Source organism: Nelumbo lutea, chromosome 4 (genome assembly GCF_056320005.1).
Source record: "Nelumbo lutea isolate HS-2025 chromosome 4, American lotus-T2T, whole genome shotgun sequence".
NCBI lineage: Eukaryota > Viridiplantae > Streptophyta > Magnoliopsida > Proteales > Nelumbonaceae > Nelumbo > Nelumbo lutea.
In genome coordinates, this window is record NC_142687.1 from 50,457,314 (window position 1) to 50,584,967 (window position 127,654).

Sequence of the window (127,654 nt, forward strand, 5' to 3'; positions counted from 1 at the left end):
TGCATGGCCATGGCATGCCTGCTCGTCTCCCATACTTCATACGATAACAATCAGCCGAGGCCAACGCCTGACCTATGCACAGACTCATTAGCACATGGTGAAGCACACTACTGGGGGCACATGCATCTCATCCTGTATGAAGCACGGTACCCCTTGTAAGCTATATTGGCATTTATTGCTCTAAGCTCTCTTAAGCTCTATAGTGACCTCGTCTGAGCCACTTTACTCAAGCCTCATCCAACCCCTTACTACGCCCTTCTAACTTGACTGTCAGAATCTTCGCCCTTGGGATAACACTCGGGGCCAATGACGTCTTCCTTTGCTTACAAGTCGGACCTTGAAGCCCTCGGACTCAGCCAACCCTCGCCTCAAAAGTGAAATTACATTGTTGCCCTCGGCCCATCATTGGCGGAAACAGAGATGGAGGTCACTAGTATGTTTTCTAGTGCTTCAAATATCTGTGAAAACTAAAGCTATATGAAGGATGATTGGAAACTAAGAAGACAATCGGGATCTCCCTGTTCTCTTCTCTTGTTCTTCTTTTCCTATCTCTTTGTTTTCTTTTTTTCTTTTATTTGATTTAATATTGTTTGGAGTTATTATGGGTTTTGCTTATGTGTACACTTCGGTTAATGGGTGCGAGTTTTTAGTGTGTCCCACTTGCAAACGTTCTAGGTTGACTCGGCAAGCCATGTCATTTAAAACGGTTATTTCAATAGATATCTAACAGATGCATTGACGGCATCTCTAATGTCGTCCATTTTGGCCTTGCAGTGGATTTTTTTTCAATAGTTTAAGGTCGAAAATGGTCCTTTTCAAAAAAAATCCATTAATATAAATATATTTAAGAAATACAAAAAACATGAGAGCATGATGGGTAGGGAAAGACAGAGAGGGTCATATCTATACTTCTGTCTAGCTAGTTACTCTTATGGTGACAGGAGGGGGTCAAAGCCCCGAAAATATCCCACCCCAACGTGGCAACCGAAAAGTTTATTTTGTCCAAAATGAGAAAATAAGGTTGCTTATTCCACTCTCCACCACAACGTGTCTAGATTTTTGTGTCCAGCCTTATTTTCTTCCTGGAAGTTCTCTCCTTCCTACATTCTTTTTCCTCTATCAAACAAAATACCCAGCCTTCATATATCCAAAATTAAAGATCTCTCATCTCTTCGGTCTCACATTTCTCTTCCCTTTCATTGTTCCTCCTCTTTCTCATTTTACAGGGATCTCTTGTCAGCATGGTATGCATCTCTCTCTCTCTCTTTGCATGGATAAATTGATCATTTTGTTTTGAAATATGACATGATTAGTGCGCCTAGAGATAAAAATATTATAATGATGAAGGGAAAGAAAGCAAATTAGTTCAAAAGAATGGTTACTACCAATTTCCCCTGTAAAAAAATTAATGTGAACAACGTACTATTTCATATCAGGCGCCTTGAATTGTTGTCAACAAACCCAAATGAGAATGAAAGGAAAAACCTTGAAGAATCATTGCATTAGAATTTTCACTACTTAAAATTGCTGTTCTTCAATCTTGAAGGTCCTCCATGGGTGTCTATTGAACTTCACTGCATCAGAATCAAGACTCTGGAGTCATAAATTCCCAGTTAGGATAAGATATTTTAAGTAATAAGAGGTTCCATTAGGACCGAATCACCCAATTGCATTTGAAATCAGTATCGTATTTATCATCATGATCTGTCCATGTCAAACAGTTATTAATATCCTCTGCATTTTCACATTTAAGTGAATGGTTTAGTGTTCATTATGTCTTTGTAAAGGCATGTTTTGATTCTAGATATCACTTGCAAGGTGTCAAATGCTCGCTGGTTGTAGCGAAGACTTGGATCGAATCCTGCCTTCACCATGGTCTACCCCCATAGAACTGAAAAGTTGTTTGAAAGAAAGAAAAAAACGAGATTCTAGATATGAAATTGGAGTGGGGTCTCTCATGTGGGATCAGATTAGTAGGCACAACATAAATAAGCATGTTAATAAGTATTTTGACGGTTAAAAGGGGGTTTTAATCTTTTTGATGGGTGGGGTGAGGGTATTTTAAGAGAAAGGTGTCAAAAAAATTTTCAAGTGTTCAATGAATGTGCTTACAATATTGTGTCTATCTGGTCTGAACTGCTCTCATGGGCTCGGATGTAGTAAGCACGTTAGGTAAATACAATGAGTGGGCAAGTAATAACTATGTGACATATGTCCCAGTTAATGCACCTTTCTTTCAAACATTTTTGTTCAGAGTTGGGATTCATTTACATTTTCTTTTTTCATTGTTTTATGAAAGATGCATTAATTGGGATATGTGTCACATAGCTATTACGTACTCACTCATTGTACTTACCTAACGTGCCTACCACATTTGGACCCGCTCTCATGTGGGATCATGCTTGTCCTCTTCTAACTTTGTTCCTTTTTTTTTCTCTCTTTTGGATGAAGGCGAATTCGGCATCTGGAATGGCTGTGAACGATGAATGTAAGCTGAAGTTTTTGGAACTAAAAGCGAAGAGAAACTACCGTTTTATTGTGTTTAAGATTGAGGAAAGGATTCAGCAGGTGATGGTGGACAGGCTTGGGAAACCTGATGAGAGTTATGAAGATTTCACTGCTTGCTTGCCAGCCAATGAGTGTCGCTATGCTGTCTTTGATTTTGATTTCACAACTGATGAGAACTGCAAGAAGAGCAAAATTTTCTTCATTGCATGGTAACGGTTCTCTTGAAGCCACACACAAATATCAAGAATTGTTGAGTATTATTTCTCTAATTGGGTATAGAATTGAACAGTTTTGCATGCACCCATACATATATATCCACACGCACCCCACAACACATCCCACCTGTGTATTGGGAACATCTCCCCAATGACAAGTACAGAAGGAATATGCTCCCAATGCACAGTGAGATATGGATTAATTTTAGATGTGTTAATAAATTAGTGGTGGCAGGGAATGCGTGCAGCATTCACTACCTGATGAAGAGCTTTCCTTTTGGCAGGTTGAATTGCTCTTCTTAAAAGGGAGGGATGCTGAGTGACCAACTCAACTGATAGGTCATGAATCTTCAGGCTTAGTTTGGTAAAAGTTAATACAAAAATGTATACTGCAAATACATACAAAATATAAGGTTTTGCACTCTATATATTTGTATTTGTACTCTTACCAAACTGAGCCTCAACAATTTTGAAGAGTGATGGGTGATTGATTGGGATAATGCATATTAAAGATATTTTTCAATGTTAACTATTGTTGTCATGAGTTCCAAATCAAATCCAAACCATTAGTTTGAATTCTTAAAAAACACGCACACAAAACATGTTCTTAATGGGTTATGTATTTTTCTTTTCAAAACAGAAACAGAAAAATGTGTTCTTTAATTTTGCATTAAAGAATATGTTTTCAATTATCATGTTCCATAAATCATATAATATTCCTACCACAAAGTTGCTTTTATGGAAAATCCAACGTCTTGATGGGTCAAAAGGATAAATTGTTTTCTTTTAAACAAAACCAACTTGTTTCTATTCTTTAAAAACAAAAACACAGTTCAAGAACATAGTTTTATTTTCTTCTGCTGATGTAGCAATTTCAAAGGCAAATGGAAACAAAAAGCATTCATCTCGTACCCCCCAAGCGATTGTCTAATCGGCATGGTCCATTATAAAAAAAGATGATAAAAATTGAAATTTATATTGTATATCATGAATATGATTTGAGGATAAAGATTTAAACCCACCACTCACAAATCTATGATGTGGGAAAGACATGGCATCGAAAGAGTTTTGACCAATCAAAATCTATCCATGAATTTTAATAAATAACATCTGATTGGCTACCACTTTATGATACCAGTTGATTGGTCAAAAAATTTTTAGATATCATATCTTTCTAATATCATAGTCTGAACCCTAAATTCAATAGTTTAAATATAACTGGATCTGATTGATTGTATTGTATCATACTAGATTATTTGGGGTAGATTCATAGTTGATCAAATTATAAATGGATCTGATTTGAATTCGAATTTAGACATATAATAGACGCATCTATAGCCCCAGTAGTCAGTCTCTCATTCTCAGCCCATCATACCAAATAGATGGATTTCATCAGATATTATAGTATTTTCTTCCCTGTAGGTCACCTGATACCTCAAAGGTGAGGAGTAAGATGCTATATGCTAGCTCCAAGGATAGATTCAAGAGAGAACTTGATGGCATTCAAGTGGAATTGCAGGCAACAGATCCAAGCGAGATAAGCATGGACATCATAAAAGGACGAGCCCTCTGAATCCTAACAACTTCTTCAGCTTTAAGTATAGCTGTTGTTTGATGTTGTGCGGGAGCATTTCTTATTCTGGGCTTAAGAGTCTAAACCATTGATGGAATTTCATACTATGTGTTTCCTTTTTTTTTGTCATATTCTTGATTCTCGAGTCATGTATTGAAAATAGGTTTGGCCTTGTACGATAGAGATGATAATACGAGACCTTCATTTCAATTCATTTATTTGTTTGTTATTTTCTTTTTCTCTTTGAAGATAGCATGTATATCTTCTTAACAAAAGGACAAGGTGGTGACTGTTGTATTCCTTTTTTAACTATTATCTTAGTAAATTACCACGAGATTATGTATTGAATTGCTACAGTGTATAAGAAATGTTCAAAATATGTTATGAGGTAGGATTAGTGCGTCTTTTGTATAATAATAATAATAATAATAATAATAATAATAATAATAATAATAATAATAATAATAATAATAATAATAATGATAATAACTTGAATTTATTTGCTTGTGATATAATCGATATCAATTTATTTTGTTTGTCAATTGTTAATAAAAAATTTGGAGAATTAATGAAAATAAATTGCAACAAATGAGAACAATTTAAATGGAAAAAAAAAAGAGAAAATGGAGAAAAAAAGCAAACGGAAAAGATAAAAAACAATTAACTCTTGAAATCTCTTGGGAAAATAAATGTAGTTGGAGAGAGATTATTGATTCCTACCTGGTCCTAGGAATTGTGTCTGATCAAATATTTTCTTAGTTATTAAAATTTAGAGTTTTTGAGGTTAGGGTTTACATATTTAGGGGTTTAGGATTTAAGATTTAGGGTTTAGGGTTTAAGGTTTAAGATTAGGGCTTATAAGTTTAGGGTTCAGGGTTTAAGAATTAGGGTTTAGGGTTTAAGTGGGTGTTTGGTATCGTGGTCAGACCACAATATATTGCATTTTGAAATGCACCACGATCTCTGAAGGTGTTTGGCTGGTCTGTAGTGAGCACCGATCCACACTATCTCGTGGATCAGTCCACATCAGAAGACAATTTCTCATCCACAGGTTTTTATTGTGGATTGATCCACGCTACTGTGGAATTTTTTACTAAGAATTATCCCATGCTTTGCACAGAATGTTTTACCCAATCTCATCCTACATTTTTTATTATGTATATTATTAGGAAATAAAATATTACATCTTTCTTGTTATATAATATATAATGTTATGTACATTTTTTAATTCAATATGTGTATATTTTATTAATTATTATTTTTATATAAAATTAGTACTCTTGGCAACCTAATGATTTTTTAATATAAAATTGAAGATATGCCAAATTTTATATGCATACATGCAAGATGCAATTTTATATAACTTTTTCATTATGCCCGCTTTTCAAAATGTTGGTGGCTCTAGCTTCTTATTTTTGCACCAAAGCTAGACCTTTCATGATTGTTTCCCAAATCTCATAGTCTAGAGATATAAGGTAGATCCTCATTCTTACCTTTTAGTAAAATTAATCAAAACCATCAAAGATAAGAAGCAAGTAGATTGAGTATCCCTCAATAATGACAACACTTCCATGGGTGGCCATTCTATTTACCTAGTTGTTAAGCTAGTTCAAACTAAACCTACCCATACCACTTGTTGTCCTGGTTAGCCAAACCAAGAGGGGGTGAGTTGAGTGCTTAAAAACTTTTCCTTCTTTGTGACCTACAGCCTTCTACAAGATTAGTGCAACGAAAATAAGTGTTAAGGATATGTATGCTAATGAATGTAGTGCAATGAAATGCAATCAGATAAACAATGACTAACAAGAAAATAAAGATTTCAACAAAAGTAAAGCATATAAAGAATTTTATAGAGGTTCGACCAACCCAGGTCCACGTCCTTTACTCAGGCCCCTCTTGTGATTTCCACTAAACAAGTCGACTAGAACTTCTAGGGTGCTAGTCAAACCTTTAAAAACCAACAACTCTTCTATGTGCTTGTTATACTTGGATAGACTTTCTTGGTGCTATCTCTACCAACACTAGTATTCACTTCTTAGAACATCTCAGATAAAACTGATAAAAGCAATTTAAGCACAAATACAAACTCAATATGCCTCTTAGTAGGCAAATAAAAAGTTGATACAAAGAAAGCTAATATCACAATAAAGTGGATGAAACAATAATAAGCTCACCACATGAAGAGATTCTCAAATCTCTGTAAGAAACATATAAGCCATAATGGCTACTTTGTTTTTCTCAAACAAATTGGTTAGGCTTAGAGAACTCTTTTTTTCTCAAATTTCTTACTCAACGAAATGCTCTCAATATAGTTGACATATTACAAATCTAGTTCGTGTTCATTTTTAGTCCCCAAACATTATTTTATAGATGTTGAGACCTTATGATTGTTGAAGAGCCATTAAGATGGCCTCAATCCATTCTTGGCAATGTTCTCACCTTAATCCCAATGAATAGAAGGCTTACAAAAGAAGAGCTAGTCGTGCCTGCAAACAGTTAATTTTTATTACAAGTAGTCGATTGATAGACCATTGATCGACTATCGCTCACAAGTGGGGAGTCTATTTTCTCTGGTAGTCGACCGACACAACAAATTTGTTAACTAACAACTTAGGCCAACTCTCGACTATTAAAGATAGTTGACTCATCAAGAACTTGTAGTCAACTATAGAACAATAACAAATGTTTCATGTCTTGCCTGTCAAAAATAGTCAACTCATGAGAATTCAATTGTCAACTCATAAATAGTATTCTCACAAAGCATGCCTTAGCTATCAAGGGTAGTTGACTCATCATTTTGAGTAATCAATTCTTCAATGCTCCAAACCTTAGAACCTTGTGTTGTTTCATTCCAAAGTAGGTCTAACATTTTTTTAAGAACTAGACCTAGTCTAACATTAGTCTTTAGGGTTTAGGTTAACCAAGTTTGATCTTAACTAATAGTATGCATCCCAAGCTTATGATTTACATAAAGTTCAAGTCCTAAACATGATATGACATGACACATTATAGACTTCTTGGACTTTAAACTTCTTTTTTCAACTCATGGTGGCCAGTTCCATTTTTGAACAGATTCATCATGACTTACAAGTACCCAATACTTACATTCATTTTTTACTACATCTTAGCATTTACTAATCATTTTTAGCCCAATGAAAATAGTTGCACACTTAGTACAAGCCATTATTATTCTCAATGATTTTGTTATCATTAAAACACATAGTACCAATATATCTTTCTTCAATGCCAACTCTATGATCAGACCAATGAACCAAATATTCTAAATATGGAAAGGTTCAGATCGATACTTAGGGGTTCTTTGCTTAAGGATGGCAAATGGCACTTTGAGAGGATAGTCAAAACTTACAAAGGAAGGGGGACTCAGATCTCAAATCTAAGACCGGAGGGAGATTGAAGCATGAAGAGTCTCTAAGAGCGGGAACAATTGTTCCAAATCTCTTTTAGAGGTCTCCTATTTATAGCTTTCCTAGAGATTGTTTACTTCCAAAATGTTCCTGTATGGATTTGCTTCTACAAATTTGTCCTAATCAATGTCATCTGCACCAGTTGAGGTCTTACTACATGTCCTTACCAGAGCCAAAATACTTGCCCAAGTATCCTAACCCAAGAGGGGTAAATTGGGTTCTACAAGGTTTTCCACCCCAACTAAGAACTTTCCAAACTTAAGTACTATACAAAAGATGGTGGACAACAATGATAAGAAGTGTAATATGATAACGATAATAATATATAGAATGAGTATTAATCAATAAGTGTACAAAACAAATAAAAAGAAACCAAAAGCATACATAGATTTATAGAGGTTTGGCCAAATTAGGACTACATCCTTTCCTTAAACACACTACTTGAGAATTCCATTAAACCAGTTGGGCTTTCCAAGTGCTAGAAAAACCTTTACAACAATTGGACTTTTCAAGTGCCAACAAGACCTCTACAATAGTTAGACTTTCAGGTGCCAACAAAACCTTTCACCAAATAGATTTACAAGTGCTAATCCAACCTTTCAGTGTTTAATCACAGAACACTCAATAACTATTAGCTAAAAACCACTAAGTGATTAATTACTACAAGTATGATGAAAAGATAAACAAATAAAGCTCAAAATAATGCCTCTAGTAGGCACAAATATCAGTACAAAATAAACTATTTAGATGCAGGAGTAAGAACAACAAATATAGGCAATAACACTTAAAAAGATTGATGATTCTTAGAACAAATATGGGCAATAATACTTAAAGAGAATGATGATTCTTGGAGAGAACCAATGAAGAACAAATAGCTTTTTCAAGCCTTTCTCCCATGGATAAACTCTTTTATATTAGAATCTCTTCACTCTATTTTGCTCTCTTGTTGTTTCTCTCTTTTTCACTTAAGTGTCTTTAGTTCAATATACTTCCTTGAATTTTTCATGTCAAACACATGCATATATAGCATGAATCAACCTTATAGAGCTTGTGAGTATTATAGAACCATTAGAAAGAGATTAAATCACTCTACGAAATGTTTAGAACATATTCCCAACAATATTAAAGGCTTACGAAAAGACGAAAAAGTCGTTAAGCCTTCAAATGATCAAAAGTTTTCTTTTTCTTTGTGGTGTGGTCAACTATCATCACTAAGTAGTCGAGTGCTTCAATCTTATCTAAAATAGGTAGTTAACTATCATGTTCAAGTAGTCAACTACTATTCGTAGGAGAATTTTTTTTTTCTCTCTAGTGGTTGACTACTATTCGCAGAAGAAAATCTTTTCTCTCTAGTGGTCGACTACTACCTATTAGTAGTCAGGAACTTCATGCAAATTATTCTTAGTTGATAAACATAGTCAAATATCCTCATTTCATTAGTTGACTACTAACCATAGAAAGTGTGACATCAAGCTTAGCTGTCACAAGTGTTCAATCGACTATTGCCTTATGGGCAACCAACTACTAACTGTGTTCAGCATTGAAAAACTCAAGTAGGTGACTCCTAGAGTTTACGAGTCAATTCCTAAAGCTTCCAAACTTAGAACCTTTCTATTTTAACCATTGGTCTCTAAGGTTTTGATAAAACTGAGGTAAGCCTGTATTAAACACATAGTAGTACATCTTGCAACTTATTACACCAAGTCCTCTAAAAATAAGAAAAATTGGAAACTCTAGAGCTTGATATATTCTTCTTCTTGTCCATGGAAGCACATTTCCTTGCTTGGAAAGAGTTTGGTCCATCATTTGATACAACTACTTCTTCATGTCTTAAATCATCATTGTTTCTATTAAATCTTTCAAGTTCAATTAAGAAATCATTTGATACAACTATAAACTTGTCTTTACAGAACTTTAGTACTTTAAATGAGTCTATTCTCATAAAACACAAAGGATCAATAGGGATCTCACCCCTTTCCTAATGAACGCATGTGAAAGAATGAACCATAACGACAGTTCCTAGTCTTCTGTTATTGGATGATGTGGAATCTAGCTGAACACCAATCTAAAAGTTTGTGGTTTATATATCTAAAGTGTTAATATCATGATGCGATTCGTATTGCCTCCATCGCATACTTACACATCCTTTAAATTAACATTTCCTAGTGGAGTTCATTTTATTGTGACAGAGATACCATTAATTCAAGCATGAGTTTTGTGGAGTTATCTATATTTCTAAACTCTAATGATACATCATTTCTTGGTACTACAGGCGGTCGTTTAACTCATTAGGTTTGATGAAGGAAGCTGAATTAGATTTGCAAATAGGCTCAAGATCTTGGCAACTCACCTGCTGATTCATTCGGACTCGCAAATTGTGACACAAGCCTGGCAATGTTCATCTATTCTTCCTTCGCAATGTTTTCTTTTGCAACAAGTTAGGACATTAGGCCATCTTATGTTCAACTCTAATTCTTACCCATTCTTTCCAAAAATAAAATTCTATAATGGACAATGAGAAAATGTTGCTACGAACGAAATGCTTTTCGAAAGAAAATGAATTCATTTCATGGAAGGAATGAGAAAAATTTTGTACCTATTTGGGTCCAAATTTCAATCTATTATTTTGTTCAACTGAAATAATAAAACAAGTATGTACGATGCTCATTAGTAGATAGATAGAGGAAACACACGGTACCCTGACCAACAAAACACAAATCAGCCATGTGGGCCCGACATTAATAACACAAAATATGAAAAATAAAAAATAGGCTAAGAAAATCTTATGCATTAGGTTGCTTAGATTATCACCTATTTAAAACTAATTTCTTAATTGAGTAGCCAATTGTATAAATTAAGAAAAGTGATTGAACTTCTAAATACAAATAAAATTTAAAAAAATTGTAAAATTAAAAATAAAATAATAACATGAATTTCACAATTTCACCAAATTGGTGTATTCAATACAGATAAGATGATAAGCTAAGAAATTCATAAAATATAATAAAACACCATATAAAAATTGTAGCTCATTTTCATTTCAAAAAAAAAAAAAAAGAAAAAACAATGCCAATTGCTGACAAATATGTTTACTGGCATATGGCTGACAGCCAATTTCCAAGCAAGTTTCCATAACAGTCTGCCAGTCAACATCTATAGCAACAGTTTTATAGACCTAGGCCGATAGATTGACCACCATCATAATATAAACACTATGCTACAGGTTACTTCAAGGCCTATGATAAGAATTTCGTAACCAAACACTAATGCTATTCATTCTTGCTCAGAATGAGCATGAATTAAAAGAACGAAGCCTGGAGCAACATGTTTACTGGCATATGGCTGACAGCCAATTTCCAAGCAGGATTCCATAACAGTCTGCCATCCAACATCTATAGCAACAGTTTTATAGACCTAGGCCGATAGATTGACCACCATCATAATATAAACACTATGCTACAGGTTACTTCAAGGCCTATGACAAGAATTTTGTAACCAAACACTAATGCTATTCATTCTTGCTCAGAATGAGCATGAATTAAAAGAACGAAGCCTGGAGCAACAAACCAAATATAGCCTTAGTTTATGAATATGGGCACATTCAGATTTCTTTCGTTAGTAGATCTTTTAACAATTCTGATCATGGTTTTCAAAACCGGACCGGATGAGACAGTCAGACCGAAAAAACCGGTAACCAGTCAGCCCCCGGGTCCGGTTATACTATAAACCGGAAATTCCTTAAAAATGTAGAAAAAGTCAAAAAACCATTGACCCAGGCGGTCAAACCACTACACCGTTCGACCTAGGCGACGGTTCGTGGGTTATATTTTTTATTTTTGCTGATTTAAATAAAATAGAAAAAACAAAAAATAAAATGAGTTTCATATCCCCGCCCCAAATCTTACTAATAGTTAGGGTTAGAACGACCCCCATTTTTGTTCTAACCCTTCCCTCCTCTCAGCCTTCACACCCAACCAACCACCTGCGGCGACCATGATCTACGGCATCCGACGGTGACACATAGCAACCGACAGCAATTTACAGCAACCAGCGACGGCGGTGAAATTCATCTACAATGGCCAGCATTGATTTTGCAGCAGGTCCAGCCATCCAACAGTAATAGTTGCGGTAGTAATTGGTCCAACGATCGACTTGTAGTGGCGGCCGGCGATTTTGCAGCGACGGGTGATTTTGCAATGACGGCCGGGGGTTTCTAGCGGCAATAACAGTTGCAGGCTTGCAGCAGCACTTGCAGCGAGAATCACCTGTGACCAAGCCCGAGCCCACCGTCACACCACCATTACCGGCGAGTCCACCGTCACACCATCGTTGGACCAGTCCACCGGCGGCCATTCGACCCGAACAGTTCGTTCAAATGCTGGGACAGGCGAGGCGGTCTCGGGGCTCTCCCGAGACTTTAGCTCAGCCGCATCCTTCCTTCTTTTGAACCGACACCATGCTGCTTTAATGAAGCATGCAGCCCATGTGCGCCATTGGTGCGAATAGAACCAAAACTTGTGTCTAAGTTGCTTGATATGAAGCCTATGGAATTGCGACACCACAAACTTCAAGTCATCGGCAATGAGTGCGAACGCCTCGACTTCAGAAATGGCCTTGACGATGTGTATGGACGACGGAAGGATGACACTTGGGCGTGGATCAAGCGCCCATTTCAGCAGTTCCTCGCCACAGAAGTCACTGGGGCCAATGCGACATGAATTGAAGAATCCCGTACGACCACCATCGGTAGTATTAGACTCCGGGGAGCCTCGAATTATAGCCTCTCACATATCGCATCTAGCATCCGCTCGTCCATCTGGTCAAACAGTGGCACCTGGTTTTTTATCTAGTCAGACAGATTAAAATTCCATAACATAAAAGATAAAACCATATATAAGACATACAATTGATACTGACTCGTCGAACAAGGTCCAAGCAAAGGTGGCGCTTGATGTCTCTGCGGAGATCCATGGGTAGGCCTTTGAGAAGAGCTTCTTCATCAACTCCCCGGTTCGTTCAAAAATACAAAACAGATTTTTGTATTTAGATAATTATATTCTGCATTTTTTCTTATTTTAGTTAATTTTACGCTATTTTTTTTTATTTATAAATATTTTTTTATTTTTTATTTATTTATGACATCACAGGTCAAACTGTTCGACCCAGGCGGTTGAACCACTTAACCAGAAACCGGTCCCTGACCGGTTCTGTTTCCGGTTCGTTTTTAAAAACCTTGATTCTCATCACTCTATGACCCGATTTGCTAAATGGTTGGTTTTAGAAATTTGGATCGACCAGCCTCCGATCTAAGTTACATGATGTAACAGGAACTATTGTCTTTAATGGCGTTTAATATAGTTCCATTGTTTCGCAAAAAAAAAACATCTGATTTTTATGATTTTCAAATATCTCAAAGAAAATTCCCCCAAATATCCTGATCAGCCATGATAAATTGTCAGACAAAATAAAAATTGTAAACCATGCATTAAACCTCGGTATTATACTATTATTATTGACGAATGTAGAATTTGAGTTTACATATATTCTAATCATTCAGCATATTTGTGATTATGCATTTAAAAATGCCTTCCTGATATTCATACATCCACCATGAGGGGCAAATAAAAGCGAATTGTAGTACGATCTGCTCCACCTAAAGAGGCTGCAACTAGCAAGGTCAGCTTCAACTAACAAATTATTTAAGTTGACCAAACTCAGTAGACAAACTTCAACCAGCGAATAAATCATAACATATACCAGTTTTACAGAAGGGAAGGTCAACTCTAACAGGTAGATCAAGGAATCAAACTGTTACCTGCAAGCAGCAATTCTATGAAGCTCTACTTCTGAGTGTGGCACGTGAATACTTCAGAATAAAGCAGTAGGATATACTCAAATATGATTGCCTGCCCTTGAAATAAATATCTTTATATTGTATTAACAGTATAATTACAGAAGAACGATTTTTACGCAAATGAATAAAAAACATGGACTTACTCAACAATAGTCTGCGGGATGCAATTGTCAGGAAAAAATTACAATATACACAGTCCTGCCAAGGATCTCCGCCAGATCTCAACAATCTTATAGCAGTTGGCTGTTGGAAAATAGTCCAGAAACTCTGCCTTCTAACGCAGTAGAGGATGTGAATTTTTAACTTACATAATATTATTGTCCAAACCTCCGCCTCACTGAATAGGAGATAATGGCAATCATTAGAACAAACTAATCCAATACGTCAAAGATAAGAAAGCGAGATCATTAATCCATGAAAATCGTGCCTAGCATGCAATTATGCCCCATGGGTCCGTAACATACAGAAATTTACACAGCTCCTTCTACGACACAGGCTATAACATGGACAGCGAACCAAACTACTAATGCACTGTGAAGAGAGGGTTTGGTGAATAAAAACCATAGTAGACAGGACCCCAAGTTTAGTCAATCTTTATCCACTTCCTAACAATATCAGTTTATACCCCAAAATTAATGATGCTAGATATGTTCTTTTATTTTCTTTTAATTCTCTCCCTAAGGATGGTTAACACATGCAACCCTTCTAGATAATATTGTAGCTCTGAAGTGCTCACAAGCCCATACAGGGAACTGATTTACAGAAAGATTCTGGATTAGCTATACATGGATGGCTGTGCTAGGGGCTATGTAACCAATAATAAACCCTACGTCATCTATAAAGTGTATATGTCCCCACAGCCCAATCCATTGCATCTTCACTTGGTTTTGAAACAGTGATTTTTCCATTTCAGAACCCAGACTGATTTTTTTTCGAAAACTGTAAAGCTGCTGGATCATGGTCCAAAGGATCCAACCAATGCAATCTGGGTCTAACAACATTACTTCTAGAAACAACTCCTAAGCAGGCTAAGCTGACAGTGGAGGTTCCCCAGTTATTTAAGATTATTTTAAGCAACTTGCTCAGGTAAATTGTGATAACAGATGGCCAATCCTATGAGTGCAATTTTTAGGCCAAATCCCATAACAGAAGTTTATACCAATTTTAATGTCTTTTGGATGCTATGTTAACCATGTGCTAAAGTGAATACACGAGAACTAGAATGATCAGGTGATAAATCTTCCACAAAAAAAAAAGGTAACAGATTTCTAACCAGGTGATAAAACTCACCAAAAAATTAAAATAATGATGCCCCAATATCATAATTAAGCTGGTCTCCAAGTAATGGCAGACACATCTGGTCTGCATGGAAGCATCTGGCCAACACCATGACCTGAAGCTGAAGGAACTAGAAACACCAAAATGTTCATGGCTTGAAAAAGTGGACAAGTGCCATAACCAATTTTTTCAACACAGCCAAGCAGCTCATTTACAAGCAAATATCACCTGGAACTGAAGCTCCAGATGCTAGAGGATTGTGCACAGGATGTTGAAAACCCATATTATTTGTTGAGGGCCTCTCAACAGGTGGCTGAAAGTAGCCTGCCACCAGCAAAATCTATTACAAGTATTTAAACTAGACTTTAGTGGTTGAATTACCAAAAGCAACGGGTATGTACAAAATCAATGTCATAAGGTTCCATAAACAATGACATGGAAACAGATATGAGATCAGACAATATTCAAAAACACATACATGCAAGCATGCAGCCACCATTGTACTCATCCTAAAGAAATTTGTTCTAAAATGCAATGTGCCATCTTGTAAACTAGAACACATTTACCTATACATAACAACTACAATGGATTTTAGCAAAAATTCAGGTCCACAAACTAGAATTCCTTCCCCAGTAATATATAGGGAACTTGTCAGCAACATAATTGGAAATGAACTTTGAAATAATTTTTTTTTTTTGAAAGAATTTTCATTCAGTATAATCAGATGCATAGATCAATTATAAAATTTTAGCCATCATTATGTTGTTTATATCCATTGATCAATATTTATTAAATAGTGATTAATTTCCTCTAACAAATTTGATTTCTAGGCGCCCTTGTTTCTCCACATAGGTGACCATTATATCCATTAATCTAAAACAGGTAAATCTCACCAAATTCTTTTATTTCAGAAAAACTAATTATGTTTTAACATATAAAGGAAAAATCTATGACACCAGAAAGACATGATACCAGAAAGGCTTTGGCCACTCAAAACCCCCATGAATTTTGATGAAACCCACCTGATTGGTTACCACTTTTACAATGCCGGTTGATTGGTTGTAAGTTTTTCCAGTATCATGTCTTTCCAGTATCACAGACACCCTATAAAGTAAGCAAACTTTAGGTCTGTAACAAAAAGTGTCTTAAAAGAAAAAGAAGCATATACAAGATGCATACAAAGGCAAAGAAGCATATACAAGATGTATACAAAGATGTGTATTAAAGCAAGATGACAGAATCCAATGCTTCCTGAACGCCTAAACTACCTTTTAAAATATACGATAACCAAAAGAAGAGATGCAAATATATGAAATGACAACATTATTGATTTGCAGTAAGGAATTAGTATGTTATATACACAATTCTTAAAACTTTAATTTTTTTACAAAGATGTATTGGATTTTGAATCTGTATGGTATTTGAATGAAGTTTAGAAGAAAACTATCTACAGAAACAGCATCTAACAAATACATAATCTAAATATGTTCCATAAAAATTGACCAAAAAAACTAAGTTACTTTAATTGCTATAAACAAAAGAATATACAAGGAGTTCAAGGCCAGGGTTCTTTTATGTGGGTGGTTTTCCCGGTTACTGCACCTTGCTTGTTTTTGTATTTATGTTCCATCTGTTGAGAAAATTAAGGATAAAGTCGTTTAAACAATGATACTACAATGAAACAGGTAAAGCTTAAATTTTTCAACACCACCAATCATGTGCTATGCATCCATCATCCCTACTCTAGATGATATAGAGGGTAACGGTTTTAAAGTCTCTGATTAAAGAACTGATTTTGTTGTTACTAATAAAAAGTACATAAAGGGGAACAAATAAAAAGTATACAAGGACAAAATGGAAATTTGATGGCTCGGCCATCACCCAATGTTGGTCCCAGAAATCTGGGGTCCTGAGAAAGGTAGTCTGGGTATGGTGCTAACCTTTCGCATTTTGGTTCTTTACGAAAAACCCAAATTTCTCAATTGAAATAACAGTTAAATTACTGGTAAGTTAGAATTATCTCAAAAGTCACATCACCTAGGTATCGTAATGGACTAATGGTACACTGCAATTATATATATATATGAGTTTCTGGGTTTAGTCACAGAACCATGTACAAGTGTGTATCACAAAAACAGGTCACAGTGATGTAGGACCAGTTCAATTTTTTTGAAGAGTACAAATAAAAATCCATTGATAGAAGTAAAAAACTTATTACAACCAAACATGGGTGCTCACAGATAACACCCAATCCAACTACAGGACAGCCAAGATACAGACGAACAAGCTCTTGATCTCCATTTTATCCCTGTCCTCCTTCCCAACTAGTTGAGATAAAGCACAACTCTCAGCAACCCGACCTCCCTCCACCTTATTTCCTGGCCCTGTCCTAACCTTGCTGCAGCTTGAAACTCTACCCTCTTTTCACCACCCTTCTTGGAATCTATATCTTTTAATCTCTTCCTCTTGTAGACTCTCTTATATTTATTGGAACAACCCGCCCCAATCAACCTGTCTTTTAGTCTTGAGAAAGCCTTTGATACGTGGACAAAATGAAACTTGTTTGTCTCTCTGGCTTTTTACACCCCTTCTAGAGGTTCAACATCTCCTTCCTTGTTCACGCTTCTTCTCCGACCTAGATCGACTCCAATCCTACCAACTGAAACTTCAAGCTTTCGGAAATTCTCGCACTCTACTGACAAACCAGTTTCCCAGTCCTTGTCCAAAATCTTTTCCCGAGTCCTCAACACAACAGAAAACTTTTGAATTCTTGTCACCACCCCCTTCACAGCCTCCCTTCCCAGCATTCCTTACTTGCCCTCTCCTCACCTTACTGACCCCTTCACGACTTCCCCAAGCCCATCTCCCACCTCCCTTCCCTCCTGATCTTCTGAATAAACAGCTTCTTGATCCTCTACATTCACACTCCATGGCTGAGACGAATTAGGAAGGTAATAAAAAGTCTATGATTGTTGATGACTGCAGCAGGTTCTTGAAGGAATAAAAAAGAAAATAGAGAGAAAAAAAAGAGAGAGAATAACCAGAACCAATCAAGAGGTACCTAGAATCACTCTAGGGTATGGGAACCATTCACCATAATTGGCATAAGCTCAAGAAAACTCAATAAACTTCATTGATCTTTGTGAAAAACGTCCATACATATTTATAGACTCTAGACTTGATAATCCTAGGACACAAATGGTTAGACTCATAAGAATCCTAGGACTCGATGGGATACTCTGTTGAAAGCAATTTGGATTTGGGAGAATTACAGTGGGATAGAGTGCCAGAAACCGAAGCTGCCCTCTTAGAAAGAGCCTTCAGTGTAGAGGAGGTCCATGAAGCAATTTTGTCGATGGATAGATCAAAAGCCCTGGGGCCGAATGGTTTTTCAATGGCTTTCTATCAAGATTGTTGAATCTCATGCAAAGGATTTCTTCCCGGCTAAAAGAGGACTGAGATAGGGTGATCCCTTATCCCCATTTTTATTTACCATTGTGGCTGAGGTTCTGAGTAGACAAATCATCAAGGCTGACCAAGAAAATCAGTTTAAAGGCTGGAGGATTGGTAGTTCAGAAATGGTGGTGTCTCACTTGCAATTTGCAGAAGATACAGTCGTTTTCTGTGAGAGTTGTGATGAATCCAGTTTGAGGAATCTGAAAATTTTGGTGGACAAGTTTCAATAGGCCTCCAAACTAAAAGTAAATTGGGGAAAAAGCTGTGTAGCTGGAATAAACATAGGGGAGGGGGACATCCAAGCCATGGAAAATTTGCTAGGTTGTGAAGTGAAAAGGTGGCCTTTAGAATACCTAGGTATGCCCTTGGGGGGAAACCCGAAAACTGAAAGCTTTTGGAAGCCAATTTTAGAGAGATTCACAAAGAAGTTGGCAATGTGGAAGAGAAATTATACTTCTTTGGGGGGAAGAGTCACCTTGATAAAATCCACCCTAGCAAACCTGCCCACCTATTTCCTCTCCACCTTTAAGATCCCTATGAAAATAGCAAGGAAGTTGGAGAAGATAATAAGAGATTTCTTGTGGGAACCTGGTGATTAAAAGAGGAATCATTTAGTGAAGTGGGAGCAAGTCTGTAAACCTAAGGAGCAAGGTGGCCTAGGTATTGGGAACATTTTACAGAAAAATAAGGCCCTCCTAGGGAAATGGTTGTGGAGCAGGATCATTAAGAGCACTCATGGTGAAGCAGAAAACGGCTGGGATGCAAAACTAGCTTCCAATGCAGCTCCAAACTCCCCCTGGAAGGCAATCTTTGAGGTACTACCAACCTTTCTTCAATTTATCTGTTTCGATGTTGGGTGTGGCAATAAAGTTTTATTCTGGGAAGACCTTTGGGTTGGGGATTTGCCTTTTAAGGATAAATTTCCAGACCTCTACTCTTTATCAAACCTTAAAAACAAACATGTTGCTAGGGTTGGCATACTTTCAGACTTGGGTATCTCTTGGGACTTTGGCTTTAGAAGGGGGCTAAGGGAAAATGAATGTGAGTCCCTATTGCTTTTGCTATCGACCCTTGAGAAGGTCAATTTAGATCAAACTACAGCTGATAGTAGAGTATGGTCCCCAACTCCTGATGATTTATTTTCTTGTGCCTCTTTCTTCGGTTTGCTCACTCATTCTGATCCTTTGGGGGTGAACTTTCTAGTGAGAGAAATCTGGTGTAAACCGATCCTCCTAAAGTGCAAAGCCTTCTGTTGGTAAGTGCTCCTAGGGAAGGTTAACACTTGTGATGTGCTACAGAAAAGAAGGCCAAATAACTGCCTCTCTCCTCATGTGTGTGCCCTTTGTAAGGATTGTGGTGAAACCCTACCCCACTTACTCTTATCCTACTCTTTTGTTTCTTGGGAAATTGTTTGTTCTCTCTTTGGATGCAGATGGGCTCCCCCACAGGATGTGGTAAGTCTATTCAGCCCCTCCTTCCTAAGGCAACAGAAGAAAAGAGGAAAGTGCTTAGGGAAGGCAGCAAGAGCTTCTGTGGTTTGGACTATATGGGAAGAAAGAAACCAAAGACTCTTCTCTGAAAAAAGTAAATCAAAGGAGGAAGTCATTGAAACCATAAAAATCAGAACTGCACATTGGGTGATGACCATGAAACTATTCAAAAACTTCTCCACGAATGAGATTCTAAGAAGCTAGACTGAAGTAGCACAGACAGATGTAGCCAAAGAAGTTGTGAGAGCGGAGTGGAAGCCACTTGCACTGAACAAACTAAAACTAAACTTTGATGGGAATTCCTTTGGCAACCTGGGAAGGGCAGGACTCAAATAGGTATTGGTGACTCAATACAGGCTGAATCTTTAGCTCTACGTCAAGGTTTAAAGATGGCTGAGCAGATTGGTACAACAGATTTAGAAATAGGAGACTCAATGCTGGTCATTTCTTGCGCTAAAAACATTACATCTGCACCTTGGAAGCTCAAATTTATATACAGAAATTGACATAATTGCAAGGAGGTTCAACACTCAGTTTGGTTGGGTCAAAAGGACTGCAAATGGGTTGGCAGACACCCTAGCAAAACAGGGGGCAAATAGATCTACCTTGTACTGGGCAGAACTGTAAATGCTTTGTAGTGTTTGCAGATTGGGTTAATGCTTTCTGCAACCTATAACTATTGTATTTCAATATTTCTCTGTTATTAATAAAATCTTTTTGCTGATAAAAAAAAAAAGAATCCTAGGACTCCAACTGAATTGGCATTATCCTGTTTCATCCAAAGAAGACTCAATAATTCTAATCCTACTTATTCAATGACTTTGAAACTTTAAACATAAACAAACTATAAGTAGGCAAATCAGACTTTTTCATTGGACCCCACAGAAAATTATAAAATGACAAACATATCCCTGCTGTCCAAAAAATACAGAAATACATAAATTTTAGAAGTCTATAAAGGAAAATTTCGTGCATTCTGCAGGTGTGCTGGACTAAATATATAAAGATGGAGTGATAGAGAGAGACAGAGAGACGGAGATGCCTTCTGAAGGTAACAAAAGAAAGAGAACAAATGTTGGAAAAAGGAAGAATAAATATAAATTGCATACCTTCCTGGGTAAAAGGTGGTCCCGAACATGGAGGCCTCCCTCCATTCACCCACATACAATGCTGATTATCTGGATTAAAATCACTTGAGGGCATCCTCCACTTTTCATCAGTAACATATTGCCTCTGACCATTGGAAAGAGATGGCAGAGAGTAGGGACGGTGAAACAGTTGCTGCATGTGCTGCTGAACTGTTGGTTTTGTGTATAAATGGCCTGGTGGGGTTTGTGCTGGGGGGCCAAGAGGATATGGTCTCTGAGCATAAGATGCATTAATTGGTTGGAACTGCTGCTTGGGCTGAGCTTGAGGATTTAAATACATGTCATTATGTCCATATTCAAATGGCCTTGAAGAATTAAAGCCAGAAGGATCACATGTATTGCCATCTCCTGCTGCCACAAAGCAAGGAGATTGTTGTGGAAGCATCTCGCTTTTCATAGCAGTATTAACATGTCCTGGATGAGTACTTCCAGAAATTTGGAGGGAGTCACTACAATACTCTGGAGGTACAGATTGCCGATATGTCAATGGTGGTGAAGAAGATGGTATTGATAGTTGCATAGACAGTGATGACTGAGGTGGCAATGATTGAGGCAATGAAGGTTGAGGTAGCAATGATGGTGGACGTAGTAATGATGGTGGGCCTGTAGGTGGAACTGCTTGTGTAGGTGGTTGTGATAGCAACAGCGATGGTAGTGGTAGTGGTGGTGGTGGTGGTGGTGGTGGAGGTGGTGATGGAGATGAAGGTGGTGGTGGTGGTGGTGAAGGAGGCAAGGGGGGTGGTAGAGGTGGAGATTCTAAACGCAATGGTGGAGAGCAAGGTGGTAAAGGCGGAACCTCAGAAAGATTATCTGAACATGATTTCAAAATTCCATCTTTAGTTTGTCGTTGTAAATTCAGTTCAAAAGAATTGTTTCCACCCCTGGTCCTGCCATCCTTTGGGGATCCAGAAACATCTTCCATTTCAAGCTCACCATCCACATCCTCCAAAATGCAGTGGCATCTGTCACTTGGAGTAACTGCACATGTTTCTGGCTCTTCTAAAGCATTGGATGGTTCCACTAGTGATTCAATACCAGTTTCTTTGCATAAACTGCTGGAAAGATCTTCTTCATCTTCAAATACATTAGTGGATAAAAGGCCAGGCAACTGGAAAGTTGCATTGCTGAAAGCATCACAAACTACATATATCAAACCCTATGTTACATGAAGCAAGTAGCAAAAGCATGTAAAAATTGAAAAACATAAATGTACTGAAATACTTGTCATTAAATGTGTAAATAGGATTGCATACTAGCTTAGATGAAATACTTAAGCACATACAAATTTGTTAAGAGCAAATTGTTGTTTGAATATAGCACCCTTCTGTAGAAAGTTCATGCATAGAAAACTGATCAAATAAAAGTTCATAGAAAGGAAAAAGAAGAGAATCCCAACAATAAAAAAACAAGTGAATCCCAAATTAAGCTAACCAGCAAAAACCTTAAGATTATATGAACAAGTGTTTCAAAAGCACAAGGCACAAGGGCTTGTTTAAGAAGTAATCTTTAACTAATAATTACAAATTACTATAATGCTCGTGAAGTATGTGACCCATATCAAAAGGTAGAAAATCAACATATTTATGAGAAGAAAGATAAGAGAGGGAAAAAAAAACATACAAAAAATAAGGGCTGTGCCCTTGTTTTGGTCCTAGGAAGAAGTTGTATTGATTGTTCTTGTGTGTCAATTCGATAAAATCTTCATGTTACTTCTTACTTATTAATTCAGATTTTAAAGTCTTAAAGGGTTCAAGACTGTCACTGACTTGTGTGTCGATCGAACCTAAACAAATAAGAAAATAATTAAAAGAAACTAGTATAAGAATAATATATCTATTGCACTACAATTAATAACATAAAATAGAAATATAAAAATGTTGTGTGGTGTCATACATGTAAGCGTTTGGGCAAGGCACCTTCCAAGAGTGCTTTATCACCTAGGGATCTCCTTGACGACATTTTTACGGCATGTTACATCAAAATTTCAACTAATCACGTTAAAGACATGACATGGTCTACTTACTTTTCATTGGTTTACATTTCACAAGGTGTATTTATCACTAAGGACTTTAACAACATTAAAGATGCCACAATGGCATGTTGGCTTATCACTAGCTGATTCACATTTCTAAACACCATTATTCAATACCCAGTTGTAGACCGCCTATCATCAATACAAACTGCCCAGTCCGCACCTACATAGACCTCAAGTTCTATGTGACCATGCCCTACAAAACAGATATCTTTTTTCTAGTGTACCCTTCAACTAGCACAAGATTCTCTGTCATAGCCATATGACATGTCAGGGCGAGTCATACATAGGTACCCCAAGTTTTGAAACAATCCCCTATCCTCAAGCAACTCTCCATTAGAAGCTGAGAGATTATGATTCAAATCAATAGGTGTGGCAGCTGGTTTTACCCCAAGTTTACTTGTCTCAGTGAGCATGCTAAGTACATACTTTGGTACATGAAGATATCATCTTTAGACTAGCAACTTCAATCCCCAAGGAGTAGTTTGAAGAAGGGAAAAAAAGGTATATGTTGGGAAAGAGAAGACTAAAGAGAGACTTAAAACCAAAGATTCTCGATGGCATACAATAAAGAAGATAAATTGCTATGAAAACAGCATCTCCACAAAATTTCACAAGAACATGCAAGGCAAAGAGGATATTTCTGGTTACTTGAACAATAAGACAGTTTTTCCATTTAGCAACTCTATTTTGTTCTGGAATGCACACGCAAGAGCTTTGGTGAATAACCCCAAACTCATCAAGGTAAGAAGCAAGATTTTTTTCAAGATATTCCTTAGAATTATTTGACAGAAATATTTTAATACAAGTGTCAATTTGGTTAAGAACAAATTCATGAAATTGCTTCACAATCTTTCGCACTTCATCATGTAAGGGCATCGGATATATCCTAGTATTGCAGGAAAAATCATCAATGAATAAAATAAGTATCAATAGCCACCCATTATGGATGGTAAATGGTAAGGCCCCATACATTAAAGTGCACACTATGGAAAGGAAAAGTAAATCTTGTATTACTCACAGGATAAATCATTTTACAATGCTTTGAAAACACACATAACTCACAAGGTAAACTTGATAGACCAACTCCTTTAAACAACTCAAGAAATAGATCATTCAAAGACAAAATAGACAAATGGCTCTAAAGAGGTAGAACTAAAAGCAACTTTTAGGGGCTATCCTTGGATTTGCTCAGGAACATCCAACAAGTATATTCCGTTTGCCTCATGGCCACTTGCAACCACCTTTCGAGATTGCAGGTCTTGAAAAAAGCAATAAGGGAAAATGTTATATAGAAATTTAAGGATTTAGTCAGGCTACTTGCAAACAAAAGGTTAGTGTGGAATTTAGGGATATGAAGAACGGAGGTGAAGGTGAGGCAACATATGGTCTTCTTGTCTCCTATAACGAAAAATAGGGGCAAGAGAGCCATCACCTAAGGGCTATTTTCTAATAGCCAAAAAGCAAACTTTAATTATTAAACAAGGTAGATACACTAGTCATGTGATCAGAAGCTCCTGAATCTATAATCCAAGGGATTCTACAATTACCTATGAATGTTGCATGGTTGGCAGTAGCACGAATACCTAAATGTCCAAAAATGAGTGGACAAAATCAAATTGCCAGAAATATTAGAAGTTGCTGCAACTATGCTCTCAAGATGATTGATTCACCTCCCTTCTCAAATTTGACCTTAACTGCTTCCAACTACTATGGTAGTCTTCTCATCATTAGGACCCTTCTCACTATCAGGATCCATGGCTGCATTTGCATTTCAAATCTCCCCATTTCCATCTTTCTTACTATTATTAGAATTCCTAAAATGGGCTGGCAAGAGAAGTGGGTGTGGTCCATTGGGACTTTCCCCTAAACCTAAACATGCCTTCTGCTTGCCAAAGAGATTTCAACATCTTTTATACTCTCCTCTTGTCGTAAATTACTCACATCATTGTTCAACGTATATGCCCTAGCCACATTCAATTTTCGAGATGTCTCTACAACAGTATCTTAAATCTCCTCTGCAAAGTTCATCAATAAGTAATGTTGGTGATGTGGGGATGCATTGAGTTCACCAGCCAACAAATGATAGAATAGTTTTCTAGCACCCACTTCTCATGGGAAAGATCATCCTCCTCTCCTTACTATCAGAGATACAACTCCACTTCCCCCTACTGCAATGGTCCCATCATGTTTCATTGTGGTCACAAGCAATAGAGAATTTGCAGGTGTTGCCAGAACTAGTTCAAGCTCTGAGCTATGCTTAATCTATACTTCAGAGTTCTCCATTACACCAAAACTTCAAGAACTAGTTTTCAGATAGCAAACAATAATGACTGGAAGAGAGAAGAAAAACAACCTTTTGAGAAGAAAGGATTGTTTAGAAAGATGCAAAAAATCAAAAGAAAGTAGAAAAAATAAGAGTTCAAGAAAGTAGCATAATCTCTTCTCTTACACCCTTAATTCTATTTTATTAAGTTAAACTTTGGTAATTTACTGAGAAAACCTTAGTTAGGCAGAAAATTAAAAAGACATAACATAAGAAAGAATAGGCCCAGACTAAGGCCCATTACAGAAAAGAACATCCGGCCCATCTTCTCTACACTCCCCCTCAAGCTGAGCATAGATGTAAATCATGCCAAACTTACCAGTATCATGCTGAAGTTTAGACTTGGAAATTACCTTGGTGAGGAAATCTGCTAACTGTCCTTCAGAAGTGATGAAAGGTAGACACACTTCACCAGAAGCCACTCTTTCTCGAATGAAGTGTCTGTCAACTTCAATATGCTTAGTTCTGTCATGTTGCACTGGGTTGTGAGCAATGTTGATGGTGGCCTGATTATCACAGTATAACATCATTGGCTTATCATGCTCAATACCCAGTTCCTCCATCAATGATTTAAGCCACAATAGTTCAGAAACTCCATGTGCCATGGCTCTGTATTCTGCTTCGGCTAAAGATCGAGCAACAACTGATTGTTTCTTGCTTCCCCAAGAGACAATGTTACCTGCCACCAAGCTACAGTACCCAGAGGTAGATCTTCTGCCATCACTGCTTCCAACCCAGTCAGCATCTGTGTAGGTTTCAAGTTTCATATGGCCATGCTTGGAAAATAGAATTCCCTTTCCAGGGGAGCCCTTCAAATAACACAGAATCCGCTCTGCTGTTGCCATATGAGTATCCCTGGGAGCATGCATGAACTGACTGATGCAGCTGACAGCGTATGCAATGCCTGGCCGAGTCATGCATAGAAAAAGAAGTTTTCCATGTAGTCTCTGGAAGACTCCCTTGTCTTCTAACAATATTCCATCTGAAGCAGAGAGTTTATGGCTCATATCAATAGGAGTAGCAACTGGTCTAGCACCCATCTTCCCTGTTTCAGAGAGCAAATCAAGAACATACTTCTTCTGAGAGATAAGAATCACATCCTTGGATCTAGCAACTTCTATGCCAGGAAAGTATCTCAATTCCCTTAGATCTTTGATCTCAAACTCTATATGAAGGAAAGATTTGAGATCATTAATTCCCGAGACATCATTACCAGTCAGATCAGACTTGGTAAGGCAATTTCATCAGATGGTGCTAACACAGTTTGGAACACGAATAAAGGTGTTCAGATCAGACAATGCCAGAGAATATTTTGAAAAACACCTTGCTTCATATCTGTTAGAATATGGTGTTGTCCATCAGAGCAGTTGTTCCTATAGTCCACAGCAGAATGGTGTTGCAGAAAGGAAGAACAGACACATTGTTGAGATTGCAAAGAAGCATGATAATCACATCTACAGTTCCAATTTGGTTTTGGGGTGATGCAGTTCTCACATCAATATATTTGATTAGCAAGGTGCCCTCTCGCATACTTGGATTCAGCACCCCATTCAGTCTTCTTTTTCCTGAGGGGGAATTGTTTCATATTCCTCTCAGGGTGTTTAGGTGTGTCTGCTTTGCACATATCCTTGGTCTTCACCACTCGAAGCTTGACCCAAAGGTAAAGAAGTGTGTCTTCCTTAGATATGCAGAAAATCAGAAAGGGTACTGCTGCTATGATCCAGTCTCTGTGAGTCGGTATGTTACTATGGATGTCACTTTTTTTGAGTCCACATACTTCTTCTCGAAGAATTCCTCTCAGGGGGAGTGTTTTGGGGAAGTGAGTAAACAGTCTATCCCTTTCCCAGTTCCAGTCCATGTGTCCACTCCTGCGCCTGATCAACCTAGGTCACCTACCTTACCACCTCCCTTGCGTCTTGCTTCTCAGCATTACTCACAACAGACACTTCACAGGGAGGTTGATTCCACTGCAACAGAACTCACATCACTTCTTGTCGGTTCCTTGGAGACTTCAAATTCAGCTGACACGGATTCAAGTATTCCTCCTAATCCCTCTACTGTTTCAGTTCCCATTGATTCTACTAATCCCGTTACAGATAACCTGGACCTTCCTATTGCCCTCAGAAAAGGAAAGAGAAAGTGTACTGCTCATTGTATTTCACAGTACTTATCCTACAGTGGACTTTCTCCTTCCTATCGTGTTTTTCTTTCCTCTCTTGACTCAGTGTCTATACCCAAGGGTGTCGGTGAGGCTCTCTCCAAACCTGAGCGAAAGACAGCTATGCAACAAGAGATGAAAGCTTTAATTAAGAATCAGACATGGGAGATTGTGGACCTACCAGAGGGCAAGGTGACTGTTGGATGCAGATGGGTTTACACAGTAAAATATAAGGCAAATGGAAGTATAGAAAGGTACAAGGCTAGACTTGTTGCAAAAGGGTACACACACACCTATGGAAATGATTACTTAGAGACCTTTGCACCAATTGCAAAGATGACCTCTATTCGGATACTTCTTTCTCTTGCTGCCACATACTCTTAGCCCCTATTTGAACTTGATGTGAAGAATGCTTTCCTAAATGGGGATCTACAAGAGGAAAGGTATATGGATCTTCCTATTGGCTTCTACAATGATGCTGAAAAGGGAAAGGTATGCAGGCTTAAGAAGTCACTTTATGGCTTGAAACAATCTCCCAGAGCATGGTTTGACAGGTTCAGGAAGGCCTTGGTTGCTTTTGGCTACACTCAGACTCAATCCAATCCTACCTTGTTTGTGAAGCGAAGGGGATCCTTGGTGTCAGTCCTAATTGTTTATGTGGATGATATTGTTGTCACAAGGAATGACCTAAGTGAGATTGATTGTTTGAAAAAGAATCTACACAGAATTTGAAATTAAGGATCTTGGAGAACTTAGATACTTCTTAGGCATTGAAGTTGCAAGATCAAAACATGGAATTTTTATCTCTCAAAGGAAGTATGTCTTGGATCTTCTTCAAGAAACTGGGAAGCTTGGAACAAAGGCAATCAGTACTCCTATTGATCAGAATCAAAGAATTAATGCATCAGAAGGTGAGTCAGTAAAGGACATTGGGAGATATCAGAGACTTGTGGGCGGCTGCTATACTTGTGTATGACAAGACCAGACATTTCCTATGCAACAAGTGTGGTAAGTCAATACATGCATGCTCCACGTGTCCAGTATTGGGAGGCTATTGACAGGATTCTTGCTTATCTGAAGAGACACCCGGGCAGAGGCATATTGTTTGTTGATCATGGACAGTTGAAACTAGAGGCTTATACAGATGCAGATTGGGCAGGATGCCTTGATGACATGAGATCTACTTCAGGAGTATGCACCCTTGTTGGGGGTAACCTTGTTTTGTGAAAGAGTAAGAAACAGACAGTCGTGGCAAGATCAAGTGTTGAAGCTGAATACAGGGCCATGGCACATGGAGTTTCAGAACTTCTCTGGATCCGTTCCCTATTGGGAGAGATTGGTGTATAGGCAGAAGAACCCGTGATGTTGTACTATGATAATCAGGCAGCAATTAACATTGCCCATAACCCAGTTTAGCATGACCGGACTAAGCGCATTGAAGTGGAAAGACATTTCATCAGAGAAAGGGCGACTTCTGGGGAAGTTTGTCTCCCATACATTGCTTCCGATCTGCAGCTTGCTGATGTTCTCACAAAAGGTACTACAAGGAACAAGCTGGAGCATGATCTACGCAAGTTGGGAATGTGTGGCATTTACTCCCAACTTGAGGGGGAGTGTTGAGTTGGGCCAATTTCTAGTTATTGGGCCCAGTTGTTTTGTTCTTATTTTAAGTTGTTAAGTTAGGAAGTTGTTGGGCTTTAGGCCCATTAGCTTATGTTTTTTAAGTTGTGACTGTTCAACTACTTTAGTAGCCGCCCTACTAAGGGCATTCTTGTAATCTATCATTCTTTTAAGTTAAGTATAAAATATAATGAGGGGTTGGTAGCCAAAACTAATTCAATTCTGGTTAACATCCCACTCTTTCTTTCCTCTCTTTTCTTCTCTACTGCTGAAACTCTTCATCTTCTTCTTCTTTCTCTTCACAAAGAATTTATCCTAATTTACAAACAGTGATAACTACTTTCCTGTTGAAAAGAAAAGGGTAAGTTGCTAAACCCTCCCCTGAAGTTTTTGGTTGTTGCTGAAACCTCCCCTGTACTTTCTTAAAAGAGACATGAAAATGTCCAAAATACCCATGCAGTTACTTTTGATCAAAATGTTTATTTTCCAAATTTTCTCCTCATATGAATCGCTAGCCTTTACCCTTCCAATCTCTTTTCTGAAATTGATTTATTTTCCAAATCTGCCCTTCATATTAATCATTCAAAGGAAAAACTGCAATTTCTGGAGGTGGGGGCAGAGTTTAATGCTATGTGGATGCGAGCCCAAAGTAATGATGAAGCGAGAGAAAATTCTCTATATTATTTGAGTAGAACATTAGTGGGAGCAGAGTTTAATTACTTCCCAATCAAAAAGGTGTGCCTAGCTCTAATATTTTTTGTTCAAAAAATACAGCATTATTTGCTTCGTATCTAATTACTTTTGTTTCAAGAGATTGTCCCTTTAGATATTTGCTTTCCCAACTAGTTTTAACAGGAAGCCAAGACCTTAATTCTTTCAAAGTTTGAAATAAAAGATATGCCTTTAAAGGCAGTTAAAGGTCAAGCAATAGCTAACTTTTGGCAGCTCAGCCTGTGCCCGATACTATGGAATTATCAAAAGATCTCCCAGACAAGAGCCTTATACATAGAGACTACAAAACCATGGCAACTCTATTTTGATGGAGCCTCTACAAAACCAGGTGCAGGCACAACCATCATATTTATCACACCATCAGGGGAATTGATTCCCTATTCCTTCTCGCTTACATCATTATGTTCAAATAACACTATTGAATATGAAGCAATTATAATTGGCAAGGAAATGGAACGAGAAATTAATCTCAAACACTTACAAGTGTTTGTAGATTCTCAATTGGTTATTAGCCAATTAAGGTAATATAAGGAGTTAAAAATTTGAATCTAATCCCTTATTATAATAAAGCCAACAATTTATGTCTCACTTCACCAACATTTCCACAAACCATGTGCCAAGGTTAGAAAATGATAAAGCAGATGCTTTAGCCTAAATGGTTGCATCTCTAACTCTATCAAAGCAAAGAGAATTGCAAATTACCATTAGTCAAAGGCACACCCTTCCTCTTGTAAGTGAAAAAGAGCAAGAGGTAGAATTTGTGAATTTTGTCACGATTCAACAAGAAGAAACTTCAGATAGGAAAGTGTCTATAATTAATTATTTACAATATGGGCTTATTGTAATAGATCCAAGAAGTGCAAGTACACAACGTCAAGCTTTGCACTTTAGATATATAAATGGTACATTGTAGGATCCATCAATGGAATTTTGCTGAAGTGCTTATCCAAAGATGAAGCTCTTCGTTTTGGGCCTGTTTGTAAGCTTTTGGTTTTCTTTTTCCATCATTTTTGTAGGTGGTAAGCCTGTAATCTTATTAATTATCTAATGAAAGTTACCGTTTCCTATCAAACAAAAAAAGATGAAGCTCTTCGTACCTTGCAAGAGGTACATGCAGAAGAATGTAATGTGCATAAGGATGTCCTAGAATTGGTAGGTGTTTAGAAGAATTGGGTAATTATTGGCCCACAATTATATTAGATGCAAGAAGTCACAACTGTGAACATGGTCACAATCAAATGCAAGGTGGTTAGGCCTGATTGGTCCCCATCCACATGTGGCTTCATTATGCTCAACTTTGATGGTAGTGATGAAGGCAATCCAGGTCCATATGGCATAGGAGTCTTCAGGAATGAAGAGGGAAATATCATTGCACTCTACTCAGGTCCAATTGGAGTTGGGGACACATTAAGATCTGAAATTATGGTGATTATGGAAGGAATTCAAAAGGTTAAAGAGCTTAATATCAGAAGTTGTTAATTGAAGGTGATTTGAAGCTTGTAATTAGCTAGCTCCAAAAGAGGAAGATGGATGGTGGTGCTACACTTATGAGAAGAGGAAAGTTGTTAAGTTGTTACAAGGGGTAGAGGTGACTTGTAATTGGGCCAAAAGACATGCAAAATGACTTTGTTGTTTTCTTCCAACAACATAGGAGTCTCTGTGTTTTCTCTTCTTCGTCCCTTCTGCTCCTCTTCTCTTTTCTTTAATTTTTCTTTGTTGATTTCTTCCAAAACCTAGGTTGTGGTCCATAGGAGATAGGCTCAAAAAAAAAAAAAAGAAAAATGCGCAAATATCAAGAAGGCACATCCCTGGGCTGAAGTGCAAGGCATATTAGGCCCATGCTTTTTGAAAAAGCTACACTGAGGCCTAGGCAAGCCACAGACCTTAAAATGTGCCTCGGTAGTGCACCTTTTAAATCAAACCCACCTCTCAATCATAATTACTTCCTCCACCATATTCACTATTTGAAGATTAATATGTTTCTCTCCAACATCCATTATGGCTATGTTTCAATGGAAGGGCATAAGTATTGTCGTGGCCTTAATGTCAATTTCCTCTCAAATTGTCTAGAGAATAGGTTTTCGAGCTTTGACTTCGTTTTTTGGCTGAATATTCAATACCCTCGATTCCTTCATTCCTTGGTAAAAACCTCTGGAACATCTCCAACATGGCCTTCCATCCACTTTCATTTTTTCCTTCTGGCATGCAAATCATCTGTTTACCACCTTTACCAAACCACTCCATTAAAAACGAGAAACCATCCTTTGTGATTCCTTCTCATCTTGGTTACATATACACTTTCACTTCTATTCTCAATTATTTCTCCAATCCAACCTGTTGACCATTAAACTTACCACATCCATAAATTGTTTTCTTATCTTCCCTTACCTTCAACGTTACCATACCTATGTGTCTGGTCTCTTTGGACAATAGCTTCTTTAACTCAATCTCAATCCCCACCTTCCACTTTCCTACTTCCTCAAATTCTCTCCAATTTCCTCCCCTCTTAGAAGCAACTAGGAGGTGAAGAGTTTGCTGATACACAAATAAGTGTTTAAGACACATTAAAACCAAAATATTCAGGATCTCAAATTGGGAACTGGAATTAGCTCAGGAAGAAGGATAGATGAATCATAGAGGTGATTTCTTGTTGAGAAAGATTTTTTTTTTGGCAACTGAATTCAGGCACCTTGATTTATTTGTTTTGTATTGCTGGGTCCAGGTGTCGGTATTTTCTGTATTTTCCTAGTTAGATCACTATTCACTTAAAAGAATGATCTTTTTTTACCTTGTAGGTAACTAGTTATACCTTACCACTAAGTTTTGTAATTTTCACATTTCTTGTTGAGAAAGATTTTTTGTTCTTTGGCAGCTGAATTCAGGCACCTTGTTTTATTTGTTTTGTATTGCTGGGTCCAGGTGTAAGCAGTTTTTGTATTTTCCTACTTAGATCACTCTTCACTTAACAGTAATCTTTTTCCCTTGTAAGAAGTTATACCTTATCACTAACTTTTGTAATTTTCACTATTTTTTCTTTTCTTTAATGAAAATTTTTATTACCAAAAAAATCCAAGGTTGTGACAGGAAGGATGTAGAACAATAGAAGGTTCCCATAGCCAGTGCATATCTCAGCACCAGATTAGGGAGGCTAGCGTCTTGTTCAGATAAATCCCTAGGCATTAAGGCTGTTTTTGGTACCATTGCCACTTCTACTTGCAACGTTTTAGGTTGGTCAATACAAATTTTATGAGAATATTTTTTTTCTACCACAAATGCTTTGGTGTTTCTACTATAAATGCCAACACCTAATCCTATGACTATATTTTTTTAGTGGAAGTGGTTATCTGGTGTGATGTGACAAGACATTTTCTCAAAAATTGAAGTTGACCAACCTTAAACATTGCAAGAAGAAGTGGCAATGGTACCAAACACAACCTAAAACCCTATAGCTAATGATTTAGAAAAGGGATGTTCAGTGTTTTAAAAGCACAAGGCGCAAAAAAGGTGCAAGGGCCATTTTGCGCCTGAGGCAAAAGGCGCAAGGCGAGCCACGTGCCTTTTTGAGGCAAGGTGCATAATTTAAAAAAAAAAGCTAAAAATTCAAAAAAAAATCAAAAAATGCAAAAAATTCAAAAAAAAATCAAAAAATTATAAAACATAATATTAATAAAAATAAAAATAAAATATGTAAAGCATATTCAAATGAGAATTTAAAAATGAAATCAAACATATAAAACATTTTCAAGGAAATAAAACCCACAATCTCTTTTTTTCTCAATTACATTACTTCAAGTAGCTAATGTGACATATTACATACATAATTCTACGAACCGCCTTTGTGCATGCTTGGGCTAAGGCACAAGGCTCACCTGGCGCATGCCTAGGCGCACCAGGTGTGCACCTTTTGAATGGGCTGCACCTAGGACCTGGGCGAGGCGCCTACCCTAAAATGCTCCTCGCCTGTGCGCCTAGGCGCGCCTTTTAAATCACTGGGGAGGTTGGACTACTAATTTCCCAGGGATCGTTATTATTGATGGGGAACTTCTATTTTTATCTTTATTTTTTTGCGTGTTTTGGGATTTGGTCTTGCTCTCTGTTATGTCTCTTCTTGATCCTTTCTGATCACTTTTTCAAGCTTCTTATTGCTCATATAAAGCAGTAAAAAAGAAAGATCAAAGGTACACAACTTGATTTGTCAAGCAGAATAAATGTCAAAGGCATCCTTAACTCCAATAATGAAATATCTGCAAACTCCTTTGCTTTCTTCCTATCTCTATATGTAAGTTTTGTTCAATTATTTTAAAAGAAAAAAAAATAACAGGTTCAAACTATTTCATCTTTTATACCTGCTGCCAGTTATCATTGGAGGATAGAGAACCATGTTTTTTTAAACAAGCAATGGAAAAAGATTACACACCTCCCATACTCATCAACAAGAATCCCTTCCATTTCTCTAATTGGATCATCTACAGCACGCTCAGCACGAGATGGACGTCTAAGAAAATATCCAGCAGCTATATCATCATTTGAGCCACCAATATCATTCATGAAATGCTGAAGAAGTGATTCAGGAAGAATTTTCCGCTCAATCCATAGTCGCAGAACCTGACACAAGAGATCATTAATTACAAACTTCCAAATAAGGACATTCTTCTGTGTTATGACCCAAAAATACCTTAAGACATTGACGACGGTTTTCACGAGCAGCAGCACCAGGTGGAGCAGCAGCACCCAATAAACGTGGCAGTGCAGCTTGTACCGTGGGAATGTACGAGGCTCCCACAATTCCTGGGGAAGATTAAAAAGATAAGAAACCACAAAAAACAGTTGATGCTTAATAGATCATTTATTGAATGGATACTGCTTTCTGTAAGTATAATGCAAACCCCAGGGAAAGACATATATGAAAGTCGAACTTATGCTTGAAAGGTTGGAACGGTTGAAAATGCATAAAGATACCAGAGCGTAAAGGAGGCTTTATAAAAGAAACTTATCCAAGTTCACAAATGAACCAGGGAAGCTGACAATATTCCAAAATTCGCTGAGGAGCCATTTGATAACAGCTTAAGCAACTGGACCAAATGAATTATTGCTTTGTCAGTTTGGAAGGAGTACAAATACAAATATGTAGAGTGCAAAACCTTGTATTATGTATTATTTTGTATGTATATGCACTGTACATGTGTATTTATACTCTTTCCAAACTGAGCATTAATGAATAAACTTCTAAGGAGGTTGAGAGCTCCTTAATAGCAGAAACTTAAGTACAATTGATTACTACACCTTTCATTTGTTTAGAAAGTACACCCTTGAATATTTTATTCCTTAATTATTTTATCCACTAAAAGAAAAATATATATATATAATAGTTGAAAATACACCCTATGTTGTATGGAGCACAGTGTTGGGCAGCTAAGAAACAGCACGCCAAAAATGACTGGCCGAAATGCATATGTTTAGAAGGATGTGGTAAAAGTAGAAAGGAAAGGATTAGAAATGGAGTCATCCGAAGGAAACTAGGAGTAGCTCCAAAGGTGATAAAATGAGAGAAAGTAGATTGAGATAGTTTAGTCATGTGCATAGAAGACCAACTATAGCACCTCTTAGAAAAAGTGATCTGTTACAAGTTGAAGGACCTAGAAGAGCTAGGTACAGTCTGAAAGAATCGTGGGTGGAAAAAATAAGAAATGATTAAAGTGCCTATAATTTAATGATGATGATGGGTTATTTTATCCACTAAAAGACAAAGCAATAAATTATTAAGTCCATACTTCATTGATGTCAGCCGTTATCAAAAGGCCCCTACATAACATCTGAGGAGTATGCTCATGGATATCAAAAGGCAGATATGGGTTCAGACCAAAGACCAATAAGTCTGGATTCTAGAAGGGCAAATCCAAGCACATCCAACCTAAGAAGCTAACTTCTCAACCCAAGCACAGCTGCAAAGGTCAGATGGACTGAGATTCAAACAGTCTAGACCAGGTTTGACTTGCCATACAACATTTTGAGTTTAAAACAATACTTAGATTATGACTGGCACAACATGAACCGTGAACCTTCTAAAAACAACTCCACACACTAACCCACAAAACTAAACAATGAATTTTGTTAGTATATTTACACAGAAATATAAGCCAGCCAAAGCTTCAAACTGAGCTCAATACAAGCTCTGATCAGGTTGTGATCTCCTAGGCTCAAGCCTAATTCAAGATAACACCTGTCCAATCCATCCAAAATTTTGCTTGGGTAAGAGCACATTTAAGACATAAAGAGCTTCTTCACACTTGCAAATGCATCTACCTTTATGACTGTGTGAGTATTGTGTAATAGAATCAACAAGAAAGAACAGGTCCACTCTACGATGAAAACTAGGCTCATTCTCCAACTTTTGGATGAGAAGTTCCACAACCTGCAGGGAATAAAAGATTTAAAAAAATTAAATTCCATCAAAAGCAAGTGCACTCATCCTAATTTAGAATGTAAGGATACTGATTACAACATCTAATAAAAGTTGTTGATTTCTTTTCGCATCTAGCAGGTTTCTTTTACAAATGCCCAAAAGGATGAGTTCCTTCCCCAAGAGTAACTAACATACAACAGAAGGATGTAACTATGTGAATTTGTGCATCCAGATACGCTTAAAAAATGGTAATAAAAGTAAACACGAACCAACAATGATATAAACTAAATGGACCAAGAAGTGACCAGGACAAATTGAGCCAATAAGGACAGGGAATAACACGAAAATGGTTCTATCTTTTTGTCAATTCTTAAACTATTTCTCAACTAGATGGGACCACCTATATTGATATAGGGCAAAGGAAGCCATTGCAAGTGCATTTGGTAGACATGAGAAAAAATATAAACACATTTTTGAAATCATTGATAAGAGGTGGGAGTGTCAACTCCACCAACCATTGCACACAGCAAGCTTTTATTTAAATCTAAAGTTTTACTATGATGATGCTGAAAGGATTGATTGAGATGAAGAAATCATCACTGGGCTTTATAAAGTAATTGAATTGTTTGAAAAGGACAGAAACAAGATCAATGGAATCACTGATGAGATAAACAAATATAAAAATGCAGAGGGTGTTTTTGGTCTTGATATGGCTATTTGGCAGAGAAAGGTGAAAGCACCGGGTAAGTAACATTGACTTAATAGTTTGTTTATTTAATTATTTAGTATTTTTTATGTATTTAAATAAAATTTTAATTAATATTTTGTTATTATTTAATTTTTTACAGCTGATTGGTGGGTTTCATATGGTGTTTCGGCTCCAAAATTACAAAAGATTGCAATTAAAGTTCTTAGTTTAGCATGCAGTGCATCTGGATGTGAGAGAAATTGGAGTGTATTTGAGCATGTAATTAAAACTTCACTTAAGATTTTAACATTATATTTTTATATTTTATAATCCATTATATGTTGATACTTTTAGTTTTTAAACTTATTTTTATTAATCAATCTTATGTTTTATGAATTTATGCAGATCCATACCAAAAAAAGGAATCGGTTGGATCAAAAGCACTTGAGTGACTTAGTCTTCATTAAGTTCAACCAATTGCTTAAAGATAACTTTGATTCAAGTAGTGTCACTGACCCTGTACATTTGAAAGATATAGATGAAAGTAACAAATGGTTATTAGGGGAGATGGCACGTGAAGATGGTGGAGCTGAAAATGATTTGGCATTTGACGATGATTCTTTAACATGGGAAGATGTGGCTCTTGCTTCGGGAGTCGAAGAGCCATTAGGACCACAAGAATTAGAGGTCCAGGTGTAGCTTCAACCTCTCATTCAAGAGCAACAACATCAGCCAATGCAAGAAGGTCTAGAGGGGGTTCAAGTTCCCAACTTCGTTTGGAAGTTGAAGAATTTGAGGAAGAAGAATCGAAAGAGGAGTTGAGAGACTATAATTCTAATGAAGAGGATGATGAAGTTGAACTTCCAAATGAAGAAGATTATGGAAATGAAGAGTGAATGGGTGACTTGTGTTTTTTTTAAAGGCTTGAAGAATGAAGATCTACTCTTTTTTTGTTTGTTTTGTTTAAGACTGACTTGTGTTTTTTTTTATCAATACTTGTTTTTTGTTAATATTGACTATTGAATCTTGATCAACCATCAAGTGATGTGAATGTGAATTTGTGTCATGTGTGAATTTACTGATTTTACTTACTAGATATTAGATTAGATGTAGTGATTTCAGATTTAGTGATTGTGATAAGTAGCTAAGTCATAAGTGGTATTGAATATTGAGATGTGAGGCTTAAACATGGAGAGTGGAGACTTGGACTTGGAGACTTGGACTTGTAAGTGTCTTTTTAACTTCTTTTATATTTGTATTTTTGTATCTTATCTTATTCATGAATATGATATTTAAATTCTTTGTATTATAAAAGCACATTGGTGACAATGACATTGCTTTAACATCTTTTTATATTTGAATAATATGATTATTTTTATTTCATTATTTGAATCATTGATAGTTTGAATTTGATAATTGATACTATGTTAGACACTTAGACTAACTATTAGTAACTAACTTAGTATGTTATTTTAATTATTTAATTGTTTAGAACTTTATAGTTTATACTTTAGAGTTTAGAGTTTAGACTTTAGACTTTAGAATAGAAATTAGAACTTTAGATTGCATTGTCATACTCATATCTTAACTCTCAACTCATGGAAATTTAGATTGTATTGCTTTTGTATTTTTTCTGATTTGTTTTTAATTTTTATGTATTGTTTCTTTTTTTTTTACATTTCCTGAAAACTCTGTGGCGCGCGTGCGTGCCTCGCCTTGCGCCTTGGGCGCAAATTGGCCCCTGCGCCTTGCGCTTTTAAAACACTGAGTGAAAGACACCTATAGGCCTTCTTTTTAATAAACGCTCTCAAGTGTTGATCTTCATAGGGAAAGAACTAAGATTAAAGGGTTGAGAAACCAAGAAAGTTGTAAAACACCTTCCAAATTCTAGAATCAAACTTTCAATGGTCCAAATTCTAGAATCACACTTTCAAGGGCATGAAAAACACACTCCGAAGAATGCAAAAGACCATCAATTTGATTGAATGCAATGTCCCTCAAACTTCTTCTCAGACACTTTAGTTCATTTCTGGTTTATTTACTAATAATATGTGATATTGTGATCAATTTTAGTTTAATTTATTATTGGTTTTCAATATCCAATTACAATCCAAGTTTAAATGGAATCCAATTGCCGGCCCCATGTAAGATTCCATTGTAATTCATCCCCATTGGCTCCTCTTGCGAAGGAGCCAACCATGGAGTTTGTTGACCTGGCATCCATCTAAGTGAATGTATAGCCTCTTAGTGCATGTATAGAGCCTAGCTAGCATCTATTAGGTATCCTCCCATCCATCCAATGACAAGCTGCAAATCTCCTTCTATAATTAAGCTTCCACAAAATCTCAGTACACTTCACAATATAAATTGAAAAGCACAGTAAATGACATAAATGGGCTGAATAATTCAAGTTAATCACAATATATTAAAAAAAGCTTCAAGTTGGTTCTAACAAGAGAACTAGATCATTATTTGGCACTTTAATTGCAAAGAGTTGCATGAGCAATAAAGGGAAATGATTAATTCTGTTATTTAGGTACCTAGATTAGCAAATTCTTCAGTTGATTCATTTTTAAAACAAGGCGTAAATGGGAAAAAACTGTTTTGGGGGTAGCCAATGAAAGCAGTATGTAAAAGTAATGGGTAGGGTTAGGTATTAAAGGCTAGCCCAACAAAGGGGCCAATTTCATTATACCCAATGTTTTAAAAGGCACACCTGAGGCGCACCTAGGTACACAGGCAAGGCGCATTTTAGGGTATGCGCCTTGCCCAGGTCCTAGGTGCATGCCTAGCACACGCACCTCGCCCAAGTCCTAGGCACATCCCTTCCAAAAGGTGCACACCTAGTGTGCCTGATGCGCCTTGTGCCTTTTCAAAATTTTGTTAACGTTGTTCATTCATTCATCCTATTTGTTAATGTTGTTCATTCATGCATCCTAATAAAATATCTTCTTAAAAGGCAAATAAAATTATAAAATCATTATTTTTTGTGAGAATTAAGAATTCAAGACACTAACATAGACTTGTTCGGGCTTGCCGCAAGGGGCGTGGTACAAAGGCGACTCATAGAATCAAGAATGCAATATGTTTTACATCGCATTAGCTACTTGAAGTAATGCAATTGAGGAGAAAAAGAGATTATGGGTTTTACATGCTTGAAAATGCTTTATATGTTTGATTTTATATTTAAATTTTCATTTGAATATGCTTTACATGTTATGTTTATGTATTTTAATTTTAGATATTAGGTTTTTAAAACATTTATTTTAAAATCTAAGTTTATATTTTTTTATTAATATTATGTTCAATATTTCTTTATTTTTTGCATTTTTTTGAATTTTCTGATGTTTTTTTGTATTTTTGCACCTTGCTTCAAAAAGGCGCATGCCTCGCCTTGTGCTTCAGACGCAAATTGGCCCTTGCGCTTATTTTGTGCCTTGTGCTTTTAAAACGCTGATTGTACCTAACATTCTTTTATCATAAGCAAAAAAGTTCAACATTAAGAATCAAAAAATAATAAAACAAAAAAGCAGTAGAAACCTTAAATCTATTTGATGTTTTTGGATCCAATGACTTCCAAAAAAAAATAAATATATCCATTTCAGCCCAAGTTGCTACCCAATATATGATATCATATGTTGTTAAAATTAGCTAAAAGAACAAAAAAATAGTATTAGTAGTAGCAGCAGTAGCACAATATAAAATAAAAATGTATGAAGATATACTTTTCACCAACCTCACTGGCAATGCCATACTTGGCGCAGTCAATGGCAAGACGGGTCACTCGTCCAATACTTTCTTTTGTCCTTGATAATGTCTCTATCATTCCTTCAAAAGCATCACGTGCAACAGCTGCCTCAGTACCACCAGTCAATGACCCCCCAGAGGCCCAATGTCCAGAACTAACTCTTCTCTCTTCGTGGTCTTCAGAATCAAAGTGATGTTGTGATGCAAATTGATGAGCATGAGAAGGAGGAGAACGTAAGGATGTGTGAGAATGTAATCCCTTTGCATCCTTTTGCGTAACATTGCTAGTGACGGACATAAAGGGATGAACTAAAGGAGGGCTGGGACTCCTACTCCGATCTATAGAAGCAGATGAAATAAATGGAGGGATGAGACTTTCATGAGAGACGGACTGCGATTGAGCTTGTCTTCTTTTTGCCTGAGCAGCTGCAATAAGATGCTTCATAGATGTAACAGAGTCCGCAAACTTGGAATCTACCACTGAACCAACAGACTTATCACTGGAAACTTCCACTCTGCAGCCAAGAAAGCAATGATGCAACACATACATGTGAGAATATAAGAATATGCAAAAAAAATATGAGAAAAGATATACCGCATGAGAGGCATAAAAGGCCGTGCATACCGCTCAGGAAGCAGAGAATTATTCTCCAAATATTGGTCAGCTGAAACGGCAAATGTGGTCACATGTAAATTAGTTTTAGAAGTAACTTTTGATTTCTCTGCTGTAACTGCAACTGTTGGCATGTTCTTTTCACCTTTGGTTTGTTTAGAAAGATGATTTAAAGCATCAGAAACTGGAATAGAGGCTTTAGAAGACCCAGCATGAGCCTTTCTCAATGTAGGAGTACTAGATGCTTTACTCTGGGGCTTGATGGCTTTATATTCATCTTGCTTGATTGCAGTAGCCAAACCATGGGAGTCTTTAGGTGAAGCCAAGAAAGGCTTACCACCCTTCATGGACAATTTATGGCATTCTAGTTTCTGGGGACTACAATATACATGAGCTGTCATCGACCTTTTTGCCCCCTTCTCTTCATTTTTCTTCATGTGGGGTGACAAAGCTTCATTTAGAACTTCGTTAGATGATTCTCCAACCTTGGAAGGGTTATCCTCAAGTCGAGTCGAATCAAAATCATCTTCTTCAGCATTTCTGATATTTAGATGATCATAACTGGAACTTTCAAGATGTGTTTCAGTGTCATCAACAGAATCTAACACAAACAAAGGCCCATTCAAATTACTGGAAACCTCTCCATCAACCAAATCTCTTAGTTTTTCATCCTCATCATCAAATCGACAAACCGATTTCCATTTTGAGTGAACCTGCATGACAGGAGAGCTATCATTATCAGAACCAGACACATCATTCTTAAGGGAATTAGGTTGTTTATTCATTATGCCTCTGACAGTTTGAGTTGTACAATCAGACATTGCCTCCAATGCCCGACGACGGCGCTTCACTAGGGGTAGAACAGCTTCATCACCAGGTAAATTCATCCCATTACTAAATGTTTCACCATTCAGTCCCAGATGATCTTCTGCCTTCATAAATGATGTTGATGTTTTGCTCTCCCCATGTTTATCTTCTGCATCATCAATGACAGCAGGACATGGAGATTCACTCCTGCTTTTCGAAGGTAATTTCTGGATTCTTCCATCAGCCACATCGACATGCTTTGATCTCTTGGCAGGACGTGAATCTTCAGTAGGAGCCAACTTATGCTTTCCATGTTCAAATTGACTCCTCTTTTTCCTGTGATCTCCCAACAGAAAAAGTTCATCCTTGCCTTGCACCTCAGATCTGTCTAAAGTACCTTTGCTAATTTCATGAAGTTCAAGTGAGTTATCAACTCCCATGAAATGTTTCTTAACTTTTGGCAATGCTTTGATCTTCTTTTTATTGCTGACATCTGAATCTGACATCAATCCATCTGGAGATGATTCCCTTGCGCTGTCATAAGGAGAAACTTTGCTTTCAACCCCATCTTTCAAATGTTCTTCAGAATCAGGGAGATCATTATTACTACAAGGGTCATCATGCTTCACTGATTTTACAGTTGAACTTGTCCTTTTCTGTACATTCACAGGACCATCTTGCCTCCTTTTTGATACAGTAACTACCCTTTTTGCCCTCTGCCCAGCAGCAGACTGCTTCGCCGAAACTGAAACAACTAAGAGTGGGGAACTATCACTATTATCAACAAGACCACTAAAAGAATCTCCTTTATGGTTAAGGAGAGGACTGCTTCTACTAGCACTTAATATTTTCAAATGAGTCTCTACATTGGCATGATCAGGATGGAATTCTCCACCATCTCCAGCCCTATTACTAGATGCTTCTTTAGATAAGGAAGGATTATCAGGTCTGGATACAAGCATTACCTCTTTCTTTGGTAAACGTGTGCTATTGCTGGATGTTTTGCCCCTTTTCTTAATAGATATGACTGGAGATGAACCAGTCTCTGAGTTGCATGAGATACTAGGCTTTATATCCTTCGTCTCAGTCTCACCCACCCCATGTGAACATCGTTCAAGTCCATACAGTTCATTGCCTGAGGCCTCATTACTAATGCTTTCTTTCTGTCCAACTGTCTGATTCAGATCATTTAACTCAACCTCTCCACCATCAATTGATGAAGCAACATCGCCAGGAGCAGTTTTATCAGTATCATCACCAGAAGCACTTGCTTTCTTTTGCTGTAATTCTTCAAAAGCTTCACATATCTCCTTAACAGCAAGGGCAAAATCTTTAACAGTCTTACCTTGACAGCGAGCCGACAATTTACTCTTTGCTTCATTAGTAAATGCCTGAATATCAGCTGGAGCAACAAATGCACTTCACAAAAACGCAAAAAAAAAAAAGAAAAAGAAAAGAAAATTAGGAAGCTAGCTAAATGTGAATTGAGTTGTTCAACAATTATATCAAAAATTCTAAAAATAAGTAACTCCATTTCTCCACTCTCTATGTTCTCAAATACACTGTGATTATATTTATATCTTGGATGCCCCAGAGATCTGCCCTTCCCCCTCAAATCTGTGTTTTGTGCAATGCTATGGTGGGACTTTGTCCCATTTACTAATCTCCTGCCCATATGTATCTTGTGTTTGGAAGTGTTTCTGTTCTCACTCTGGATACAGATGGATTCTACCTCTGGAAGTTGCCTTATTCAGCCAAGTCTCACAATGCCAAAAGGAAGGGGGAAGGTGATGTGGAGAGCAACAAGAGCAGCTATATTATGGTCAGTATGAGAGGAAAGAAACAACAGGATATCCAAGGACCAATATAAAAATGTGAATGCTTTAATAGAAGGCATCAAGCTCAAGGTAATGCATTGGACTAAAACAATGGAGATTTTTAAGGACTTCTTGGTTGATACGTTCATTAGTTGGTGGGATGTAATAGCAGCATCCTCTACCATGAAAGTGACAGCACAAGAACTTAGATGCCTTCCATATACAATAGAGTGAAACTGAACTTTGATGCTATTCCTTTGGAAACCCTGGTCCCTCGGGTATTGGGGGAGTGTACAGAGATGGAAATGGATCTGTATTGACTCTTTAATCAGGAATAATAGGAACTAGAGACTCGCTGAAAGCAGAAATTACTTCTCTTCTATAAGGTTCAAAACTAGCAAGGCGGCTGAACACGAATCAAATAGAGGACTCGTTGGTAGTGGGCTGGTTGGTGAATAACAATGAGGGACCTTGGATGTATGGTAAGGAAATCAGGGAGATCAGGAGACCATCTTCAAGTGGGTCAATCGATCAGTAAACCCACTCTATGCAAGATACACATTAGCAAAGCAAGGGGTGTCAAGGGATCATTTCTTTGTAATGTACACCTAAGAGAAAGGGTGGTTCTGGATGGGAACCTTGCATTGTAACAAAATTTTTAGAAGTTCTAAATTAATGCAAGCTATCAGTTAGTTATCAAAAAACAGGGGGGCCATTGCATTTTTTATGGTAAAATAAAATTCATTGAATTGAAAAACAAAAAAAATTGTATATTTTTTCATTTAATAAATTTATTTTTTGCATATTTTTTGAAGATAAATAAAGAAGAAAATTTATTAATGAAACAGAAAAAGGAGGATACAACTGGGTGATAAAACATAACCCAACTCAAGAAAAACAATCAACTTAACCCCTTAGACCTTAAGAAAACAACCCTAAAATCATCAATTACATTTTGAGATCCCTACCCCACCCAAAACTGAAAAACCCGAGAAACACATAAAAACCTCCTTCCATTGAACTCATAAAAAGCAAGCAAAACTGCTCACTCCCACCTAACCCTTCATCTCAACCTTGAAACAAAGACACATACCCTTGAAGAATTATGGAGGAAAGGAAATGAGTTTGCTTGCTGAGTCAAACTCAACACTAGGAGTTAAAATACCAAATCTCCTTTGTGGGCTAAAGATTTTACCCTAGAGCCAAACTCAACACTAGGAGTTCAGCTTTCCATGTAGCTTTTGCACAGGTTGTTCATCCTACTACATGTGACAGCGGATCTGGTACAGATGATGATAGAACAGAAGGAGGGATTCAAAGAGCCAAACACCCTTCATTAAGTTTAATACTAAGACAGGAAAATTACATATTTTATTGGTAAAGTTAAACGTTATTTAACTGCAAAAAAGAATGTTGCTTTTGTAAATGTAAAATGCCAAAACCCCAAGTTTAATACTAAGACAGGAAAATTATATTTTTATTGGTAATGTTAAACTTTATTTAACTGCAGAAAAGAATGTTGCTTTTGTAAATGTAAAATGCCAAAACCCATGAACAAGGTAGCCCATGCTACCATCCCAATTACACCCTTTCTTGTATTTTACTAATATGTTTGTACATTGTTTTGAGTCCACCAAAACATATGAGCCCTTTTCACCCCTTTAGCTGATGCATTAGCCATTGCATTTCTAGCATAAGACATAAATAGTATGAATTAAACTGTTATTTGATTGTATCTTTTTGTTTTCTTTCTTTGGTCTGAGTGAGCCTGGGCAATACATTTTACAGTTTCATTTTGTTACTGAAGGGCAGACTTGTCATTTCCTTTCTCATTATGATTTCATATAAATGCTACCTTAGGACTGGGCAATGAGAATAAAGTGCTGCCCCTTCTACAATTTTCCCTCTTCTTTTCTATTCTTATTTTGTTTTCTATGGTTGAATGACTTCAATTGCCTTCCCCTGGTGTCCAGTCCATAGTCATTAGATCCAATATTAACCTCCTGATAACCTTTACCATGTTCTTATGCCTCCATGGTGCTGGATTGTTATGTCTTAAACATTCTACAGTGATGTGGGAATCACCTTCTGCTAATATGTCCCTAAACTAAGAGACCTTGCAAGCTTTAGCCAAATAAGTAGTGCTGACAGTTCTGCTTTTAAATCACTGGCATTTGTAGGGCCAGAATACATTGCAACTTTAAATCACTGCTTCCATCAACGACTCAACGTTTAACTTGAGTTGGACCATATCAGGAGGTCCCATAATGAAACAATTTGAAGCCTTCTAGTTTAGACCAGTGTTTTAAAAGCGCAAGACGCAAAAAAGCGCAAAGACCAATTTGCACCTAAGGCGCAAGGCGAGGCAGCCACCTTTTTAAGCAAGGTGCAAATTTTCAAAAAAAAAGGCTAAAAATCAAAAAAGAAAATCAGAAAATTCAAAAAATGCCAAAAATTTTAAAAAAATGCAAAATTTTGAAAAAGATTAAAAATAATGTTAAGAAAAAATATAAACTTAAATTTTAAAATAAATGTTTTAAAAAACCTATTATCTAAATTTAAAATACATAAACATAACATGTAAAGTGTATTCAAATGAAAATTTAAAAATAAAAGCAAACATATAAAGCATTTTCAAGTTTCAAGCATGTAAAACCCACAATCTCTTTTTCTCCTTAATTGCATTGCTTCCAAGTAGCTAATGTGATGTAAAACATATTGCATTCTTGATTCTATGAGTCACCTTTGTACCACGCCCCTCGAGGCAAGCCCGAACAAGTCTACGTTAGGGTCTGAAATTCTTATTTCTCACATAAAAAATAATAATTTTATAACTTTCATTGCCATTTAAGAAGATATTTTATTGCAATGAATGAATGAACAACATTAGCAAATACGGGGTTCTCTGGTATTTTTTTATTGGAAACAGTAACTTCATTAATATAACTTAAAAATAATCCAGATTTAAGTACAGCTGTCAACCCCTAAGTAGGTGTTGAGCCCCCAGTAATCTTTCTTACAAAACTGCCCAGAGCATACTCTCCCTCATAGTCCCTTATTTAGCCAACGTGTCAGCTAAACCATTAGCTGATCTCCTTGTCCATTTGAAGCATGCACCGATCTCCCTTGTTATGATGAGGATTTCCCTTATGGGCTGTCTATAAATCCAGGCTCCCAAGTTACTAGATTGAAGCCACTCAATCAACAATTTAGAGTCTCACTCTATCTCAATTTGGTGTAACCCCAACTGTTTTGCATATCTTACACCTTGAAGCAAGGCCATCACCTCCGCTCTCAATGAGTCCCCCACTCCTATTGGTCCTGAAAACAAAGCCACAATTCTGCCATTTTCATCTCTGAATACTCCTATACCTGAAGGGGCCGGGTTACCTCTTGAACTCCCATCAAAGTTCAATTTCACTCTTTGTTGTGTTGGTGGGGACCACAATTCCTGCACAATAGGTTTCATGGAAGTTGTAGAAGCCACCACTTCCCAATTCCTGTAAATGTCTTCAGCTGAGAAGTCTTTAAACAAACCCAAAGTTTTCAACCAATGAATAGTCATAATAATTATCCTTTCTACAATTGCCTCCTTGGAATTCTCCACTCCATTAAAGATTCTATTATTCTTTTCTTCCCAAACTGACCATAAGATAGCTGCTCTTGTGGCTCTCCACATTAATCTTCCACGTCTCTTCGGTTGCCTGAAAAAACTAGGGTCAAAAAGGCTTGCCACATCTGGGGGAGGTGTCCACATACAACCAAAGATAGAAGAGAACCAGGTCCAAATAAAGCATACAAATGGACAAGAAATTAATAGGTGTGGTCGTCTCACCAGACCCCAAGCAGAGACTACAAACATGGGGTGATAGGCAAACATTTGGCCTTTTTCTTTGCAACATATCTAGAGCATTGATTTTTTGGATAACCACCTCCCAACAAAAAGCCCGAATTTTTGGGGGTACAGGCTGACACCAAATCTCCTTTGAAGGAAATCTCCTTACAGGGTTTGATGATTGAATGAGGATATCAAAAAAGGAGAAACAAGTGAATACACCAAATGGGGAAGGTTTCCAAATTCTACTGTCCAAACAAGATTGATCCAGGTAGGTTGACCCTAGAAGGGAACAAGTGAACACGCCAAACAGGGTTTGATAATTAATTCATCCACCACCATCATTTCCGTCTCCCTTAGACCTCTCCTCAAACCCAAGTCCCAAGAGTTATCAATAAAAACTAAAGAGATCACTTTTCTTTTATTTTCAGGAAGTGAATAAATAGAAGGGAACCTTTCATTAAGGGGAATGTCTCCAACCCAAGCATCTTCCCAAAACAACACCTTATTTCCTGCACAAGCGTCAAATTTGACATAAGGAATGAAGGTAAAATACCATGAATAGCTATCCAGGGAGAGCACCGGGAAGCCCTGGGGTCGACTCCTGCATCCCAACCATTGTCTGCCAATCCATGAATGTTAATAATCACTCTATGCCAAAGTCTGTCTTGTTCCAATGGTAATCTCCATAACCATTTCCCCAATAATGCTGTATTCTTAGCCTAAGATTTCCTATTCCTAGGCCCCCTTCATCTCTACTTCTAGAAACCACCTCCCACTTCACCAGGTGTCTCTTTTGGTGTCTCCTGGTTCCCAAAGGAAGTTCCTCATAATCTTCTCTAGCTGGTTTGCCACTTTCATAGGTATCCTAAAGGTAGATAGGAAGTACACTAGTAAGTTAGCCAACGTTGACTTTATTAGGGTTATCCTACCTCCCAAAGAAATGTAGTTTCTCTTCCAATTCGCAAGTCTCTTTGTCAATCTCTCAATCACAGGATACCAGAAACTATCCATATTAGGATTTCCTCCTAAATATAGTCCCATATATTGTAATGGCCAATCTCCTACTTCACACCCCAATAGTCCAGCTAATTGAATCACCTCTTCACTCCCTAAATTTACTCCTGACACACAACTCTTGCCCCAATTAATCTTAAGGTTGGAGATCCTCTCAAATTTATGGACTATCCTTTTTAGGTTCATTAATTCTTTTGTTTTCCCTTCACAAAACAAAATAATATCATCTGCAAACTATAGGTGTGTAACCACCACTTCATCCCTTCCAACTCTCCAGCCTCTAACCAAATTGTTGGCATCTTCCCTTATGATCAACTCACTCAACATATCAGTTACCAGAGTACAAAGGAAGGGAGATAGAGGATCCCCTTGTCTTAGGCCCCTTTTGGTAGGAAAAAAAAATCTCTTGCTACTACATTTACCAGAATTGAAAAATGACATGAAGAAATGCAGCCCTTCACCCATTTACACCATCTCTCTCCGAAACCCCTACGCTTAAGAATTTCCAACATAAACTCCCAATCCACCATGTCATAGGCTATCTCTAAGTCCAACTTGCAAACCAGTCCCTTTTGTTTTTTCCTTCTTCTAACCTCTACACATTCATTGACAATGAGAAATTGATCAATTATTTGTCTCCCAAACACAAAAGCCCCTTGATTTGGAGAAATCATCGAGGGAAGAACATATTTTATTCTTAGGGCTAAAACATTGGAAATGATTTTGTACATGCTTCCTATCAGACTTATGGGCCTAAAATCCTTCGGCTAGATTGCATCCACTTTCTTTGGTATCAAAGAGATGAAGGTTGCATTTGCACCCGAGTTAAATTTGCCCCTCTCATAGAACTCAACAAACACCTCCATCAACTAACCCTCAATTATTTCCCAACAATCTTGATAGAAAGCCATCGTAAAACCATCAGGACCTAGAGCTTTAGATCTCTCCATCGAGAAGACTGCACTTTTCACTTCCTAAACCTCAAATTTCCTTTCCAAGGAATCCAACAACTCTCTATTCCCAGCCCTCCGGTCCAGGTCCTCTAAGTTTTCCCCTAACCTCCTTGGACTCTCATAGAGTGTTTTGAAGTGATTCACAAAGGCATGGCCTATGTCCTCATCTCTTGTCAATACTTGCCCATTCCATTCCAATTTCAACACTAAGTTTTTCCTCTTTCTCCCATTTGCCAACATATGGAAAAAAACTGGTATTGCCATCCCCTTCCCTAAGCCATTGACATCTAGATTTTTCACCAATTAACCTCCTCTTTTCTTAGAATGTCTTCCAAATCCTTCTTCAATCCCCATCTCTCCCCTCTCTTCTGAACTCAAACTTCTCTCAGCTTCCTCACCATCTAGCTCCTCTATTCTGATGAGAGTTTCTTGTTTTCTTTCTTCAATCTTTCCAAAACTCTCTTTATTCCACAACCTAATTCTTGATTTCAGCGATTGCAATTTCTTATAGAATCTATAACCCTTCCATATGAAATCCACTTGATCTTCCTCCCACCACTCCTTCACCTTTGGCAAGAATTCAGGGGGCAGAAGCCACATATTCTCAAATCTAAAAGGGAAGGGGCCACCTACGTTCCAGTTGAACTTAACATTATCTCCTTAACTCCCACATTCCTCTGATTTTCCCATTAATATTTCCTCTCTTTCCTTTGCATTTTGCTATTGGATCTCTGCAATTCCCTCTTAAAGCAGGCATTCTCATCAGTTCTGTTCTTTTCCCAAACTTTAAGCACCATTTGAGCTTGTTTGTTGCTTATTTTTCAATATCTTTATTTTCTGTCCAGACTAGCTTATGGGCAAGCAAAGGCTAGTTATGGCTACTGACTAGCAAGCTGAGGGCTTTGTGGGTCTGTTTCCAGCTTGTTTAGGATAGATTTTAGCCACCTAATTAGCTGCTTTTTGAGTGAACTATACAAAAATAAAAAATAAAAAAAAAACAAATATTGGGCAAAAACAATTAGCTGCTGTTTGGGTGGTTTCCTGCATCATGATATCTCTCTACTTTTCAAAACTATTCATCCTCAAGCATATATTATATTATATTAATCAATTTTACTTTTACCAATCAGAAACTCATTATCAATTTCTACTATAAAAGGTTACAATCATAAGTTGCATAGAAACAATTATTCGAAAAGAAAATAAAACTACTTACATTTCAGCAGTCCCAAAGAATTGCACAAAGTATTTCTTAGGATCAGGAGTTCGTTCCCAATCTTCAGGCCGACTAATCTGCAAAATCAGAACCAATAATATATATTTGAAACAAAATAAAATAAAATAAACAGTATGTGTAACCCATGTTGTTATAAAGAATGAGAAGGGCAAATAAGAACACAATAAATATGAAAATGCAACAACAAAACCTTAAATCCCATGGAAATGATTTTCCAATCTTCTCATACTTGTAACCCACAAACTAAACCCATACCCAATTAACTTTCCAGAGAACAAAAAAACGGCCAATTTGACTTTGTTGAACAATCTAGGTTTGAATTAAAAGTGGAAACCGAACAGTGTGAACGTAGAGCTTTCCCCACATTCAACTAGTAATCAAAACCATATTTTACGCATCAAAGATCAAGCTGTGACATAAACAGACAAGAAAAATGATGAAACGGCAAAAAACAAAAACATCAACATAGCATTTTGTGAAAATGAAACAAAAAGGAATAAAAATGAAAACTAAAATTTGCAAAAAGAAGCTCCATACTTGGAACAAGTAATCAACAGCCTGATTTTAACATTCAATTCAACAAATGCAACATGCAATTTTGACAAGAAAGCAAAATTCCATAGCAAAAGAGTATTATGAACCAAAGGGAAAACACCATACCCGCGAAAAGATAAATAGAGCGTAAACCCCATTGCGGCAACATAAAGTTAAAAAAAAAATTATAAAAAAAAAAAACAGAGAATAAAATCAATACTAAGTCCGTTATAGAAACCGCAAGTTTCATACTTGCGTTCAACGGTTCAAGAAGTACAACAAATAAAGCATGGATGAATATAAACGGAAACAAAATCGAAAATAAAACACCGAAGAAATAGAAACAAACAGACCTTAGCAGGCCAGGCAGGAAAACCTTTAACCTTGGCGAGGACCAGATCTCCCAAACTCAACTGATTCGCCTTCGCGCGGTTTGCTCCCCTTTTACGCGCCGGAGCCATGGCGACAAAAACCCTAAATACGACCTCGTCGTCAAATATTATCTATTCAACCAAAAAAACCCTAAAAACCTCGAAATCAAAACCCAAACCGACTTTTAAGGCCGTAACGGCTACTACCGTGGGGAAGGCCGGAGAAGAGAAATCCCGGCGGCAGGAGAAACTACAACTGCGACGGCCAAATCTGGTTGGCGCTAAACGCCGACGAAGAGCAACAGTTCTGCATTTCAATGGTGAAGATTGGGAAGGGATGGCAGACGGTGAGCCAGAAGCAAAAGAACTCTATCACAGAGAGGGGGGAGTATGATTTCTGTGTAATTTTGCTTCGGGTCTATCGACTTCTATGTTCTGAATTCGCATCGGCACCCCACAAAGCGCGCCCTACACGCGCCCCATGTTACATATCAGCCGTTTATATTAGGAGCATCTCCCCATAACAAGAACGGGAGATGTTCTCTATGCATGCTGAATGTGTATTTGGGGCGCTGAGGCGCCATTTCTGATAACCCATTTCATAAACTTAAATTTTAAAATAAATGTTTTAAAAAACCTATTATCTAAATTTAAAATACATAAACATAACATGTAAAGTGTATTCAAATGAAAATTTAAAAATAAAAGCAAACATATAAAGCATTTTCAAGTTTCAAGCATGTAAAACCCACAATCTCTTTTTCTCCTTAATTGCATTGCTTCCAAGTAGCTAATGTGATGTAAAACATATTGCATTCTTGATTCTATGAGTCACCTTTGTACCACGCCCCTCGAGGCAAGCCCGAACAAGTCTACGTTAGGGTCTGAAATTCTTATTTCTCACATAAAAAATAATAATTTTATAACTTTCATTGCCATTTAAGAAGATATTTTATTGCAATGAATGAATGAACAACATTAGCAAATACGGGGTTCTCTGGTATTTTTTTATTGGAAACAGTAACTTCATTAATATAACTTAAAAATAATCCAGATTTAAGTACAGCTGTCAACCCCTAAGTAGGTGTTGAGCCCCCAGTAATCTTTCTTACAAAACTGCCCAGAGCATACTCTCCCTCATAGTCCCTTATTTAGCCAATGTGTCAGCTAAACCATTAGCTGATCTCCTTGTCCATTTGAAGCATGCACCGATCTCCCTTGTTATGATGAGGATTTCCCTTATGGGCTGTCTATAAATCCAGGCTCCCAAGTTACTAGATTGAAGCCACTCAATCAACAATTTAGAGTCTCACTCTATCTCAATTTGGTGTAACCCCAACTGTTTTGCATATCTTACACCTTGAAGCAAGGCCATCACCTCCGCTCTCAATGAGTCCCCCACTCCTATTGGTCCTGAAAACAAAGCCACAATTCTGCCATTTTCATCTCTGAATACTCCTATACCTGAAGGGGCCGGGTTACCTCTTGAACTCCCATCAAAGTTCAATTTCACTCTTTGTTGTGTTGGTGGGGACCACAATTCCTGCACAATAGGTTTCATGGAAGTTGTAGAAGCCACCACTTCCCAATTCCTGTAAATGTCTTCAGCTGAGAAGTCTTTAAACAAACCCAAAGTTTTCAACCAATGAATAGTCATAATAATTATCCTTTCTACAATTGCCTCCTTGGAATTCTCCACTCCATTAAAGATTCTATTATTCTTTTCTTCCCAAACTGACCATAAGATAGCTGCTCTTGTGGCTCTCCACATTAATCTTCCACGTCTCTTCGGTTGCCTGAAAAAACTAGGGTCAAAAAGGCTTGCCACATCTGGGGGAGGTGTCCACATACAACCAAAGATAGAAGAGAACCAGGTCCAAATAAAGCATACAAATGGACAAGAAATTAATAGGTGTGGTCGTCTCACCAGACCCCAAGCAGAGACTACAAACATGGGGTGATAGGCAAACATTTGGCCTTTTTCTTTGCAACATATCTAGAGCATTGATTTTTTGGATAACCACCTCCCAACAAAAAGCCCGAATTTTTGGGGGTACAGGCTGACACCAAATCTCCTTTGAAGGAAATCTCCTTACAGGGTTTGATGATTGAATGAGGATATCAAAAAAGGAGAAACAAGTGAATACACCAAATGGGGAAGGTTTCCAAATTCTACTGTCCAAACAAGATTGATCCAGGTAGGTTGACCCTAGAAGGGAACAAGTGAACACGCCAAACAGGGTTTGATAATTAATTCATCCACCACCATCATTTCCGTCTCCCTTAGACCTCTCCTCAAACCCAAGTCCCAAGAGTTATCAATAAAAACTAAAGAGATCACTTTTCTTTTATTTTCAGGAAGTGAATAAATAGAAGGGAACCTTTCATTAAGGGGAATGTCTCCAACCCAAGCATCTTCCCAAAACAACACCTTATTTCCTGCACAAGCGTCAAATTTGACATAAGGAATGAAGGTAAAATACCATGAATAGCTATCCAGGGAGAGCACCGGGAAGCCCTGGGGTCGACTCCTGCATCCCAACCATTGTCTGCCAATCCATGAATGTTAATAATCACTCTATGCCAAAGTCTGTCTTGTTCCAATGGTAATCTCCATAACCATTTCCCCAATAATGCTGTATTCTTAGCCTAAGATTTCCTATTCCTAGGCCCCCTTCATCTCTACTTCTAGAAACCACCTCCCACTTCACCAGGTGTCTCTTTTGGTGTCTCCTGGTTCCCAAAGGAAGTTCCTCATAATCTTCTCTAGCTGGTTTGCCACTTTCATAGGTATCCTAAAGGTAGATAGGAAGTACACTAGTAAGTTAGCCAACGTTGACTTTATTAGGGTTATCCTACCTCCCAAAGAAATGTAGTTTCTCTTCCAATTCGCAAGTCTCTTTGTCAATCTCTCAATCACAGGATACCAGAAACTATCCATATTAGGATTTCCTCCTAAATATAGTCCCATATATTGTAATGGCCAATCTCCTACTTCACACCCCAATAGTCCAGCTAATTGAATCACCTCTTCACTCCCTAAATTTACTCCTGACACACAACTCTTGCCCCAATTAATCTTAAGGTTGGAGATCCTCTCAAATTTATGGACTATCCTTTTTAGGTTCATTAATTCTTTTGTTTTCCCTTCACAAAACAAAATAATATCATCTGCAAACTATAGGTGTGTAACCACCACTTCATCCCTTCCAACTCTCCAGCCTCTAACCAAATTGTTGGCATCTTCCCTTATGATCAACTCACTCAACATATCAGTTACCAGAGTACAAAGGAAGGGAGATAGAGGATCCCCTTGTCTTAGGCCCCTTTTGGTAGGAAAAAAAAATCTCTTGCTACTACATTTACCAGAATTGAAAAATGACATGAAGAAATGCAGCCCTTCACCCATTTACACCATCTCTCTCCGAAACCCCTACGCTTAAGAATTTCCAACATAAACTCCCAATCCACCATGTCATAGGCTATCTCTAAGTCCAACTTGCAAACCAGTCCCTTTTGTTTTTTCCTTCTTCTAACCTCTACACATTCATTGACAATGAGAAATTGATCAATTATTTGTCTCCCAAACACAAAAGCCCCTTGATTTGGAGAAATCATCGAGGGAAGAACATATTTTATTCTTAGGGCTAAAACATTGGAAATGATTTTGTACATGCTTCCTATCAGACTTATGGGCCTAAAATCCTTCGGCTAGATTGCATCCACTTTCTTTGGTATCAAAGAGATGAAGGTTGCATTTGCACCCGAGTTAAATTTGCCCCTCTCATAGAACTCAACAAACACCTCCATCAACTAACCCTCAATTATTTCCCAACAATCTTGATAGAAAGCCATCGTAAAACCATCAGGACCTAGAGCTTTAGATCTCTCCATCGAGAAGACTGCACTTTTCACTTCCTAAACCTCAAATTTCCTTTCCAAGGAATCCAACAACTCTCTATTCCCAGCCCTCCGGTCCAGGTCCTCTAAGTTTTCCCCTAACCTCCTTGGACTCTCATAGAGTGTTTTGAAGTGATTCACAAAGGCATGGCCTATGTCCTCATCTCTTGTCAATACTTGCCCATTCCATTCCAATTTCAACACTAAGTTTTTCCTCTTTCTCCCATTTGCCAACATATGGAAAAAAACTGGTATTGCCATCCCCTTCCCTAAGCCATTGACATCTAGATTTTTCACCAATTAACCTCCTCTTTTCTTAGAATGTCTTCCAAATCCTTCTTCAATCCCCATCTCTCCCCTCTCTTCTGAACTCAAACTTCTCTCAGCTTCCTCACCATCTAGCTCCTCTATTCTGATGAGAGTTTCTTGTTTTCTTTCTTCAATCTTTCCAAAACTCTCTTTATTCCACAACCTAATTCTTGATTTCAGCGATTGCAATTTCTTATAGAATCTATAACCCTTCCATATGAAATCCACTTGATCTTCCTCCCACCACTCCTTCACCTTTGGCAAGAATTCAGGGGGCAGAAGCCACATATTCTCAAATCTAAAAGGGAAGGGGCCACCTACGTTCCAGTTGAACTTAACATTATCTCCTTAACTCCCACATTCCTCTGATTTTCCCATTAATATTTCCTCTCTTTCCTTTGCATTTTGCTATTGGATCTCTGCAATTCCCTCTTAAAGCAGGCATTCTCATCAGTTCTGTTCTTTTCCCAAACTTTAAGCACCATTTGAGCTTGTTTGTTGCTTATTTTTCAATATCTTTATTTTCTGTCCAGACTAGCTTATGGGCAAGCAAAGGCTAGTTATGGCTACTGACTAGCAAGCTGAGGGCTTTGTGGGTCTGTTTCCAGCTTGTTTAGGATAGATTTTAGCCACCTAATTAGCTGCTTTTTGAGTGAACTATACAAAAATAAAAAATAAAAAAAAAACAAATATTGGGCAAAAACAATTAGCTGCTGTTTGGGTGGTTTCCTGCATCATGATATCTCTCTACTTTTCAAAACTATTCATCCTCAAGCATATATTATATTATATTAATCAATTTTACTTTTACCAATCAGAAACTCATTATCAATTTCTACTATAAAAGGTTACAATCATAAGTTGCATAGAAACAATTATTCGAAAAGAAAATAAAACTACTTACATTTCAGCAGTCCCAAAGAATTGCACAAAGTATTTCTTAGGATCAGGAGTTCGTTCCCAATCTTCAGGCCGACTAATCTGCAAAATCAGAACCAATAATATATATTTGAAACAAAATAAAATAAAATAAACAGTATGTGTAACCCATGTTGTTATAAAGAATGAGAAGGGCAAATAAGAACACAATAAATATGAAAATGCAACAACAAAACCTTAAATCCCATGGAAATGATTTTCCAATCTTCTCATACTTGTAACCCACAAACTAAACCCATACCCAATTAACTTTCCAGAGAACAAAAAAACGGCCAATTTGACTTTGTTGAACAATCTAGGTTTGAATTAAAAGTGGAAACCGAACAGTGTGAACGTAGAGCTTTCCCCACATTCAACTAGTAATCAAAACCATATTTTACGCATCAAAGATCAAGCTGTGACATAAACAGACAAGAAAAATGATGAAACGGCAAAAAACAAAAACATCAACATAGCATTTTGTGAAAATGAAACAAAAAGGAATAAAAATGAAAACTAAAATTTGCAAAAAGAAGCTCCATACTTGGAACAAGTAATCAACAGCCTGATTTTAACATTCAATTCAACAAATGCAACATGCAATTTTGACAAGAAAGCAAAATTCCATAGCAAAAGAGTATTATGAACCAAAGGGAAAACACCATACCCGCGAAAAGATAAATAGAGCGTAAACCCCATTGCGGCAACATAAAGTTAAAAAAAAAATTATAAAAAAAAAAAACAGAGAATAAAATCAATACTAAGTCCGTTATAGAAACCGCAAGTTTCATACTTGCGTTCAACGGTTCAAGAAGTACAACAAATAAAGCATGGATGAATATAAACGGAAACAAAATCGAAAATAAAACACCGAAGAAATAGAAACAAACAGACCTTAGCAGGCCAGGCAGGAAAACCTTTAACCTTGGCGAGGACCAGATCTCCCAAACTCAACTGATTCGCCTTCGCGCGGTTTGCTCCCCTTTTACGCGCCGGAGCCATGGCGACAAAAACCCTAAATACGACCTCGTCGTCAAATATTATCTATTCAACCAAAAAAACCCTAAAAACCTCGAAATCAAAACCCAAACCGACTTTTAAGGCCGTAACGGCTACTACCGTGGGGAAGGCCGGAGAAGAGAAATCCCGGCGGCAGGAGAAACTACAACTGCGACGGCCAAATCTGGTTGGCGCTAAACGCCGACGAAGAGCAACAGTTCTGCATTTCAATGGTGAAGATTGGGAAGGGATGGCAGACGGTGAGCCAGAAGCAAAAGAACTCTATCACAGAGAGGGGGGAGTATGATTTCTGTGTAATTTTGCTTCGGGTCTATCGACTTCTATGTTCTGAATTCGCATCGGCACCCCACAAAGCGCGCCCTACACGCGCCCCATGTTACATATCAGCCGTTTATATTAGGAGCATCTCCCCATAACAAGAACGGGAGATGTTCTCTATGCATGCTGAATGTGTATTTGGGGCGCTGAGGCGCCATTTCTGATAACCCATTTCATGACGTCGGCTTCTTTAACCGTTGGTTGAATTGAATCTGCCACTCACAAGCGCACTTGTTTGGTTCCTTTTGGCTCCGTTTGGTTTGTGGGAAGATTTAGGTGGGATGGGAAGAGATGGGATGGGATGGAAAAGTGTAAAAATCTATTCTTTCATTATTTGGTTTTATACATTAGAAAATAATAAAAACACTGTTTCAAGGAGAAAAGAAGAGAAGGTGAGGGAGAAGAAAACACTGTGTTTGCGACTATATCTACGAACCCAGAAGAAGAAAGAGAATAAGAGAGGAGAGAGGGAGGAAGGGAGTGTCTTCGATCTGTGTCTGCGAACCCAGATCTGAGTTCTACCATGGCAGAACTTAGATCCATGTCTGTGAACCCAAAAGAAGAAAAAGAAAAAGAGAGGAGAGAGGGAGGGAGTGGTTGAGAGGGGGTGTCGCCGCCGCTGTTCTGTTTCTAGGTTCGAACGGGGAAGGGTGTCATCGTCACTGGTTTCGCCGAAAGAGAGAATGAATAGTGGTTTCTTACATTTTTCCACTAGGGTTGCATGGCTTTAGTGCAACCCCAAATCCATGATTTTGGGATCTAATATCCCACACTTTTCTCACCCCATCCCCCTCTTTCCCTCAAACCAAATATGAGAAAAGGGAATATTTTTTGAATATTCCATTTTCTCATCCCCATCCCACAAACCAAACAGAGCCTTTATGTTTATTGAATAAACGTTTGTACTTTATTTGCTGGTAAAACCGAGAAATGCAATAATTGTAATTGTTTATGACAATTAGGCGCCACTAAGTGCCACATCAGCATAATCGTGAATAAATGCCTGACCGTTTATGGAAGCTTCAAAAAATAACTTCCACAAATGGCTGGCATGCACATAAACCAAAGTTCACTTTTTACATTTTCGATGCATGCAGAAGAGCAAGATAGAGAAAATGCTGAGATGGCGCCTATGTGGCACCATCAATAAATGTCTAATGAATAAACGTAAACGGAACCAAACACCCTCATAGAAGACGGGGTAGGATGGGCTGTGACGTCCGTGTGATGTGTGTTGTGCGAATACCAGACCTGGACTCTCGTTGGTTGAGTTGGATTCCAATTACTATAGGGCATGTCCTCCTTGTGCTCGGAAAAAAAATTAGGATCTATTTGGTTCGTAGAAATAGGAGTTCATAATGCAAATGATCCATGTCAATTCTTTCTATTTGATTGGACGGAATCAAAATCTCATTTCTATTACTAGTGGAATGGCATTCTCCCATTTGAGGAATCGTCATTCCCTCCTCCTCCCATGGGAATGAGAATCCATTCCAACCAATTATGATTTTGGTTATTGAATGCAAATGATCCGTTTCAATTCTATCTATTTGGTTGGACGGAATCAAAATCTCATTTCTATTACTAGTGGAATGGCATTCTCCCATTTGAGGAATGGTCATTCCCTCCTCCTCCCATGGAAATGAGAATCCATTCCAACCAATTATGATTTTGGTTATTGATGTTGTCCAATCCGAGGTGTCTCAAACCAAGATTGTATGCAGATAATTCTACCAACTGGGTAAAATTGAAGTGGAAGGATGAAACCGCACACCAGAATCTAAAATCAAGAAAGGAGATTAGAGGCCCGAGGAGTTGTTCCCCGGGTAGACACTCCGACGCTCAAGTCAGTGAAATGAAGTGTATGAGGTCAGACCCAGCAAGTAAGAATAGCGCTGGCCCAAACAGAAGAGGCAAAGTAGAGTTATCAGCAGTCCAAAAGTCCCTTACCCTGAGCAGGGATTACTTATTTATAGTTGGAGATTTGTGTCCTATTCGGATGAGGCTTCTGGGGTTGTCGGGATGAGATTGCCTACCGAGATCTTCGGGATGACTCCTTTTCCCCGACGGAGTTACCTTCCTTGTCTGAGCAGGACTCTCCTTCTTGGTCGCGCTTATATGTTCCACGTGGTGTCGACGTGGCTAGGGAGATAATACGGCTATGGAGGTTGCCACATGGCGTCCATGGCCAACTCAACCATAACCCAAACACCAATTCTCCAATTCCAAAGTTGAGGAGTATAGTGCTCGGTCGCGATTCAGTTGATTTTGCTTTTCCGGGTTGAGTGGCCCGGGGTGAAACCGGTTTGCTAGGTGAATCGGCCGATTTAACGCCCATGCCATTTTCGAGATGAGTCAGTAGATGCATCGTTTCGTCTTCTAGAGGTTACGCGCATCCAGAGTGCGGAGGCGTCGTTTTCGTATTTCCGAGGTGTCACGCATGCAGAGGGCAGCGTCGAATCGATGTCGTTGATCTAACGTGATCTGAGTTATTGGTTGGCCTATAAAAGAGAGGTGAAGAGCCATTTCACTTTGTCATTTGCGAAGAGTCTGCTCCTTGGAGTTTGGCGAGGAGTAGTCCTTGGCTGGTGCTTCAGTTTTCTGCGATGTAGTCTTCATTTCGTATGGTAAGATGTCCTTGTCTTCTTCTTTTAGTTCATCGGGTAGTGAGTTCAAGCAAGGGTCTCCTGTCGAGGCTACTGTGCTCATGGTCTGTGAGGTCGAGGGCCAAGGGGCCGAGGAGCCGAGGTCAATGGACTCAAGGATGAGGTTGAGGTGGTGGAGGAGGCTACAGTTTGGGGGACCGAGGTCGACGAAAGACGAGGTAGAAATTGTGTTGGGGGAGGGGCCTAGCGCCCCTACGCGGCAAAACAACCGCTTTGTGTCTACTCCTTGTTGTTTGACTCTAGTGGATTTGGCTCGAATTAGGGCCTTGTATTGCATCCTCGAGGAGTATGAACTAAGGTGTTCGAGTATCGGTGAGCAGGCAACCTTGGCTTGGCTTAGTGAACTCTACGTCTACGAGTACACCCTGATAGTTGAGCTGAGGTTTCCATTGAGCGAGGGTATAGCCACGACATTGAGGTGGTACCGTGTCCAACCGGTCCAATTAATGTCAAACTCTTTTAGATACATGGTCAGCCTTCTTTGCTACTTTTTGGTTCATGACATCGACATCACCCTGTCGATGTTTACTTACTTCCTACACTTGAAGAAGCACTAGTAGGGCTACTATTATTTCTCGGCTCGACAGCATAACGAAGTGCTTGTCAGGGCTGGTCGTTCCCCCCCGAGCTTCTTGTTCTGAGGACCAAAGCGAAGGCACCGACTGAGGCCGAGCTTTTTGGGGAGGAGTTGGCATCTATAAGGCGGATAGAGAGGATAGACGTGCAAGAGTACACGTTGTTCTCGATGTTGATCCAAGCTGGGCTGATGAGTGGCATGGTTGAGCACTACCAGTCCGGTCCATGGGTTATACTAGGTCTTCCTCTTCTTTACTTTCCTCTTCTTTACTTTGTATTGATTTCGTGATGACTTGTGCAGGAATGAACATGGCCGAATGATGCGTATCTGCTACACTAGCAAGTGCACTAGCCGCACAAGTAATAGATTGATGAATAAAGTATCGTTTCCCATGAGAACTTATGTAGCAACTACTAGTAGTATTTCAGCCTACTCTTATCTGATTAGCTGAATTGTAAATCTAATGCAAATCTGAAATCCTAACTACAAAACTATCTCTAAGGAATTTGATGAAACACCTTGCATGCAAGTTGAGAAGACAAGCTAAATATGCACAGAAATTGATTCAGCAATTAGTTCTCTAGGTCATTCAATTAGATTAGGATTCAGCCTTGGTTTGGTGAAACCCCAAGGTAATGAACAACCTCTCTCAAGCGCATGTTCATTCTATGCATGAGTGATGATTCTTCTATCTCTAGCAAGAATCTAATCCCCATGTATGCATTAAGATATAAAAATTCCAGGGCATCATTTCAGATTGAATGATCACCAACCGAATTGTACAAATTATCTCTAACCTTGCACTCAATTCGGTTCTTGATTAGCAGATCTGAAATCCTAGAGTCTTTCTCAAGCACTCTAAAACTTCCAAGAATCAAGAACAGTTCAGCCTAACAGAATTAAGAGTGCCTGAATTCTTTTTAAAGCAATTCAGACATTACAAAGATCAAGATCAATTCGGCTAGCAGTTCTACAATTAAATTTCTAATCAAGAAACATCAAGATTGCATCTAATATATTCGAATGAACCTCAAAAACTAATTATAGATCTAAAATTACAAAGATCATGCTTCAATTACAGCAAGAAAGAAAAATTAATGGAGAAAAATACATATCATCCCTAGCTGAATTCGATTACCAAATGTGCAGAAATCAAGGAAGAACAACCTAGATCTCCAATGGCTTATTCTCCTTTCGAATTCAGCTTCTTCTTCCCTTGAAGTTGCTTGAATCTCCTTTCTTCTCTTGTCTTGCGCCTATCTCTCTCTTCTCCCTCCAAGAATTCGATTCAAGGAGTTTTCTCCCCAAAGGGGCTTGAACCATAAGGTGATGAACATCTTTTTCCTGCAAGAGGCCTCCTTAAATAGTTTTTCTTTCAACTCTCCAAGAATTCTAGAAGCTGCCGCCCTTAGCCTCTCTTGAACCTTCTAGAATTTTGCTGACCCTACCTTTTCTTGAACTTTCTAGAAGTTGCCGCCCCTAGCTTCTCTTGAACTTTCTAGAGGTTACCACCCCTAGCTTCTCTTGGGCTGCAATTCAGGCTACTCTTGAGCTGCTCTTGAGCTGCAAATGGGCCTCCTCCTTGCTGGGCCGAATAGGCTCCCTTGGAAAGCTGCGGCTAGGCTCTCTCTTTGGGCATCTCCCAAAGAGTGCTGCATGGGTTTTAAGGGCCGAATATCCCTCCTTTGACCTTTCGGCTGGGCCTTGCTCCCAGCTAGGCTGTATCACCTTCAATTTGGCCTCCTTTAGCATGGTTTTATACTCTTTTTCCCTAGAGTTGTCCCCTTTAACAATTTACTGAAATCAAGCTCAATTGGGGTAAGAATTCACACAATTAGGCATCAAAACCATGCATAAACCTCATAAAATATGTGTAATTTGTGCACTCATCACTGGATTTGGGGAGATGACCCAGCATATGAGGGCCATGATAGAGAGGAAGACGCAAGCAGCTAAGGCTCTGAGCGCATAGCCCAGGGTCACCGAGCAGTAGGGGCGATCGGCAGAGTGCACACCTCAGCAAGGGAAGAGGCTGAGGCTTCCAAAGGAGGTTGTGTCATCAACCCATAAGAGGTTGCAATTCAGTTCGTTCGTCTATCAATGTTTGGGGGGCATGCCAAAGCATGTTGCTATAGAGAGCTCGATCGGGCTATACATGCCATAGTGGACTACCCGGCTAGACACCCTTGAGATGGAGGGGGTTCCTGAGCATCTTATCCAGGGTCTGATGCTCCCTAGCATTAGGTAGGAAGCCATCACTCTTCTCTTTTTTTTTTTGTTGTTGTTGTTCATCACTCTTTTTTCCTTGTATTGATAGTTGATTATTTTGCAGTATGTTTGCTCGACCATCGGCCTTGTCGATCACCTTCACGCACTATGATGCTTTTGTGAAGCACGGGAGGTGGAGAACAAGTAGTTGAAAATGGAGTATGCTGAGCTAAAGGCGGAGCTGTCTGAGCTGAAGCGCGGTGTCGAACAGAAAGACAACACCATTCACAAGTTGAAGAATCGCGTCCACAAGTTGAGGAGACACGAGATGCACTGAGGAAGGAGCTCGGGGACGTTGAAGCAAAGGTTGCCTGGGCGGAGGAAGGGGGGTCTCCAAGTATAAGGCTTCAAAGGCTTATCGGAATGACCTGGATGACTTCGCCACCGAATCTTGACATTAGGGGTTCGCTCTCTACCAGGAAAGGATTGTCTGCCATTTTTCGGAGGTGGCCGAGGTTGTTCGGGGGTTCAACCCTTTTAACCTCCCTATGCCCAACGGGGAAGATGCCATTGCCAAGGTCCAAGAGTGAGTCGAGGAGCCCCTTGCCAACAACTGAAGTGCCCTGCCTTTTCTCCTTTTTTTTGTTATGACGTACGCAACTCGGTATGCCAAGCTTTGAACTTATGTAATTATTTTTGTTAATTAATGAAAATTAAATCTTTTTGCCCAAGTAACCTTCTTTGTGTCCTTCCTTTCTTCTATTATTGTGCCTTTGGTTGATTGCGGGTGTTTGTCTATAGTGGACCGAGGTGTTCGGTAGCCGAGGTCGTGGGCTCCACGTCTTCGGCTTTGTGTTGGCCGAGGTGCATCGAGCTTTCGGTGTCTTGGGGAGGCTCGGTGGTGCCTAGTCTTAGGGGCCTTATGCTCTGGATGGGCTAGCCATGTTCCTCAGCTAGCTCTACTCTGACTGTTTGTCAGGTTCGGTGGCCATCCTCTTGCCCTTAGGGGTGAGGACGTCGTTCCCGCATGGGCCTTAGCCGTTTCAGGTTAGTCGGGTTTGCTAGTCATGCTAGTTTGGCTCGATGGTGCAGTTGTGTAAAGGTGTGTGCACTGACGTGTGTTATGCTTGGTTACCCCAGTCGTTAGATTTCGGCTGGGGCGAGTATGTGTGTGTGTAATGTGCTCATCAGTTGTACACAAAAATGGAAGACTTTATTTCTTGGATAATGTAGAGATGGTGCCACCCTTGGCTATTGGTAATACATCCTTAGATTCCCGGTGTTCCAACTCTTCGGCACTGATTTCCAGCCGAGCTCTTCTAGCTTATAGGTGCTCGGGTCGAGGACTTTGGTTTCCTTGTATGGGCTCTCCCAGTTTGGTCTGAGCTTCCCTTCTCTTGGTACTGGTACTATAACTTTGTGAAGGACGAGGTCCCTTCTCTTGAACTCTCTCCTCCGAACTTTAGAATTGTAATATTTAGCCACCCTATGCTACTATACCTCCATCTTAAGGTGTGCTCGGTCGCGGACCTCCTTGCTAGACAGTGTATGCCCTTAGCTCCAATCAGATTGATGTACATTTGACATTTATTGTAAATGAATAAAAGTACATAATTGATTCATGTTATAACTGGTATGTTTCTGTGTAGTTACCCTTAAACTGGACATTTATGAGACTCGTGTTAGTTTAGAATGTTCATAGCCGTTGGATAGACCTGGGGAGGTTTATCCTGCCAAGGCAGACACTAATGTGCTGCCAAGTTGGTCGGGGCAGCTTGTCTCAGCTGCTAGGGTTAGACTCGAAGCACATGCAGTGTGAGTTTGCATGAAACTCTGAACTGAACATTTTTCTAGTTATGCCCTGGACCTTGGAGACAGATGGGCAAAATCGAAAAGTTACACCGACCCCTATACTCGATTATGGTACTACACTAGATGTTGGATTGGGCTGTCTTTGATATGCCAATAGTGAGATCCTTAATGGGGGTCAAAACCTGGGTATATTAGGGTAGTCTGGGAATTCACCTGAGTGGGTGATCGTAGTGGCAGAATCAACCCCTTTGTCGAACAAAGTGAATGATCGGGGACAACACTCTCTTTGATGGAAACCTAAACTGCCGGCAATGAATTTCATACTTGTTTGAGATTTGTTTTGCAATATATATATATATATATTGTTTTATGAAAAAGTTCGCAAAGGTTTTAATTCTCGGGATCCATCCTGAGCAAAGAGTGCGACACTATACCTTGTAGCCAAGGGAAAGGTCGTCATCTCTTGTCGGGCAGTTTTTGATCATTATGAGCTGAGAGGTTAAGTGTAAGACCATATAGGGCTTATATATATGATGGGATAATCTCACTTAAAACCATAGTCCTTGGGCCTTAATAAGGTGACTGAACTCAATGACCATTTAGTGTAAATGTTGGGCCTGTTAAGAGCCCATACTGATGGGCTTAGGGGTTCATTGTATTCATCAATGAATTCCGTCAAGCCTTTTAATAGAGGCTAAGTTGAACCCATATGGCTTTTGTGAAGATCAATGTTAGGGTTCCACGCCATACAAAGAGAGCCAAACTGGCCAGCAACTAAAAGGGAAGTGAGCCCACTTACTTAATGGGCCTAGGCCCAAGATTAATATTATTAATCAGATAAGGATAAGAGGATAAGTCTTATCCATTTAAAGAATCCAAATCCAAATAGAGATTTAGATTAGGAAACTCCTAATCAAATTAGGAGATAAGCTCTTTAAGTTCTGTTTAAATAGAGGAGGGCGAACTAGTAAAAGGTTACACACTGCATTATGTTCTCCCTCTCTTTCTGCTCTTGCCGCCAAATGTTCGATCTCCATTCTTGGACTGATCAACATTGGATCTTGGTTCTGATTTTTGCAAGAAAAATCATATTTGAATTTGTTCTCACCTCCCTTGATTGATCCTTACTAATGGACTGCATTGCTGATCCTGCTTCATCTAAAGTTGTGCTATTTTCAGTGGAGGTAGGATTTGGTACACTCTTTGGGCGTGAACACCTACCTTAGGTGTTATGTTTGTGAATTCTGTATCCGGTATAACCCTTCCTTTATTTTGGTTCTAGATCTGGTCCGGTTTGTTGGTGTGTCCAGAAGCGCGTCGTTAAACACTCTGGAACACCAGATTAAACATTTATAATTATTACCGTTTCTCAAACAACTACTAACGTAGTTATTGGGTGAGAACGAGTCATATCCGCAGGGAAGCAATTGAAAAATTAATATATACTTAGATCCGGACAAGACAATGCAATTGAGAATGGCAGAAAATACTAAAATAAAAACTATTATTGTTGAAATTAAATGTTTCAAATTTAAACAAGACAATAAATAAAAATCATAATTTAATAAATAATGGGAATCAACAAAGGAAATAAATTAAATAAATAAAAAAAAGATCAAGAATTCAGATCCGGTGGTGGTAGCTGCAGATCGGTCAGACAGCTTGCAGAAATCCCTCCTGACAAGAACCGAGCGTCAGTCGTTTCTACAACCCTCAAACCCCTTGAGACACCTTAGCCTTGAATTGAATGAATTCAAATATAAAAAACAGAGGAACGAACAAGAATTAAATATAAAATATTGCAGAAATAAAAATAACATAAAAGAAAATAAAGAAAAGAAAATAATGGTTGATCAGATCGAGTGGCTGTAGTTGCAGAATAGTTGAACAACTTGCAGGAGCCCCTCCTGACAAGATTTGTGCGTCCTCCCCTTCTACAACCGTTGAACTCCACAAGAAACCTTAGTTTTGTTAACCGGGTGAATTGACCAACCCCATATACAGGGCCCTTGGGGCCCTTTTTATAAAGAATGGTGGGCACAATTGGAAATAGGGAGAAAGATGAGGGGCGACAGTTGTGATTTAGCAAAGTTAAGGATGCCCTAAGGTTTTTAAGGGATGGCTAAGATGGTTTTGGGGTGATCCTATGGCTGAAAATGGAAGGAGAGGGCACCCAATATTATGTATGGCTGAGATTTGGGTGCCCAGAAATTCATCTATGTGCTTGTATGGGTCATCACTTGGGTTCCCATAGAAGGATGGGACCATCTGGATTGTACTTGACTTAATTTCATACTGTAAGGCCTAAGTATCAGGTAACTGGATGTAGGATGAAGGGTTGTATTGTGTTGGAGTGAAGTATTGCTTCAACTTTCTTAGGTTGGGCATCATTGATTCCGGCCATTTGATTTCGGTGTGGATGATGGAGATATCTCTCTATTTCAGGTATAGGTTCTACAGTTTCTCTCCTTAGAGATCTCCTTCCCAACATACAACACAGAAGTACCTTTTCTTCTTATTAAAATTTTGAGTTTAATTTCAAATGTGGGTTATGAAATTTGAACTCTGAAATTTAAACTCAACTTTTGAAACTTTCTCTTTTTTTTTTTTTTTTTTTTTTCTGAAGTTTAAATTTTTGAAATTTAAATTCAAACTAAGCCTTTGAAATTTAAATTCCTAAAATCTAAATTCAAGTTGGAATTAAAAAAAAAATTCTTCTTTTTTTTTTGAGATTTAAATAAAAATTTTGAATTTTAGTTTCAAACTTAGATCTTGAAATTTAAACTCAAAATTGATTTTTTTTTAAATTTAAATTCCTAAAATTTAAATTTGAATTTTTAAATTTTTTCTTTAAAGGTAAACAAATCAACCACATGACCTAGGGTTTCCTAAACTAGTGGTTCAACCAATGTGAATACTTTTAGGTTCATTTCGAATTACACCACTTCCTTTGGTTAAACAGGTAAGAGGTGGGGATGTGGGAGGCTCCCCTTACTCTTGCAAGGACCTAATTCGGTAACCATAAAACCCGCTTTTGCGTAGCAGTTTAACCTCTTTCCTTAGACACCAACCACCGGTTATGGAAAGTAATTACAAGTTTTTCAAAAATTCAACACACCTTTGAACCAAATGTGAGGCTTCCCTAAGGGATCTTGCTATCTGAATTTCAACTTAGGGTTAGGGTAAACTGCACGTGAAGGGTGGTCATTTTGGGGCCAAGAAAGGGTGATGAAATCCCCACCTCATCTTATTTAAGTTGGATGCCCTTAAAACGGATTAACGGAAAGACAAAATAAACACAAAATGAATGCAACTAACTACAATGCTTGAACAATTATTTATAAGATGCAATTCAACAATATAACATAAAAGAATAAAATAAACTATGCAAACGAAGCAATTAAAATAATAGAAAGAAATAAAACCTAACACATTTACAACTAACAATAATAATTTTAGCAAATAAATAAACCTATATGATGCATGCTCTAGAATATCATACCCTAAATATTGGAATGAAAATGCAAGACAAATATTAACCATTTATATATATATATTTAATTTGAAATTTAATTTTTTTATTTGAAATTCAAATTCAGATTTTGAAATTTAAATTCCTAAAATTTAAATTTGATTTTTTAAAATTTTTAATTTTTTAAAATTTTTTCTTTTCAATTTTTTTTAATTCGAAAATTTAAAATTTAAATTTCGAAATTTGAAATTCAAATCCAGATTCGAATTAAATTTTAAATTTACAATTTTATTGAAATTTAAGCTGAAATTCGAAAATTTCGACAATTTCCTATTTAGCAATTAATTATTCAATTAAACAACTAAAAAAAGAAATTAAATAAAGCAATAACTAATTACAACAAACAGAAAATAAAATAAATAATTATGCTAAAAACAAAATTAACTACTACAAAAATAAATTCTAGCAAGAAAAATTTCTAATCTAAAAATTAAACTAAAAATAAAATGTTCAAAAAGAACATTAGGCAAGAAATATATAAAATAAAAGAAAATAATACAAATCTAAGAAAAATTAACTGAAAATAAAATAAACAAAAGAAAAATTTTTGCTGAATTTTTTTTATATTTATATTATTTCGTTTTTTTTAATAAAAGAAAACACAAATCTAAAAATTTATACGAAAATTTTTTATTTCTTTTTTTTATTGTTTTTTAATCTGAAATAAAAGAAAAAAATGAATCTAAAATTTAAACCGAAAATAAAATAAACGATTTTTTTTTTTGTTTTCTTAGTATGAAATAAAAGAAAAAAAAACCTAATAAAGCAAAAAAAATCGAACAAGAAATTAAAATAAAGAAAGAAGTATAGATCTATAAACAAAATAGAAGCAAAATAATACTAAAAAAATCAGATCTAGAAAAAAAATTAATTGAAAAAATTAAAAAATCACTATTCTACAAAAAAAAGAGTTCAAAAATAAAAATAAAAAGTAAAAAAAAAATGGAACGACTACACCTGAAACGCAATCCAATTAATATTCTCTTCCCTTCTCTCCCGCAGTTCCGCAACGCCCTAGCACCCCACCTTTCTCTATTCCGTCCACCAGAATCAAAGAGAAACAAGAATTAAACTGAGATAACGGATCAAGTAATAAAACAAAAATAAAAAAATAATCAAACATATCCGGACAAAGCAAATAAAAAATTTTCTCCGTGCTTCCCCGACAACGGTGCCAAAAACTTGGTGTGTCCGAAGCACGTCATTAAATACTATGGAAGCAAGTGAAAAATTAATATATACTTAGATCCAGACAAGAGAATGCAATTGGGAATGGCAAAAATTACGAAAATAAAATCCATTATTGCTAAAATTAAATGTTTCAAATTTAAACAAGACAATAAATAAAATTCAGAATTTAATAAATAATGGGAATCAACAAAGAAAATAAAAGAAAGAAATAAATAAATGATCTAGAATATGGATCCGGTGGCGGTAGTTGCAGATTGGCCAAACAGCTTGGAAAAACCCCTCCCGACAAGAACCGCGCGTCCGTCCTTTCTACAACCCTCAAACCCCTTGAGACATCTCAGCATAGAACCGAACGAATTCAGAAATGCAAAACAGATGAACGAATAAGAATTAAATCTAAAAGATTGCAGAAATAAAAATAACAGAAAAGAAAAGAATGGTTGATCATATCCAGTGGCGGTAGTTGCAGAATGGTTGAACAGTTTGTAGGAACCCCTCCTGACAAGATTTGTGCATCCTCCCCTTCTACAACCCTTGAACTCCTCAAGAAACCTTAGCCTTGTTAACTGGGTGAATTGACCAACCCCTTCTACAGTGCCCTTGTGACCCTTTTTATAAAGAAGGGTGGACACAACTGAAAATAGGGAGAAAGATGGGGGGGGGGGGGGCGACAACTGGGATTTAGTAAAGTTAGGGATGCCCTAGGGTTTCCAATGGATGGCTAAGATGGTTTTGGGGTGATCCTATGACTGAAAATGGAAGGAGAGGGCACCCAATATTATGTATGGCTGAGATTTGGGCGCTCATAAATGGAAGGTGTAGATTAGAACATCTAGGGATTAAAAGTACAGGTGGTGCCCTAGATTGAATGGTTGGGATATAAGATGGAGGGAGTGGCTAGGATTTGGAGGTGAGTGGCTAAATGGTGAGGATTAGCAGAATAGGTGGCGCCTTAGTGTTTAAAAGCTATAAAGGAGAGCCCTAAAATGAGTGGTTGAGATTAAAAGAGGTGGAGGGTGGAGATTAAACACCTAGGGGCGGCTGGGGTTTGGTAAGAGTGAAAAGATTAGGTAAAAGAGGCTCCTTAGGGTTTGCTAAGGAGAGGGAAGCATGGTAATACAATTGGATGGGCGCCAAGTGGGTTTAGCAGATAGGAGGCGTTGTCCTGTTCTTAGTTCTTTACAAAAACACCCCCTCTCTCAGCTGGTTTTTACACCAGATTCCCAAAAATTGCAATTCAGCCTACAAAACTTCCCAGTTTTTTACATAATTTTCATAGAGACTCTCAGATGTCACATAATTGATTTTAACCGGATAAAGGGCACACTTTGACTATTCTAAGGCCGAAAATACCCCTGAATTGATGCCTTTAAGGCATTAAATTGCAGGGTTATCATTTGTTTCAAGAATGACCATTGAAAAATGTAGTTTTTTCTAAAATTGGGCATACGATTTCAAGAAGGGAGAAAGAAGGTTTTTGAAATTTTGCCTAGCCACCCTGCAATGATTCAGCCTTCCATATGATGGATCTCCCTTTTCCTTCACTCCTCTACTAAGTCGAGCTCTACACAAAGATTCCCATTGTTTTGCTCGTTGTTGTAGAGTTTGGTTCGGAAAGTAGGAGAACCGATCTCCACATGGATCATTTCTTTGGATCCATATGCTAGGCTGAATGGAGTCTTTATGGTAGTTGTCTGGGGCATGGTTCTGTTGGACCAAAGGATGCTTAGCAGTTCCTTGACCCACCTACCCTTGGCCTTGTCAAGTCTAGTCTTCAAGTCGTGGAGCAGGGTTTGGTTGGTCATTTTGGTTTGTCCATTGCTCCGTGGTCGAGGAATTGTCGTGGTTCGATGGTCTATCTTCAGTTCTATGCATAAGGCCTCAAACTTTTGATCAATGAACTGGAAGTTGCCATTGACAAGGACCCAAGGGATGTCGAAGAGACAAATGATATTCTACCATAAAAAGCTCCGAGTGTACTACATGGTGATGCGTGCCAAGGGCTCGACCTCCACCCACTTTGTGAAATAGTCTACCATGACAAGGAGGAACTTCTTCTATCCGATCGCGGTAGGGAAGGCCCCAAGGATGTCTATCCCCCATTTGGTGAAGGATCACAGACTAGTAATGGGTGTTAGGGGAGTCGTTGGTTGGTGGTGAAGGTTTGAGTGGCTTTGACAAAGATCACACTTCTTGACTAGTTGAGCTACATCCTGCTTCATGGTGAGCTAGAAGTAACCTTGTCGAAGTGCCTTATAGGCCAAGGTTCATGCACGGGGGTGATTCTCGTAGATACCTTCGTATATCTCCTGGAAGACGTATTCGGCCTCTACTGGAGGGAGACACCTCAGGTAGGGCAGAGTATGTGATCGACGATAGAGGTGTCCTCGGTTAAGGCAGTACCAAGCTGACCTGTCGGCGGGTCTTTTTGCTTTGGTTCGGTCAACCAGGAGAGTGTCATCCTGTAGATAGTATATTATGGGGTCCATCCATGATGGCTCTTTCTAAACATGCAGGGTTAGTAGGGCTGCCTTTGAGATGCTGGGCTGTGCTAGGGTGTCCATCCTATTGGCGGTGCTGAGGTATGCTCGGGGTGAGATGGAAAGCTTTGAAAGTGCATTGACTCGGATAGATGAAGTGCTCAAGCTATTGAATGAGCTTCTGCACTTTCTGCAAGTAGCTCGCCATAGTTGAAACCCTAGCTTTGAACTGGCAAGTGACTAGATTGACCACTAGTTGGGAGTCACTGAAGGCTTCAACTCACCAAACTCTGAGGTCCAAGGCGAGCCGAAGTCCATCTATCAAAGCTTCGTACTCAGCCTCGTTGTTGGATGCTTTGAGCTCAAACTTGAGGGCGTGCTCTAGGATGGTGTTGTCTGCACCGAGGAGAATGAATCCGGCTCCATTCCTTGCTGGTTGGATCAGCCATCGACTTGAAGAGTCCAAGCTGGTGGGACCTTGGGAAGATCCTGTGCTGAGAATGTGCATTTGGCCAAGAAGTCGACCAAGGCCTGGGCTTTGATGGCGTGCCGAGGCGCATAGTCGATATTGAACTCACTTAGCTCTACTCTCCTTTTGGATAGGTGGTTAGATGCCTCCAGCCTCTACAAGACTTGTTTGAGAGGTTGATCGATGAGCACCTAGACATTGTGGGCCTAGAAGTATGGTCAGCGCTTTCTTGCTAAGGTGACTATGGCCAGGGTCACCTACTCCAGGTTTGAGTACTATGTCTCCGCGCCTGTGAGGGACCATGCGGGTGTAGAAGATTGGCCTCTAGGTCAGACTATCTTCCTTTACCTAGACTAACTTGACCACTTCGTCCTTAGCCGACAAGTGGAGCATGAGTAAATCTCCTAGGTTTGGCTTTGTGAGTAGAGGTGGCAAACTCAGGTATCTATTCAGCTCCTAGAAGGACCATTCACATTCCTCGGTCCCCTAGAAGTCGTTCACTTCGACATGAATGATGAGAATAAAAGTTATCATATTTTTATCCCTAAATATACAGTCTTTTACACTTAATTAGTACTTAATTGGACTCATTATTCTTGTATTTCGATTCAGGGCATAAAAGAAGGCGTCAGTAGAAAAACAAGGCTAATCGGGTAATTTTGCACAGTTTCGGTTCCGCTTAGTAATCTGGGAATAACTCTTCCATCCAAACTCCGATTGATATGATTCAAGATGCATTGGAAAGATAAGGGAGAACTCCACACATTTCAGGTTTTGGGTTTTGACAGATTCGGTCTGCATCGAGGTCGAAATCTGGCCCAAAATCGAAGCAAATTCATAGAGAAGCCCATCTCACAGCTGAAGCCCAATTCGCAGAAAAGCCTTGTAGCAGCCCAATTTATTAAAGAAGCCCAACTCGAATTCAAGAATAAAGAGTCTTATCAGATTTAAATTTCAAATGTAATCCTATAAAGATAAAGAAGATTGAGATTACTAGATAAGAGATAGTATAGGATTAGATCAAAATTAATTAGGACTTTCTATTTTTGGGAATGAACTCTTAAAAGGAGTTGGAAACAGCCGCTCCTCCTAAAGCTATATAAAGGTGGGGGGGAGGGGGGGGGACTAGCTTTAGGCATCAATCAATCCATCTTGGAAGCAAAGCAAGAAGGAGAAAAAGAGGAAGGTGGCGGCAAGGAGAAGACAAGCTCATAGATCTCAGTTTCAAAGGCGACATAATGAGTTTTTTTCTTACTCATTGTTTGTTTTATTTTCCTTTATCAAGAATTAATTTATTTGTAGGTAGGGCTGTGGAAAGCCTAACCACGACAATGGATTGATTTTTATTCTGATTTACTCAAGATTGTTATTTTCATATTGTCTATGAATTATTATGCATAATGCAATTAGGAGCTTGATCACCTCTTAATTGATTTGATTTATATGAATGAATCGAGAGAGAAATTCATATAGTGGACTAAATAATTCATAGTGTGAATTGAATGGTATATAGGAATATATATACATGATTCATCTGATGACATAGGTTTTTCATATACCTTACTGCATCTCTATCACGAGAACTCTAGTCGAGAGATCGAAGGGTTACTTGATAGAGGTAGATTTGATATATCCTGAGAGGGAATATTAAAGAAATTTGGAAAACTTCAGCTTATGAAAATAATAACTTATCTTGGTTAATCTAATAAATTGATATCCATTGGAAGGGTTAGGTGGACCAATAGTCCTAGCGCTTCCAACTAGATCGTTGCAAGTTTTGTCATTAATTGCCTTTGTTTTTATTCTTTCTTTTTCTATCTTTTCAGTAATTCCTATTGTTAGAATTCAGTTGTTCAAATAATTGAGGGAAGATATAGTTTTAATACTTATTTTGTTAAATCCTCGTGGGAACGATAGCTTTATACTACTTGATAACTAGTGCATTTGCTAGGGTTATATAATTATAGCTATCAATGAACCTACTGGGTAGGTTATTTCTCGGATGAAGCTTTCGTCGAGCTGTCTCTGGACTTCCTCATTGATCACCTGCCACTAATCTGAGGCAAAGCTCCTCTTCTTCTGCCTAATGGGTTGGTAGTGCGGGTCAGCGTTTAGGCAGTGAGTGATGACATTGGGGTCAATCCCCGACATATCTTCCATCGACCAGGCGAATACGTTGGCATTGTTGTTCTGTAGTTGTACTGTCATCCCGAAGATGATCATCTAGGCAGGATCCAACATGGACCGTCTTCTCGAGGTCTTCATCAAAGATAGGCACTTGGATGAGGTCTTCCACGAGATGGCCGTGCTATTTCTGCAGCTCGTCTCTCAAGTCATTGTTCTCCATGCTAAGTGTTTCAGCGGCGTGGGGCCTTCCTCGGCAGGCCGTTAGGTAGCATTGCCTTGCAGTGCTCTGGTTCCCATGAGAGACGTACTCCATAGGGGGTTGGAAATTTCACAAGCAGGTGGTATGCAGAAACCAAATCCCTCAGAGCATTCAAAGTTGGCCAACAAGGAATGGCGTTGTTTGGGGAGAGGACTCAGACGACTATGAAGTCGACCATTGCTATGGTGGTGATGTTGCCATCCCCTATCAGTAGCGGTAGGGTGATCTTCCCCTAGGGCATGAGGGAGTCTCTGGAGAAGCCCACTAAGGGGGTGTTGACTGGAACAAGAGGATCCCTGCTGATGCTGAACTATTCAAAGGCTTCTTCGAGGAGGATGTTAGCCGAGCTCCTTGTGTCTACCAAGATGTGTTGCACTTCGAAATTGGCCACATCCACAGTTATTACAAGGGCATCGTCATGTGGAGTCTGGACCCCCCTAAGATCGTCTTCAGTGAAGGTAATCGGATCATCTTATCGCCGTCTTTTCTGCTCTCTGTCATCAACTTGGTGTAACCGAGCCTATGCCTTGCGGACCGAGCTGCTCTCCCCTCTAGAAGCCATTGCCCTTGAGGTGATGACAATGATCCCTCCTGCGGGAGCTCGAGCTGGAGGTGCATTGGGCCAACGTGCTTCCGCCTTTAGCTTATGCTCCTTGATATCCACTAATCCACTGAGTTTTCTATGCCTGATGAGAGGTCTTCCAATTGTGGCACAGACTGCGGAAGCTTTCCATCTCGTGGCTTTGGTCTCGATGGAAGTTGCTATATTTGTCTTGACTTCTTTTGTTGTTTTGGGAATTCATCTTTTTGGGCCATCTGACGAAGCTATGGTTGCAGATTTGCATCAGTATCTCAGATTGAGGTGAATTTAGGGGAGTGAAGTTCCTATACATTGAAGGCAGAGTCTTCAATCTTCGGTCAGATCGTTAGTCTTTTCTTTTGTTTTCTCGTTATGGCTTGCAAACACTTTGCATTGCCATGCACGTAACTTGCCTCCGAATTTCTAAAAATAGGGAAGCAAGTTAAGCACCCCAGGGCTTACACATTCTTCTTGAGAGCATTCTTTGCAATTCATTAGTTCTCCAATTCTTTCTCAAACTTGGCCATTTTCCAAATGACCCATCTCCTTTATTTATAAGGCATTTTCCGATCAGCTTTTAAAACTCCTAGATCATCCTAATCCTTATTGGCTTATAGAAGCATGATAGGGTAAATTTATAGTGATCTATCAAGTTTGTTACTTAAGCACAAAGCAACAGAAGATCGTCAACAAGGGTCATAGGAAGACTAGAACAAAATTGTGGCAGACTACGAGTATCACAACAGAAGGGCCAGCTTGCTAGCAAAGTACATAAGTCAACTAATGACAAATGTCAAAATGGATGATTTAGAGGAAATACACTTATTGTCAGCACCCGATTTTTTATCTATCCACTGCCTAAACCCCCAACTCACCCCAAATGCTTGATTAGACCCTTCCAATCTCTCCACAACACTCAAATACACAAAAAAACCTAGATTTCGTCCTAAAAGCCCTTAAATTCACCGTCAAATCTACCTGATACCAATCCAATCGCCCCGATCAACCCCTATCTATACCTTGACCCTTGAATCAAACACCACCGTCAAACCTAGGACCTCCCAAAACACCTACCCATGAAATTTGAACTTAAGATTCCTTCGTTTACCTTTCCATTAAGCAAAGATTCCCTTTTAATCCCTCTCATTAGCGTAAAACACCCACAACTCAGATCCACTTGATTCAAACACATCCGAACCGATTAAACCACACCATTAAACGCTGAGTACTTTAAAACACCTACCCATAAAGACTAAATCCCAGATTCCCCCAATTGCCCTTCCATCAAACTCAGATTCCATTCTGAAACATCCTGTTGACCCAAACTTTTATGATCTTGACCCCCTGAACTGATTAGACACCATCATTAGACTCCTGACACACCAAAACACCTGCCCATAACACCTCCGTTTACCCTCAATCGTCCCAAGATTCTATTTTAAGGTTCCAAATTAACTGGATTCCAAATCCGCTTGATCCGGGCCTAGTTGGCTCAATATAACCTCACCAATCACCTTAGACTACCTGGAAACCCTACTGTGTATAATTTCACCCAAAACTACCTTTGTTTGCCACTCAATCACACAGATTTTGTTCCAAGGCTTAAGATTAGCCGAATTAAGCTCTTCCTAGATCTGCATAATCTATTTCTATTTAGCCCAATTTGACCCCACTAATCAACTCAGAATGCCGAAAAACCTCACCTTGCCAAATTTCAGTAAAGATTACCCCCATTTACCTATCCATCTAAAAGATTCTGCTTTGACTAATCTTGCTAGTACACATACACAAAACCATTCTCTGCGGTTAGGGCCACCTTAACCCTCTGATATTTGACCCAAAAATCCCCACCATTAAACAAAAAATCTGGTATAACCCCCTTAGACCTGTTGTGGCCTAGTTTGTTTAGAAAATTGCCAAAATGCCCTTAGATTCTCCCAAATTTACAAAACTGCCCCTTAACCCTAATATAAATAAAGACCTAATTAAAGGGAATGCACCATTCATCCTCTTCTTCCTTCGAATGAAACCTAAACGACGACAACCCTTCTTGGATTTCCCTTTCCCTGATCTGTCTCTTTCTCCCTTTATTTCTCTCACTTTCTTTCTTTTTCCCTCATTTTCCTTTTAGTTTTGGCGGTTCAAATGCTTCCTCTCTCCCTTGTCGTCAATCTGAAACCTAAACGACAACAACCCTTCTTAGATTCCCCCTTCCCTGATCTATCTCTCTCTACCTCTATCTATCTCTCTCACTTTCTTTCTTTTCCCCTCATTTTCCTTTTAGCTTAGGCGGTTTAACCGCTTCCTCTCTCCCTTGCTGTCGATTTTAATTTCATCACCGTCACTACAATTTCCAACATTGGTGGTGAGCTCTCTCTCTCTCTCTCATTCTCCCTTTCTCCTCTCTTAATCGTTCTTACATCTTCTGTTAAGTAAGAACTAAAAGACAATAAGTTATATTCATCATCTTTGAGCTCTCAACCACAAACCAGTGGAGACAGAGAGGAGTCTAATCGAGCTTGCGGCGGTGGAACTCTCCCTATGCCTCCAGCTTTGCCGCTTATATAAGTTCACCCCAAAAGCTTGTTTTGTTATCATCCAAAGAAACCATCCTTGCTAAAGGACAGACGAATTGAAGTCGTAGCAGACCAAATTCTCACCTATGTTCATCAACCATTCCAGGCCAAATTTCGATAGATTTCCCCTAGCTCCGAGCGGATGTCACTCTCCTCATTAACATTCTCTCCAAATTGCCATTGTTCAAAGAATGAGGTTAGGGATTACACGATCTCGGTCCCCTGTTGTAGCGAACCCAGGCTGAAATATGGCCAGGTAAGCTTTGTCATCTTCCCCTGCATTTTGTTTTCTTATTTTTACTTTCATTTTCAGGCTTTCCCGAACTGAGTCCTATGCATTTTTCCGTGAGACAACTCGGAAATTAGGAGAAATTTCCCTATGCATTTTTCTCGTCAAAATTAGGAGAAATTAGTCAAGAGAAAGATGAAGTGAACTTTGCTCACACTCTCATTGTTTATCCCATCTCAATATCACTAAAATTCCACCACACTAACCAACTTACCTGAGCTAAGGTTTGTAGGCACTCATTAGCTCCACATGATCCAAGTGCTATAGTCTTTGATACTCCTAGTTGGATCCAATCACTTAAAGTACTCATATGCCCATATTGCATAAGTAGATGATTCCAAAATTGCTAACAATTGAGAATAATAGAGTTTGGTCAAGAATTGAGGCCAACAACCGAGGAAGTCCCACAATGAGCATAAGCATCCATGTTTTGATTGAGATAGGTTGAGGTCGTGGCCCCTAGTCAAACATACTCGCCCTATGGTTATTGAAGGGAGTCTAACCTAACAAGTATAGGTAGAATGCCAGAACAATTTGATCAACTTGACCCTCAATAGAAGGGTTCAATGGGGTAAAGTAATGGTAGCTCGAAAAAAGGTAGTCTACACTAATAGGCTATTAACCTAATGTGTTTTGATGAAAACAAACTCATTAAGATTACTAATGGTGTGACTAAGTATGTTATTATCTTATGTAAGCTTTTTTTAGGATCGATTATGTAAAAGTAAGACTACTGCCAAATATGAAGTTGTGGAAATTCTACTTGATCAGTTGCATGAGTTTCGTGATCTCATCACCATCATCAAATCTCTCCAATGAATATGCTCCAAGAAAAACCAAGCGTAACAAGGGTACTACATGATCTCAAAAGATTTGGAGCTTCTCAAATGGCTATCTTTTACAACAACTCATCAAGGAGGAAAACTATATCAAGATATCCTTAAAATGTATTGGCCTTTTATGATCTTGATGTAATCAAGTATTTCAAACACTCTCTATGATGCTCAACAAGACTAAACTCCGTTTAAACAAGATTAGAGGCTAATGGTTAGAACAAGTTTGGATCGTAGGCTTTCTTGGACTTAAACAAGATATTACAATCTTAAAAATCTCTTTGAAATCCATAAGAAGTTTCCAATCTTTTAGATGAACATTTTCAATGTTTCTAAGTGTTGAGTTTTGTAAACAACACGTTTTTTTGTGATTGTTGATGTGAATAAAAATTATCATATTCTTATATCTGATATTCAGTCTTTTTACACTTAATTTACATTAAATTGGACTCATCACTCTGGTATTTTGATTCAGGGTAAGGAAAGAAGTTGCAAGAAGGAAAACAAGGCTAATCGGATGGTTTTTCACAGTTTCGGCACCATTCAGTAATCTGGGCATAACGCTCATATCCGAGCTCCGATTGTGCTGATTCAAGATGCACTAGAAAAATAAGAGAGAAATCTACAACTTTCATATTTTGGGTTTTGACAGATTCAGCTTCCACAGAGGTCAAAATTGGGTCCGAAGCCAAAGAAGATCCGAAGTAAAGCCCAGCTCACAGCTAAAGCCCAATTCGCAGAAACGCCTTGTAGCAGCCCAAATTATTAAAGAAGCACAACTCGAATTCAATAATGAAGAGTCCTATTAGATTTAAATTTCAATGTAAATCTAGAAGGATAAGAGGATTGAGAATACTAGATAAGAGATAGGATAGGATTAGATCAAAACCAATTAGGATTTCTAATTTTGAGGATAATCTCCTAAGAGGAGTTGGAGAGGGCCCCTCCTCCTAAAGCTATATAAAGGAGGGGGGGGGGAGACCAGCTTGAGGCATCAATCAATCCATCAATCTATTACTGAAGTTCCCTTTGAAGCAATCAAGGAAATCAGCATCAAGAAAGCTTCAAGAAGGAGGTGGCGGCAAGAATAAGAGTGGATTTCAGCTCCAATGGCGACATCATGAGTTCTTTCTTTCCTCTTGTTTGTTTTATTTCCTTCATCATGAACTGATTTATTTTTAGCTAGGGCTGTGGAAAGCCTAACCATGATAATGAATATATTTTTATCATTATGATTTATCCAAGATCGTAATTTTCGTATAGTCTATGAGTTATTTGCTTAATGCAATTAGGAGTGGCCATATCTTAATTGATTAGGTTTTATGAATGAATCGGGAGAAGAATTCATATATTAGACCACATAATTCATGGTGTGAATTGAATGGTATATGGGGACATATACACATGATTCATCTGAATACATAAGTTTTTCTTGCACTTAATGCATTTCTATCTTGAGAGCTCTAGTCGTGGGATCGAGGGGTGACTTGATAGAAGTAGGTTTAATATATCTTGGGAAAGAATATTAAATAAAATTGGAAAAACTTCAGCTTATGGGAATGGCAAATTATCTTGGTTAATCTCATCCATTAATATCAATGGAATGGTTAGGTGGACCAATGGTCCTAGCGATTTCAATTAATCATTGCATATTCAGTTATTGATTGCCTTTGCTTATATATTTTTTTTCTATTTTTAATTTTCAGTAGTTCTTATTGTTGAATCTGAATTTCGGTTGTCCAAATAATTAAGGAAGGTTGTAGTTCAAATACTTATTTTGTTAAATCCTCGTGGGAACAATACTTTTGTACTACTTGATAACTAGTGCACTTGCTAGGGTTATAATTTTAGCTATCAATTGTGAGACATAGTCGACTAATTATGACAACTGATGCATGTCTTACCAAAACTGTGAAATACTGTCGACTATCCAAAAATGCATAGTCAACTAACTGTGACAGCTGAGGCATAAAAATGCCTTATCTGTGGAAGATGGTTGACTACGCAAAAATGTATACTTCACAAACCCAAACAAATTGAGTTCAAAAGTGGTGTCAATCTATTGATAAAAGTAACTACATGTAATTCATATATCTTTTGGTATTTTTCTATGAATTACCTCTTTAACTAGACATTTATGAAACTTATGTTTGTTTAGAATTTTTTTAGCCATTAGATAAACTTGGAGAGTTTATCTTGCCAAAGTTAACACTATTATGCTACCAAATTAGTGGAGTAGTCTATCTCAATTGCTATAGTTAGGCATAATGTATATATCAGTGGTGTTGCCAAATTAGTGTTGTGTTGTCTCGGACCTTAGAGACAGATGGGAAAAACCCAGAATCTGCACTACCAATTCATTTTCTTTTTCATATTTATGTGGGATCCACGAAAAGTGGGTAAGTAACTTTCCCACCTGGGGGGAAGTTGCCAACACTTGCACAACACATGATTGCCCCTTTTCATAATGGATTTTTATGGCCAAAATGATCATTTTCTTATTTATTTGAGAAATAAAAGGAACATTGGTAAATGCACTTACTCGGGTAACACTTTCTCGAGTAAGTAACTTCTTGAAAAATGAATGAAGCCTAAATGCCAGACTTGATAATGACACTACAATTAAGTGTTTGGATTGACTTTCTTTTGATGTAACAACCAGTGCGATCTTCCAAGGGTCAAATACCTGGGTACGTTGGAGTTGTTTAAAATATCACTTGAGTGAGTGTTCATTTTGATAGGATTAATCACTTTGTAAAACAAAGATAGTATCCTAATTATTAGTCTCTCTAATAGAAACCTAAAATGCTGGCATTAAATTTCAATGTGTTTTAAAGTCAAATTACAAAATGTATTTATATTTATAAATAATTTATTTTACAAAAGGTTTTGCAAAAGGTTTTAATCCTGGTATCTATTTAGGCAAATAGTGTGACACTACACTTCACAGTCAAGGAAGATGTCCTTCCCTATGAAAAGTATACATATATTATGGGTTAGAGGCTAAGAGCAAAAGTTTATGGGCTGAAGATTGATGGGCTTATTTCTTACATCAATTCATTAGCTTTGGGCTTCATAGGATGGCCGAAACCAAAGCCCACACTCACTTAAGTTTTAAGTGTTGGGATGAATCCAGACCTAATCAGATTAGGCAAAAGGTTCACTAAGTGCATTTAGTGAATTTGGCCAAGGTGGTTTGCTGCATGTCCTGAACCGATATGGTTTAGTGTGAGGACTTAGTGTGTCTCATGCCATACATTATTCATGTCGAATTTGTTGGTTGATTATGTGAATTAAAGGATTTAAGTGAGATGATCCAAATAGACAAGTTTGACTAGTCCAACATGTAGTTTGACAAGGAATTGGATCACTGGATTATTTGGGTTGAATTATAATGGGCTTGGATTCTTTATTTGTGATTATATTAGTTTACAAGTTCAAGAGTTTCTAATCAAGTCAGGAATCTGATTTAGAAACTCCTAGTATGACTACAACTATCCAACTCTGTATATGTTAGACTTAGAGTTGAACAAAGTCTTGCAAGAGATAATAATCTATTATCCAACCTCAAGGCCCTAGTTCGACAAAGGTCAAGAGGGGAGTCTTTTATCACTTTTTTTCTCTGAATTTGTCTAGAAAAAACAAGCTCATTAAATTCATTAACATCTGCATTCAAACAAGGTCATTGGAGTGCACATCGATTCACATAAGGATACTACATTGATTGGTTTTGGGTTGTGCCATCTTCAATTATTAGACTTGATTTGGATTTGAGTTTTGGGTGTAAACTATACCACTTTGGGAGCTTAAACTATGGTATTTTCATTAGGTGTGATTCTAGATTTGATCTAGATATCAAATTTGATTATCTAAGCCTAGACCAAACCAAGGAGAAAATTGTTTCTTTGTGAGAATTTTAAATTCTTTATTATTGGTTGATTTCCTAATGTGCAAGAAATTGTTGTGAAAAGGCTCTCTAAAAAACCCTAGGCAAGGTACATTGGTATTTAAGAATGAGGTCATGTTGGTTTCCAACTTCCAACACAAGTATCATGTTAGGATCTTGGGGTTTTGCATGAAAGGAGAAGAAAAGTTACTCATTTATGAGTATATTGTGAACAACAGCCTTGACCACTTCATATTTGGTTTCACCCTATAATTCTTAGGATCAATATTCAACACATTTTGTTTGCGCTTCTTGAATTATTGTGATTGAAATCTCAAAATACATTTGCCAAATAACTTTACAAATTATTTGTGTGAATTATAGATCCTCATGAACATATACGCTTGGATTGGCCAACCCATTACAAGATGATAGAAGTAGGGGTTTCAATGGACCGGGTTTAGGTTGGACCCTATACAAATCAAAATCAATTTGGACGGGTTGGACTAACCAATAAGACATATAGAATTGGACCAATTTAGACTTTGTGGTCCAAAGTATTTATTGGATTGGATTGACTTGATCCATTTGTAATGGATTTATATTGGTTTAGGTCAGATTGAACCAATATGTGGTCCATTGACATAAGATATATTGGGCTAGGTTGGATTGAACCAATATCCATTCCATTGACATAAGATAAGTAATAATAGTATGGGTGTCAATGGACCAGGTTTGGGTTAGACCCAATCTAAATTAAAAGCAATAATAGCTTTGACGGTTTAGACATTGAATTGGATCCATCCAAAATGGTCCAAAGTATTCATCATATTGGATTGGACCTGGTCCATCTATAACAAATTCATACTAAACTAGACCAATATCCGGTCCATTGATAGTCCTACATAGAAGGGACTGCTTGAGGGCTTCTTTATCTTCATGAAGACTCTTGGTTGAAGATTATTCATTACTATCTTAAGGCTAGCAATATCTTGTTAGATGGCAATATGTAGGGGTGGATCCGAGCCGAGCCAAATACTTGTCTATTCGAGCTTGAGTCGCTGAAATTGTGTTAAGCTTGAGCTTAGCTCGGTTCAAAGGTCACAATTCGAGCTCAGCTCGGCTCGAGCTTGACTACAAGCCAAGTTTTTCTAAAAAATAGAAATTATACATATAAAAATTAAGAATTATAAAATTTATTTATTATTATACATATAAAAAATAAAAAATATACATATAAAAATGTTTTTATTTTACATACACAAAATAAGAACTATACAAATTATTTATTATTATACATAAAAAATAAAAATATTATATATAAAATATTATTATATATATTTATTCATTTATATATTTATATGTATGTATGTATGTACGTAAGTACATATGCATGTATGTATGTATGTATGTGTGTATGTATGTATGTATGTATGTATGTATGTATGTGTGTATGTAATAATAAATTGTTTATTTATTACACAAGGCTCGATTAGGCTCGCAAGCCTCATGAGCGAGCTTCATTGAATAGCTCGTAAGAAGCTCGGCTTGTGGCCACCCCAAACAATATGAACAAAAAAATATCTGCTTTTGGGATGGAAAGAATTTTCCATGTAAACCGATGTCAATAAAATACAAATTGAATAGTTGGAACATAGTAAGTGTTGAACCTTGAATCCCTTGCTTTTGAGATATGCATGCACATTCACACTTGAGATGATTGTTTGCTTTGATTACTGAATGTTATCTTCTTTGTCTTAGAAAAAAATGTTATCTTCCTTGTCATTTTGTTCAGCGGTACATGTCTCTAGATGCAATGCATTGATAATTTTCAGTTAAAGCAGGTGTGTTGCTTTTGAAGATTGTCACTGGAATGAGGAACCACTCTTTCTTTCTTTTGGTCATTGTCAAGTTATATAAAGGATCTTCTAACCTATGTAAGTACGAGCTTTTCCAAGTATTTCTCCATCCATTGTTGGCAATTAGATATGATTGCTGCAACATTAGACCATTTAATGGCATGCCAAGTGGTAACACGTGGATGAATTGGAAAAGGTTTAGAGAATTGGAATTTAGGAAGAGCTTTAAAGTTGGTTTATCCAATTTTGGGGGAAACTTATTCATTAAATGAGGTGATAAGATGAATTTGTCTAGAAGAAGATACTATCAATGGAGAAAAATACTTTTTTGTTCTAAGAATGTAAAGGAGATGTGTTGAAGATTGAAGAGAAAAGGAGATCCATGGTTTTCTTGTCTCAAGATGTGGTGTTTTGGTTTAAAGGATTTGTTCATGGGGAAATCCACGTGGTGGCAAGACCAAGATCAGATCAACGCCCCATTGGGCGCACCCCATAAATACCTCACACACACACATCTTAGTGTGCATTGGGAACATATCCATTATTTGTTTCTCGGAGATGTTCCTAATACATGGTTAGGATGTGTTTTGGGGTGCCGATGTGAACTTGACAAGACCAGGCCAGAGGAGCATTTGGAGAAGACACAAATGTTAGCATCTAATTTTTGCTCGGTTCCCTCACCTTGCATCTTTATACACTCATCTTAGACCCTTAGAAACTTGGAAACACAACCAGATCAACTTGAGACTTTCCAAAACTTGAAATACTCTCATTTGACACAATCCACAGGACAAATAAAAATCTTGAGATCAATATCAACATCCGATTAGATATCATCCCAGACTTGGAAAACTATAACTTACTTATATATTAGTTTTAATGACTAAACTACAAATACCCACCATTCGTCACGCCAACTTCCTTTCTAATGACCCCATTTTATACGATATTCAAATTCCAAATCCTCCAAAATCAAATCCAACATATACATCACCTCAAATCCAACATAGGGCATTAAATCGATTTCGTAGCAGCTACTCCTAATTAGCATAAAGGCATCAAAACCAATGCCAATTGCTCATCAATCAAAGAAAGGACTAGAGGCCATCTTCGATCGATCATTTCCCTCGATACCTCATAATTCATTCAGATGATAATCAGCCCATTTGAGCCTTTCATCTAAACCTTTATCTAACAAAACCTACAAGTTTCCAAAGATGCTTGAATCAAAAGGGAAAATCAAAGGGTAAAAAAAGAGGAAAAAAGGAAAGAAAAAGCATGAAAAAAGCATAAAAATAGGGCAAAAAGAAATAGGGGCAAATTCACTAAAGGGCCCCAAGAGTAATAATTCTCCCTTGAAGGATCAATTGGGGGCAAGCTTAACATGTATTTCATTTCATAAGTCATACATAGAATCAAGAGATGATGGGAGGCCATGTATCAATCATTTTACCTTATCCTTGATTCACTAACCAATCTTCTGAACCTCTTTTTTGACAAAATGCCAGTCTCAAGAGGCAAAGTGCAATTTTGAAGAAAAAATAGAAAAAAAAAAACTGGGGCAGTTAAGCTAAACATCTATTTCCATTTGCATCCTAACCCCACCTCATTCTTCACCCCAACAAAAGTCCTCTTGGATCAAAAAAGATGTATGGCTCATGGCAATGAAAGACATCAAAAGCATTTCTTATCTAAAGGGAATAAAAAAAGGGAGGATAAAAGTAAAAGAAGAAAAGCCAAAAAAAGTGTTGAAAGCCCCATTTTCCAATTCAAGCATCTGAACCCTATGTCAAAAGAATATTTGAGCCTTCCGTCTTTTGATTCTGAACCATATCGTAAGCCATGTTTCGTCCCATGTAATAAGACCTCATCGATCTTTGAGAGGTTAGCCAGTAAGCCTTTTTTCGTTGTCAATGATGGAATCAAGTACAGACACCTAAAGGTTAAAAAAAAAAAAGAGAAGGATAAGTTAAACCTGGAAACAACAAACAGAGTAAAAAAGAGCAAAAAAAAAAAAAAAACAAAAACAAACAAAGACAAAACAACAACAAAAAAGAGAATGATACATTCCAAACCTAGGGAAATCATATCAAAGTACAAGAAGTTCGATTCAGTAAATCGTGAAGATTCAATTTCTGCACGGAAGGGGCAACCACTCTTGCTCGAATATATCTCAAAATGAATTTTCAATTAGCATCTAACATATATAAGACACATCTCTAAAACCAATAGTGTTTTTAGCATCAAATCTCATACCCCATTAAGGGTAGGCGGGCTCTTTTGAGTGTCATTATTTTGTCAGGAGTAAGTTCTAGCCATCCACTTAATCCTTATTTGATTTGAAAAAAATGAAAAGCTCAATCACATCTCTTTTCCTTTCATTCAAACCATCAAAAAATACATTCTAAAGCATCCAAAAATCTTTTCCAAATCATCCAAAAGTTTTCCCGAAAACCCATAATCATCCAAAAGTCTTCTATTCCAATCATCTAAGAATTTTTATAGAAATTTCTTTCATTATCCAAAAATCTTTTATCAAAATTTCTTTCACCCAAAATTTTTGCATGCACCTAATCTAAGTTATTTGCATCATCTATCTAAATCCAATGTTACCTAACAATCTTTTCTTTCATAGTCTTTCTGTGCTAGTTGCTTTCATCTAAGTTGTCCAAATCCAAAAGTCATCAATCATCCGACTTTCTTTAAAATAAATAATTCAAAATTTATAAAAATCTATCAAAATTCATCAAAAATTTTGGTTAGTGTGATCCGCCTTCGGGCATAATTGAATACCCATCGAAATTCATTGAAATCTCTCACTTCGTTCGATCTGCCTTTGGGCATAATTGAATACCATCGAAATTCATCAAAATCTCTCGATTCATGCGATCCGCCTTCGGGCATAATCAAGTACCCATCGGAATTCATTAAAATCTCTCGCTTTATGAGATCCACCTTCGGGCATAATCGAATAAGGCTGTAACTTGGGTCGGGTTGGCACATACCCAACCTGAAAAAGTTGGGTTGGGTTGATGATCCGATTAGGGTTAGGATTGAAATTCATGAACCTGACTTTACTTCGAGTTGGGTTCGGGTTGACCCCTTAGGCAACTCGACTCAACCCGAACCCGACTCTATAGTACATGGAATATGAAAATATATGTTATATGTAATGTATAACATACATTGATGTGTTTAGAGGCATGATATTTGTATAGCCCCCATCACATAGTATCATGTATTTCTTTTAAGATAATCACTTATGTTTTTTGAAAATTTTATTCATCTCTTTTATGTCGTTTGCTGCCCATAAAAGGTCTATCGTAAGTCATAACTCATAATAAACTATAGTCATTTCTAACACTTGTTTTTTTGAATTTTGTACCGAAAGAATGAAAAAAATCAACAAACAAATACGAATGAAACATAGGATTAATATATGTAGTGAAAGTTGAGTTAAGATCTAAAATCGAGAAATTCTATGAGGTTTTAAGGGATGGGAAGAAGGTTAGGTTGGGCCCAACCCAACCTAAAATTGACTTCGGGTTGGGTTAGGGTTGAAGGAATTTAGTTAGGGTAGGGTTTGGTTGGTCGGGTTGGGTTAGGGTTAGAGCTGGGGGTTTATAACTTAGGGTTGGCCTCAACTCGACTTAACCCGGTCCGACTTGCAACCCTATAATCGAATATTCATCAAAATCTTTCACTTCGTGTGACCCTCGCTTTGTACGATCTGCCTTCGGGCATAATGAAAAGCCACCAAAATTCTTCAAAATATTTTGTTTCGTGTGACCCTTGCTTTGTGTGATCCGCCTTCGGGCATAATTGAATACCCATCGAAATTCATCAAAATATTTCACTTCGTACGATCCTCGCTTCATGCGATCCGCCTTCGAGTATAATAAAATACCCATTGAAATTCATCAAAACTTTCGCTTGGTGCAACCCTCTTTTCGTGCGATCTGCCTTCAGGCCTAATCGAATACCCATCAAAATTCATCAAATTCATTCGCTTTGTGTGGCCCTTGTTTCATGCGATTCGCCTTTAGGAATAATTGAATACCCATCAAAATTCATTGGAATCTTTTGTTTTCTGTGATCCGCTTTTAGGCATAATCAAATGCTTATCCAAATTCATCAAAAACCTTCACTTCGTACAACCCTTGGTTCGTTTGATCCGCGTTCATGAACAATCAAATATCCATCAAAATTCATCAAAATCCCTTGCTTCGTGCGATCCTCCTTCAGGCATAATACCCATCAAAATTCATTAAAAACTTTCCCTTTGTGCGTCCCCCACTTCGTTCATCAGCCTACGGGCATAATCAAATACCCATTGGAATTCATCGAAATCTCTCGCTTTGTGCGATCCGCAGTCGGGCATAATCAAATACCCTTCCAAAATCATTAGAAACTTTTATTTTGTGCAATTCGCCTTCGGACATCATTGAATACCCATCAAAATTAATCAAAATCTTTCGTTTCGTGCGAATCGCCTTAAGGCATAATTGAATACCGATCAAAATTCATCGAAATCTCTTGCTTTGTATGATCCGCCTTCAAGCATAATCAAATACCCATCAAAATTTATAAAAAAAAATTTCAATCTGTGCGGCCCTCGCTTCATGCATCCGCCTTTGGACATAATCAAATGCCCATCCAATTTCATAAAAAAACTTTTGCTTCGTGCGATCTGCCTTCTAGCATAATCGAATACCCTTCAAAATTCATTGAAATCTCTTAGTTCATGTGATCTGCATTCGGACATAATCAAATACTCATCCCAATTCATCAAAACCTTTTGCTTCGTGCGACCCTTATTTCGTGCGATACGCTTTCGGGCGTAATCAAATACCCATCGAAATTCATCAAAATGTTTTTTCTCTTCGTGCGATTTGCTTCGGGCATAATCAAATACCCATTGAAATTCATCAAAATCTCAACTTCAAATAAAAAATAAATCAAAATCTATATTAAATTAGTAAACTTCCGTCAAATATTTTCAAAAATTAAAACCCATAAAAATTTAGATAAAAAATCAAAATTCATAAATCATATAATGAATCAAAAATTCAAATCAAAAGTCAAAATCCATCAAATATTCAAATCAAGTAACCAGTTTCAAAAATCAAAACCGATAAAAATTCAAATCAAAAGTCCAACTCCATCAAATATTCAAAAAAAATAACCTGTTAAAAAAATCAAACCCATAAAAATTTAAATCAAAAGCTAAAGTCCATTTAAATCAAATTACTAAAACTCACAAAAATTAAAATATTTAAATTAAATAACTAATTTAAAATTTTAAAATCCATGAAATTTCAAATCAAAATTCAGAATCCATTAAATATTTAAATCAAAATCAAGACCTGCAAAAAATTCAAATTAAAAACCCAAATCCATATTAACTTGTATAAATTCCATCAAACATTTTCAAGCTTTAAGATCAATTATCAAAAACCTAAATTCGTAAGAACTCAACAGTCTTTCAAATCAAAATTTATAGGCTTTCATCAAATCATCAATTCAAATGTGAAATGTTGCAACATAAAAAGGTCAAACCCATACTAACTCAACCTATAAGCATCCATCAAATAAAAAATTTGAAATCCATAAAAATAATAAAAAAAACTTAAGAAGCTTCGTCCCATACTAAAACATATCAAATAATTCAAATCATCAATCACTAATGCAAGCATTAATAGAAAATCAAACATCAACTAAGGCTAGCTATTTTTGGGATGGCACCAATATGTTTTTATCGTGTTTGTTTGGCAATTGCAATTGCCTTCCAAAGCTTGGAATGGTACATCACTTTCCAAGCAAAGGCTTACACTACATCAACTTCAACCTTGACTAAAATTTCAGCAGCGAAATCTCCTCATCCAAACCCGTGACCCTCAAAAGATCTCCATGTTCTTTCTTTTTCTTTATTGTTCGGCAACTTGCTATCTCAAACAAAGAGGGGCAGCTGTCAGCACCCAATTTTTGCCCGGTCCCTCACCCTTCCTCTTCATACCCTCCTCTTAGACCCTAGAAACTTGGAAACACAACCAGATTAACTTGAGAATTTCCATAACCCGAAATACTCTCCTTTGACACAACCTGCATGACAAATAAGAACCTTGAGATCAATATCAACGTCCGATCAGACATCATCCCCATACTTGAAAACTATAACTTAGTTACACATTAGTTTTCATGACTAAACTGCAAGGATCCATCATTTATCACGCCAACTTCCTTTCAACTCCTCCAAAATCAAATCCATCATATCCATTACCTCAAGACCACTAGGAAACAATCAACTAGAGAATCTCAACACAAATCTACAACAACTAATCGCATAAACATCAAAATCCCATTCTGATGGCCCTGAACAATTACCAAGATCGACCATATCTTTCTCGGATTAGAGCCATCCACTTGACTCCTCAACTTAATCCATGCCTACCTACCAAATTGTAGCTCAAAATTCCTCGTTTGACCTCCCATCAAGCCTAAATTATATTTCAATAAATCTCATTAATTAAAACTTACCATCCGTCATCCCAACTTCATGACCAATTAAACCTTATCATTGTATTCGGAGAACGTCAAATTTCATGACCAAACCCCTCCATTTAACCGTTGAAAAATTAAGATTCCATTTTGAACCCTCTAATTGATTGGAAAACCATAAGCAAATACCATGATTTGAACTAAATCACTTAATCTACACCTCTTATCAAAGATCTATCACTTCCATTATTTTAGGACGTTCAAAAATTCCAACCCACCAAATTTCATGCCAAGCTTCCCTCGTTTGACCCTTCATCAAACAAAGATTATATTTCTCTAATTTTTATTAAATCGAACTTGTTAGCCATAGATCTTAATCATCCCAACCCTATTTGACCAATCAGAAATCACCAGTATGTTCAGAGACCCAAAAAAACCCTATCATGTCAGATTTCACGTCCTAATTCATCTGTTTGGCCATTAAACTAGAAAGATACCTAAGACCTGATAATATCGCTTCAAAATCGGTTTTAGGAGAAATTGAAAGCATGTTCCTCCAGATTTAGGAAAATTCCTGCAACCATTTCTATTTTTCTTCGTTAGAGATCGAGCCTAAACAACTCCTGTATTGGGTTATTAAAGCAGTTTGGAGAAAGGGGTGCTTAATTCCTTCCCTCTTCCAATCCTTGGGGTCCAAAATATCTCAGTTGTATGCCTTTTCCATAGAGAACGGATTCACAATCAAAGACTTAAATCGAATTTTTGAAATATGAAAATAAGGGCCCATTTCCTCTAAAAAATGGGTGGTGACTCCATCCTTTTAAGTCGACCATGAATTTCTTGGAGCTCACAACAAGATCTTCTTTTCAATTGAGAAGTAAGTTAATAGTAAAGGGTGCTTTTTTGAGTTTGGACGAACTGATGGGAGACGGTAGGAGACATGTTATTTGTTTGCCAGAAGGGTGGAATAGATATGGCTGGTCCCGAGTTGCTAAGGTGTTGTAGGAGTTTGCAAAAAGATGTTGGTTAAAAAGTTGTTACATTTACAAGTACTAGATAGTCAAAAGGAAAGCCTTGATTTAATGTCAAGGTAATGCATTATCTATGCTATATATTAAAACAATGTTGTACACGTAAGCAATTTTAGAGCGGGGTAACTTATTCCCTTTCAAAGCTTGGAGCATGGGAATCTCTCCTTTTTTCACCCCAAGTAACTAGACCCATAGCATATCATGATTTTAGGAATCTAACCTAATATATCAGGAAACCAGTCCCAATATAATAGGAAATCTTTCCATCTTTCAAACTCTCTTCTCTCAAAATTATAATTTCCTTCATTTTTTTGTCTCCTTTTAATTTTGAAAAAATCCCCTTCATATATGCAAACGTGTAGAGCCACATCCCTCTACTAATGAGTAGTTAATAAGCTAAAGTTTCTCCCACTATCCCTTCTCTAAGGTTCCTTTCGTAGTAGTGCTGTTCCTTGAACATTGGACTTGAAATCCAAACATAGGGGGATGTAACTGAAACGCTAGTGAGGATAAAAAAGGGAAGGCATGTATCTTGACCAGTATACATTAGTCTAGGTAGCATGGAACCCATCAAGTTCAAAGAGGGTTTTTTGTGTCCCACACGGAACCCAGTAGACATTTATCCACGTGGCAGCCTCTGCGGCCACCTTATCTCTCTAGTCAGATCAGCACCATGCGGGATAGATAAGTGCAACCAAGAAGTGTCCCGCATGGTTGGGGAAGTTAACTCCATCGGGGAAGAGGAGTCATCCCAAAGACCTCGGCGGGTAACCTCATCCTGACAACCCCGGAAGCCTCATCCGAGTATATCACGGACCTCCAGTTATAAATAGGTAATCTCTGCTTTGGGTAAGGGACTTTTGGACTTTGATACCTCTGTTTTAACTCTTCTACTCGGACCAGCACTATTCTTACCTACTTGGCCTGACCACCTATCCTTCCATTCAACTGATTTGAGCATCGGTGTGTCTACCCAATGAATATATCTTTGGGCCTCTGACTTTCCTTCTTGGTTATAGATCCCAATACACGAATTCGTCCTTCCACCTCAGCATCGTCCAATTGACAGGATTATCTGATTGCATCCTCAGTATGGAATACCTAAGATCGGACAGCATCAGGTTTATGTACATATGATTGAAATCAACTTTGTCCAAAGATCAAGTCAATGCCATAATTGGATGATACCATTTGTTTCATCCTTTAGATTTGATTGTTGGTTCTAGGCAGTGATACAATCATGCTTTTCAAGGGGTAAGATGTATCAAAGTACCTGTCATTGTTTGTTCTATAAAATTGGTTATATTTGTTCTGTACTTGCTTCTCATAGAATTAGTACATCAAAAAGAGTAATTTTGTATCCACCATTACTAAGGGTAGTATAGGCTGACGAAGCTCTAGTGCACAACCATTTAGGCTCGGAGGAAACGAATTCCATGGAGGGGCAGTTCTGTATGATTTTTTTTTTTTTTAATTTTTCATCAATTTTTGTATTATTCTTTTTCTAATTCTTCCTATATGTCTGTAGCTGGAATGGGTGTTTGCCATGAAAACAGAAATGGGAGAGAGCTTCAACGGTCAACAAACTAATGGAAGTTCTAAGGGAGATGGTCTGTCAATGATTTTTCTTAGGTATATTAAAAACACCACTATCACAATTGGAATTTTACAAAGTCAAGTAAGTGGCATTTTCAAGTGGATTTTGGACGATGATACTGAGATTAGGCATACATACTCACGAGTCATAACTCATCACAAGGGAGGGAGAGAGAGGGAGAGAAGAGGAAGGACTGGCTTTAGATGTGACCCAAGTTGGTGTTAGAGATTATTAGTCAAGTAAACGGATTTCAAGAAACACGTTGTGGGTGGATAACAAAAAACACAATATAACTGAGTTTTGTATGACCCATTTTCGAATTACCCATATTGTTACATGTCTCTTAGATATTCTCTAATTTATATTTTGGGATGTCAATGGGTTGACTTCAGCACAAGTTTGCTTCACCCCTAACTTGATCCTCCGGTATTGCAACATGGACTGACTTGACCTGAGTTAATAATATCTAAGTTCCAAATCTGACCCCATCCTTTAAATTGTACTTTTTTTATAACAAATTTTGAAAACCTAAAAGCCATTAATTTATATTGAAATTTGGTTTATAGGTTTTAAGGTGTCACTTGTTCCATCATTGAAAGAAGAAAACTCAAAATAAACATGAAAAAGAAATCCTATACTTTGAGGTTATGAATTTAGAAGCCATCAAATTACAAGAATACCCTATTTATGTGTAGGGGTCGGGTCAAGATGACAATGATCTTGGATTGGATTTTGGATGTTTTGACCCAGAACCATTTCCGCATCCACATTTTTTTCATTTTCAATTTTAATAATAATAATAATAATAATAATAATAATAATAATAATAATAATAATAATAATAATAATAATAATGTGTTTTAAAAACCGACCTGGAGGCCGAACGGTTCAAAACGTGCCACGTCAACACATGTATGTGTATAAGTATATATATACTTATACACATATGTGTGTATATACACGTGTATAAATATATATTTTAGCAATAAATAATGTAAAAATATGTTTTAGATATGTTATATGTATTATTTTATATTTAATTTATGTTTTTTTAATTCAATTTTTATTTTTTATTTATAAAAAATATTAAAATTGCAATTTGAAGCCAAAAAAGGGTTCTTTTGCAAAAATAGCGGGGCAAGGCGTCTATGGAACCTTGGGATGCATAGATCTCGATAAGTTACCCAAAATCAAAAATAAAAAAATCACCCCAATTGGACATCGGAGTGCAAAGTTTTGGCATCCAAAAGTTTTGCATGCATTGAGTGTGCAACCTGTGACCCAGTCACTAGGTCGAATGGATCAATGGTTGAACTGACTGGGTCGGGTGGTTCTTGACCAAATCAACGGTTTTTAACCGCCTAACTAGTCTTGATTTAATAGACCCAGAATCCTGATCGGGTGACAGTTCTAACGGTTCGACCAATTGGGTCAACGATGAAATGAAAACATTGATAATAATAATAATAATAATAATAATAATAATAATCTAAGCCTAGATGGTCGGACATGCATGCTTATATCCGTACGTGTCGATACTTGCATGATTTTTTCCATGCATCATTCCATATATATATAAATAATATAGGCCACATCAAATGTCCTCTCCTTGTTCGGTTACCCCAATGGAACCATTCTAGAGGGGTGAAAGATTCCCTCTAGAAGCACATAGAGTTGCCTTCTACCATGGCAAACTCCAATTTTTTTTGCCTAGAAAATTAGCAATCTAATCTATCACGATTCACAGTCGTGACAAACCAGAAACATGACCGATTTTGTTGCCCATTTACTATCCTTTCTAAGTCTATTCTTCATGTTCCTTCCCATCTTTCCCCTATCCCTGTTTCCGGAGCCGAAACCGCCCTCATTCCTCACAGGTAACTCACTTTTTCTACACTGTTTTCTTCTCTCCAATTTCCTAAAGTTAAGTCAATGTTTCAGTTGAATAAGTTTTATCACTTTTCATTGGATTTATTTCGATTTCCTTGGAATGGCTTGCACTTGCATCTCACTTTTTCATTGGATTGGCTCTCAGTTGCATCATTAAAACAGGTATGCTCAGAATTTTTCTCCCTTTTTTTTTCTCCCACTTGCATCTCTTTTTAGCTCTATTATGTTCCTTTTTTAATTTTGGTTAATAACAATAGATGAATAGTCAAAAACTATGCAAAATTAGAGGGCAAATAAACTTAAACTTCATTCCACTTACCTATTCAGGAAAGCAAAAGCGAAATCACTCCACCATTTTCCATTCTAGAAAACAATCCGCCCGATTTCTGTGTATGCCCTCGACCTATAGAATCGAACACCACTCTTCCAGGCACTTGAACTTGATTGAAAGACCAAGGCTGTGTTTTGGTTCTGTGGGCGTTTATTGAAAAAATGCCGCCACATCAGTGCCATATAGGCGTTGGTGTTTATTGCATATGAAGCAAAATGAAACAACTGTTTGGACTGTGTTTGGTTCCGTAGCTGTTTATTGAAAAAACACCGCCACATCAACACCACATAAGCGTTGGCGTTTATTGCATATGAAGCAAAATGAAACAACTGTTTGGTTTCACCATTTATCAAAAAAATGGTAGAAAACTGAAACACTTTGATTTTTGTGCATGGGACATTTGGGGAAATGCCAAATTCTTGTTTCCCCCAAAGTAAAGTCCAACAAAAAAACAAAAACAGGAAACGTTTAAAGTGAAAAGGTATATATAAACGTTTAAAGTGAAAAAGTACAAATAAACAACCTAACCATAAATGCCCACGGAACCATACACATACTAAGTTTCAACGTTTGTCAAATAAATGGTAGAAAACTGAAATACTTTGATTTTTATGTATGAAACATTTGGGGAAATGTCAAATTCTTGTTTCCCCCAATGCCCCAACGTTTCTTGAAACCAAATGCTGATGCAACACACTTTAATGGGTATTAATTTGAGGTGGAGTGTAAAAAACGTTTAAAGTGAAGCCCAACCAAACAACAAAAACAGTAAACATTTAAAGTAAAAGACATTTAAAGTGAAAAGGTATAAATAAACATTTAAAGTGAAAAAGTACAAATAAACAGCCTATCCATAAACGCTCACGAAACCAAACACATACCAAATATCTGATTTTTGTAGCAGGTTTCTTTGTCTCTCTTGGCAGGAATCTCTAAAACCGGGTAAAGGAGAAAACTCTTCGATCGGGTATTGGTCGAGTTTGTAACATCCTACCTGATGTTACCCAAAATATATTACAAGTATTTCCATAATAATACTTAGTGAAATATCCAATTTTTGTAGTTTTAGTTAATTTATTAAAAGAAATTAAAATATCCAATATTACAAAAATTTGTCAAAAAAATTAGGAAATTATCAATATTTTCAGAAATTATTCACTTACCAATTAGTGTTAATAATTATTGTTACTAGTAATTAACAGTAATTACTATCAATAATTAGCCGTTATTACTGTTAATAATTATCTACTATTTAATAAAAAATAATTATCTACTGTTATTTCACTAAGTATATATATAATATGTGTGTGTGTGTGTGTGTGTAAATACATAGTTTATCAATAAATAGTGTATAATTATGTTTTACATATAATATATGTATTATTTTATATTTTTAATTGTTTATTAAAAATATTAAAAATTATGATTTGAGCCAAAAAAAGAGTTTTTTTTTTTCGCAAAAAATAGCAGGCCACATAGATTTCGAAGTTACCCAAACTCAAAAAAAAAAAAAAAAAAAAAAAAAGAATCACCTCAATCAAACATTGGAGTGCAAAGTTATGAACTTTGAAAGTTTGATCATACATTAAGAATGCAACCCGCATCCTAGTAACCAGATTGAACAAGTCAATAGTTGAGCCATTTGGGGCAAACGTTTTCTGAGGGTGGGTTTTAATAAAACCGGACCCGAAATCAAGGTGGGGTGATGGTTTAGACGATTCAACCGACTAAGTCAATGATGGGTTAAAAACATTGTTAACAATTCGGGTCAGTTTACAAATAGCCAAAGCAAAACTAACTCAACCTAGTCGGGTTGGGAAATTGCTAAACTGAAGTTGGCCAGAGATACTAGAAAGAGATCAACTCGGGTTGAGTTGGGTCGGGTTGGTTGGTTTGGTCGGTTTCATCAGTTTGATGAACAACCCTATTGAAATTAATTATTCTTATTTTTGTATTGCAAAAAATTATTAAAAATAATTTGTGTACATATTGTATTTATTGTATTTTTGTTACATTTTATTAAAGACTAATTTATTGATTAATATTTATTGCCACCTAACATGGCTTATCTCCCTTTTCTCTCTCCTTTTTATTAGGAAACTAACTATCACCCACTTTCTCATAAATTATCTCAAACTATCTCTAATTCCTATTTATCTCCTAAATTATCTTTTCCTATGTATCCTCTCCCCCACTTTTCATCTCTATCTATATAAAGAAAGTTTCAATTAGAAAAATTAACACTCATTTAATTATTATAATGAAATTATGTAATAACTATAAAACATTTATTAGAAACAAAAAATAATAAATTTAAAATATGAAATAATATTTATATTATTAATAATTTTATATTTTTATAAAATTCATAATGAAATTATGTAATAACAATATAAATTATAATTTTATGGATTATTCAATTAAATTATATTTGAAATATAAAATATTAATATAACTAAATAATATTTGAAAAACAGAAATAAAATTTATTTAAGTGTTATTCAAATAATAAAAATTAAAATTAAAAAATATTATTTAAATATTTCAACAAATAATATTTTAAATAACAAAATATTTAATATTATGTAATAACTGAAATAATATTTAAATAACAAAAAATTTAAATATTGTACTTATTATTTAAATATTTCTTTAATTAAATATTTAACATAACTAAATTTTAAATAGTTAAAATAAAAATTATGTAATTATAGTATAAATTCTAATTTTATGGATTATTAAACTTAATAAATAATTAATAATTTAAAAATTAAATAATGGTATTATTTAAATAATTAAATATTATTGTAAATAACTAATTTTTAAATACTCTATATATAAAAAAACTAAATGATACCTTATATGTTATTTCAAAAACAAAAAAATACATTAAATAATAAAATTATGTTATTACTTTAAAAAATATCAACTTTACAAAAGTAATTATAATATATTTAATAATATTTTATAATAAAAATATAAAATATAAATAAATTTTAAAAATAACTAACTAATATTATAAATAAATAATTTTTAAATATTCGAAATATCATCGACATTAATACGAAATTATGTAATAATCTTACAAAATTTGTCAAAAACACAAAATTAATCATAATAGATTGAATAATATTCGACAATAAGAATTTTGTTTTTGTTATTAATATATATTAAGTAATTGTGCATTTTCACTATAAAATTTTAATAAATATTGGAGATTTAGCTATTGTTATTTGTTAGAGATTATGCTATCAATTTAGCTTAAATTAGGAGTGTTTACTAGGTAGTTAAATTCAGTTGCTAATTGCTTGGCCAACCAAACTGGTCTGGTCGGGTTGAGGAGTTAATTACTCAAAACTAATCGGCCATTAGTGAAAATCAACCAACTCGAGTTGTATTATTCAATGTTTTAAAAAACAGCCTAGAGACCAACTTACTTTTGCATTTGGGTCGCTGTCACCGATTCAATTGTCTAGGTCGAATGGGTTAGACCATTCCATGTTAACACAACTATATATTTAACTTTCACTTAACAAAGTTCGTGCATCGCACGGGTCCCCACTAGACCTAATACCAAGGTAACGTGACAATTCGAACGGTTCAACCAATCGGGTTAATGGTGGGTTGAAAACATTGGTATCGATTTCGGTCAATTTTCAGTTTGGTTGGTTAGTTCAAAAGATTTAAACTTAAAAATTAAATTTGGAAATTTAATTATATTTAAAATATTACATTAATTGATATTATTAAAAGAATAAAATGGCCAAACCAAAACTAACCCAACTTGATCAGGTTGAAAAATTGCTGAACCGAAGCCGACTACAAATACTTAAAAGTGATCAACTGACCAACTCGGGAGAAATTGTGTCAATTTGATTAATTTCATTGGTTTAATGAACAACACTAATTGAAATTAATTCTCGTTACTTTTGTATTAAAAAAGTTGTTAAAAATAATATATAAAATATAAAATTATAAATAATTATTAGATATTTGAAATTAAAATATAAAATAATTATCTAATCTTATTTATTTTTATCATTTAAAGTCCATGCACCGCACGAGTTCCCGCTATTCGTTGCCCGTAGTACTAGCATAAATGCATGAAGAAACTCGTATCTTCTCGCATGTGTTGCAAGAGAAGGCATTATAGAATTTGCCACGGAAAAGGAGAGTAACATGATTTTAACCACACTGGATATTTTACCCACAAACCGTTCATCCATACGTGACACTCACATTACTGCCGTGTAATGAGAACATATCTCCATAAATGACATGGGAGATATTCTCAATGCACGGTATTTTAACATCAGTTTTCTTTATAAAAATTCTCTTCCCTTTCGATAACAACAAAAGAAAAATCATGAAAAAAAGGGAAAAGCCTTCCGGCATATTTTCAATGAAAAGTGTTGTGACAAAACAGTCCATGCAAATATGCATGTTTTTCAAAATAGGACCGGACTAAACAGACTGGAAAAACTGGAAACTGATTTGGTGACTGATTTTATTTTTCCCTAAAATCGAATCTTTCTTAAAAAATGTTGATTTTAGTCAGCAAATCGCTGATTCGAGCGATTAACCGTTCAAACCGGGAACCAAACCCCTAACCGGTTTATTCTCTAGGTTGATTTTCAAAACCTTGCAAATATGTATATACTTGTATATATACATACACTATAAGATTTGCGTGTTTGGATATTATCAATGAAGTTATATTCTGTATTAATTTTTTGTTCGAAAAAATTAGAACAAAAAAAAAAGACTTTAGAAACATAATCATGCATGCATGATCATATTATCACTTGCCTACATGGAATATAATTTATTCAATTTCATAAAACATTGCTAAATTTAATCCATTACAATCATTCACCTATTGGTGATTTTTCTAAACGTTATAATAAACATTACATTAATGAAAATATTCTGATAAAAGGAAAACCTTCAAAATTAAAAAAAAAAATAAAAAATAAAAACAACAGATGACTAGCATGCACGGTATTTCAAACACAATTTGAAGACATTAAGATACGACCGTAAGATTCGTTCGTAGCTCGGACTCATCTCGCCTACAAAGAGTCACCTTCAACCCATATTTCATGTACATTGTCAATGCCAACTTTGGCACTACTGGATGATTCTCCACCACCTTCACATGATAACGGTAAATGATCGAAGCAGCTGCGAATTTCATCTGATAGTAAGCAAAATCCTTCCCCAAGCATAGCCTAGGCCCACCATTGAAAGCTGTGAACTTGTAAGCTGATTCGCTCATGAATCGTCCATCTCTCAGCCATCTCTCAGGCTTGAACTCCCTGCAGTCCTTCCCCCATATGCTCTCCATTCTTCCCATTGCATAAATGGCATAGATTACCTTCGTCCCTTTCTTTAGTTTTGTCCCATCAGGGAAAACCTCGTCTTCAATAACCTGGTAATTAATAAAGAAGATAAAAATAAAAAATTTATGCATGTTTATAGATGAGATCTCAAGCTTACTGTGAAATTTAGGTTGCTTTTGGATGGGTTTTAGAATTTGTGATTTTAAAGAAGACCAGAAGCACAAAGTTTGGGGCTTAATACCCATTAGGGAGGGCTGAAGCTTTGGTTAAACTGCTTTGGATGAGCCACTAAAAGGAGCTTCAATGCACTAAAAATTGTTTTGGCATTAGATTGTTTTGTTTTTATTAAAAGTAACTCTCACTAGGCGGTGCGACTTGGGCGGGTCCAACCCTAGCTCAACTTGACCCAACCTGAGTTTTTTACATGGGTTGGGGCTGGATAGCCTGAGCCCGCCCGACCCAACCCAAGCCAACCTGAAAAATATATGTATAGATGTATTATATTTATCTAAAATACCTTTTTTTAATTTGTTTGTATGTATGAATATGTATAAAATATTAAATGAAATTTATACATATTTTCAATTAATTTTACTTTTAAATTGGACTATAAAGTCCAGTAATAAATACATAAAACAAATTTGACCAATCTGCCCAAGTCCGACTAACCCAACTTAGCCCAACATGAATTGTATTGGATTAAGTTCAGCTAGGGCCTGAATTTATATACTTGAGCTTAACCTCAGTTGGGCCAGGCCTGAGCCCGAGGTTTGAACCTTTAGGTTGGTCCTCGGCTGACCTTCAAGCCAACCCAACACGCCCCAGTTGTCCCTAACTATTACCAAACGCTCACAACACTATTTGTGGCCCAAATTAAGCTCAAAAACAATATCTTATCCAAATGGATCACTTGCCGTTTAATTGGATGCAATGGGCTGGTAGTAATCTATGGGCTGTTGTCAGCCTAGTTCTTTGACAATCCAACCCTGCAAAGTTCCAATTTATGAAACTCCATGCTACAATAACATGTAAATAATCCTATAAACTAAATGTAAAATGCTAATATGAATCCTGATACTTGTATGCTTTAGCACATCCACTAACAAACTCATGTGATGCCAAGAAAACAAGTGAATAGAGAATAAACCCTTAATTTGGTTTCAAACTTAAGTCATGGATCTCTTTTCTTGTAAGTTGTAATGATTTCCTGTGGCCATGTTTCTGAAAATAAATATATTTTATAATTAGTTAAACATTGACTTCTCATAGTCCTTGATATGCGTATATGATAATAAACTTTTTCGATCATACATAACTTATGGACAAGCACAATTATTTAATTATATATGTATTCATATATAAATTCCTAAACAAATATACGGATATTTAGCAAGTATAATATAATCAACACATGGAGCAAGCAAGTGACTCATTGACTCATTACCTCCTTGTGATCCACCGGCACGGAAGGGTACAGCCTTAGGGCCTCTGACAGAGCGGCTTGCAAATAATCCATCTTCTTCACTTCATCTGGCCTGAGCACTAGAGGACCATTGCTCTCCCCTTTGTCAGAATTGACCCTTTGTCGGACTATGCAGCAAATCTCCTTCAGGATTTGTTGTTCCACTGCTGGATGCCGATCAAGCAGCCAGAAGAACCAACTCAATGCCACCGACGAAGTATCTCTTCCGGCAAGAATGAAGTTTACACAGATATCCCGCAAGAACTTATCTGAGAATGGCTTTCCGTCCTCATCTTTCAAACCCATGAAGACGCTTAAAAGATCTGATTTCACCCTCTTCTCATTAGAATCCAAAGACAGCTCCTTCTTTCTGGTACGAATGACCTCCTCCGCGAACTGGTCGACTTGCCTTATGGATCGCCTGAGCTTCCTCTCGATGCCTAAATCAAGATATCGCATTATCTTCCAAAGAGTTATTGGTGTTATGAAGCGAATCACCGTCGCCTCTGTAGCATCCTCGAAAGCTCGAGCAAATGGGATTTCTGGTAAACCAGGCCTGAGACACCCAGGGTCAACTCCGAAGGCTATCATGCAGACATTATCGAATGTAAGCCTCAGAAGTACGTCCTGTAGGTCGATGGGGACGGACTGTCTGATTGAATCTTCCAACACAGGCAGAAGACGTGAGTGAACAAGCTCGACCAGTGACTCGCTGGTCATGTTACGGAACTCAGCCGAGTGGAACTCAATGCTTGCAGTCTTCCTCTGGCGACGCCAAGGATCGTCATCAACGTTGAAGATCCCGTCGCCGAGGAGGTCACGGACGGTGGTCCGGAAGAAGCCACCTTTCGGAAAACTGGCGAACTTGGTCTTCAGAAGGTGCTCCAGGTTGCGAGGGTCAGCGGTGACGACGCAGTTGACACTGGTAAGCCAAGGACCCCTGAACGTAAAGGTACCATTCTGGCGGTTCAGGACACCGGAGATCCATTCGTATATGTCTGCACGTAGAGCAAGAAGCAAAGAAGGTAACATTCCAAAGAAGGGCCAAATGGGCAAACCATGTCGTTTCTCTTGCCTGAGAGAGCGTATGGCTGCAAAAACAATGAGAGCAACGAAGAGCTCTATTGCTTGGATCTCTGGCAAGAGGAATAGATGCTTAGAAATGAAATCTGAAGGGAGTTTGACGGATGTGATGTTGAGTGTCAAAATCGAGTTTCTAAGTAGTTGAAACGCCCAAATGCATTGGGAGATGGGCAGTGGGTGTGACGGATAACCTAAAGCACCACGGCAGTTTCTACATGAAGCCTAGCGCTCTATATAGCATAAATTATACGAATAAACAAATGGTTTACGGCTTGGACTAGCTTACGCATGTTAGGTGCTGACCCTTAATTAAACTCTACCGGAAAACCACATATTCAAGTAATTTGTTTTTTATGGTCCAGTTTTATTTCTTTTTAACCTTCTTTAATTTTTTAAAAGCTTCATTTGATTGATCGCAGGTAAGGGTGGATTTGAGCCCAACTTCAACGATTCGAGAGTTGAGCTTGAGCGGAGTTCTGCTTGGCTCTGTTTGAGCTCGACTATAAATTAAGTTTTTTTTTTTAAATAAAAATTATATGTATAATTTTTTTTTTACTTTTTAGACAAAAAATTAAGAATTATAAAAAATATTTAATATTATACATAAAAAAATATATAATAAAAATTAATTATAAAAATATATAATTGTTAGCATCAAATTTTTGTTCGGTTCCTTCTTTTATCCATCTCTTACATTTCAGATGCCTGATCGGACAACGCCAGCCATTTTAAAACATGTCAAAACCCTAAGAAACCAAATTTTAGCCTAAATGCCCATAAATCCACTGTTAAATCTACATGATTCCCTTTTGATGGTCTTGATTATGCCACATCACAATACTTGATCCCCGACCAAACTCCATCACATGAAACAAAATCCTTAAACAATCAATCACATAAAATTTCAACCCTAAATTCTTGGATTTAGCCAATCATTCATCAGAGATTCCATTTTGACGCATATAACATTACGACGCTCCTCAAACCTAAAACCCATGATATGTAAATATCTAACACGATCAAACCCTTCCAAGAGCCTCATAAGCTCAATCCATACCTACCCACCGAATTTAATCCAGAAATTCACTTGTTTGACTCAACATTAAGCTTTGATTTCGCTTTGACGAATCTTATTGATCAAAAGCTCACCTGTCATGAATCTCCAACATCTAAAACTTATTTGACCAATAAGACCCTGCCACCATGTTCAAAGGCCCAAAAAACCCCTACTCGTCAAATTTCACGTCCTAATTCACCCGCTTGACCGTTAAATTAGAAAGGCGTTATTTCGAGGCACCAAATTGAATCACCACATTAGTTGTCCAACCTAGGATCTCAAGGCGGGGGACTAATGTTAACTCCTTACTTAACCCCATTAAAACACCTGGACCAATGAATTTGAGCCTAATAGGCTTAAAAAGCTCAAAATACCAAACAGACCCCCACTTAAAACTAAGAAAGGACAAAACCTCATTTAAACGTTCATCAAATTTACGTTTTTTGCCACCATTAGCCCTAAATACGGGGCTTCAATGTCTGGCACGCCCCAATCCCTCATTGGTTGCACGAAATCCATAAGAAGCATCCCAAACTCGAGGAAATTTGTTGCACAAAGAAGGAATAATCAACTACAAGCCCTTCTCTTTCAAAATCTTTGCTTATTTCAGTGGAAGAGCTTTGTTGAATCACAAACACTATAACTGGACGAATTTCTGACCCATCTACCTCCCTTTCCTCTATAAATAGAGGCCTAACTCGAGGTTGGGGAGAGAGGGCAATCTCCCAACTTCTATGATACACCTATTCTGCTTGAAATCTTGAAATTCTTGAAGCCAAGCTCAAGCCTCATCCCTATTTTCGAAACTTAACACCAGAAACGCTCAGCCAGTTTTGTGCCTTGCTCAAGTTTCGTTTGAAGTCCTTTCAACTACAAGAAAGTTTGTTTCAAGGTTGTACACAAGAGGTAAGCCTCTCATTCCACAATTTCTTTGCTTTTAAATTAGTTTCAGATTGCTTAAAGTCATAAAATCCTGGGAAACTTGCATTCCTGGCTTCCTCCAGATTAAGAAAAAGAGGTAGAGATGCGATGGTCTTAGAGAAACCAATACTTAAGACCCGATAACATCACCTCAAATCAATTCTGAGCGAAGTTGGGAACGTTTTTGCTATATTTCAGGAGCTTTGAGCAATCTTGTTAATTGGTGTTTTGCTAGAATTTGAGCCTAAACTGCTACCGTTTTGGGCTGCTATAGCAGCTTGGAGAGAAGGCCGCCTAATACCTTCCCCCTCCCAATCCTTTGAATCCAAAATCTCTCAGTCAGGTGCATTCCTTGGCGAAGAACAAAGTCACTATCAAGGCAAGTAAATCGTTTTTCGAATGTAAAAATGATGACTCATTTCCTCTAAAGAATGGGTGGCGATTCTATCTCTTTGAGCTGGCCATGAGCTTCCCAGAGCTCATAATAATATTATAATATATAATACTATATATACAAAATAATTATAAAAATTATTTACTATTATACATACATATATATGTATGTATGTATGTATATATTAAAAACAATTTATTTAATACTAGGCTCACGAGCCTCACGAGTCAAGCTTCATTGGGCTCGAGCTTGACTTAATTAGCAAATGAGCCTACATATTGGGCTCAAATTCAGCTTGAAGCTTGATTTAAACTAAGCCGAGCCGAGCTCAAAAAGCTCGTGAAAGGCTTGGCTCATGGCCACCCCTAATTGTAGGTAAGGGTTGATCTTCCTGGAAAACATCTACCTTGGCTCAATATTTTGACGAAAATTCCTTCCAATTGTACATCAATGGTGGTTCCATTAAAGAAGTTACCACTCGAGTTTTTTCATTTGACTTTCCTTTTATTTAAAAATTTCCAAGTAGTAGATCCAATGAATGTCCACCACCCGTTTTTTGCATTGGTGGTCTTCCCATGTGTGATACTTAATATTGAGTAGCCAACTATAGTGTGTAACAATAAGATTTAGGGTAAACTGCTAAAACTCCCCCTGATGTTTCTTGCCATTGCTGAAAATTCACCTAAAGTTTGGTAATTGCAATCACCTTCCTTGAACTTTTTGACGTAGTTGCAAGTAGATCCCCTTGATTAAAATCCTCTAATAAGAGGTATGACGATGTCCAAAATACCCATGCACTTACTATTGAGGCTGGTATTTGCTTTTTTACATAAAAAATAATACAAACTGAACAAAAAAAAAGAGTTTAAAGCTACACCTTTACCTTTTATTGATATGAAGGAAAATTTGGAAAATAAATCAATGAGGGCACCTTTAGTTCAATTTTGCACCACACTACAATTTAAAGTGTTCTCTCTCTTTCTATGATGTTTCATTGTTGGATCCATCAATTAGATGTCCATAATGCATTCTTACATGAACACTTTTCTGAGGATGTATATAGTATTAGTTGCAAGGATTTATTAACCCTTTGAAGCCCAATCATGTCTATTATCTTCACAAAAGCCTCCATGGCTTAAAAAAGGACACTTGGGCTTGGTTTTTGCACTTGGCCACCTTCCTACTGTCCCTTGAATTTAGATGCTTTATTTCTCACTACAAAAAAATAGGTTTATGCCGGCGGTCTCATGACCGTTGACAAATCTGTACAAAACTGCCGGCCTAGGTGGCATCAATTTGGGCTCTTAAATTAAGTATTGCTGGCGGCTTGTCAGAATTGCCGGCTTATCCTTTATTATACTGGCAGTCATAAACCGTTGTTAAAGTAAAAAAATTAAATAAATAATTTTTAAATATATTATAAATACTGACATTACAAACCGCTGGTACAAGTAAAAGCAGACCACCAGCATGATTTTCAATTTACATGTGTGTCGGCAGTGTGTAAAGCACCGGTATAGACACAAGGACTGCCTATGTAGGTTTTGTTAAAAAAAATCCATAGTATTTTAGGTGGCGGTCGGAACCGCTGGCTTTAGTTTTGTCAAAAATTGGCATGCTCCTTCAGCCGATGGTCCAGACCGCCGGCCTAAATTTTGCAAAAAATTGTCCTGCTCCTTTTAGCGGTGGCCTGAACCGCCGGCTTAGACCATATCTAAGTCGCCATTTTAAGCCTTATGTATAGCTACGCCGGTGATTAGATAACCGCCGGCTTTGATCAATATTTTTTTATATTATATTATTTTCAATAGTTTTGTATATCTACACTTTATTGATTCCCCACTATAATACAAACTTAATACACAACTTAAATAAAAGTTTAAATGTAAAACTCAATCTATTAATATAAAGATTGATCATTATAATATCGAAAACAAATTGTTCAAATACAATTTATTGATCTATGACAATTTATTGTTCCTTTGATCTCTGACTGTTACTGTCTTCTTCCCCTGATCTTTGGCTTCTACAACCTTCTTCCTCGTATTGTTCATCTTGCTAGAATAATTGGAATGTTTCAGGGCAATCATCTGATCTGGGTTGAGTCTGATGAGAGTGTAGTTTGATGAGATTGCAATCAGTGGAGCACATGCCTTGATGTCGTAGGCTTCTCTGTAGGGAGAAATATGGTCTTAACCTGCATGACCAAAATCAAGAAATGCCACCTTAGATCAGAAAAATGAGGCAATAAGTATGACTACAATTGGAAGCTGTAAGCCTCCTGTGTAAAGCACAATATCTGTGCACAGTTCCCAAGCAGCAGTAAAGCGGCCAACATCTTTACCTGAATCTGAGTAGCCAACCATGACCTATCAACAATAACATTGTAAGTTTCACTAGCACTAGGACTTGACAAACAGAATCACGATGCCTTACTGAACGTCATCTTCCCAGCAACATTTTGTATATTGATGCACCCATAGCCTCAAAGTGTCAAAAGTTAAAGACAGCAGACATTCATGACTAACTACATGACTACTACACAGGCCTTGGAGAAAAGTGAAAGGGGAATGGAGAGAATGAGGGCATAAAAATTGGATTAATTGAATTCTAAACGAAATTTGAAATGGCTATAAACACAGTAGCTTCAGAATAGAGGGCTTGCACATCAGAAAATTGCATTTCCTAAGTGCATTCCCAGCAAACCTTTCCGCCATACACGAGGCATCACTTTGCAGGCATACTGAAAAAAGGTTAGAAAATGTAACAAATCACCAGATTCTCACTACAATGAGAAAGCCAAGTGAACATGACCTCATCCTGCAACACTATAAAGACCACAAACAAGTGCATAGGAATTGCCTTCGAATGGCATCCGGTTCTCCATATGTTGATATAGCAAAAATACAATAATGCAACCAAATGTCCACGGAATATGTGATAGCCACAACTGCTCACTCATATACCTCCACAACTTTCTCAATAGAACTCAGACGCCCCTTATGATTAGCATATTTCTTCCAGTAAAATAACACAAAGGGAACTCTGCTAAGAAAGTATCATAGACTTTCCATATTTTTTATATGTCATCCTGCATACAATGAAAAATTATTTGTCTTAGACCTGCTAGAAACAAAAAGATTCTTGAAATGCAAATTCACTTCCAATGATACCATTAGAAACTAACATATTGTGTTGAGATCCCCCTTGGTAAGAAATTTCATCATGGCCTCCTCCTGTCTCTAATGTCATTAAATTGAACTTTTGATGGCTACAGTTTGCAAAAAACCAAAAAATTTGGGAATATATGCGTTCAAAGATTGTGATAGAGGCATCATACTAGCATTGTTGTTTGGACCCATTTCAACAATGGAAGAACTGATTACATTCCTACCAGGGATGTGAGCTAAACCCCCAAGTTATAAGAATTTAGTGGGGAAAGGGGATTAATGCAACAGTGGGATGGCTAAAAAAAAAGACAGTTACAGGGGGGAATAACTGAGCATGTCCTTACCTTTTCAAGTCTGACCAAAAGGTGAAAGAATAAACAACAAAGGGGGAATAACTCAATTCATGGAAGAAGCATGCAGACATAAGAGATCAACTAACACCACTCTCCCCTATGAGTCATCATTAAATGCCTCCTTTATGTCAAAGTTTTGGCACAGATTAGCTCCGCCCATGTTCGACTTTCAGTTTAAGCTAGATCTGAGTGTTCTAGGGAGGAATTAAGTATCTTTGTAAGCTCTGTCATGAAGCCATCTTCAATTGTTAGATTACTTTCAGCATATCTTTTGTAATCATATTTTCTCAAATTTCTTTATCAATAGTTTTCCTTTTTTTTTTTGAATTATTTGGATAATTTGATCAAACTCATTCTAAAGAGAAGAACCCCAACTCTCCAAATTGCCGGCATACCAATATCAAGTTAAATTAGAAAATGAAGCAGGGATTTTCTTTTGAGGGAACCAAGTTAAATAAGAAAATGAAATAGGAAGTATAGAAAGTAGGGTTTGGACAGAAATGGGGCAGGAAGTATGAAAAAGAATGAAATGTATACAAACAAATCTAGTAGGCAAATCTAGCAGGCAAGTAGATTAATAAGAAATCCCTATAGCAGTTCCTAATACACCACAATTGAAGATCTTTTCAATCAGCATTTTTAGTGTATCATCCTAATAGAAAATCTTGCCAGTTAGAGTTTTGAAGTAGCACTCAACTTTTTCCCTAACCAATCTTTTGATGCTTCCTAGATCAACCAAATTGGCCCAATTCCTAAACAAAACCTGCATTACTTTCATAAGCTGGCAAATATAGAATCAAACATTGTTTGTTTCCTTTATTTTAATTCTGCTTACTAGCTTGGACTAATCTCTAATTTTGTCAGATTTTTCAGGGTATATAATTTAACCAGCCTCCTCCCCCCCCCCCCCCCACCAAAAAAAAAAAAAAAAAAAAAGAGAGGGACCATTAGGCTATATTCAACCCTTTCTCTAACTAGCAGCCCCCCAAGACACACTCTAGTGGTTTCCTTCTTAGCATAATAAGATGGCAACTAAAGGAAAGAGAAATCAGATTAACCTATCTCGATGTTGGTATTACTTTAAATAGTATTTAAACCAAAAACATTATTTTCTTCTTCAGTCTCCTAAAGAAAATAAAAGTTCTGAGTGTGGTACTCATGACAACTTGGGATCATTCTGCACCCCCAAAAGAATGTCATTAAACTGTATTCTTGCTGCTCCCAAGACCCTGCATGGGAAATTTGACACCTGTACATTTATACTTTTCCAAATATCATATCGAACTCAATTTACATAGAACATATCCAGTTTACATAGAACATATCCAGTTTCTTGATGCAACATGCAGTGAAGAAGAAAATATGAAGTTTTTAATGCTCAATGAAGCATGTGAAATAAACTTGTTATATGCCTCAAGTTAGATGTGGGAACCTAGTAAACATGTTACTTGCAACTCCAATCAGGATTAATGGCAAGTTATCCAATTGACACCTGGTGAGACACCTATGCAGGCATCTTTGGGTACTGGGCTGGGAAATTTGACACCTAGTGCATTGGGCTGCTCCCCAGATCCAACTGCAGCAGTAAATGTGAAAAAGGTCATCAAAAAGAGTTTTATTAATAGTGACTCTGGGAAATTTGACAGTGCCCAATATAAGAGTCAAGTTCTTGAACATATCACCAAATTTAAATCCTTCAGTGTCCAAACCCGAGGCAGACAGAGCTGCTATACAAGCATAAGGCCCAGGGATAGGAATAACAGGAATTTTCTCATTTATACATAGCTTTACCTGCACCAAGTAGAATAATTTATTTTCAGAAAATTATTCACAATAAATGAACTTTCCAAGTTCTAATTTCACTCATTAACTAACACGTAAGACATTGCAAGATCCAACAAAAAATATAAGAGTGTAGTGCAAGCAATTTCAAGTTTGTACTGCAATATTACCTTGAAGAAATTTAGAACCTAACAGATACTCACCACTTCTGTACCAGGGTCACTGATACTTGGTGACCCGGCATCACTAAGTAGTGCCACGACATCACCCTGTTGCAACCTCCTCAATATTGTTTTTTCTCATTGAAATTCATTGAATTTATGATAACTCAACTGAAAACCTAAAGACTGCTATTAGAAGAAATTCAAAAGAAAACTATCATTGCATTCGACATGAGATAAAGCCCACCAAAAGAAAACTATCCGACATGTTATACAATACTTAAGTTTAACCCCGGGCTTAGTAGTTTTTTGCCATCAATCCCTATTTTAATTAAATGAAAGGTGAAAGTGCAACTCTTAAGCTCCATCTCTATTGAATAATAAATAACTTGCAATGCATTTCTAAACATACATTCTTAAAGTCAAGATAAATTTCAAAAACATATTAAAGGCAAGCATATATAAAACATGGCTTCATGAAAGCAAGATACTAATATATACAAGAGTTCTAGAATCCACATTTACTATTATGGGCTAAACAACCTTAATTAACCAAATAAATAAGCACATGTATTCAATTCGCACAAGCATTGAATAGAGGAAATGGAGTACCAGGAATCAAGCTTCGATTGAACTCTCTGTCTTCACAGCAAACTCTCTGGCTTCAAATCGTCAAAACGGTGGGTATTCGATTGAACTCTCTGTGTACACTTCAAAATGGTGGGTATTCGTCGCTTCACAGTTCTAGCATTGAGAATGAAGGACACGAAGTAGTTCTCTAAATCAGTAAAAGAAAAGGGATATTGATGAGGGTGGATTTGGCACTTCAATGATATTGTGATACATGGCACCTCGAAACAATTAGGTGACACCCGGAACCATTTAGACAACAACTTGCCTTAGCTAAGTTGATGGTGTCCCACCTGGCGGCCTGGCACAGGCGCGATTTGGCGGCCTGGCACGGGCGCCGACCTGGCGGCCTTGCCCAGGCGCGACTTGGCGGCCTGGCACGGGCGCCGACCTGACGACCTGCAAGACGTTCTCGCCGACGAATTCGGCATGCATATCCTAACACTCCCATGATCCTTGGAAGTTAGCCCACGTGCCGAACGATCCGGTGGGTGGTCAACGTGCATGGCGGTTACCTCCGGGAATCTCGGACCACTTAGACGACCTCGTGGAAATCTCGGATACGGTGCGTGAAACCCACGCCAAACAATGCCTATATAAAGGCACCAACCCCAATGGCATTGTGGGGGGCAAATAAGCATATTCTAGCTCTCATACTTTGTGATTTTTAGCTCGCAGTCTACTATGAGAGTACTGACTTAAGCATCGGAGTGACCTCGCCGGGTTAGCCACCCCGGTGTTGGACAGTTTTGTATGCCCTTAGCTTCAATCAGAATGATGTACTTTATGAGTTTATTATAAATGAATAAAAGTGCATATTTGATTCATGTTCCCTTGGTATGTTTCTGTGTAATACCCTTAAACTGAACACTTAATGAGACTCGTGTTAGTTTAGAATGTTCATAGCCAGCGGGTCGGTTTGGGGAGACCTATCCTGATAAGGCTGACACTGTTGTGCCACCAAGTCGGTTGGGGTGGCTTGTCTCAGCTACCAAGGTGAGACCCTAGGCACATACAATGTAGGATTAATTGAATCTTTGAACTGGACCAGATTTCCACTATTGCCCTGGACCTTGGAGATTAATGGGCAAAACTGGAAAGTTACACCCGACCCTTAGACTCGATTATTATATTGCACTAGGTGTTAGATTGGGCTGTCTTTGATGTACCAATCAGTGAGATCCTTAGCGGGGGTCAAAACCTGGGTATGTTGGGACAGTCTGAGAATTCATCTGAGTGGGTGATCATAGTGACAGGATCAGCCCCTTTGTCGGACAAAGGTAATGATCGGGGATGCACTCTCACTGATGGAAACCAAGACTATCGGCAGCCGATTTCAATCGTTGAGATTTGTTTTGCAAAGTATATTTTATATGAGATATAAAATTATATATACTATGGTTTCTAAAATGTTTGCAAAACGTTTTAATTCCCGGGATCCATATAAGTAGAGAGTGCAACACTGTTCCTTGCAGCCGAGGGAGAGGTCCTCTCTTGTCGGGCAGTGTTTGATCATTATGGGCTGAGAGGTTAAGTGTAAGACCATTGAGGGTAATGCCTGATGGGCTAATCTTGCATCTTCCCACAGTCCCTGGGTGTTACAAGGTGGCTTGGCCCAGGGACCACTTTGGGTAAGTGTTGGGCCCATAGAGCCCATTTGATGGGTTTTAGGGGGTGCACTGTCCATAACAGTGTATTCGGCCAGGCCTTGTAACAAAGGCTGGGTCGAACCCATGTGGCTGATGTGTAGATCAATGCTTGGGTCCCACGCCATACAAGGACGTCCAACTGGGCAGCAGTTAGGAAGGCTAAGTGAACACATAAGCTTAATGGGCCTAAAGCCCATTACGAACTGGACTAATTTAATATGTTAAATTTGGCGAATTCTGAGATGGATCACCAGATAGGATAGGGTCTTAACCCTATCCACTCAGAGAGTCCAGATCTGAATCATATATTCAGATCTAGAAACCTCCTAATGAGATTAGGAGAAGGCTGATCTAATCTGCAGATAAGATAAAGGTTTATCCTTATCATCTAAAATGATGTCTGATCCAAATATGATTTGGATCAGCAGCTCCTAATTGGATTAGGAGCTGATCTTTTAGGATTATAAAAGAAGGAGGGGGTGGCAGCATTTAGAGACAGATACTCACATTCTCTTCAGAGTTGAAATCCCAGAAGAAAGATTTCTGCAATCCCTGTGAAAATCTTTTTTGCCGCCTCCTTCCTGCAGCCGCCAGACATCCAGTTCGATCTCCAACTCTGTGGGAGAAAGCAAGATTCGATCTTGTCATCAGTTCTTTGAGAAAGAATTGATAGGAAGTTGTGCTCACGTGCCATCCTGTTCTTTCTTGCGAAGGACAGAGTTTTTGGAGAAGAACACTGTTGATTCTGCTCCATCCTACACTGCACCATCTTCAGTGGGAGCAGTCTTTGGATCCTTCCTTGGGCGTGAACACCTTCATTGATAGATAATATTTCTCTGTATCAGGTATACCTCCCTCATACTCCTTTTGGTTCAAATCTGGTTCAGTTTATGGTTCAAGATTGATCCTTGAAAATATGATTTTCTAAATAGGGAATTCGATTCCCAGTTGAAAGGGAGAGAAATTTTTTGAAATTCGCCCACCTTATTCCGCAAGATTTGGGTGTCCATATGATGGATCTCTCATCCCTTCACCCGGGTCCTCTGACATTGATTCCTTGCAGGTCTCTAAAGAACGACGAAGCTCAAAAATCAATCCAACTCGGCACTCTGGTAAGCTCGGTACCTAATAGGCAGCTCGACCCTCTGGTCAGCTAGTCACCTAATAGGCAGCTTGACACTCTGGTCAACTCGGCACTATGGTCAGCTCGTCACCTAACCTGCCTAGCTCGGCCTAGTCAGCCCGTCAGCTAACCTGCCTAGCTCGGCCCAATCAACTTGGCACCTAATCTGCCCAGCTCGACCCAGTTAACTCGGCACCTAATCTGCCCCCGACCAAATGGTGAGGTACTTAGCACAAAAAATTGATACATCACCAAAAATTGATTTGTCAATTGGCACCATATGTGGGAAACGCTACAAAAAACTAAGTTCTCATCCTCCGAAAGGCTAAGTCCTCTTCTTCCAGAAAGATAAGTTCTCACCTTTTAGAAACTAAAAGCTCTCACTTTCTAGTTTCCATTTTTTATGAACTCAAAGACTATGTAGGAAGTTGATGGCCAACAGACTAAGCAGCTCTACCAACTTTATTTCAACTCAGATAAAGCCTCATCAGTCCTCTTCGCGATGTACTCTCTACAAAGATGAATTCTTCGTGGCTTCCACGGGAGTAGGTGACCAACAGACTGCATGGACGCCCCTGCTGGTCGACCCTTCCAAGGCTCCCGTGCAAGCAGGTGACCTAAAGCCAGTAGTGATGCCCCCGTAGGTCGAGCTCCTAGTAGATTCTTGTAGGAGTGGGTAATCGACGTCACTAACGAGGCTGATGTAGCGCAGCCGTAGTTCTAAGGAGCCGACCTGGTGGCGTAGCCCATGCGTGAACTGGCAACCTGGCCCAGGCGTGACCTGGCAGCCTGGCATGGGCGCCGACCTGGCGGCCTGGCCCAGGGGCGAACTGGCAAGCTGATAAAAGACTTCGGCACCACATAAGACCCAGTCGCCTCTTCGGCATGGGCAAAATCAAGGGTAAGGAGAGTGGACTGCAAGCCGCTCCCAGAGCCTAAGGAATTGAATCGACGCTTACGAGCTCATCGAATTAGTCATTTCAGGCCAAAAGGAGCAATCTACTCCCTTCGCCGAGTTACTTTCAGCTCGAGAGTAGGGGGCAAATGATGAGGGCGGATTTGGCCCTCCAATGATATTGTAACACATGGCACCTCGAAACAAATAGGTGACACCCGGAACCACTTAGGCAACAACTTGCATTTGCCAAGTTGATGGTGTCCGACCTGGCGGCCTAGCCTAGGCGCGACCTGGCGGCTTGCAAAACGTGCTTGCCAACGAATTCGGCATGCATATCCTAACACTCCCATGATCCTTGGAAATTGGCCCACGTGCCGAATGATCCGGAGGGTGGTCAACGTGCATGACGGTTATCTCTGGGAATCTCGGACCACTTAGACGACCTCGTGGAAATCTCTGATGCGGTGCGTGAAGCCCACGCCAAACAATGCCTATATAAAGGCACCAACCCCAATGGCATTGTGGAGGGCAAGTAAGCATATTCTAGCTCTCATACTTTGTGATTTTTAGCTCGCAGTCTACTATGAGAGTACTGACTTAAGCATCGAAGCGACCTCGCCGGGTTAGCCACCCCGGGTCCTCTGACATTGATTCCTTGCAGGTCTCTAAAGAACGAAGAAGCTCAACAATCAATCCTGCTCGCCACCTAATAGGCAACTCGGCCCTCTGGTCAGCTCAGACCAAATGACGAGGTACTTAGCACAAAAAATTGATACATCACCAAAAATTGATTCCCACAGACGGCGCCAAATGATGAAGCGCGATCTGACTGCTCCCTGCTGAAGGTGATCTGGCTTCTAGTAAACGGTGAACTAGGTTGATTTGCAGAAGAAGAATCAGAGAACCCGGGGTTGTTTGCCCGACGAGGTCGCTCCAATGCTTAAGTCAGTACTCTCATAGTAGACTGCGAGCTAAAAATCACAAAGTATGAGAGCTAGAATATGCTTATTTGCTCCCCACAATGCCATTGGGGTTGGTGCCTTTATATAGGCATTGTTTGGCATGGGCTTCACGCACCGCATCCGAGATTTCCGCGAGGTCGTCTAAGTGGTCCGATCGTTCGGCACGTGGGCCAACTTCCAAGGATCGTGGGAGTGTTAGGATATGCATGCTGAATTCGTCGGCGAGCACGTCTTGCAGGCTGCCAGGTCGGCGCCCGTGCCAGGCTGCCAAGTCACGCCTGGGCCAGGCCGCCAGGTGGGACACCATTAACTTGGCTAAGGCAAATTGTTGCCTCAGTGGTTCCAGGTGTCACCTAGTTACTTCGAGGTGCCATGTGTCACAATATCATTGGAGGGCCAAATCCGCCCTATATAGGGTCGAAGAAGCAAGAAGATAATGGCATGAGATTAGGGATTTAGTTCTCTAAATCGGTGGATCAGTAGATGAAGAAAGATGTATATTCTCAAAGAAACCAAGAAGGTAATGGCATCGAGATTCATGGAACCCAAGATTTTTTTAGCGAGGGATTCGTCGTTTGACATTAACGACCCCTCTCTAACCGTTTTGGCGGGACCCCTAAAATTATATCTCAATTTTTATTATTTTTAATTTTATTTGCCAATAAAAAACGCTGGGATGCGTGGTGTGTTAAGTGATCCTTGTTTTAATTAAAATTGACCGCCGGATGCTCCTAAACGGGTCATTTTTCGTTCGAATTTGCCGATCTTTTTCGACATTAGATAAGGCCTCCGGAAGAAAACCGCCGGCCTAAGCCGTTTTTCTTGTAGTGTCTGATTCTTTCTTTTTTATCTATCAAAAGAATGATGCCACTCTTCTACTACTTATTTGTGTCAATGACATCCTTGTGGCAGGAAACTCAGTTGTTGTTGTTTGTCATATTATTGGTGTTCTTGGTAAAGAATGTGCAAGGACTTGGGTGCCTTGAATTTTTTATTGGGTATTGAGGTTACACAAACCCCATATGGCTTGGTTATAAGCCAAAAGAATTATATTCTTGATGTTCTCAAATGGGCTGACATGGATGGTGACAAGTTCGTTCCTCTTTTGCCTATGAAGCCCTCTCTTTCACTAAATTTTAGTAAGCCACTTGTTGATCTCTCGACCTACAGAAGAATGATGGGGGCTCTTTTACATGGCTAGGCTCGGCCTTTATTGTAAATCGGGTTTGTTAGGTTATGTATGCCCCCAATGATGAGTTATCTCATGGCTATTAAAAGAATATTATGTTGTTTAAAACACACACTGGACTACTGGCTTCACCTCTATTCTTCCATTGACTTCAAATGATGGGCTTTCACTAATGTTAATTTGGTTGACTATCAATTTCATAGAAGACCAACTCGTGGCTACATCATCTTGCTGGGGCGGAAGAACTTCTCTCTTGGGTCATGTAAGTAAAATACCATTGCACACTCTAGTGTTGAGTCTAAGTTTAGACCACTGGTAGATGGTATTGCCGAGCTCATTTGGTTATAATCATTGATTCAAAATCTTGGGGTATTTCTCTCATCACCAATACCATTGATACTTCACTGTGAGAACATTGGCTCCATTTACTTGGCTACCAACCTGATCTTTCATTCTCATACCAGACATGAGGCTATTGAATTTAATTTCTTACGGGAATGGGTGACCTGCAAGTAATTACTGATCCATCATGTTGCCTCTAAAGATCAATATCACCAAGGTGCTTTCTAGTTCTCTGCTTTTTTCACTTTTGTCCAAGCTCAACATCTTACCCTCAAGTTAAGCCTACGGGGGCATAATAGGACTCTTGTATCACCCTTTTCGTATCTTGCATGGACATGGACTCTCGGCATGTTTATTTCCTACAAGTCCTAAACTGACTCTTGCTACTTGTATTAATGTTTAATAGGATTGTATATCGTACGTCTATCCATACACTCTTTTTGAATAATCAAATACAACACTACCATTCTCTTTCAAATCTCTCTCTCTTATTTGTTTTTGCTTGCATTCTCACAGATTGATGGGAATGGTGGCAACCACACGGTGGGAGGGAAAAGTAGAAGTATCCTTCTTAAGGATTTAGAGTATACTAAATTAGATGGATTTGATCATGGATTTTAAGATAAACTGAGCCATCAGGTTGAGTGTGCTCAATCAATCTATTGGGGGAAGAAGAGTAGATGTATACCTTCATGAAGTCTTCTCAAGAATTTTTGTATTTGTTTAATGTTCTACATATATCTCATGTTTAAATGGTTCTTCTCACTATTATTCGATGTAATCAAGTGCCTTTATAATCGTGGTCTCCCTTAGTTTAGCTTTGATTTTACTTGCCTTTTCTTCTGGCTATAGCTCTCTTCCGTCACTATTTGATGCTTCTCATTTGAAAAGCTATCATTTTCTATTAAAAAGTAGTGGATTGGTTCTTGTGTTGCAGTGGCCGGTAAGTAGATAAGTTGATCCTAAAATGTTGGTAGATCATAAAAACATAACTTTGGAATGTTAATTAAAAATTTGGAAATGGTGTAACATTTAGTTGTAAAGATTTGATGTCATATACTTTTTACAAAATAGGCAATAAAGAAAAGGAAATTCTTTACGTGCATTATTATCCTCTAATTTTTATCATGGTAAACCTAAAAAGAAGTTGATATCTCACACTTGAAGTGAGCTATTTTGAGTCGCCTTGTATCTTTGCTGCTTTCTCCTAGAGGTCATTGCTCTTCAATGGTCATCTTCATCCCTCAATGCTATGACATGATTTGTAATCAGAAGGCCAAGACAAAAAGTCATACTTATTATTCTCCTAAAGGTTGTCGGTTGTAGTCTGATTGCTACACAATGATAACCCAAAAAAAAAAAAACAACCTATGGGATATACTTGTTTTCTGAAATCAAATAAAAATAATAAAATTTCAACTTTTAAATAAAAACACATAAAATTTAAGGTTTGACATACCTTTCTCTAAAGTGAGCTAAAACAAAGGCCCAAGCAACACTATCATCTAGAATCATTATAGTTGAAAAATTACTCCAATTCCAAACTGTTGTTTTCATTATTAACTAGGAACATACTTGAGCTTCTCATTATCAATGGTTTTCATTAGCTTAGGAGGCTCAAATTTGTCTAGCATCTCTTGACTCCTAGGGCCTGAATATACATTTTGTCAAGATGCTTGCCATCAAGTTTTGTATCTGCATAGCACACCCCTATGAATTCATTTTTTTTATGGATCACCCTTTCGAATACATGTAAGAAAATAAAAGCAAAGACATAAATACAACAATTGTCTGTATTGGGATCCTCTATACTAAAAATGAATCAAAGATGTAGATTTTATTTTAGACTAAGGGTGAACATGGGTTAGTTCAGTATGGTTCCATGGAAAAACCTGGAACCTACCCTATATGGGTTGGTTCCAGGTTTTTGGAATCGAAACCTACCCTGTGAAGGCTGGTTCTATGGTTTTGGCCTTGGCAGTTTCGGGGTCAGTTCTAGGGTCTACTTGTGCAACTTGTTCTTTCTTTACTCTTTACCTTTAAAAATGACGACATGTTGTTTAAAAACTTGATTTTCAATAAATATATTATATAGCTTAAAACTTATATCTACTTTATTGATTAAATTGAGTAATTTGATATGTAGACTATCATATTATATAAATATATGCTCCAAAATTTGTAATTATAATTTAAATTTTTTAAATATTACCTTTTTACATTACTTGTTATACACATTCAAATATTAAAATGAAAACCAATGATAAATCACTTAAATAACTCAATGATTGTGAACATTGGTAACTGGTCGTTCACTTCATGGCCAAGCGGATGGAGTCACCACCCATCAAAGCAAGCAACAGGGAGATGGAGTGCAGCGGATGAGCCCTCAAGTGGGATCTTGTAGGAAGATGGAGTGCAGCGGATTGTCGCTGAAGACAGGGCCATGTTGTTCGGATCTGCTTATTTAATTCACACCAGAATGAAAGACACCAAGGCCTGCCCAATAGACATAGCCATTCATGGGTGTCAAGTCATAAACATTAAGATAAACAGGGGTACCGCCTGTATTATAGCTTGCTGACTTCACTTTTGGGAACAAGCTGAAACAGGGTGATTTGCCTCGTTTGTGACAAGGCATGTTGGAGTTACAGCCCTTCTTTGATCCCAATTTCATGTTTCTTTAAAAGGTGAAACCAGGAATTGGTAAATTCCTAGTTACAATCTGCATGCATTTAAAAGGCTGAAACCAGGAACTGAAATACTGCAATTTCTAACGTATAATATTTGGGCCTGGACCAAATATTATTTAATTTCTTCAAGTTAGATACCAAACTTGCACCCCTAGCTAGGAGCTCGGATCTGCTGCTCGCAAGGCTGCATACTAATTAACTAATCATGGGTACAACACCATTTTGAAAAGGGTGGCTAATGTATTTTTAGAGTTTCAGCCAAGGGAGAGAACTCAGTCCCCAAACAAAACTAAACTCAACTCATACTGAGGAAAGTCAACAAACAGAATACCCCTGCCTTAGAAAATGATCCAACAACAGGGTACAAAACACAATATACATGGCATCCATACTTTTCAACTAGTACAATGTAAAAGAATATAAATAGCTTAGCCCCACAACTAATTCAGACCTCCCTACCCCTCCTCCATAAAGTGAGTCAGCTAGGATCAGCTAGGATATTTGCTAATCTAGAGATTTACCTAAATGATTTGTTGGAGCTTTGTTCTTTGTATTTCTGGGTGTTGAGAGCTTCAAAATTATGAGACATATACTTGGTTTCATTGGACTACCTATCAAAGTGAATAATATTTCTATAGAGGGAATAGTATGTTAATTGAAAATATTGCAAAGGGGATTCTTAAGATTTGCTTGCATCCTTTGATTAGGATGATAGTTTTTGGACCCTTCATGGTAAAGGTAATTTTAATGTCAAGTCAGCAAAATTTGGTGTATTTAGAACTGAATTGTACATGTAGGAATGCATGCCCATCTAGATTGCTTTAAATGATTTCATTTCTGATACTACAATTTTTTATCCTACCCCTAATATTATTTACTTATATTGTTTGTTGTCAATTTATAGGATTAATTATACTCATAAGGAATTTTGTGTGGGCTGTGACATCTAGATTGCTTTGGAAAAGGATGTAAGTAACAACTTCATTGTTTAATTTGTTTATTCTTTTGGCTATCTTTTCTAATATTGGAATGCCATGAATTGTGCTATGGATATGCTTTATATGATATTGGAGTGCTATGGATATGCTAACGGGCATAGTGAGGAGTTTTAGGGATTACATGAATCCACCACATAGATGCGTGCGTGTTTGTGTTTTTCTTTCTAATTCTAATGTTAGTAATCTTTATATGGTCATGAAGAATATGCTAATCCATGTGGGTTAATTCTAATGTTTATAAGATTAATTGATATACCCTCCTAATGCCATCTTTCCATGGGGCAGATTCAATCCAAACTAATTTCCATTTGTCCAATGTAATCCCTTTACTGACCTGCCTTCGGAAAGAATATGTTTCTTGATATAGCATGCCTTTGAGTTTGGCACTCCAAATTGAATTTTTGAGCCAACTTGGTGGATTGTTTTTCTTGTATTATTTGTTCATGCTTCATCTGACCTCTACAATTAATTTTTTTTGTTTTATTAGGTTAAGGTTTTTATATCTCCACTACATTAAATTGAATTTAATCATTTCATGTGAATGAAATGTACATTATCTATTCATTTACATAAACAAGAAAGGAGAAGAAAAAGTGAAATGTTGCATGGAGGTGTCTTTAAAGAATCTATGGAGTGTATCCAATGCATGTCTAACATGGACACTTCATCCATTTATGGGAGTTTCATGTATTCACTAGCACAGTAAACCCATGCCAATTCAGATGGGCCCCAATCTGTCATATGGCCTGAATTGGCCATACAATCCCTCAATGTAGCATAAATAGGTGGGAACATCTAGAAAAAGAAGCCTACTTGGCCCAACTACATATGAACATCAAACAACATTCCCAGATAATACCAAACCACCATTTTGCAATCACTGCATTCCCAGGTAAGGAACTCCATGTGGCATAAATTGGGGGCTAAATCCTTTTTGCTTGTGGTAATAAACTCTGAAGCAGAGTGTGTACAAACTAAACTTGACAATTAAGGTAGATCTCCTTAGAAAGCCCACTATTAGAAAACAATTAAATGAAAATTACAAAACAGAAAATTGGAGATATATGAAGTTAAACAAGGATCAGTGGGTGTGGGTTGATGTAGATACAGTTATTGGACCAGCCCCATGCTATATCCAAAGAGTAGTTTGAAATTATACATATCAAAATCGTGGATACATGAATAGATGAAAAGAATCCCATCACTCCATTAGGTAGAAAAATAACCCTTCAGTAACTTAACCATGTGCTTTCTCAACATTCTCACAAGTATAGAATTTCTACATTTTTTTTTGATAAATAATGATTCAGTAACAGAATTCCTACATTCAGTTCCAGTTCAATAAAACAAGAAGGCCACTTGGCCTTCATCTACAGGTTTTGCAGATAAGGAATCAGAGAGGTTTTCTCTTTTTGTAAGGCTATCCCCACAACTCCAGCCAGAAAATGCTAATAAAAAATTCCAGCCAAAAATGTTTTAAAATATCGAAAAGTAATGAGTTTGTATTCCATTAAGGGGCTATTGCTTGGTGCTCTGGTATCACCTTAGGCTGCCAAACTCGAGAATGCAGGTGAGAGCTGCCACTTTGTGCAAAAAAGGCCATAAGGTTAGGTCTATAAGCAGTCCACCCCTCCCAAGACCCTGGATAGCCATGTCCAGCATTTGGTATTGGCCCTTGAGTATGTATTCCAATATTTACTGATATACTACTTTATCTCAAATGTATTTAAGAGTGCAAGTACTGGAGGAGGGTTGGAACTGATTCCAGCGAACTAGCAATAATGGTGATAAAAAGTAAGAGTCTACATGTGGGGCTTCTTGGCTTTCCTCAAACAGGTAGTGGGCAAAATATACGTGTACAGATGAAGTCCATTAGAACCACTTGTACTTATTCCTGGAATCTTATTGTTATTAACTAGGGGAGAAGACAAGAGGAGCCTAGTTCCTCATAAAGGGTGCTTGTTTCTCCTGTTATATAAATAATTATATATTATGATAACGATAATAATGTTATTAAAGGCAGCTTCACTGCTGAAGCTTCTTTTGATAAAAAAATTATAATGTCAGATTGATGAGTCAAGGGCTTGAATAAGAGACTTGTCTCATCCAATGGCTTTTCTTTCACAGGTGAATTGGTACTGTAGTAGTAGTAGTAGTAGTAGTAGTATAGGCTTAAAGGAACAGTTTTTGCCTTTGACAATTTAAAGTAACAGACTAACAACCTAAATACCTAAACAATGCAATTTCCAAACTAATGCATATTTACATTGAAAATAAGATGTAAAAGTACATCAATAAAAAAGAAGTAAATTTGCATTCAAGTGGGCTTTTGATAAAAAAAGCATATGCTTTATTGAAATTCATGTTTGCATTTGTATAAACCCCATTTTCTACTTTTACCTTGTTGTAAAGAATTCAGTGGGTTTTAAAGAGATTTAAGAAGAGAGAAAGAGGAATTTAATGAGAGAGTGGAGAGGTTAGAACTTTATTTTATATGTGTTTGTACAGTACACATTTGTATTTGTACTTCTTCCAAATTGAGCCTTTAACTCTAATTGTTTTAATTCTATAAATAAATAAACCATGTGTGAGATAGGAGACTACTGGGTGTTTGGTGTGAGCATTGAGGTGAAAGGACTCTTAACCTGCTTCTTTCCTCTATATAATAATATAGGTATGGGCAGATCTAGGATACCGGAAAGATATAATAGTACTGAAAGAGCTTTGAGGAATCAAATCCCCAATACCACCTGGTTAATTATCATCTTTTTTTATGACATGATTGATTGGTCATAAATTTTTCCGATATCATAGTTGAACCTTATATAAATATAAATAGAGTCCTTATAGACAAATTAAAAAAGTAGGAAAATTCTTGAGATGCTTCCATAAATCAGAGATGAAAAATGGAGGAAAAATACTTGAATTATATGAGGAAAAATCATGTCTAGTCCTGATCCAATTAAGTTGTATTTGGCACTACTGTTGTTATAACTTTTAAGATAAGTGCTTCTTTTTTAGAACTATTTCAGGAACAATAATTAGAATTTTAAACCACTGCTTGGACATAATTTTAACAGAGAGGTGTGATAGGTTTGATGTGGACAGAAGGAGGAAACACATGGCCACTGGCTAGTCCAGAGGATCCCTTATTTAATGGCTAATTTGAGGTGGTGTTTGAAACTAATGTCATTCCTCAGAGGTGTTTTCTTAGAGAAAACGGTACTGCATAGGCATGCCATTTTCTCAGAAAACGTTTTTTTTTTTTTTTTTCAGGTTTTCTATTTGGTATCATTGCTGGTTGTAATAAAGCAAGGTTCTTTCTTGATCTAGGATTGGTATGCACAGAAGAGAATCCAAAGGAGGGTTCCACAATCTCCTCTGCTGCACACAAGCACACTAGACAAAGTTCAGAAAGAATGGATATTGAAAACAAAATTGATGCAAAATGTACAAAAAAGAAAGGGAAAGATACCATAAAGTAAGAAATCAAGGCAGCAATTGATAATGCTCCTAAGGAATGTTTCTAATGTTTCAGGAACAGAAAACACCAAAGTATTCCCTTGGAACATCATTGATTACTGCCTAAGTTTCTCTAAATCTCTCTAGCAGAAGCTTTGTAGATTTCTTTTGTTTCTCTAATCTGGGTCACTTTTTAAAGTTATTTTTAGATTATTAATTTATGGCACAATAATTATGTCTAGTCATAGCTATTTTAAGAGTTGTTAGATTGTTTACAGAATATAGAGAAACAGAAGTTGCAATCATATCACTTTTCTCGTTGTCTAAGTTTAGAGTGTCAAAACTTATTATTTCAGTTGATTTTGATATTATATGTGTATTTCAGTTATCTATCCAATAAGATCAAGATATTGGAACCCAATGAGATTTGAGAGGATCAAAGCCATTTTACTAATGGAGTGTTGATAATTGACAAGACTGCAACCTTTCTATTTTATTGTCCATTTTGGAGTTGCTTTTGGTTTTGGTTCATTTAATTTTGACTTAGATTGTTAGTTGGCATTGTAAAGTTATTTTAAGAGTTAAAGACCATATTTATCTGTCCTTATAAATTATAAATGGGTTTAGTGGAGTTTTGGTTTGAACTGTTATTATGACCCCCCAAAAAATGATTAACCCTATTACAAATCAACCAATAACCAAAAACAACTTAATTGCAATTGGTTTAGGAATTTGAAGAAACTTGATTTCTTCCATGATTTATTTCCCTTTTTTCCTATCGGCACTATTCCCTCCCGCCCTCCATCCATACTACATTTCACCTTATGTTCCTCATTCTCTATATTTGCATATAATTGATCTGTTCTATCTCTCTAGTTCATCTGGTTCAGATATTACAAGCACCCAAATACACAAGATATTTTTTATCAATAAGAGGAGGTTTTATTAAATCTAACCTCAAGTATTACAATAAGGTGCCTAGCTGTCCCA

The 127,654-nt window shown here is 37.6% G+C and overlaps 3 protein-coding genes and 1 long non-coding RNA gene across 27 annotated transcripts; 1 reads left to right on the forward strand and 3 right to left on the reverse strand.

Moving 5' to 3' along the window:
• The first annotated feature begins 1,104 nt into the window (after nt 1–1,104).
• LOC148855688 (actin-depolymerizing factor 1-like) lies at nt 1,105–4,644 on the forward strand. 2 transcript variants are annotated; one of them, XM_088941858.1, is made up of 3 exons: nt 1,105–1,244; nt 2,452–2,717; nt 4,146–4,644. In XM_088941858.1, exons 1-3 carry the CDS (start codon nt 1,242–1,244, stop codon nt 4,294–4,296), a joined length of 420 nt encoding a protein of 139 aa, XP_088797984.1. In that variant the 5' UTR covers nt 1,105–1,241; the 3' UTR covers nt 4,297–4,644. The 2 variants fall into 2 exon arrangements, with proteins under 2 accessions (XP_088797984.1, XP_088797983.1); XM_088941857.1 differs by lacking the exon at nt 1,105–1,244 and having other exon boundaries at nt 2,446–2,717.
• A 6,631-nt stretch (nt 4,645–11,275) lies between these two features.
• On the reverse strand, nt 11,276–52,323 carry LOC148855689 (ENHANCER OF AG-4 protein 2-like). Of its 23 annotated transcripts, none has more exons than XM_088941440.1 (15): nt 52,045–52,323; nt 51,820–51,940; nt 50,912–50,988; nt 41,279–43,492; nt 40,643–41,168; nt 36,119–36,227; nt 34,491–34,603; nt 34,233–34,420; nt 20,909–22,071; nt 15,082–15,177; nt 14,866–14,983; nt 13,719–13,912; nt 13,479–13,536; nt 12,626–13,383; nt 11,276–12,537 (listed from the first exon to the last, which is right to left on the reverse strand). In XM_088941440.1, the coding sequence occupies exons 2-11, from the start codon at nt 51,925–51,927 to the stop codon at nt 14,901–14,903; spliced, it is 4,677 nt and encodes a 1,558-aa protein (XP_088797566.1). In that variant the 5' UTR covers nt 51,928–51,940; nt 52,045–52,323; the 3' UTR covers nt 11,276–12,537; nt 12,626–13,383; nt 13,479–13,536; nt 13,719–13,912; nt 14,866–14,900. The 23 variants fall into 23 exon arrangements, with proteins under 23 accessions (XP_088797566.1, XP_088797563.1, XP_088797565.1 ...); XM_088941437.1 differs by lacking the exon at nt 13,479–13,536 and adding an exon at nt 13,537–13,627; XM_088941439.1 differs by lacking the exon at nt 13,479–13,536 and adding an exon at nt 13,537–13,632.
• Nucleotides 52,324–56,940: 4,617 nt separating this feature from the next.
• On the reverse strand, nt 56,941–58,440 carry LOC148855690 (uncharacterized). Its single transcript, XR_016112329.1, has 3 exons — nt 58,084–58,440; nt 57,859–57,979; nt 56,941–57,027 (listed from the first exon to the last, which is right to left on the reverse strand). It is a non-coding gene; the product is annotated as an uncharacterized LOC148855690 (long non-coding RNA).
• A 43,358-nt stretch (nt 58,441–101,798) lies between these two features.
• On the reverse strand, nt 101,799–112,801 carry LOC148855691 (cytochrome P450 86B1-like). Its single transcript, XM_088984943.1, has 8 exons — nt 112,772–112,801; nt 112,458–112,566; nt 112,268–112,351; nt 109,959–109,995; nt 109,514–109,621; nt 109,253–109,424; nt 103,780–105,102; nt 101,799–102,424 (listed from the first exon to the last, which is right to left on the reverse strand). Exons 1-8 carry the CDS (start codon nt 112,799–112,801, stop codon nt 102,020–102,022), a joined length of 2,268 nt encoding a protein of 755 aa, XP_088841069.1. The 3' UTR covers nt 101,799–102,019.
• Nucleotides 112,802–127,654: the final 14,853 nt, after the last annotated feature.

Excerpts from the sequence above, each read along its gene's own strand:
- LOC148855688 (XM_088941857.1), top strand. The coding sequence starts at position 2,446 with ATGAAGGCGAATTCGGCATCTGGAATGGCTGTGAACGATGAATGTAAG. Across the intron at positions 2,718-4,145 it reads AAAATTTTCTTCATTGCATG|GTCACCTGATACCTCAAAGG; the intron begins GTAACGGTTCTC and ends TCTTCCCTGTAG.
- LOC148855689 (XM_088941440.1), bottom strand. The coding sequence starts at position 51,927 with ATGGCTCCGGCGCGTAAAAGGGGAGCAAACCGCGCGAAGGCGAATCAG. Across the intron at positions 43,493-50,911 it reads TTCTTTGGGACTGCTGAAAT|TGCATTTGTTGCTCCAGCTG; the intron begins GTAAGTAGTTTT and ends GTTTTTGTGAAG. Across the intron at positions 15,178-20,908 it reads ACCACCTTTTACCCAGGAAG|GCTACTTTCAGCCACCTGTT; the intron begins GTATGCAATTTA and ends TGCTGGTGGCAG.
- LOC148855691 (XM_088984943.1), bottom strand. The coding sequence starts at position 112,801 with ATGCCGGGTCACCAAGTATCAGTGACCCTG. Across the intron at positions 109,996-112,267 it reads CTGCATAGGTGTCTCACCAG|TATGCCTGCAAAGTGATGCC; the intron begins GTGTCAATTGGA and ends ACCTTTTTTCAG. Across the intron at positions 109,425-109,513 it reads GAGGCTTACAGCTTCCAATT|AGAAGCCTACGACATCAAGG; the intron begins GTAGTCATACTT and ends TTCTCCCTACAG.